This window comes from Anopheles coustani, chromosome 3, assembly GCF_943734705.1.
Source record: "Anopheles coustani chromosome 3, idAnoCousDA_361_x.2, whole genome shotgun sequence".
NCBI lineage: Eukaryota > Metazoa > Arthropoda > Insecta > Diptera > Culicidae > Anopheles > Anopheles coustani.
The window spans coordinates 41,651,867-41,794,465 of record NC_071288.1 but is presented as its reverse complement, the minus strand read 5'-3'; the positions used below and the strand labels follow the sequence as shown (position 1 = coordinate 41,794,465).

General features: G+C 43.8%; 10 protein-coding genes across 14 annotated transcripts in view; 4 read left to right on the top strand and 6 right to left on the bottom strand.

Annotated features, from left to right (window-relative positions):
* The first annotated feature begins 23,118 nt into the window (after positions 1 to 23,118).
* On the top strand, positions 23,119 to 24,814 carry LOC131258755 (4-hydroxybenzoate polyprenyltransferase, mitochondrial). Its single transcript, XM_058260135.1, has 2 exons — positions 23,119 to 24,443; positions 24,515 to 24,814. Exons 1-2 carry the CDS (start codon positions 23,334 to 23,336, stop codon positions 24,725 to 24,727), a joined length of 1,323 nt encoding a protein of 440 aa, XP_058116118.1. The 5' UTR covers positions 23,119 to 23,333; the 3' UTR covers positions 24,728 to 24,814.
* Positions 24,815 to 28,102: 3,288 nt separating this feature from the next.
* LOC131258751 (dedicator of cytokinesis protein 3) lies at positions 28,103 to 89,322 on the top strand. Its single transcript, XM_058260129.1, has 11 exons — positions 28,103 to 28,188; positions 39,306 to 39,547; positions 39,673 to 39,821; positions 69,512 to 69,632; positions 69,708 to 72,524; positions 84,130 to 84,239; positions 84,636 to 84,653; positions 84,810 to 85,182; positions 85,272 to 85,493; positions 86,119 to 86,513; positions 86,587 to 89,322. Exons 1-11 carry the CDS (start codon positions 28,152 to 28,154, stop codon positions 88,382 to 88,384), a joined length of 6,282 nt encoding a protein of 2,093 aa, XP_058116112.1. The 5' UTR covers positions 28,103 to 28,151; the 3' UTR covers positions 88,385 to 89,322.
* On the bottom strand, positions 40,859 to 51,850 carry LOC131258756 (innexin inx3). Of its 2 annotated transcripts, XM_058260136.1 has the most exons (6): positions 51,497 to 51,850; positions 43,528 to 44,182; positions 43,329 to 43,445; positions 43,134 to 43,258; positions 42,738 to 43,069; positions 40,859 to 42,248 (listed from the first exon to the last, which is right to left on the bottom strand). In XM_058260136.1, the coding sequence occupies exons 2-6, from the start codon at positions 44,113 to 44,115 to the stop codon at positions 42,208 to 42,210; spliced, it is 1,203 nt and encodes a 400-aa protein (XP_058116119.1). In that variant the 5' UTR covers positions 44,116 to 44,182; positions 51,497 to 51,850; the 3' UTR covers positions 40,859 to 42,207. The 2 variants fall into 2 exon arrangements, with proteins under 2 accessions (XP_058116119.1, XP_058116120.1); XM_058260137.1 differs by lacking the exon at positions 40,859 to 42,248 and having other exon boundaries at positions 42,718 to 43,069.
* LOC131258754 (pre-mRNA-splicing factor RBM22) lies at positions 73,361 to 75,121 on the bottom strand. Its single transcript, XM_058260134.1, has 3 exons — positions 74,892 to 75,121; positions 74,752 to 74,805; positions 73,361 to 74,678 (listed from the first exon to the last, which is right to left on the bottom strand). Exons 1-3 carry the CDS (start codon positions 74,943 to 74,945, stop codon positions 73,458 to 73,460), a joined length of 1,329 nt encoding a protein of 442 aa, XP_058116117.1. The 5' UTR covers positions 74,946 to 75,121; the 3' UTR covers positions 73,361 to 73,457.
* LOC131258753 (transmembrane and coiled-coil domains protein 2) lies at positions 77,157 to 83,014 on the bottom strand. 2 transcript variants are annotated; one of them, XM_058260133.1, is made up of 4 exons: positions 80,555 to 83,014; positions 80,141 to 80,356; positions 80,019 to 80,045; positions 77,157 to 79,987 (listed from the first exon to the last, which is right to left on the bottom strand). In XM_058260133.1, the coding sequence occupies exons 1-4, from the start codon at positions 81,566 to 81,568 to the stop codon at positions 79,235 to 79,237; spliced, it is 2,010 nt and encodes a 669-aa protein (XP_058116116.1). In that variant the 5' UTR covers positions 81,569 to 83,014; the 3' UTR covers positions 77,157 to 79,234. The 2 variants fall into 2 exon arrangements, with proteins under 2 accessions (XP_058116116.1, XP_058116115.1); XM_058260132.1 differs by having other exon boundaries at positions 77,157 to 83,014.
* Positions 89,323 to 95,606: 6,284 nt separating the features above from the next.
* On the top strand, positions 95,607 to 96,152 carry LOC131261330 (partner of bursicon). The gene is made up of 2 exons (XM_058263342.1): positions 95,607 to 95,778; positions 95,857 to 96,152. Exons 1-2 carry the CDS (start codon positions 95,607 to 95,609, stop codon positions 96,150 to 96,152), a joined length of 468 nt encoding a protein of 155 aa, XP_058119325.1.
* A 608-nt stretch (positions 96,153 to 96,760) lies between these two features.
* Positions 96,761 to 106,130, bottom strand: LOC131258752 (uncharacterized). Its single transcript, XM_058260130.1, has 4 exons — positions 105,348 to 106,130; positions 101,164 to 101,723; positions 100,229 to 101,095; positions 96,761 to 99,730 (listed from the first exon to the last, which is right to left on the bottom strand). Exons 1-4 carry the CDS (start codon positions 105,395 to 105,397, stop codon positions 96,876 to 96,878), a joined length of 4,332 nt encoding a protein of 1,443 aa, XP_058116113.1. The 5' UTR covers positions 105,398 to 106,130; the 3' UTR covers positions 96,761 to 96,875.
* Positions 106,131 to 106,844: 714 nt separating this feature from the next.
* Positions 106,845 to 109,392, bottom strand: LOC131272259 (TATA box-binding protein-associated factor RNA polymerase I subunit B-like). 2 transcript variants are annotated; one of them, XM_058273929.1, is made up of 3 exons: positions 109,044 to 109,392; positions 108,862 to 108,984; positions 107,223 to 107,386 (listed from the first exon to the last, which is right to left on the bottom strand). In XM_058273929.1, the coding sequence occupies exons 1-3, from the start codon at positions 109,295 to 109,297 to the stop codon at positions 107,368 to 107,370; spliced, it is 396 nt and encodes a 131-aa protein (XP_058129912.1). In that variant the 5' UTR covers positions 109,298 to 109,392; the 3' UTR covers positions 107,223 to 107,367. The 2 variants fall into 2 exon arrangements, with proteins under 2 accessions (XP_058129911.1, XP_058129912.1); XM_058273928.1 differs by lacking the exons at positions 108,862 to 108,984; positions 109,044 to 109,392 and adding an exon at positions 107,448 to 107,612 and having other exon boundaries at positions 106,845 to 107,386.
* Positions 109,393 to 114,813: 5,421 nt separating this feature from the next.
* Positions 114,814 to 117,412, bottom strand: LOC131271956 (TATA box-binding protein-associated factor RNA polymerase I subunit B-like). Of its 2 annotated transcripts, XM_058273552.1 has the most exons (3): positions 116,991 to 117,412; positions 115,395 to 116,931; positions 115,106 to 115,333 (listed from the first exon to the last, which is right to left on the bottom strand). In XM_058273552.1, the coding sequence occupies exons 1-3, from the start codon at positions 117,404 to 117,406 to the stop codon at positions 115,232 to 115,234; spliced, it is 2,055 nt and encodes a 684-aa protein (XP_058129535.1). In that variant the 5' UTR covers positions 117,407 to 117,412; the 3' UTR covers positions 115,106 to 115,231. The 2 variants fall into 2 exon arrangements, with proteins under 2 accessions (XP_058129534.1, XP_058129535.1); XM_058273551.1 differs by having other exon boundaries at positions 114,814 to 116,931.
* A 19,062-nt stretch (positions 117,413 to 136,474) lies between these two features.
* LOC131261321 (protein phosphatase PP2A 55 kDa regulatory subunit) overlaps positions 136,475 to 142,599 on the top strand; it is a 13,067-nt gene continuing 6,942 nt past the window's right edge. Inside the window, exons 1-2 of the mRNA XM_058263329.1 lie at positions 136,475 to 136,565; positions 137,578 to 137,964. Of these exons, the coding sequence (XP_058119312.1) occupies positions 136,475 to 136,565; positions 137,578 to 137,964 (478 nt within the window). The remainder of the gene's footprint in view (positions 136,566 to 137,577; positions 137,965 to 142,599) is intronic.

The window sequence follows — 142,599 nt, the reverse complement described above, 5'->3', positions numbered from 1 at the left end:
ACCACTTCAAAAGATGCAAGAAAGCTTCGCTTTGCTCGCAATTCGAGCAACAAGCAACACTTTGCCATTGCCTGGCACAATTCAGCCGTTTATTGCAGATAAGTGCTTTCGACATTGCAGTTTTCCGGCTTCACGCGACATGACTTTGCCCCGGAATGACTATGAAATGTCTCGAATGCTCGGAGGTCAAAGGTTTTTGCAATGCATTTGCTTTCCGACACGGAAAAGATTTTAGTTGGACGAATCAATGAATCCATCGACAGTGGTTGTAAATTTTTGTCAATGTTGTTGGTCGACTTATGTTTCAATCATATGCATTTGTTCTTTTTGACTGATCAACACGGTCAACACTTCAAAGCAAACAACTCATGTTATGGTAGATTTTTTTTATGTTCCTCTAACTAATAGCGAACTCCAGGGTACATCACAGACGAAACATGTGTACCGAACTGTCCTTAGGCTATAACGAAACGCAAATGGATGGAAATGCTGCCGTCTGATGTGTAAGGCATTCATTGGAACGGCCATGTACCGTCGAACGAGGCATCTTTCACTAACATTGATGTGGTTCGAATAACGGCCGTGGTTTGTCTCGTTCCAGCACCGGGGAATGCTAGGAATGGAATAGTTTGACTTTTTTTCTTCTATTCTGTTTTCTATTTATTCGAGCCCTGCACAGTGACAGCTTGGGTGAAAGTGTCCGTTGTATTTGAAAGATTGGCTAGGCTATGCCTTTTTCTATGTGGGTTTTTGCCATCTTTCGCGCTCCTTTTCTCATTTCAATTGTGTTGATTGAACCAAAATAAAGTAAACGGGACTGTGACTGTTGAGTTTGTCACTTTAACGAGCAGTTGATCAATTTAAGAAAATATTTCATATGTGTGAACAATATTCTTTTCAAATATATTATTTAATTTTCGTTATGAAGAAGGTAAGTAAGTTGAACTTATGATACAATTATGTTCATAGCTTACAAATCCGCCGGTGAACCTTCGCTTTGGGATGTTTAATACAAAATGATACAATATAACCGTAAATTATGGTTTACACAAACACAACGTCGGTGTTTAAATATCCTTCAAACAACTCACTCGCTACCCAGATGTTGACAACTTTGTTTCACTTCACACCGTGTGCGCCACCAATTTGGCAGCACAAAAAACAATGGTGAGAAAAATCCATACTTTAAAAAGTTGTGCTGAGCAAAGTTTTTAATTACTGTGACTTCCACGCTTCGTTAATTGGTCCTGATAATCACTTTCCTTTCCGCCTTCGATTATGGCTGCATGGCACCAGGAATAGGACTTCCGAGCAAGAGACAGCCAAACACGCAGTATGGGGATAAGGATACGGCCTTCAATATTCGCAAACAGCGCTAAAATTGGCTGAAAAGTCACGCATCCCTCCGAATAATTATGTCTGGTGATAAGTTTGTAATTTTATTAAATGACAATCAAAAAATTAAAATAGGCTCATGTGAAACCGAATCTACCCGATGACGATGACGATGCTGTCACTTTCTGGTAACATTATTTTTATACATTTCCGTTAGGATGTGTTGTCTGCGTTTATGTGCTTATCGCTTGCAGCTCATTATGTGTTTTAGGCTTCCGGTATGAGGACTTTCGGTTTTTATTTTCATATTTCACCACAAACTCGATTATTCACAAGAGACTCTGCGCATGTCGAGTTCGTTGGTATTACGTCCGCAAACTGCGTTCATCCGTGAACCGATACCGATCCCTTTTCTAACCCTGCACGTATCGGTGCACTTCAAAGTAATTTGTCCTCATTAATCTCCTAAGTACCGAGCACTTGCTTGAACTCTTTTCCGTTCTTCACTGAACCGGAAGTAAAAGTGTAGCCACAGCGCTCAGGTGGAATCGGTTCCGTGCATGGAGCACCTGACCCTTGTGTTAGTACCATCCCTACCCTATTCGTGCACGAGGCACATACTTTCACATTGAAACAGCGGAACCTTTAATCTAATTAAATGTTTACGCCTTTATTTCTGAGTAATTAAGAGGACAGTACTCTTCTGTTTTCATCCAGCTTTCGATCAACCCTTCGCCGAAGTACTTGATTATGAGTAAAACAATGAATAAAAATGTATGAAGGATACTAATTAGATTCACATATCTTTGTACATTTCTTTCAAGGATTTTTAGTGAAGGCTTTGGTGGAATGTAGAAATATGTTAAACAATTAGATTGTAATCAATAATGCGATGTTATTGCATTTTTTGTAAATTACAACAATCAAATATACTTTAATTATTTCATTCATAATTAATAGCGTCAAATTGTCCGAATTGTTATTCGTATCTCACCTCAGTAGTATCATCTGAAATGTCGTTAACTTTTGTTTTGAACTAGTATAGTATATAGATGTAATATGTATGTGAAATTTGATCCTGTCAAATATAATTCATATATTCTTGTGCCTTATCCGAGATAGCTGAAACCTTGCAAAGATAAATGGTGCTTTATAGAATTAAGGACAATTTGCAAAAGGGCACACGTTATAAATTAAATTAAAATTTTAAGGCTACGTTAAATTTACATCCAAGCCGTGTAGGGCTCCCACATACACACATACTCGCAAACATAGATCTATGCGAAAATGAATGATTTGCAACCGTTTCCGACACTCCCGACCGGCGACTGCTGACTTCCGGCTGACTCGGTTCCAGCAGAACAATCACAAAACGACCGCGCGTCTCCCCGGAAACCGGATGCCGGCCAACTCCAGCGAGTAACCCCACCCCACCAACCAAGAGTGACACCTCCGAATACTATTGTTTTCGATGAAGTAATTTGCGTCAATTGCTGCTACTACTAAATGCATTTCATGCTCATGAATACTGCATTAAGCTGAATGGGCGTATCGTTCGGTAAGTTCTGCGTTTCAACTCTCGTCAATTCGCTTGGCATCGGTGCATGGGCGGCATACGAATGCAAAAAGCCGGTAGTAGTTCTCCAGGGTAGAGAAGGGGTCTCGGAAATGAAGTCCAGGTAACGGCCGGCAACTGGGTTCAAGCGCACAAACAAAGTGCCCGTTTGACGAGCGGTAATAATCAAATCAAATTACATTTTACGTCCACACACGAACGCCAGCCGCCACACTAAGCAGGGAATAATTTTCGAAATGGAAATCAACTGATTATTCTATCAAATCATAACCGCTTCCGCTTTAAACGGACATTTCGTGACGAACCGGTTTCCACCGTTGATATTATTTAATTGTTCCTTTATTCGCAAAGGGCGTTGCATTGTTTTGTGTTGGTTATATGAACAGGCAATTATCATTGACTGCCATGGTGATAATTTGCTGATGGAAGTGTTACACCCGAGGTCACCCAAGGTGGAGTTTCTAGTTTAACGGCACGCCATAAAGTAAAACACCAGGCGCCTCCATTGACAATTGCCTCCATTCGAATGCATAAAGATGCAGTCACATATCCAAAGCAGGCAAATGCAAATTGAACAGCTCAATGTTAAGTTCTGGGAATCTTCGAACTTTCAAATTACTTACCCATCCCTCCCATTTTGTATCAAATCTTCTGCCCGGGAACTCTTTGCCTTCCGTAGCTGGAAGAAACCCCTTTTTCCAATCCCACGTCAGAAGAGTTAACATGCGTGCAGCGTCGTACAATGTTTCTACAATTGTGACACACCTTTATCAACATTATATTATAGGAGGAAAAGTTTTGCACCATTTTCGCATCCGTTGCGCCACCAACGGCGGCTAATAAGGATGATAATATCATCCGTCATCCGTAAAAGGGAACGAAACTTTCGCCATGGTTGCCTGCGAGCGGTACGAAACCTTCTTCTCGGTTAACATGATTCCATTAAAACTTTCGACAGCACTATCCCAAACATGGGATTTCCTAGTAGTGCTCGTAGGAACATTGATATGCTTCGCCGAGGAGTTATTGCATAAGACGAGGAAGATGATTCCATTTGATCTTTAACTACGCACTATTTCAGTGTTAGATACAACATAGGCTTCAATAATTAATTTCATTCGATTTAATTACCACCTCAATGATACTCCGCTGAACAATAATAATTACAGAACTGAACGTTTTATTTAACAAACGACTGACTAGCACTTTGATGTTTAATTGATGAGTACAAACAACGGCACTGCTTGGCTGAGCCTACGATGGCAATAAAAGCCGCTCTGAAACTACTGGTACTACTACTGTTTGCTGATTTGTCGTTGCACACTTCAAAAGCGGATTATTTTGTGCTCCGATTGATATTCACTCTGGCAACATACTTCTCAGTCTAGTGCGAAATTCCATGCATGTGCTTCCGTGGTTTTATCCACTAACAAAGCAGATCATACTTATCTGACACATTGTGAAACAACAATAAGGCAAATGCCAACAATCTGTCAAACCGAATGCACTCTAACAAACCCGTTCCCGATAAAGTGCCGAGATGAAGGGATTAGTTTGTGCGGTAAAGCTCCATTTTATCGCGACTCAACCTTGGTTTACGCCTTTTTGATGGCATTATTTGCAATCATTTGCATTCAGCTTGATTTTACCCAATGGCTTGCAGACTAACATTCCGCTGAATTTACTTCTCGTTGCTTGTTTCTTTCCTTCCTCTTTCTACTTTTATGACCTTTTGTGTGTGCATGCGGGTGTGGGTGTGTGTGCATGCACGACTTATATCTCTTTTTTTTGGGTTTCGTGAGAACAGTTTTTGCAAACCCCCTTCGAATCCAGCGTGGTATGAAAACAGCGCCAAGCTAGAATCGTTGTTTAGATTTATGCTTCCGATAAACGAAGGGATTCGCCTGGTCGATGTGTTATCCCCGAGGCTCAAGGGACGACTGGTCCCTTTTTGTGTTGTTTTTCGTCCGAATCTGGACGGCGACGAAGCGTACGCGCCTGGTTGCCTTTCAAAACATTTCAAATCTGCTCCCATAGATGAGTTTTCTGGTGGACAGATTACCAACACGTCCTAGCTAACGCCCTACAGAAAAAAACAGTTGAAGGAGGTTTAAGATACGGTGCGGAGTGAGAAGAAAATGTACATTCCCATTATATGCGTCGTCATCGTGGCGAAGCGAACAAGAAACTCGCTGACAGAAAAAAAGAAGCTTACAGAACATGATAAAGGAATCCACTGACAAAGATTCGTCCGAGATTTGGAAGACGAAAAATACGGTGAATGATAAAAATAAGGCTTCGGATTTTTTTAAATCTTGACGTGATCTGTCCATCGTGGTAGAGAAGTTTTCGCTTTTCGTCCCTTTTCTTAAGTTGTCCAAAAGCGGTTTTGTTCACGCGTGAACTATTCAGAATGTTTTAAATCATCATCCCGGGCGTATTGGATCCTTCTAATAGCACCTTCAGTATACATATATTCTACACGCAATGCTTCGAAAAATGAAAGGGGTTAATCTTCGTTACTATTTTTTTTCTTTCCTTCACCCAGCCATTATTCATAGGCAAACCTTAATATATTTTTCTATTTGTTGTTTGTATATTTACAGAGATGTTTTCATCCGAATAACCTTGCTCGGTCCTGTTTTTACTCCCTCCTTTTCACCCTTTGCTGCACTCAGATAGACCCAATTTGCAATCTGAGATCATCCTTTTTAATTCCTTTTCACCAAACTCGGACCGGAGCCACTCAGCGTGCAGTCCGTGTGAATTTGGGGATTATAAAACCATCACGAAAACCACGATTCACTCAACTGTAGCTTCCATGTGAGATGTTAACAGATATCAACACACCATTACGAGCATGAACCCACATTTCGCCTTATCAAGATAGGTTTATTTGATGTTTTTGCAGAACATGATGTGCCAATCTTGTGCGAACCATCGCTGTTCGTAGAACAATCTGTAATATCCTTTAGGTATTTTCCAGCTTCAATCCTGATGGAAGAGTTGTTTTTATGCCGGAAATAACATATTGAACCCAGTCAATGTTCTACTAGTTTTCTCTTCAGTGTCATACTCTAGGATTACCTATTTTTAATCTACGTAGAATTCAGGTTGCAGCTCATGTGCAAAGTTGGATAGAGTCAATCGTTTCGATGACTAGCCCGCTATGTTCGATTGGTTTCGCCGCGAGGCCTACAATGGCTCGAAACACCAAATGCACCGAGCCATAATTTCTTGTTTTCCATATCGTTCATTCTAACAAGATTACGAAGTTTCAAAGGTGGCTCGTGCTGAAATGAAACGGCACACTAGCTGGACTGTGAACTGTTTGGTGCAATCTATCTCGCGAAAATCACACAGTTTAACTTCACCGGGAAGTTTCCTTTCATCCTTGATTCTGAAGCCAGCGAGCGCTAACTGTTATTCATTAGGGATTTTTTCTCAATTTCCTAGTATCGTGCAAACTGAAAACCCGTTGAACCTTACCGTCATCCCGAGTTTCCTGAAGTATTGTGCCCAGCCAAGAACACGGTAGCCCTGCAGATCAGACGGACCGCAGCCATGATTCCGGCATCATGAAGCCACTTACTTTGCGAAACGTTGTCTTACGGAAAACACTTGGAATGGAAATTGCTTGGCAAAACCAAAGCTAAAAAAAAGGAACGCTTGAAAAAAGATCAATAAAAGATATCAAAAACAAAAGACAAAAATTTAAAACCATCTTCTTTTATTTGCTGCGCTTGTGAAACTAACAAACGCTAGTTCATTAACTTTTGCTCCTGCCTGTAAAACGTGGAAAGAAAATTTAATAGATGCGGATTGCTTTTAATTTGCGCATAAAAGCAATTCCGATAAATGCTTGTTGGATTTCAAAGATTGCGTAACACATCTTTTACCAACTTTAGTCATTACTGAGACTTTTTTTTCTGTAATACCCGATTGTTTGCATTTTTGTTCCTGGTTTCCACGATCCCATGCTAAATTTGAATGAATAATCTCAAATATAAATTTAGACCCCGCTCGTTCAACTAGTTCCATGTGCAACTTAAATCGAAAATTGGTTTTGAATCCAGGATTACTTATTTAACCCATCGGAGTCACCAAACATTGCACAACATACTAAAACATACCATCCTCCCTCGGAAGCTCGCCCTGACATACAATTTTATGCAAATGAGGACGACCAGCGTAACGGTCCGGAACCGGGTCGTCGGGTTTTGTGAATTCTTTGTTGAATCTTCTCATTACTGCCATTTCAACTCTAGCAGCTCGGGAAAACTAACGAATTCGCTTCGTTCGTAGAAGGCCGAGTTGTGTGCGAGCTCGCGAGCGGTGGCAGAGTGGAGTGCTTTATCCACCATTAATTACAGTCCATTGGCCTCAGAAGCCAGATTGGTCGTTTGATTAGGTACGATGTGGGAACTCGAGGAAGGTCTCGAACGGCCCGTGCGCCATCTGGAGTGGGCCAGCCTTTTCCACATGGCCCAATTTTCCACACGGTATGGACAGTGCACTCTCTCGGTCCTGTTTTACCCGTTTTCTTCCTTCTCCCGGTGCAGTTGACTTTTCCCAGCCCAGTTGCTCGGCATAAGTTGGTGGCCGACAAAATTGTGTATGCATGTTTATATGCGCTCCAGTGGTCGTGCTGTTTGAGGTATACTAAAAATGAACGTCATGTGAAAAGAGGGAGGAGAGATAACCCCGGGATGATGATAGCACGGGATCAGGTCCGATTCCCGTTCCTTTTTGCTTTGCTCGTGGACGATGCGACTTTGGCAGCTGTGATGTGTGCCAATGTATGTAACGACCGTTGGGAGACAAAGGGAAGAGTGAGGAAGGGCGTTTGGGACGCAACATTGGGTGCTGGATGGTGCGCTCGAAACCATAACATAAAAGAGGCAGTACGCTCCGAAATGCATATGAACAACCGGGTAACACATTCGACTGCTCATACGGCATCACCAACACCGAACTAACACTCACTCATGGAGTCGGACGATCGTGGGGACACTGGGGAAGGTGGAATGTACACTGAACATTTGGCAAAATATAACCGCCATCCACGTCTCGTTTGCGGCCCGAAAGCTGTGAAATTTTTGTTTGATTCTGTCTTCAGCCCCTTTGGAAGGATGAGGTTGGGAGGGAATGGGTAACGGAGCAGAGAGGTTCGGAACCACTGGAACGCAGCCGACAGTCGACGACTCCCAACATGGCACACGACCTTGTGACTGACCGTTGGGTTTTAACGAGCCGAGTCTCGAAACGAAAGCGTGCAGTTACTCTTTTCCGAATGATTTAGTTGCATCACGATGTATCAAAACATTCCGGTCTGGATGTAGAATGCAAGAGGCAGAACCGGAGGTTGAAGAGGACCGAACCCGTTGAAGCTGGCAGCGAGCAGAATTTTCACATCGACACATACAGCAGCACGAGAACGGGTACCAAGTAAAAGGCGACGGGAATGGACATGGCACGATGCATGTTTTCTCGGAAAACAATATCCAACCGATTGTGGAGTAACTGCGTTTCAACCGGGAGCCCCTGATGGACCTTTTTTCCTTGCTGTCTCGAAAAAAGGGCAGCACCGAACAGCGGAAGAAGGAAACACTGCATGAAAATTATAACGCACGAAAAATGGCATGTACACCATCAACTCGAGTGACTGATTTTCCCGGTCAAGCAACCAACGGGGGCCAGGTTGCGTGTGCAGTTTGAAGAGAGTCAACGTGGGCCTGATCACTGAGTAGTTGTGATTTGGAAAATGAATTGTTTAAAAACGGTCCAGAGTTGGGCTCGGCCTGGGGGTTATCTGATGAGGGGATGGAATGTAATTTATGAATCTCTAGTTAATACGTTACGAGTGCAGCTTCATGTTTTATTTGTGAAAAGCATAAGCTCTGGCGTCCAGTTCAATTTTTTACAGCCTGGTTCTATTTCATGCGGCGATCAAGCCCGAAGTGAAAGTTCATATATTTCACTTCGTTTAATACATTTGATTTATGTCATAGACATCCTCTAGCAATGGAAAAATTAAGTCCCAATAGTAAAAATTGACATTCATTTTAGATACTGAAACCCCTTACTAACACTTAATAAACGAGGAAATCTCTTTAGTTACCATACATTTCCTTCACAAAGAGCAACATGTAGCTTGAAAGTAGCGCGACGATATTAATGTTTTACTTACAAAAATGGTTTGGAATTGGTATTCCAAAACAAAATATGAACGAATGTAAATTTTACATTTGATTAGTTTTTTTAAACAATTTTGTAGATGAGTGAGATAAAAATAAATGCCTAAGACTGATGACACAAATTTACTGAAAATTCGACACGAAATTATTTTTTTATTTATATAGTTTACATAGGTTTTCTTGATAAACATTGTGCTAAGTAAATTAATTTTTCTCTCGATTTTATGTAGGCGCTAAATTAAAAACAAATGTTTTTCGGCATATTGGAGAAATTTTTTAATCGTATGTGGCACTAGTACAAAACTGACGATCGTCGCCTGTTGCATGGTGTAAAGAATGTATAAAATAGCGATGATTTCGAAGTTTTTTTTTTAATTTTGATTTTAAACTATGTGCAACATATTTATCAATTGTTGTGACGATAAAGACGAGACAAAAATTATATCTAAGGCTCGATCTTTGTTTTATGCCTTACTCAATATTGAGTTATTAAATTGTTTAAGTGTTTGTAAGATATAATAATAAAATTAAATGCTTGAATAAGGAATTCAGTTAACCATTCAAATGTTTGATGCCTTCTCATTAAATTGCTTTTTTAAATGATGTAAAAAGAATTTCACTGAAACAACAAACAATGACCACAATCACTCCCACATGATGTTGCTCCAGAATAGACGAAACGAATTACTGTGACGTTTGCAAACATTGTTATATTCAGGATTTCCGTCGTTCATTTATCACAGCTCGTGCCAAGCTCATTGACATCCACCGAGCCATACAAAACGCATACACACACAGACTTTCGTGAACACTCCAATGGCAGCAAGCTCATCCGTTCCTGCCTGTGTCAACCACATCCGGTGAAAATAGCACTGGAAAAAGAACCACCTCTTATTGGTGGAAGGAAACGCTGCACCCGCATATGATTTATTCCGTGTAGGCATTTCATAAATTAATATACCTCGTTTGTTATCTTTTAATTCAGAGCGACAAGCCGTATTAGACGGCAACGCTATTTGCGTCCCTTCCTATCAACACACTAGTCCTAGCGCGAAGCTAGCGATATGCTTTCCCCGGCACGATTTCAACCCACGGACATACGTGTGCGATACATCGGTCTGTGTGTATGTGTACACCCTTGATGCTGTTGTGGAGAAATATTAATTGAAATTTCTCCAATTACAAACCGGTTGCACGCTCGACCGATTGCGTTTTGCGTACCAGGAGGGAAAAGTGCGCCCGTTGAGCTAACATTAATCAACCGCTAACCAACGTGGAGATATTGACCAACACATAAAACCTTTGCCACGAACCGGAACCGGACGGCACAGTAGAATCGGAGGGAGATGAAGATTAGCTCTGGTTTAGTGCGGATCGAACGCTGGGTGGCTCATTTACCGCCGAGCTAAAACAATAACATTGTTTGATTTTCCACCCCACCAACAGGGTGAGAGTGCGAGAGGGAAAGTAGGCTGTTAAAACAAACTACTATTTTCATTTGCATGCTCGCACACAAACATATCAGCACGCTTAAGCTAATGCCATAAAACTGCACGAGGTGTGAAAGGATTATTTTATGTTAAGGTGCAATACAGGGTTTGACAGGCCAACATACAACTGGGGCAACATTCCTTCTAAATCGCACCTTCTTTCAAAACAATAACAAAATTGAAGTTCTAACGTCAACTGGGTTATCGATCAGCATCACGCTGTAACTTGACACGGAGGGCGTAACCGATCAGTGTCAAAAAGGAACTTGTCAATGAAATGAGCGTTCTAGACACGGCAGAAAATCATCACGCTTCTGATGTTTCATATTGTTTTACTTTTTTCATTGGAGTTTACCGCTGTAAATATTTTAAAAATCGCGCGCTTTTTTGTACGTCTGGTTTCACATACCTGGTGAATTTTATATCTCAAGGAACTCGTTGAATTCGTTCTCACCCTCCATTGTTCAATACACAATGTAATTTCTCACTTGAATCTTCACAAGACACTTTTGCTACACTTTGTAATTCACCAGGTATGTGAAACCAGACGTACAAAAAAGCGCGCGATTTTTAAAATATATATAGCGGTAAACTCCAATGAAAAAAGTACAACAATATGAAACATCAGAAGCGTGATGATTTTCTGCCGTGTCTAGAACGCTCATTTCATTGACAAGTTCCTTTTTGACACTGATCGGTTACGCCCTCCGTGTCAAGTTACAGCGTGATGCTGATCGATAACCCAGTTGACGTTAGAACTTCAATTTTGTTATTGTTTTGAAAGAAGGTGCGATTTAGAAGGAACGTTGCCCCAGTTGTATGTTGGCCTGTCAAACCCTGTAAAACACGGCTGACATTACGACAATGCTTGTGGAAAAGTCACCACGCGAAGTTTACAGCATGCAACAAACGGTTTGCATCGTTGACAATATTGTGCCCAGGAGATGGAACACTGAACTGTACTATAATTGTATGGCTAACGCATATGGCTTTGTTTGAAAAATAAATTTAAAAATGATAATATTCTGTCCTCAATACCTCCTCCAATATCCATGTTTCAATATTCGTTTAACATTCAAGGGCTTATTTGCTAAACAAATCGTAATGACTAAAAATTTACCATCATCTCAACAACAAGCATTAGCTAGTACTAAAATACCTGTTTTAATAAAATCCCTTTTTTCATTCAAGAATGTTTTTGGCTTATCCATGAACATTTCAAAAACTGTGCAAAACTACATCGATGAAAACATAATTTAAAATAGTTAGAGTCCCTTAAAATACTCTTGGTGCGAAAATGTTGCCCAACACTGTCGGTCCTGCCTGCTTGAAGATCCTTCTATGAATGAATGTGTTGATTGCTGCTAGGAAACCCAATGGGTTGTCAAAAACAATGAGCCATTTCCGCACGATGTGAATTTTCACACACTTTTCACAGTCTCCCAGTGCGCCCATCGTACGTAAATTCCTCCAGCGACTCCGAGTCTTCCCAAGCTGCGGCCTTGCAAGCCTTCACACCAACATCCACCTACAAACACATGCGCACTTTACAGCCATCTAATTAGTTGTGCGGCATTACTCGGGCCGACGAGCAACCTTTGTGGCCGTTGCACATGGCAATCTTCCGGCAGAGCGATACCGGAGTTTATGTAATTACTTTTCAGTGTCGCCAGCTCCAACACCTTCCCCGGGCGAGACTGTCGAAATTTCCTCGACCACTCTGCCAATTAGAGCTCCCAGAACTGTTGGTTGAGCTAAGGTTGAAAGCCTCCCGCCGGGACCTGATCGGAGGACCCGCTTGGGAGTTAATATTGCGGGGTAGTTGTGGTGGTTAGTGGCGGTAGGCCAAACTTTCCGTGAGTCAATCAGCAACAGCAACTGCAGCAAGCTTACTCTACCTAGCAAACCATGGTAAACTTTCATGACATGGGTTTTGGGGGAAGTTGAACGTTCGCTCCCCGGTTTCAAATCGAAAAGAATGGCCGTCCTGGGTCTGGAGTTTATTTCCTTTTTTTGTCACTCCTACTGCACCAACCGCAATGTGTCCCAAAAATGTCACCCACTTCCGGAGACGGTAGCCTTTTGCAATCTGGAGCTGTCGTTTTCCTTGAGGCTCGAATGTGAAAAGGTGTACGCCATGGGTTGACACATTCGGAAGAAGGAAGAAGAGAAGAATCGCTGGAACCGTTTGATGGCTCAAACCGGTCTGGCGATGATGATTATTATGTGGAAAAGTTTACACATACCCTTCAATCACGTCTGTATCGGAAGGTTTCGACAAACCTTTTTCTTTCATGTTTTGATTCGGATTGGTAATCTGTTGCTTGTAATGCAGGTGAAGTGAAAAGCTTTGTCAGGAAAACAAAGCATGAGTCAGAGCTTTATGCTCTAAACATGCTGGAACAATGTTTGTGAAAGTTATACACAGATAAGTTTTCCTATCTTATGTAATAGAAACCGAGGTGTACGATGGTTATAACAAATTGCTTCTGCCAAAAAGCAAGCACGAAGAAATCGAAACATCAGACAGTTGAGGTTTTCCTTCCCACAGCAAATGCAGCTGCAATTGGAAACATGCCGAAAAAGAAAATTCCATTTATTTATAATGTCCTCGTTCACCGAGAACGAGGTGCTCGGAAAACAGGTTTAGCACATTTTTCAATCCATTACATCCAAACGACGACGCAGGACGAAAACATACTCTCACACATATACACGTCTTCTCTATTCTGACTGGTTGTTGGAGGTGGCATTTTCTTGTGCAACTTCTTCTTGTTCCGCAGAAATCACTGGTTTATTTTATTTAAGAATCATTTTTGTTCTTTTGAACCGACCCAAAACCACATTCCGTCCCAAACCGAAAACTAGCGCATCGTACGTGACAAACCGCGTGCTTCACTTATCCTCCGTCCTCGGTGGGAGGGAAATATTTTGCGTTTGCGGGAAAGTTGTCACGTAACAGTCGTTTCGTCCGTTTCAGATACAACAAACCCATCCCATCCAGCAGCGGATTACGTCTAGTTTCGAATTCGTTAGGGTTTTGTCGATGGCACTCGCACTTGTCAAGGTGGAAAATTGCCAACCGAGGATGATGTATTCATCAGCATTCCTGGAACTGGCTGCCAATCAGTTCGATACTGAGCGATGAGTGCCAACCAAGAAGAACATGGTTTTCTTCTCCTCACATGAGTTTCAGGAAATTTCTATTAGCCAAATTTGTCTACAAACGTGAAAGCTTGGTGATTTCCCCTCAGTTGAATTCCATTTCAAGTTTTCTACTTAAAAAGACCGAAAAGATGTTCACTTCTTTGAGTAAATCTGTGTGCATGTGTGTCTGTGTGTTTTTATTTATGAGAAAACTGTAAACTCTAATGCCTGAACGTCCAGGATGTTGTAGTATCATACAATATAAATCCAACTCAACCGCAGATTGCAGATTTGCATTCAATTTCACCTCGACTTGTTGTGCACCTTATAGCCATCGCACCAGTTCATTCACTTCTGTACAATGAAATGGCTCTCTCCCCACCCACTCCCTCATCATTCTCCAACACCTACCGCTCCACAACCACCACTCAGTAGGTGGTCAAATTTAATTTATTTATTTATTTGCCTCGCTCGACCACCTTTCGGAAGCTCGGTTGGACGAAAACGTGTGCGGTTTTAAAAAGCAATTTGACTCTGGCATTCACATCGCTTCCGGTGCGCTGCTTCAAATCATCCCTTCCCGGAAAAGGGTATTTTCCCAGCCTGCTGGAAAATTCCCTTTCCTGGAAGGTTTGCTTCTGCTAGAGGGCGTCGGTATGATCCGATGCATCTACCAGTTCGATTGACTTGCCCGATTACCGTATTCTAATCCGCTTTACAGCACCGAAATCGACTGCAACTTATCAGCAAAGAGCCGCTAACAGCAATCTTCTTTCGATCGGAATCGGATCCGGAGATCGATCAGCTGGACCACCACCGGTGGTCGAGATGCAATTCTTTTGCAGCACTTTCCATCACCTTGCGCTCAGTAAAAGGCAGTGATTGGACGATGCTAGTTTCTCTCCTTTACTTCAGTGGGAAAAGCTTATACTTCGAGCCAGGTGTGAGGGTTTTCTCACGACTTGACAGGGATTATGGGCATAATTTTTCTTCCATTCGTAAGCTTTCAAGTAATCGATTCATTTTTCAGGACGACTGTACCTTCGGCTATGTTCTTCTTTTGAACATGGTCGTTGTTTATTAATTTTATTTTATTTCATTTCATATATATTTTACTATGTTCGTCACGTGGGCTGTACAAAGTTCCTTGAGTTTAATGTTAAAACAAAATTAACAGGCAATGTGAGGGACAGTGAGATCGAGTACATGTGGGTCTTGGTTAGACGTGAACTAAAGGAAAGGATGAAGATGTTGTAGTCAAACAGGTGGCTCGAGGTGTTGAAGGAAGACATAGCGCGGATAAGTGGATCATTTTGAAGAAAAGACGTGCGAAGGGTAGGAAGAAGGAACGGTGGCCTTTTCCGAAGGTTATGAAAAGGGACATAGAGAGGAATATGAGAGAGGAGTTTGCTTGGAGGATTTCCCCATTGTTTGATAAAATTTGATAGCAAAGGGCATCTTTGAGTTATGATGTATGTAATAATTACGTCGTTAAATAGATGTTCTGTAAAGAAGAGGAATAGATAAATATAATTTCATACAGAAAGTGTTTCACTGGCGCTCAAAAACTTTTCATTTCTGTTGAACCGAGGGTCAATAGCATATAAAAAAAAGTTCACCAGTTAATTAATTTGTGGAACTTCTACATACGTCTATGCTCTGAAAGAAATTTGCAACCCACGTTAATTTTTTTTTTTTTTTCATTCACAATCCAGCAAAACTGCCTCATTTTTTCGTTCAGAATCCTGCAGTTGAAATAAAGAAACAAACAACGCACAGTTAATAAATCAATTTTTAGTGTTCTTTTTAAAACCAAAACTTTAGACACAAAAGCAGGATTTAATTTAATTTCATTTAATTTTAAATAATTTCATTCACCATTTCAGTGACAATTTTTTGCCATTATCCATGCCATTATTATATTTGCACTTAAGTTTCTCAAATCCCAATTGACGAGAACAAATTGATGAACCAAAAAAGACACTAAATGAATAAAGGTAAAAAATCTATTATCAACCCTAAATAAAACGCAATCAACCGTTTCTCCTAATTTATACCGCATCGCCTCGTGAAAATAACCAAGGTAGCACAATGATTCTTCCCGATTATCTTTTTAAATTTGCTCACGAAAAAGAACGAAGCTAAACTCGCAGAAAAGAAAGAGTTGCCCTTAGAAAGCCTGGGCCGGTACACGATTCCTCGGCACATTAGCAGAAACATTTGCCTTAATGCGGCTAATCTGGAAGTCATTGGTTGTTACGGGTTTTGGGACCGGGTTTTTCTTGCTTCGCATGGCAAACCCGTTTTTGCAGCCGGCCGTTGTCAATCCCGGTAGCCTGATTAATCCCTTTTTAATTACCTTTCAAAGAAGTATCACGGCGTATTCTCATCCAGGCAAATATCTTCCGTTTGCGATTGAGGAAACGTTGTCTCGCTTGTTGTGCTGAGCATTTGCAATTCAGATTAAATGAGACGATCGTTACTCAAAGGAGGAAGAATCCAGCTTCCCGGATTGCGGAGACATTCCTTTTTGTGGTGGTTTGTATCCGACAATAAAAAAGGTTTTATTCTACACGGGACACACATTTTTCAACAATCTCCTTATTTTTTAAAGCAGGCAACATTGGTGATAGTTTGAAGGATCTTCTTACCTCCGGCTAGTAAAAACGTAGGCAAAATTAAACGTAAAATCTCTAACATTCAATCAAAAGTTACCGCAATTTTGGTCACATAAATTTTCTATAGCGACTCAATCCACCATCTGTGATTTGTTACGTGTTGCGAACTGCTTACGACTTGCACAAAAACACCACATCAATCGTATTGATGACACGTCGATGGTGGTTTATTCGACGGAGTCATTCGATATCTCTGTGGGACACAAAGATGAAAGGAAATAAAATACATCAGTAGCCAATTTTTGCCCCTCATTCTATCCTGTTTTTGGTATAAACTGGATTTCAGCTAACTTTACTCCGCATCACTTTTTGACTCGGGGACGGGAAAAGTTTGGTTCGTCCCAGTGGAGGAAAGTTTTCCGATCGTTGCCCGGCTCTAGCGACGATAGTAATGTGAAACGATATCGGACGATATTGCGTTTCACCAGGGGGCCGATAACCGACATCCGACACAGAAACGCATGCACACACTCAAAAACACACAAATGTGTAACGAAAGGATTCCAATTTCATACGATCAATCGCTTAAACATCAAAAGTCGATTCACGACAACTTGAAAGCGTCGTTTGATTTTTGACAGCGTGTTCACATATGTAGCTCATTACAAACTTTTCAGCGTTGACAGGAATTATATGTGATTCAATCGGAATTTGGTTCAGCGAGAAGGCAAACATGGTGAGCAGTAAATTAAATTGGTATTCTTTTGCGTACATGAGTAAATTAATTTACTTTATGTCGAGTTGTACATTGAAAAGTGAACTGTAATAGAAGCTTTCAAGGTTTAGCTGAAACTAAACAGCAGGTGTTTCAACACCCTCGATTAGCAAACTTCAATATCCTTTCTGAAATCCAGTCGTGTTCAACTGATTGCATTCCTCCAAAGGCACAACGTTTGCAAGGAAGTCACCTGGTACTAATTACCCAATTGGTATACCGTTTGCAGGATTACCTTTCATAGGAAGCTGGACAGTAAAACATAGACCATGGACAAGACAACATGGGCTTCGCTCGACAAATTAGGATGTTCTTTTGGGAAAAACGGCCTCCAGAACGCGATGGTACTGCTCAAATCATACACCAAACACCGAAAAGGCTTCACCCAGACCATCGGTACCGGTGCGTTGGTACCTGGTTTGTGGAGGCCATTTTGCTGGCAGCATGCAATATCAACGACATGTTGCACAAGTCTGTCTGAACGAAGTTCGAACCGGTCCGTTTCCATTTGGACTCAATGAGCCCAGATCGAAGGCAAATCTTGTTTCAGCTAACAAAGAGATGATATACAACATCAAGCGAGTTTCGGTTACATCCGGACATACGAACTAAAGCTTCAGGTATGGCTTCAGAGGAGAGTGATATCCATCGCAAGCCTTTAGACGACAGCAGGACAAATTGTCGAAACGTTGTTACTGGAGTGGTTTGTTGACATTTTGTGTCGAGGTTGAAATTGCAATCAGCACCGAAAGTGAGTTGCCTTGGGATGGTCCTTGTTCTAAAAGTGATGTATTCCGATACCTGCGCACATTTTTTCGAAATGCTTAGACTATTGTTTGGACGCAAACATATTTTGACAAAATATGCAGAACATTCAAGTAATTGTAATTGTATACTCAACAATTAATGTCATTTCTGCTAAAGAAAATGATTCATCCACCAACATCGAATCGTCGGTCTCTACAAAACCTGGTACGTATTTTCGCAAATCAATTAAGATGAAGATTCTTATTTTACCATCTCAAAAAAGAAGAATAAAAAAAGCTTATATTGAAAAACATTGTGTTACCATAAACAGGCTCAACATTTGTAATGGGCTACGTACAAGCTGCGGGTACAAAATTGTCTAATAGAATTGTTTGTAATAAAGAACTTCATTTTCTCGTCGGATTTCAAGAAAACAAAAAGTTGTATTACTATATGATGGTGTTCGATTTCATGGAGGTCAACTATTTAATCCAAACTCTAATGAAACAACTTAGGAATGCTAAAGACTTTTTTAAATTTAATCCAATGACTTGATTGTGGAAGTGTTATGTTTAAAGTACATTTTTATATAACATCAATTTAAAAAACTCTCCAAAATTTAAAGCTCATATTCAACCGTGTCCGTATAAGTACGAAATCTACTCAATGAATGACAAACATTTTCCCCCAAAACCACACATCCATATGGCGTTCACCCCACACAACGTTGTGTGGGTGAATTGATTTTCCATCCATGTTTTTGTCTCCACCTCTTCCTCCACAGGTGGCAACGCATGTATGCTGGTGGTTTCGTTTGACACTGGATGGCGTTCGGGACAACATATTCGCGAAGCGTAGCAAATGGCTGTGCAGTTAATTGACTCCATCATCTCACGCACGGAATACGTAATCGGGGAGACCTTTAGACGATAAATATGGGAAATTATTATTCGACGCGCCTCTCTGCACGACGGGCCGTGAATGCATTAGACTAAGAGGCTTAAGTAGGGACGAAATACAATTCACATACCAGAAGGGAGCAATCGAGTTGTGTCGTTATTTACTTTTAAAAGACAAATTTCAGGATAGTTAAGCGTATTTCCCCGGTAAACGTCTGGTGAATTGTATGAAATCTACAAAATCAATAAAAATACTCACGCGTTTCATGGGATGTTGACGAATCGAGGCTATGTTGACAATAACTAGAAAAAGGTCACTGCAATTTCAAAACTAAATACGATTGACTTTTCCTATACAAATAAGAAATTACTGAAAATCCCAATAGGTTTCGTTGCATGGAGACACAATACTGTCTAGCGAGCAATACCATTTATTCATCTCATTCATGTTTTTACGATCGCAAGCTTTAACGATGAGGTTACCCAATTTGCCACGGAACGATTACGGTGAATGAAGCTCAGATGGAAAATTGGACGCCGAAATTATTTCCGTGAAGCTTACGGATGCCTCCTATGGCACAGGCAGAGGCTAGGAGCGGTATGGCCTGGATCAATCTAGAGGTTTTGCGCGATGGCGATACGGCCCAATCTCTGTCTACTGAGGTGGATAATTGAGTTTAATTGAAAACGATTGACAATGTTGACCGGATTGCGTATCTCAAAATATGCCGGGAGGAAATCGGGCTACATAATGATTTTTTGAATGAACTTAAAAAAAAGCATGCCGTGGGACATCAGCCTCAGAGGGTGTCGAGCTCGCATTCCAACAAATTTGCGTCGGATCATCTTATGAAAATTAAGTGGCACGTGGCAAGCTAAATCCCCTTCGCCAAGCACTCATTATAACCGAGGGTATGGAATGCGGAAAATGAAAGAAGAATTTTCGCTGATTAAAATAACGTATGATATGCCTGTCAACACATTTCCGGGGAGAGAAAAAAGCAAAAATCCCACCCACAACAAAAAGCACAATAAGGGAAGAGATCGCACTGCTATTCATAGCATCACTAGGGAACGTTTGCTTGAGCGCTCGTCATTTAATGAAACACAAACATCACAAGCAACAGGTGTTGTCAAAAGTCCTTGGAGATGTTTTTGCAACCCTCTTCGCAGTGTTCGCCCACATCATCCCTTTTCCATTTCATAAATGAAGGTTTGTTGTCTTCTGTGGCATATGAGGAAAACGTGCCTGTTGAAGTATATGAGATCGTGTGTGGATGTGTGTTGGCATCGGGAAGAAGCGATGGCCGATGACGACTCATTTCTTACCTAACTTCCGATTCCACCTGGTACCCATACTCCCCGAAGTCATCCCCAAACCCTGCGAGAGTGAATGTCAAGTCACTTTCACCATGCAACCGAGCATGTCAAAGCGTGCTGATTTTCCGCTACCACCCAAACTAACCACTTCAACCAGACCCACCCAAGACGGGTTGACAAGCGTGTGATGAACATAATTAATTACATCTGGTGGCTTTTGTATGTGTGGAGAACACATCAGGAGGACACCTCGAGCGCTGGGAGTTGTGGTTCGCTCATTTCTAAATCCGTCCGAAAATCCTCAAGATGCAGGGCGTCGTTGTTGCGTAACAATTGGCACAGGCCGGATGTCGGCAAGGAAGTTATTGGACTACATTTTCGTTCGTTCCCCTTCTCCCTTCCAAACAGCCTGCTCGCCAGACGCTCTCAGGATTAGTATCAATTAAATAGCAATTACTCGAGGGCAAACATCAGTTCGATTTCCCGATGCACGTCTTAAGTCGCTCGTTTATCATGGTACAACTACATTTGTTGCCCAGCCCTTCTCGGGGGACCATTCACCAACGCCTCCGAATCACTAATGAATCGAGCAGATTTTGTACGTATGCATCGTCGCCCATCAGATGAGAATGTAACAAACGTGACAGGTTACAACGACTCGATGAAAGATCGGGATGAAGAATTAGTCGTATTTCAACAAGTTAGCGTCTACTGGCTTGCCTTTTGTGGTCCAAAGAATGCTGGGTCATTTTAAATCATTCGACATTTCTACGGTACTCGTCATCAACGTCTTATTGTGTTTCCGAAAAACAAGCTCTCCTAAACACTTGACCTGCCTAGCGAAAGTGGAACGAGATAAGGTACTTGTGACTCTGAGCCTCAAACAAGGTTTGATTTTCATGCCTTTGATCCTTTGGACTGTCTATGTTACTGGTCGATATTCCACGAAGTTTGCCACTAATTTATTCACACAGCGAATGCAAAGTGGAGTAGGAAGACTTCAGTCAAGTGCTATGAATGGTAGCAGCAAATTACGATGTCATTCAATCGAACAATGTTCCCTTGCTGCTGTAGGCATGCTGGCCATCAGAGGACAATGACCCTAGTTAATCGTAACATACATACATCGTATCGTAGCAAAGAAGCTGTTTAATCTGTATATAGGATTAAGAATTTTTTTTCTCATTAACGTTTATGTACTTCAATGTTAGGCACACAAACAATGGTAAAATAATGTATTTTTAATTGCTTGCGGAAATGATATTTCAGCTTTGTACATAACATAGTTATGAATGATTATCTACAACAAATGCAACAGACGCAAAAAAATTCCGTTAATCAGTTTACATTTACAGTGGTCTAGTTTGTGAATTATTGGATCAGTTTTGCCGTGTCCACCAATCCTTGAAGCTGTTGCTCAAACACATTCATCATTGATGTCAGCAGCAGCACCAATAAAACTTATTTTCAAATTAAACTTTTATCCCGTAGGAGACTCTCTCAAGTGAATATATGACTCTCTCAAGTGGATATATGACTGAAACTTATTTGTCAACATTTTATTTTAAAACCAATAGAAAGTTTCAGTTTGAAATGGAATTACGGTGCCATGAAAAAAATTGCATGGGAATCACAATGATTTTGAAATATTAGTCAAATATAATCAATCTAGGAATAGGATAAATTTGGAATTTTAATTGATTGCTTTTTGTCGCCCCGATCATATCATATTTTTTCTTTTTTCCTCGCTCTAATGTTTATCACGAAACTATTTTTCATACTTCACTAACTTCTACGGTCGATAACTTTTCAATTTTGTGCAACAAAGTTTTCAGTAAATATCTCTCTTTCTTTATATAATAAAAGTGCATAATTAACTTCAGTATGGGATTAATAGAAAAATCAATAAGGATATTATGATACTTGGTCAACGGTAAAAAATATCCCTTTTTGAACTACGTTCATCTTTGCTCAAGTAACCTTGTCTCTGACTTTTAATTGCCAAACCTTGGGCAGCCAAAATACGGCGCTTTAATAATTAGTGATGGGTATCTCTATGAAGGTTTGAATCTTTCGGAGCGAGTCCCGTCTGAGAATCGAATCTACATCAAATACAGCATATGTTCCATTTTACTTGTTTTTCCCATGAGCGCCGGGGCTCACCACCTCGATGGCGTGGGTTCGAATCCCAACCGAGACGAGGACCTCCCCCTGTACGAGAGGACTGACTATCCACGTACAAAAGGGAAACAAGTCTCGTAAGCCCTTCCGGGCAGGCATGACCAACAAGGTCGTTGCGCCAAGAAGAAGAAGAAGTTCCATTTTACTAAAGTACGGAAAACATTCGAACATCAGAGGCACATATGCAGGGTTGGTATTATCCTGCCTGTTCAATGTATTTAAAATCGTTATAAATAATTAGATTGTGCAGATAAACATAATCATAATTGTTTTTATCATACGATATAACCATGATTATCTAGAGCCAGATTAACCAAAGGGATGCGCTCGCAAGGGTAGGCTTCACAACTATGCTGATTTATTTTATCTTTTTTTAGAATCTTTGAATTTCCAATCCATTATCCAGCAAGTAAACTAGATTTGATTACATCTTATGTCAGCCGAACAGCTGTTTATCTATGTTACAATCAATTACAACACAACAACACAACGGTCGTTTACAAAGTAAACAATAGAAACTGAACTGTCAAAAATATCACTATTTGTCAAAATGTATTGGATGGAATAACCACAGTTTAGATAAACTATGTTCCACACCAGATCAAAGCTGACAGCAAGCTTAAAAATTATTTTACTAATTTAATATGTGTTATTCACAGTTTCTGATATTTTCTACTTTATGAAATCTCTACCTGCTTAGGAGACTAGTTAGATTCACAGCTGTGAATTCACAAGATGTTTGATTTAAGTTTTTTTTATTTCTCAATGCTGGCAGTTCGTTTGTCACAGCCCTGCCTTTCCGTCAGAACTGTCAACAGTGCACATTGCGGTTTATATCGCAATTATATGTTGAATAACCATTGCGCGGTTCTCGTGGTGCAGTGAAGATAGTAATTTTTATCGTATTTACAGAAAACCAATTGTTCTGAATGTACGTCGAGCGCAATGTTCCGAACGATGTGAGGCACCATAGCAAAAATCGCCATACTTGCATCCCATCGTTTGCAGCAGACAACAATTCGACGTACCACCGATCCGCCACACAGCGATGATACGAAGGATAGTTTCCAAAGGGGTCACCATCGTCGTCCCTCGCCAAGGATGGACATGGATACAGCCAGCAAGCATAACGTTAACAGTGTATCACCCAAAGCGAACCATACATGTACCAGTGGGCCGGACGACGAAGGTAGTTCCGCCGGTGCTAACACCGGCATTGCCAACACTTGCAACATCGCGAAGGCATACCTCCGGCAGAGGAAACGATAACGGAAGGAAACCACTCTTCCATGCCGACAAATTGCAAACGATACCAAAAACTATTGGCATACTCCCTGGCCGGGGTGTTGCAAGTGATAATAGCGATAAGAAAAATGTTCGATCGGAGCGCGAAACAACCGGCAACTGGTTGCATCGGATTTCGCCGTACGCAAGGCTAATGCGTATCGATCGGCCCATCGGTTCATGGCTTCTGTTTTGGCCGTGCGGATGGAGTATCGCACTCAGTGCACCCGCGGGTTGCTGGCCGGATCCGCTGATGTTGGGGTTATTCGGCGTTGGAGCGTTCGTCATGCGGGGAGCTGGTTGTACTATCAACGATCTATGGGATCGCGACATAGATGCCAAAGTGGAACGCACGCGAAATCGACCTCTCGTGTCCGGGGAAATCGCCCCCTTCGACGCACTCGTGTTCCTTGGCGGTCAGCTGGGACTTGGACTCTTAGTTTTGCTGCAATTGAACTGGTACTCGATATTGCTGGGGGCCAGCTCGTTGGGTCTAGTCATCGTTTACCCACTAATGAAACGAATCACCTATTGGCCGCAACTAATGCTCGGTGCCACCTTCAACTGGGGTGCACTGCTGGGTTGGGGTGCAACGCAAGGCCACGTCGAGTGGGCCGCCTGTTTACCTCTGTACGCTGCCGGTGTATGCTGGACGATTGTTTACGATACGATATACGCCCATCAAGACAAGGTGGACGATATGCTGATTGGAATTAAATCAACCGCCCTGAGATTCGGAGACAACACCAAACTGTGGCTCACCGGATTTACGACAACGATGCTAGGAAGCCTGGTAACTGCTGGATTGGTGTGTGATCAAACGTGGCCATACTATACCTCGATTGGGCTGATAGCAGCCCACCTAGCCCACCAGGTACGATGATTCGACGCAAAAACAAGCCTTCTCATAATTATAGTCAATTTTCCGTCTCTACTTTCTTACAGATTCACTCTCTAAATATCCACAATCCAACCGATTGTGCTTCAAAATTCATTTCGAACCATCAGGTGGGACTTATTCTTTTTCTTGGCATCGTGCTCGGTACATTGTACAAAAAGAATAGTGAAGATAAAGCGAAAACATTGCTGAACAGCACTTCCGCCAGTAGCAGCCAATTAAGTGCTACCGTAACTGGGACAAGAAATATTGCTGTTTAAACACTACGGCTCTGCTTCCTCTGTGTACCTTCATTTGCATCGTTTTAAAAAGGTTAAATATAAAGCTAAGGCGTACAATTTATATAATGTGCTAAAAGACTTCATTGCCATATCACAGCATCATCAGTCGGATATGATTCTTTCTTCTGTACATTAAAAGTGTGTGCCGTTCAATGTGCGAAAACAAATTGTTATTAGCAGCTAATATGGGTCTCATATTTCACTTACATTGCAAAAACTTCACTATTTTTTTCTCAATTATTGATATTTTATTTTAACTGGACAATCGTAATAGTTTACCAAATGAAATAACATTTATAAATCGCGTACCTAGCAAAAATAACTAGGTTTTTTTTAAAAAATACCGCTCCCTTGGTTAGTTAAAGTGTTAGAATGTGTCTAATTTTACTTTCGCCAAAGCTATTAGTTTTTAAAAAACCTCCCATTTGAGGGATCAATTGTTCCAACCGATAAATAAACGAAAAAGTTGTAAATAAATCGCTATTTAGCTGCATTTCTTTCGTTGTTTGAAGCATTGCTTAAGTAACCTCGGTCGAAAGGTAAATATTTGCGCCGCTGTCATTCTAAGAATGCGATGAAAATGTCAGTTGTAGTGATGGGAAAACTGAATCCCTACAGGGATTCGAATCTTTCGATTCAAATCCATTCTGAGATCCGGATCTCCAAATCCGAATCCCAATCCAAGAAACAGTCGGAACAGTCCAAGCAGTGGATAGTGTTCCTTTGTAACTGTGGTCTTTGTGAACAAAATTTTGAAAGGCCTGGTACCAACGTATTTGGGGGAAAGGATAGTAATTAGGTGAGCGTAAATCGTAATGGAGGTGAGCCAAGACTTCCCGGCTATCTGTATGGAAACGCCCGAAATTCGTTGTTTTTAGGAGGATAATGGTACCCGGGGTCCACACTACAGCGCGACGTCGCCTGACAGGAGCTGAACTCCATATAAAAAAACCTTGCGCGATGTCGCGCGAATCGCGCTAGGTTTTTTTTGCATGGAGTTCAGCGCCTGTCAGACGACGTCGCGTTACGCGACGGTGCAGTCTGGAAAGCGTGGTACAACAGGATGCCAAGAGAGATTAAACAAGCGTGAAATCTTAGGGAGTTCAAACGCCTATGCGCCGTATATGTGAAGCAGGTAGTCTGACGCTGTGCTTGTAAATGTTGTAGTCTTTGACTATGGTGATGATAGTAAAAACAATGAACAGGGACTTTTGTTTTTATTATTTAACTTAACTTAATAGAATGAATGAGTCTACATAGTTTTGAGACACGCGCGCGTAAATGAGGACAATTGGTGGACATGGCTGTACGAAAAGAACTAGTAGTATCTACACATCTTGCTGTAGTTGGGTCCCTTTCTGTTCTTGATAGTGGCACCACATTATCAACCAATGGTAATTGGAGGTGTGAACTTCAAACAGAGCAGAAATACCCTTTTACACTCCGGAAGGTGGTGCCTCGTTAACCTTGGGGGACTCGGCGATTTACCTTTCGAGGTGATTGTTCGGGACCGTTGTATGCAAGGAACAAGATCAGGTCCCTTAAGTAGTACTGGTGGGTTTCACCACACTATCAACCATTGATAGCTGGCGGTGTTAACCAAATCTGTGCGAAAATACCTGCCCTACTCCGGAAAGTGGTCTCCTTTTGCTAGTTGGGAAATCTAAGATGTACCTCCATGTGCAATAGATGACGACCGTTGTATGAATGGAGCAGAGTTGGATACGATTGTTCTGGAGAGTAATGCCCCAATGCCCCCTCTCGTTTGGTGATTTATATTTAATATCGTAAAATACTTTCGCCCCTCTCAAACCTATGTAGGGGAAAGCGGTGGGACGTCATCATCATCATCAGCATCATCATCATCATGTAAACAAATCAATGTCGGTCTGGAAATTGTTTATCCTAATCTGAATCCCCAGAATCCGATTCAGAATTCGGTAAAAATGGTCTGGTCCTGATGAAATGGGTTTGGTTGGGTAGAACAACTCGGATAATGGACATTCTACTGTATTTCTTTGTAAAAAATATGTTCCAGGAATTTTTCTAAAGCAAAACTTGCAAATCGCGCAAAAAACTCAATCTATGCCCATTGGATATTCTACCCAGCGTTCGATTTGAGTAAACTTAAATCAATTATATTGTCTCTAGATCGACTCGTTATGTCACTAATTCGACTCAAATCATTGTGAGTCGATTCAAACAGTTTAGGATCAAGTCAGAATCGAATCAAATCGAGTCCCAAACCAATCAAATCTGATTCGAATCCTAATCGAATCAAATCTTTAGAATCCGTCAAATGGGATCCAAATCTTTAGAATCTGTCAGATGGAATTCGAATCTTTAGAATCCGTCAAATGGGATTCAAATCTTTGGAATCCCTCTAGGGATCGAATCTTTAAATCTTCCGAGTCCCGATTCTGCCAACACTAGTCAGTTGCTGTTCGAGGTTGGTCGAGGGATGTTGCTCCTGCGGCTGCACCGATAAGAATATTCCTTCCACTTTCGGCCGCATTCGAAAAGTAGTAGCAAAACAAACAGTTCAGGTTCGTGGAAGTGCTCTACGTTACGGTTTTTGGTGGCATTGTTTTTCAGATAAGAGGGAACGCCAGAAAATGGCTCGGCGTGTGGGCGTGAAAGTGTTTTTCCAAAACAAATCCCCATAGCATGACGTGTGAGGCTGGGGTATCCCGAGGGCAGGAGATATGCATTTGCAAACGAAATAAATTCAATGCAGTAAATAAGAATTCAACGCTAGTAATTCCGCTGTCAGTGTCCAGTGTTTTGTGCCATTTCGTAGGTGTGTTCCGGTGCAAGTGATTTATCGATTTTTCTTCCTTTACTGGCAAAGCATCCGGAAGAGCAGGAATTTTCCTTCGCGAAAGATGCCAATTCTTATCAGTTGTTGCCTAGCTTAGCAAAATGGTATCAACTACTGCGAAAGCACCTATTTTATCATATACAAGGTTTTCGTTAAGCTGTTCGCAATTTGCGTCCAAGACGCAGAGTGGAGAAAGTGAGCGAATACCGGAAGTGTTTGGCTACAACGGGAAACTGTGGTCCCCGTATGCATAATTTGTGTTTCCAGTGTCGCAAGCGCATCTTATCTGTGTGTAGTACAATGAATGGTAGTGCCGAAGATATAGTAATGTTTTGTCTTTTCTTTTATTATGTCCGCGTTCAACAGCGAGTTATCGTATGGTTCATTAAGTGATAAATGATCTGTGTTTTGAATCTCACCATTGGTTCACCGATGCGGTCTAGTTATCTATGAATCTCATCCGAAAATCTCTAGAAAAGACCGGAATTAAGAAAATAGGAAATTGAAAAGATAGTGGACCGTTCCGAAATAGTAACCAGGAAAACATTTTACACCAGCAAGCGGAAATACAAACTCATCAACATGATCTGGACACCAACTAGCAACAAATATGGAGTTGGTAAGTTCGTTTATATATTTTATCGGAGTAAGCATGTATGTGTGTGTGTGTGTTTTTTTTTGTAAACAATGGTTATGTGCACCATGTGTGATTTTTTGTAAGCTAGGTCCGAAAATGGATCCAAGCATTTATGAATTAATCCAATATATAAGCAACAATTGCTTTTCCAAGACAATCGGTGTGTCCAACTGGATTGACTGAAAATTTCAACCAGGCTATGAATAAGCGTATGTTCTTTCTGACAATATTTTAAATGCAAAAAATCGCATAATGATAACGTCGAAATGTGCTTTCGTGGTTTGTTACTATGTTGCTTAAAAAGCAAAACGCAATTGCTTAAAAAAACTATTTTTAAAACCACTCTACATTACTGTATGAACATGTTTCGTAGGCCAATGGATGGGGTTTTTGATTGTGGTGAAAACGTAGCGTTATTTTATCTCCCCTTGTTCTCAGCTTGATGGTGGAGTGCAGTTTGCCGGGAAAGAAATTGAATAATTTGCCTTCAAATACTCCCCGGCTGTAGTAATGGCATGAACGCAGCTGTGGAGGTGCAACCGTGAAGAATGTCAGCTACAAGTTGAAGGGCACAGAATAAGATCCTCAGTTATGAAGGATGCGTGAATGATAACGTATGGAATAATCGAGAGCATAGTTATTTGGTAGAAGTTGGCATTGTTGATACATCCTGTCCATGGCCCGTAGTAGAAGGATGTAAGAAATGGTTCACAATTTTTGTTCGAGAGTGATGTTGTTAGGTAGAACAGGTTTTATAAGGCATGACCTTCTGAAAAGGTAAACGAAATGCTGTATATCTTGGCCTTTTCATTTTGGCAGATGCTTTGAGTTGCACCCAAAGCATTGCCATGCTGCCAAATGCCAAGGCTTAGGAATCAATGGAAAAGCAACGAATAATTGTTATTAAATAAAGGGAGAAGAAAAATCAAAACAATTTGAACCAGCGACACGGGGAACCTTTGAATGTATTGCTTTGCATAATTGAAATTGTTAGTAGCCAGTAATTCTGGTGCCTCTGGCCAAAAGGCTATCAATTTACGTCTTCCGTACGAAAGAAGGTGCCGGTTGGCGTCATATATTGGTGTGCCGGTGGCAATGCACGGCTTCCGTTGACAACGGAAACCGTTTGGCGGAAGCGTGACTTCCGGTCGACCCGCCGGTTGGAGAAATACTGTTCTTTGGAAAGGAGGATTTATCGATGGCCGGTCAGTACTCATTTGAACCAACCGTCTGTTGCTCTGACTCCATAATCTTCGTTGCCTTTTTCGGCGAACCGTGCACGTTGGTTCCTTATCAGTCGAGTGAAGCACAACGCACATGCGTTATTGTAAGAGAATATGCCGTTTGAAAAAAAAATCACTTTTATTGATTACTTCATTCCATCAGCCGTACTTGTAGAACACAATTCGAAGCACAACTTTTACACTATAATACATAGCTTGGAATCTTTCCCGAAAGCTTTTTAGCGATCATTTTAACCACTTTTTTAACTCGCTATAACTTCATCATTTTTGAAGATTTTTCATATCCGGAATCCGTTACTTTTTAGTATATTTGTTGACTATCTTTTGGCGTTTTTAAGTTATTGATGTACCAATTCATCATTCCGCTAGTTTGGTGTAAAGCAAAAAGCATCGTATTGAATTGAATTTTGATTATTTTCATTTTTAATTTTTTCAAAATGTCATATAAATTTAGAAAAAAACGTGTGCGGTAGAATGCTTCTATATTAGGCCACATTTAAGAAATAAATTCATATTTATAAGGTAACAAATGACGTCACAAATTGATCTTGAAGATGTATATTTGAGAATTTTCCATAGGTTGTTTTTGTCCTGTGCTTTGTTCCGACAAAAACGTCAAAAGATAGTCAACAAATATACTTACAGCAGCCGTTTCGGGATTTTAGAAAACTTCAAAAATTGCAAAGTTATTGCGTTTTAAGAAGAGCGCTCAAAATCGCATCGCTTTAAAGCATTCTAGGAATAGTCACGTTGGGGTTCGGAACTGGTCGTACGGAAAAAACTGATTTTTTTTGTTTTAAATGTAGATTTTGATTTTAAGGGAAGTTTTTATTATTTTTGTTTTGTAAAAATATTCAGCCGTTTTCGAGATATTAAAATCGAAAATTGGTCAAATTGCGGTCAAAATGACCTTTGTTTGGTTTCTAGTGTTAACTTCTTGCTCCCCGTTTAACCTTCAATGCTGGAATAAAATTAGGCAATCAATTAAAAATTAGATTTTGAACATCAGGAAATAACCGGTGAAAATTAAGTGTAGGTTAGGTTTTGTATTAATTAGAATATCGTTTTTAAAACGTTGGCACTTCTTGTAGATTGTGGTTGGTCAATGAAATGTTGACCTAAATTGGTTTGGGTGCCTAAATAAGAAAATATTTGTACATCTGCAATACTGTGTAAAATAAAGTGTCCGTAAGTTCCGGTTGCTCATGGCGTATGTACGTCAGAGCTGTTAAAGCAGCTGATAAAATAGGGATTTCGACAGTTGAAGAAGGTCTGAAGTGGAGGATATACGAGTGGACCAAGGCACGAATAATATTATAATTAAACTGCAGATAACCTCTTCTGCACAATACACTCAGTTAGGGTCCTTACTACTTTTGGTAAACCGCAATGGATGGAGGACTTTAGAGTACCTTGCATTAAAAATATCCGTCATGATCTGTTTAGTATGCAAAAGAAAGGCCCAGGTTTCTGGCAACTCTCGATCGAGGAAAAATAGGGCCCTAAGCATGGTAATAATTTTTTTTGCTTATGTATCATTTAATAATACCTCAAGAATCCATGATGTATTAATTAGGTTGTGAAAATCAGAAGTAGTATAAGAATAAGAAAGAAGTCTATAATTTATTGTATCAATTTCCTATACTGGAAGTATTGAATATACATAAGGTAAGGTGGGGCAGGACGCGCCCCTTAAGCGAAAAACATTATTTTCTTCTATTCCTTTCATTAAAAAGTCTCCAATTTTTAAAGTTAGATAAATAAACATCTTTTTTATGTATGAAAAATATCAAACACTATATCAAACTGATCAATTTCATATTAAATAAGATTTTCGAAGGGCCTTTCAGTTTTTGCTCCGCTGACAATACACTGCGTCCCAAAATGATAGCCTCACCTAGTTTTTTCTGTGCAGGGCGAATACCGAGCATATATTTTTTTTCAAAAAATACACAAATATTTGTAAGTATACACTGACTACTTTGCATAAATATTGTTGAAAAAAACGAATGAACAATCCCTTTCGGTACAAAAAACTAAAATCTGTGGTGTCCCAAAATGATAGCCTCACTTAGGATTTTGATCGAATTATCAACAAAAATAGCATAAATAGATTAAAAAGTCATGATTTAGTTATCAGTTGGTTCTCCATTACGATTTATTGCTCGGAAAATGCTTGATGGTATGCTCTCCGATAATTTTTCTAACGTATTTACTGATAAGGAACGCCAAGCAGTTCGGATAGCAAGTTTAAGCTCCTATATGGTCTCGTAATGTCTCCCATCTTCATAAATCTCTTGAACTAGCCTTCCACAAATATTTTCCATTGGATTAAGGTCTGGGGAAACGGCTGGCTAAGACATTGTTTTGATATCCGACCGTACAAGGTGAGTTCTTGTTGTCTTGCGGGCGTGCCCGGCAGCATTTTATTGCTTAAAAATGAGCTGTTGGGTGTTGTGATTTTTCAGATAAGGCTTCAAATGATTCGCCAGGATGTCGATAAACATATCGCTGTTCATACGTGTTGGTACAAGAGCCAATTCACTTCTACTATGACCGCTGAACGCAGCCCAAATCATGACCGAAACACCTTCAAAATTGATACGATAGAAAAATCGTGCTATCGTCTCAAATCTCGCCAGTAATGGATGTAACTATCCGATCCATCAATATTTAACTTTTTTCAATCAATATAATCCACCTAACATAAATTAATAATTTAAAATCTGAACAAGACTGCAAACGGACAACTTACGTTTCTCCACTCATTCTTCCATGTCATATGTTCTGTAGCAAACTCCAATCTAGCGACTTTTTGGTGAAGTTTGAGGGCAGAAACTTTCTTCATGGACTCTCTTACAATATCAGAACATGAATTCAAAGCTCGCAACACAGCATTTTTGTACACATTCAACCAGAATTCGTTTGTTGTCCTACGGCAACCTTTGGTTGCATTGAAAGCAACTTAAAAAATCTTCCGATTATCACGCGAGGAAAGATTTTGAAGACGACCAGGAGACTTCTAAAGCCCATATCAACTGCCCATATAACTAGCCCCCCTTAAATCTATTTATTAGCACACCAATCTCATGATTTGACTTGCCATTAAAGCGATAAGCATCAATTTGACTTTTTTCTCGTTCCTGGAGTTGTTTTTTGCTTCCAATGTTCAAATTAAATTACAAATTAAAGTAAGAGAACTTAAAAATTACTTTTGGCAACTGATAACGTGGCTAGGAACTGGGTTGCTTTGTTAATTTGAATGATTTTTGAAGTGAGGCTATCATTATGGGACACTCCATTTTTTAATTTTTTGACCAAAATGTTATAATTAAATTCTTTTTTCTGATAAATTAGAAGTGAAACACATTTCTTTTAGATTGAGAAATATGTTTCTGTCGTTTATTTTACCTTGCGATCATTTAAAATAGCATATGAGTGAAAAAACTGGGTGAGGCTATCATTTTGGGACGCAGTGTAGTGGGGCAAGATGGCCCAGCCGGTGGGGCAGGACGCGCCACTACGTAAACATGGGGCAAGATGGCCTAAAACAGACAGGAGATGGACCAAGGTTGCTTGTTGAAAGGTTAGTCTATGCAGAGGCACTAGTAAACAGTCCGATCCGAGCCCCTGTAACCCACATTGGATTGAATTTTGTGGTGTACCATTCAAAAGACAGTTTGGGTATAAATTCGTTGCTGAATTCCGAACAATTATTGAATATTTTCACGGATCTGTTTTTGGCCTTTTATACAACCGCCTTAGTACAACCTTTACAATTACATCAACCTTGCAGGTAGCACTTCTGACAGAGTCAAAATTTGACGTTTTGTAATCCAGATGATCTGTGGTTTGAAAACACAGTTGAATATCATAAAAAATTAACACAAATTTCATATGAAGAACTAAAAACTATTCGTTTCTTATGAAACTCACATGGCATGTTTAATATTAGACTTATTTAAATCAACAATGCGTTGATAATGGAGGCACCGTGCGACTTGCTCTTGTTTTAATGGTGCGTCCTGCCCCATTGTTTACATTTGGAATGCTATGGCGTCTTGCCCCACCAAGGCCGGCGCATCTTGCCCCAATCTGAGGATCGTCCGTTTTATGTAATTTGTTCAAAATTTTGAGAATTTTAAAACAGTTTCTCTTCGGTATTCGTTAAATACCATTATCAGGTAGTAAAAGAAGGCCTCGGTGTTTAAAAAATATTATATCAAAGCATGCCATACCTTACATAGAAGTGACAAAATATTAGATCATTTAGAGTCAATTTGGTTTTTTCTCGTTTTCTTTTTGAAATGGTTATTTCGTGCAGTGAAATTTACATAGTCTGTAGTAGATACGTTGATGAACATATTCTATTACTTAAATTATTTTTAAATGGCTTAATTCAGCGAAAAACAGGCCGGGGCATCTTGCCCCACCGGCGCGTCTTGCCCCACCTTCCCCTACACCTTTTTCAAGATAACCATCATTGCATCACCGTAGTCAGCAGTTTGGTCTTTAACCTTTCTTAAATAATTCGTGTCTTGCTTCGCGGATCCCAGAAACCACCTCCACGTGGGGGGAAAATCAGCTGAAAATTCTATTTCCATCGCTGCATGTTAACAACCGGTGCACCGGAATAAATTTTCCCAGCCCAGCTGGGTGCTGCTGCCGGCGACCCATCATTCATTTCTTTTTAAATAGCTTTCGCTTTCGCCGCCTTGGCAGCGGTTTGGTGAAAAATTCGTACCAAGGTCAGCACGACCTGGCCTTTGGGCTGGGAGGGGGGAGCGCATGATGAAATTCTATGTCATTCAACCTTTTCCGGCATCGCGGATCGGTGCTCGGTCCGTGGTTTCCACATCCACCTCTTCTCACCATCGCTCGCCTAAACCTGTTGTACCAGAGATGCGACAGTTTGGACCATGACCAAACCAGCCGACCGACAGCGATGGATTATTGTCGATAATTTGGTTTTCCTTCGAACCGTCTTGGACATGTGTACATTGGCCATATCTCGTGTACCGTTGATTGAAAATTAATTCTTGAAGAGGTGGCTTCCGTTCTTGACTGCAGCCTCATGTACATAAAAAATATATGGACCCCTCAGGCCATGTAGAAAACGATGGAAAAGATTTTTTAACCAAGGGTGACAATTTATCAATGTACAATTTTTCCTCTTACCATTCACTACTGGAACGTCAATGTACGGAGACTATGCAGTCGAAATTTACATTGTCGATTTTATGAATGAGTAATAATGGCTTATTGCTCTTGCTTGTGTTATCGGAAGTATGTAATTTAATATGCGTAGATCAACAACCTGCACGTAACGATCAGGCAGCCGCAGCTCCAATGATAGGCATAATCTTAGCTCGAACTCGTTTCAGGGGAGTCGCAAGGGGGCATGTGGAATGAAAAGAAGCGGTTGCTCAAGGTAACTGGTACCGATACTTCCTTTTCAATCCCTACCATCGAGATACTGGATCTCTGCCACATCGCTTTTCCACCAACTGCAGTATGTCTATAAGGCATTCATGCTCCGGCCAAACGGCTCCTCCATAACTCTTTGCACTTGCGCCGATGGTTTTTTTAGGAACCGCTGTATGCTAAAAATAAGCATGCATCTCCCTCACGTCATGGAGTTCCGCTCCGTACCTCCGTAGAACGTAAATCTTTTCCATTCATACATTTGCTCGAATCGGAGAGTAAACCGACAGTATCTGAGAGTAATCCAGATTGGAACGTTTCAAGGATTGCGTCTATTTTGACCATTTTTCACTGTCTTTGCAACTCGGAGCAGGTTGTTGAAGTTATCAATACCATCAACCATATTGTTTTAATGTCGGTAGAGTAATGGTCATCGATCAAAAATGAATTATGCTTTTTGAATTGTTTCGAATACTTCTACAAAACACTATTATTTTGTGATGCGAGAATATGTTATTCTTTTCCCCAATATCTGGCGCAATGGGAATGCCACACTGATGATGGATCAACAATTGCGAAATCTCGTAAACGTTTTTGCGTTGTAAAAATGCAACAGCAGTCCAAATGTGAATAATTGATATTAGCCTTCAAGCTAATGCATTTTTTATTGTTGTGTTGTATATTTGAATCATCAATGCAGCTGAACTTCAAATGCAATGAAATTAGTTTTTTTTTATAATATACATTTTATGCTTGAAATAGGGAAACCCAATTGGTTTCATTCTTTCAAATATTGTTATGGCAGTACGGTCATAATAATTAAAATTAATTTTGAGCAGCAAGCAAAGCATAGTTGTAAAATTTACACGTATTGTTTCATTCGTACCGAGTGCTGATCAAGTTATTATATGTATTTTTTTATACGTTTAAAACGATCATTTGTATCGTTCTTATTAAAGTGATCATTTGTATCGTTCTTATATTATTTGTTTATACCAAAAAATCCTTTGATTATATTTTAGCACCCTACGAAATGATTGCTATGTCAGTATTTGCTGTGAATTATGTTCCAACAGAAGAACCTCTATATTTCTATTCTTCAGTGCAGTGGAGTTCACGTTTGAGAGCCGCTTCATTCAAAGCAAGAATGCGACAGACAGAAATATTCACCTGGGAATATTATAATTCCATTTCAACAACAAATCATGAAATCAAACCACGCACCACATCTTTCCGTTGAAAAGCAAAACTATGTTTTCTTCGCATGTTTCCGTTCGTGTTTTGGTTTGTTTATTTTGGCGAAGACTTTGCAGTCTGCTCACGGGATGGCTGCCGACTCCAGAAATGCACATGTGCAATGAAAGCGGTAAAGGAGAATGCATTCGTAAGGAAGGTTTTTCCCTACATGTGAGCACATTTTTTTAACCTTATGTTGTTGCCGTTGCTGATGGTGCTAGTGCACGTTTTGTACGTCAAATGCAAACGCGAAAATCGCGATGTAATGTCCTCGCTAGGCTCACATCACAGAGAGCATATGCATCGCACTTAATCGAGCAATCCTGTGAAAACAGTGTTCGACGAACCGATCACCGCGTGATCTGGCCCCGGTATACATGCACAACCAGACAAGTTCGTAGCCGCGATGAGTGTGCATGTGCTTGGCCGACGATGGAAGGTCGAGGTCTGAAGCCAACGGCATAGAGCGGAAGTGCAAGCGGATCCATGTCTGGCAGTAATACATCATTGCTGGATTCATCATTATTCTCGCTTTTCGTTGTGTCACTTTGATACCGCCATCCTCAAGTCACTTCCCTTTTCCTCTCGCGTCCTCTGGTTCTTTTTTAAGAACCATTTGTTTTTCTTCCTCCCGTCTACACTCTGCCGGAGAGCTCGGCGAGCACATCAACCCGACACAATTGGCTCACCGGGGGGAGCTCGATTAGGGGTTGGCCTACCGGGCCTACCGATGTCTTCTGAGACAATATAATAAAGCAAAAACTATGGTCGGATGTACGTATTTCTCCGATCTTCTCCTGCGTTTTGGTGCATATGTTGATACATACAAGTCACACAGACTCGTGCACCTCCTGCCCCGAGACTGTCTTAGATTCGATGGTCCGATGGGAGAACGAATCGTTCGCCATGTGAATTATGGTGCTTTCGTTTCCGGTTTGGTGCGCTGGCTGCCTCACGCTCTTCGGTGGCAGATGTTAAGTGATGCTATACGTTGTGCGATGTAAGTTTTTGCTTTGTTTTTATTTTTGTGCTCAATTCTCGTGACGTCTGGATTATGTTGCAGGGATGGATTGGCTTGATGTGTATGGAGGGTCAATTTAATACGAATAATCCACCGGCCACTTTAAGAAAGAGCAAGTGCATGTGCATTTGTTTCTCTTTTTTAATTCAAAGTTGGAAAGAAAACTTATTAACATTGGTTCATATCCATATTCCATAGTTTCAACCAAAATAAATTTCATAAGGTCTAAAGTAATTTCATGCAGGCCTATGCAACTCTTTTTGCCAATTATTATTACCAATAAATCATGGTTACCGGGATCAAATTTGTGCTTCGTCCCCCTTTTCTCTATGGATAGTATGTTGATGATAAAATGTTTGTTCCGCTGTCCCTCGGTTACTTGGATAGGTATTAGATCCACCAATTTAAATGGAAGGTTTGCCCTCTATAGAGATCCTTATAAAAGTAAAACTAATTTAAATGGCGAGAATAGCTCCGATAGTGCCTCTCATTCTTTATTAAATATTATATAATATAATTTTTGACGAATAATACTTCTTAGTTACGTGTTCCTTTCGTTATAGCTCCAACATGGTGGTATCTTGCGCGTACATTTTGCATATTCTTGTGTTGCTCTTGCGCGTGAAAGCTTTTTGTTAATTGGCGGGATACGATCTAATTATCATAGTTTTATTTCGTGCGTGACATCATCAAACTTATGCTTTGGTGTGCGTATGTGCAACATTTCCTACCAAGGCGTACGTATTTGTGTACGCTCTACAATGGCACGCAATGAATGGGTGTTTGGGGACTATAATTGTGGACAGTTTGGTGGCGAACCAATTGTGCTCGTGTCAGTTAAAGCTGTTAACACCTGTTTTTTTTTTAATGAAAAACGAAAGTTAACAGGGCTAACAACAAACGTGTGGGGCTCAGAAAGCTAACGAATGACCAACGTGAAAATCATAGAGGGGAAATGCAGTAAACTAACCAATGAATAAACGATCTAGCTTCGGTCCGTTTTGTAGATACTTGACTTGAGGTCAGGGTGTCAAGCTAACATAATTGGTTGCATAGTGGGAAAACCATGAATTAAATCGCCTAAAAATGTGTTAAGTAGTTCACAGAAATTACAAAAGTTAAAATTTTTGCCCCCTAACCCTACGACTGCACATATTATTCCACAATGGCTCTATTTAATATAGCTTTTCGAAATTGTTTGTTATCACAAATACATTACATCATGGTCTTAATCTCTATGTGCGATATGGTTATCTGAATCCTACATCTGTGGGATTGTGGGGAGTGTAAATGCACCAACTTGTGACGAATGGCGAGAAAAGGCACGTCCAGTCGTTTAGGCGACGTTGTGACGCGTCGTTATCATCAATAAACTAGTGCATGGCAATTGCCCCGCTGACTCATTCCCATACCGCCTTTGGATGTTGAATATGTATCTTTGAGCTAGGGATAAGAACTTCTCCCAACTTTCCGTCCTTCTTATAGGAACAACACATTGAACCTGTTCGACGACACTGGATCCGTTAAATTACGGTTATAGCTTATACCGGATTTTGTCTTGTAATGATACGATTATGCTATCCTACAAATTAATTTTTTTTTGACAATTTCTCGACAAGGTTTTACAAAACTAAATTTAAGATAAATTTGTTGTGCATTATGCATTGTATTGTCGTTGGGCGTCGAATACCATACGTCAGAAGTTCATTACGCGGCAAACGGAATAAAAATGCGTGGGAATGTATTTCTTAATGTGTTTTGCGTTGTTTACATTCCAACTCGTTGAGCACATACGGATCCCGTCGGCCACAACGTCTCCATTTAAAATGCATTTTTGTTTTTGTTTGGTAAGTTTTCTATCTGCGGTCGACTCCTTGTTTATGGTAATGGCACTCGTACCAACAATGCTTGTTATTATATCTTAGTATTTTCGACAAAAGGGTGACTACCACTGGCTCTGGTGCTATGTGGTTGTTACTGACACAAAATGTTATGCCATTGGTTCTTGCCTTCGTCACTTGTTCAAAGGTTTGCGAGCCATATGCCTCTTGTGGCTACAGGTTTTTCATCATTTTTTTTTATTTTCAAATCTTTCGATTACCGTTGTTTGATATTATTCTTCCCAAGTTTTTCTCCATTCTACGATAAACTAATTGATCATTTCTGTCCCTCAGCAATCCACAACTGGCACGGTGATGTGACGCACGGGCTCGCGTTAGACGTGGGAGACTGCGTGGAAATACTGGAAGAAACAACCTACTGGTTTCGGGGCACCTGCCCAAGAAAGCCGCGCAAAGTGGGCCTCTTCCCCAAGTCGTACATCCACCTGAAGGACCTGTCGAAGGTGGACCCAGTGGTGGCCGAATGTACGCTGGTGCTGCGCGAGTGGTCCGAAATCTGGAAACGGCTGTTTGTGGTGAGTATTGACATAGTCGATTGTATGTAAATTCGCAAATATCCTCCGGATGACGCCTTCCCATTTTTGCTATCGGGCTATCGATCGATTATTATTTCTTCACTTATGATGCATCGGCACCACAGGAACGGGAGGAATACAAATTTACGTCCCTTCGCAAAGTAATGCTGGCGTTGCTCGAGAGCCGACGAGAACTGCTCAGCTCTACCCTGACACAGGATCAGACGTATGATCTGCAAATGAAAGTGATATCTAAAATCGACTGGGGAAACAGGTGAGTCGACCAGTTTTGTTGCTTTTCAATTATAAAAAAACACAGAAGTATCTTTTGTGTTCACTACAGCGTGAGCATATTGCTTAGTTAGTTCAGTAAATTAATTAAAATAGCAAAATTAAATAACCCGAAACATAACTTGGTTAGGAATGGTCCAAATTGAGTATTTTTACTCATTTTTCAAAATGTAGCTATTACCAATGGCATGAACCGTTTATGGCGTTTTGCAAAGATCAAGTTTATGGTATTAGATATGTCTGCGCCTCAAAGTATGCAATTCATGGAAGTAAAAAAACGTTTCCCATTTAAAAATTTGACGGGTTTTTTACTGGTTTATTGATAATCAACTAAATATTCTGCATTTCGATAAACTAGCAAGAGCTAGTCAACATGTTTTATTTCGGCTTGTTTTGTTAAATGGGGTGCCTTATTGTATTTTTTCCCCCCAGAGCAATCCTTATGTGTTGTTTCCGGGGATGGCAATTTTTGGGGCAACATTTTAAAGGTTCAACAAATAATACACCTGCGTACCAATTAAAACAAATTTTTGGTAAAATACATTAGCAAAAGGAGAGGAAAACTTCGCGGCCAATGTATCCTTCTTAGTATTGTTCCTTATGAATCTTTAAGCAAGATTCATTCCGGTTGATTCGGGTTTTTTTAGGATTCGAATCTTCAAACTTAGATAAATCTAACGAAACCTTACTGAATCTTTCATGGATCTGTCACGAATCTTCACGATTCTTTCATTTGCGTGGATCATGCGACCAAACAAACACAGGGGTCTCTCTATTTACCAAATTTTTCGGTCTTTGCTTTTCTATTCTTTTCGCATTTAATGAATCTTTGGGATTCGTGAATTTCTCACTAAAAGATTCATGAATCTCTAAGACGATGCAAAGTATCATTTGAATTCATGAATCTGAATCGGAATTTCTCTAATCCTTCCCGAAGAATATATGGATATTACCTGGCACAGTCTATTGCAATAATTGCTCGCTGAAGAATAAAATAATCACTATTCAAAATCTAGATCATCTTTATTAGCTTTCTCTTAATCTTATCAATGTAATCACAATTAGAGTTGGCAATCATTCTTCCACTCATTGTTGCTCGTCGATTTTCGCGACTTGCTCCTTCTATCCACCACCTCCTCGCACCAGTTCTCTTCACAGGATTTGATGTGTTTATCATAACATAAGCCAAGGAGGTGGCTTTGACCAAGACTGCCAAGGGGCAAGGGTTTCAAAATGCAATACTTATGACAACGACAGCACGTTTTTGTCTACACCACGGCGCACTACTTTGTTACCTTTCGAAATATGATATACCTCACTTCCACATGTATTATTATTGCTCCTGTTTCAAGTTTGAGTGTTTTGACAATCGTTCTACCTAACTTATTTAAGATAGTTTACGAAGGGACCCTTGTACATTTATTTTTTGTTGAGTATCCTGATCGGACTTCTGAAACATGTTCAAAAAAACATACAAAAATCTGGTGGACGCATCCTTTCCGCGAGGAGTCTCGTTTCCATCTTTCGCGTGCATGATTTTCGTTGTTTCGTGAGAGAAAAAAAAAATCTTGCCATTTGCCGGCGTGTTTACAACCTAAATTTGTTACATAATTTTTCCCCTAAGGCAGTTTGTTTTAAAAGTATTCGTTTGTAAATGAGATGAAGGTTGCCTAAAATCTATAAAAGATAGCAGTAGGGTATACGTTGGAGGGACATTTGTTCCGCCGCTTCGTAAAAGGTTCATTTTTGTTTGCAGTTGCATTCGTTTCGTTTTTCTTCTAATTTTAGCATTTTTTCATGCGATTGTCAGTGTCGTGAGGTTAGGTCTCGTTACGACCGTGTCCTCGCACAAGAAAGATACAGTAGAATTTTATTTTCTTGGAAGTGAACAAATTTAAAAATTAGTACAAAACTGGACAGTCTTCTGTTGCTTGTTCTACTTCGCTAGCGCTAACGGAAAAAAAGGTTCTGGCACCATTGTGTTCAAAACCGTTAAAATACGGCCCCGTAACGTCGCGTTCGACTTTCGCCGTTTTTGATACAATTTCTTAAAATGATTTGATGTTCCCTGACACCCTCGACCACACACCCGCCACTGGTGGCCCGAAGAGCTTTAGGAATGTTTTACGTACGCTTAGTCATTGTCCGCTAATTGTGTTACCATTTTAAAATCTGAGAAGTAGTTCGTTTGTTTCTTACCTATCATCTCTACTTATCCTATAAATCCTTTCGTGGCTGAGATTTTCACTAATGTTAACTTGTCGAAATACACTCCACTTCCACTGCGCAATTGGCCGCAGTTGCGACTTGCATAATGAATGCAAGAATGCAACGGGCATCACCGGACCCTGAATCTGTATCTGGCATTCTTATGCTTCGTAGTCCTGATGCATTACCTCCTTTTCCTTGTCTGTTATTGTCGTTGACAATCGGTATCGGTTAGATGTGGGTTCCCGGCGGTGATCGCGCGCGTTTGTAGAGGTCCAAAAATCGAAAATAAATGTAGGTGTATGATTAGCGTATGGAACAATTTTGAAACGAAACATGCTCGGGAGGGATCTCTAAAGGGGATTGACTTGTGTGAACTTAAGTTACGGACCACGACATAGAACCAGAATTGCAGCCTACGAACTTGATCTATCATCTACTCATGCATCAAACTAAAGTTATTTATTTATCGGTCCTATGTCATCGGCTGTGGAAATCTGAACTCAACTTATTTCGCAAAATCTAGCTACCAAAAATAATATTCAACACAAATACGATAGTGTTTTAGGGAAAGATGCTGTTTCCTAACAGTGCCAGGGGGAAGCCGCCGCTGCTGAAGAAGTCAATCAGCCTGAACATGGGCTGTGGGTGTGTGTGTGTGTGGAGGAGGTTTAGGTTTTAGTTTCTTTACCGTATTTCTCGATCGCCGGATACATCGGAGCCATCTCTAGCGTGGACGGTGCGGACGGTGTATCGCCGGACATCGTGCGCCCTTCATCCAGCATGTTAATGAACGTATGGAGCATCTCGCCGTACGAGGTGACGTTCAGATTCTGCCCGAGCAGGTGCAGCATAAGGAAGTCGCCGATCTGCACGCGGCGCACCAGATTGCAGATGTCGGTCGGGTTGGCCTTACGGAAGCGGCGCTTCAGTACCGCCTCCCGGGTCGTTGGCATCATGACGATCGCGGCAGAGTAGATGATCGCCAAACCGGACGCAACCGCCAGAGCGATGAACCAGAACCTGTGGGAATGATAAATGTTGTACATTGCTGTCCCAAAATGCCCGGAGGTCACTTTCTACTCACCAAAGGAAGATGTAGATCTTTTCGTTTAGGATATTTAAAGCCAGCACACAGAGCGCGTCGTGCTTTTGGATGCTACCCGAGGCACCGTACTTGTGGAATGTACACTTGGTTACCCGAGGGAAGATCTGTAATTGGACAATGTAAAAATAGGCGTGTCAAAGACTTTTACGGGACTCTTATTTGCTCTATACGTACTTCAATCATTGGATCGGAACGGTTCTCCTGGTTCATGTTGGAAAACTTGAGCACATCCGATCCGTACGTTAGGAAAGAGCCTCCGAGGAACTTATCCACGAAGAAGATATTTCCAACCTGCATTCGGTAACGAAAGAAAAACATGATCATACAAGGATTTCAGGATAATGTGTTGATATATGGCGATGGTTCTACGTACCACGTTGACAAAATTCAGTGCCTCGCAGATGAAGTACCCGAACGAGTAGGTATTGTGCGTGTTGACACTGTCGCACAGATACTGGGCCAGACGCTCGTGGCGTACCTTACGCTCCGCGGGACTTGCCGCCGACACGCCACGCATACCCTCGGTGATCATGCGCATGCGTCCCTCCTCCCAGTTCTTCCAGATCCAGTGCGGGATGTAGAACAGTAGGCCCTGGAAGAACAGCATGAACGGCACCCACTGGTAGTAGCTGTGGTACGTGCGCTCCTGATTGTCGTTGCCCAGCCCGGAGTGGGCCACCTCCGTGCCCAGCCGGCGACCGTGCTGCCCCGGCAGCGTAAAGGTGTACGTGATCCAGCAGTACGTGTTGATCACATGAACCGGGACCGCACCGTCGTTGATGCAGGAGATCGGATCGCCGATCAGATTGTTGGCCGTGACGATGATGCAGCAGGCGAACAGGATCGCACTGGTGATGCGATAGTGGCACCGGAACACGATGTTATCGATGATCGCCTTATCGTGCAGGTAGCGCACCTTCACGAACCCGGCCACGGCCGACACGAGCCCAAACACAGCCATTGGCGTTTACCGCGTTGAATCGTTGGCGGCAAAAAGCTGAAACGTAACCGCTAACCAGCACCACCACCTGCAAGAGTAGAAGTTAAAAACAATCGGATCTAATTAGAACCGGCTGTCATCCATTTGATCGACAATGACAAGGCGCGTTGTAGAATGTGGTAGCACAGTAGCTCCAGTGTTCCGATCCGATTTCGCAGCCCCTCCCCCTCATTGCACGTGCGGGCCACCCTCGTCGCATGTCGCTACGCTTCTGCCGTAATCCATCATGACGGATGAATTGGCCACCCGGAGGACGCCGTCTGGTTGATTAAACATTGCATTCGGTGTGTTACCCTCCAGTCAGCGCTTGGTGCTCTCCGGTGCGATCATGCACCGGTCGGTTCCCGCCGAGATTCGATCACTTGTGGCATCGCGAAGCGTAGCACCTTCAATGTCAAATCCATTGTTTTACAAGATCAATCCAACCTCCCCCCAATGCCGCGTTGTCGCTTGAATCGGGGGTAATCACGTTTGACAGGAGGGCTCGCACCTCGCCAGTTCTGCTTGCAAAATGTCACCGTGACACTTTGTTTCGTGTTCCCCATCTTCCCGGGTCCATTGCGAATGGATTATGATAACGCAGCAGGGCGGCGCAGTAGTGGTAATAGTGTTTGAACTTGAATTCACCGACGAAGTGTGTGTGTGTGTATTGTTTTTAACTACTGTCGCCTGGTGGCAACAGGTTAATTTAACTGATGAAAAATTGTTTTGAAACACTAAAAAAGAAAACAAAAATAAAACCGCACGGGTTGCAAATAATCAACTTCATTTGATATTCGCCCCTCGTCGTTGGGGTTGAAATGCAGGGAAATGCGCACGTTGCTCGCTCAGGCCCTTGGCGTGTGGTTAGCGTTGAGCAACAAACCAACAGAAACAGCAAAAAAGGGTGCATTTCAGTTTTACCGACTAGTCTTTGTTTTAGTTCTGGGATGGGGTTAGACTCGTTGTTTTTTTTTTCTTCTTTTAAGATGCCGAACGATCGAACCCCAAACCAAGCCGGTTTGTTTGTCGCGTCATATGGCTTCCAAAAGAAATAATCCAGTAGCTGGCAACAACCATCCGGCAGCTGTGGACGCGCGGCGTTGAACGCATCCAAATATTAATCGGAAGCGAGTCAGCTGGAATGCAGGAAGAGGAGGGACGGACATGAGGATTCGCATCCGTTTCCGGTAGGCAGCGGAGGATCGGACGATGATCGTACCAGAGAGCGAAGGTTCATCAGAATGATCGTTCCCCATTATGTGTGTATGTTTTCCTCCTTCTTTCTTCCTTGGAACATTCGTGGCATAATGGAAAGCGCAGATGAAATGGAGTCTGTTTCCAGGCACTCTTCATTCAGCTGATCTCATGTAGCGTTTTTGGTTGAACTTGGTTGATTTTCATCTACCATATCGATTCTTCTGTTTCGTTTCCTGTGTCTTCTTAAAAGCTTGCGAGGGGCGTAAAAAAGCGAAGCATACAAAATTGCCAATAATGTGTGAATATTTATTCACGTCTCTGGGTTCCATTTTCCGCACAAACGCTACACGTAGTTACCATTTCAAAAAAAAAAAAAAACACCATAAACCAACTATGTACCCACAAATATTTGCCACCGATTGTGTTTACTGTGGCAGTCCCATTCAAATTTGAACAGCACAGCGCAACGTTGCGCAACAATAGCATAACAAACGGCCAACATCCAAAGGCTTTTTGGCCGGACGGAGTGCTCCAAAATCCGGCGGCGCATGATCCATATTTCCGATGCTGCTCCCCGGAGACGCAACTCCCCCCCTCGCTGGTCACGATTCTCGATGCTCAATGCTCTGCTACCCATTAGAGGGTACGTGCTGATGAACGAACAATCCTCACGAAGCTTCCAATTTTTTTCTGGCTTGAACCTTAGTACCAGCCTAGGATTTTCTTCTCCTCGTTGCCTCCACCTGTCGCAGTGTTTAACTTTAATTTTTTTTGATAATGACCCACTCACGATTGTTTTGCATAGTTGTGAAGCAGACCAGCGCGCGCTCGGGTTAGCGAAGTTTTTAATATGCGCGATCGACTTTGTTACCCGGCCTCTGATATGCCATATGGCAGCAATTGGCTGCGCAAAAAATAAAAGAAATAAAGAGATGCGACTCGATGGGCTTGTGATAGAACCTTCCCGAACAAACACACTCGTGGTGTCATCTGGGCCGGAAGCACGTGCTCTTGTTCCACGGCATGAGGGAAGTAATAAATTTGCGCTAGTTTTATCATTTGCATTAAGCATTGAGGAAAGTAAAAAAAAAAAAGGAAAATGACCCCACCCCCTGGTAATGATGGCGCTTAACGGCTTTTCCCAACGGTGTCATCGTTAATTAGTTTGGAACGATGCACCGGCGGGTGCATTGTGTGGAAGAGAGGAGGAGGAGAGCAACATTGATGCATGTAAGCGAGCGAAAATTGGCAATTGTTTTCGCCCAAGGACAGACGGTATTTGTTTCAGTTCATCTCATTCCTCCCGCCGGGGGAAAGATTCAGTTTCAGTTAATTGAAAAACTAACTTCCCTCCTATTGAGTTGCGTTCCACATGTAAGTTCCTTCAAAACGTGATGGTACATGGTCTACGAGTGCTCCACGACGAGGAAATTTCCGGCTTGGCAAAAGGCAAAGCAGATGAGGATCGGTTGGTGGGTGATAAGCACATTTCGGGCCGGGCTGAGGCCGTGGGGCGTGACCGTGTGGGGAGACGAACTTTGTCAGACTTACCACAACAACGCTCGGACATCCCCGGAAGCGGCACCCGAGCATCTGCTAGACGCACTGATAAGCGTCTGACTTATGAAATATTTATGAGTTTGAGCCCACGTTGAGTGGCGTTGCACTTAAAGTGTGCCGGGGCGGTTTTGTCAACAGGTTTTTGGTGTCGAGAGCAACTGGAAAGACTTGAGAGAATGTGTTAAACAGTTCGTCGTAACCATTTGGACACTTTGACTGGACGAACGGTGGCCAAAAGCGGAGCCCGACTAATGAGCATACAAAGAGTTAAGAAACAAATCACCTTTCAGAAGTTTGATTGAAAAGGTTATCAACAGAGTGCCAACATGTTCATCGCTTCTCGAATGGGGTTAGGTGTCACAAACGTTATGGTTGTTTTGATTTCCAACACGCAGCATCTCTTACAAATCGCGAGATGTTAACCTCGGCCGTAAAAGCAGTATAATTGCGAACGATGTGCGCTTATTCTTTGAGCTCTCTACCCCGGGCAAGAACAACATGGAAATCGTTCAACAATGCAATATGGCGACCGTCGATCCAAGGCCCGTTTTCTTCGTTCCCGCCGAGCCGTGAGCCGAACACATTTTTCTCCGCATGTATGCTTTATGTTTCTTTCCCTTCTCTCACTCACCCCCCTCCACCCTCCCTCTCCCTCACCAACATCTTCGCATCCATCGGGTTCACCACCCGGTTCCTCTTTGGGCATATCGTTTATCGATCGTTCTTCCATTTCCAATGCATTGGTGGTGTTTTCCGTGTTCCGTGGCCGCAATATCGAACCGGGATCGTGAAGCCTCCAAACCCGGCAGCTTGGGGCGCACTCGAGGGTACGGTCGGTTGCTGCAGCACGATAAATCATTTATGCTTTCTGTTCAGCTTTTCCATACTCACACATTCCTTTTATGGCGCTGGACTTTTTCCCGTTCGCTCCAGCGCGGCTCGGGCGAAGAAAAAGCAAGAGGGATTGAGGAAAAGGGTACAATGGGGCGGCGGAGGGTCCCTTTTTCCTTTATGTATATATATATATGCTGCTAAACCTGATCGTCGTGCGCCCCGTTCCTGCGCATGCTTCATCCGATCGTTAAGCATGAACCGGAAAAAGACTCATGAACCCAGAACGCGCAGTATCGAGTGAAAGGGTCTTTTATTTTCTTATCACTATTCTATGAATGAGAGTATCATGTTTCAAGATAGCAGAGCTCTCCAGTACAACCCTTCTATCGAAAGATAATGACAGTGCTTTGCCATTGTGACCAAAAATTTGCATGTTTCAGATCAGTAAATATAACAGATGAGTTCCGGTGACGATCATTAGTCGACGATCGCAATTGGAGCATTTTTTTTTTTTTTGCTTCAGTGTGTTTTGCCGATGGCATCGAGCACGCAACGCCATCCGCCGTAATGCAAATGGATGACACACACCGTTAGTGTCAGTTGAGACATTATGCTATTATGCGTATTTTCAACCTCCCTCACGCCGAGACGCTCTCCGGTTGCGTTGCACACGCGAACAAGACCAGCAGACAACGGCTGAACAGCGGTCGTTGTCTCCGGTGACTCGTACAAGAATCACAGATTGATCCGGAGTGAAAAACGGAGCCAGACGGGAAGTCGAGCGAGGGTAGAGGGTGACTATTTTGATGCTACATTATTCAACAAACAAAGCCAAATAAACATTACCATGTGTGATCGTGGCTCCACGATCTCATCGAGGGGAAAAAAGAACTAGCGAGATCTCTCAAACTCCTTCAGACTGTTGTGTTGAATTTGGCGCAGCTTTTCCAGTTCGAGCCATAAACAACCACGCTGAAAGTGGCCGATTTCCCCCCTGCCCCTCTTTTTATCATCAAGACCCCGTCTTCCTAAGAATCCTTTTGCGATTGTCTTACTCTGGTTTGTTTTTACTTGAAAAGAAGGAAGTGCGGATCGGATGCAAATGTTTATCAGCCGACCGCAGTTGTATGCACTTTGGAAAGCAAAACACAACAAGCATAACAAAGACCCGGAGACCGAAACAAAGCCCCCGGACCGTAGTCATCCTGCACATGCAATCCAGCTGCGCTGGCAACTTATGCCCCGGGGAAACTGTGCAATGGTTGGGGATTTTTTTAATTTTTACCTTTTTACTTTTTGCAACGTAACGCGAGACTACTTTCCCTTGTCAACGACCGTCCGGCGCGTGTAAGTGTCACAGGATGGACACGTTGTTATGTTGATTGCATTTGCATATTTTTTCTGGTTCATTTCTGCCCGCGCAAGTGACTTTCTTGTGGAGCAACATTCATAAATCGTTCATAACGAAGCGACGGGTTTTACGATAGAGTGTACGGAAGGTGTATAATTTGCCACGATAAAACAACTTTCTCGTGTGTCTGTCGGTTTGCAAATGAGCCCCGTATAGGTCCAGGTATTGGACGTCGGAAGGTCCGTCATTAGTGGAGCCCGACCCGCAAGTGAAGGAATGATAAATCTTCCACAAGTGAGTATTGAAAACTGTTTGTCTCCTCACGATGAAAACCGATGATAAATCACGCGAATTATGTGGGTCGTCTGTAGGGTGTGAGAGCGCGGGAGTTAAATACCTCGAGTGGCTAGAAACAAGACGCTGGTACGTGACACGAGCGCAAGGCTGACTCTCTAACGACGGTGTAAAGTACATGTAAACTGTCCATGAGAAGCTGTGTTTGTTATCTTCTTTTTTTATGTCCATCAATGTACCAGCAGTAAGTGCATCTACCAGATGTGCATCTGTGCCGATGTTGAATCGGTCGGCAGGGGGGGCCCGAGTCGAGTTGCATTACCTCTAGTTTATAAATGGCCTGCATAGATGTTTCCATGCGCCGCGATTAGAAGTATTGAGTATTCTGCTAACCGAGTTAAGTTTCTTTTATACCCGCATATTTGATGAATTGCTGGCGAATAGACCTAAACAACTATCGCATCAAACGTTTGTCATTGTGACTCATACAATGTTTGGGTTCAGATTTCACAAGGCATCGTAACGTCGGTCCAATATTTCATCATTCTTGTAGAATTGTTCAAACAAAAATTATTTGATAATTCTGCTTCCGCCCTTTCCGAGTCAATGCACCGTCCAAACCTGTTTTCTTGCTTTGAAGCCCTAAATCAAAAGCCCCTAACAACGCCATATTTGGCTGCCGTTTGGGGCGAGGGAACAGAAAAGAAAAACCGACGCATCGATTTCATCGCTTTCCCCTTCGTTCGAGTCCTTTTGGGGTGGCCGGACGGGTGTTCGTCCTTCCGCAGTATGTCCTGGGTTCGTCCACCGCTTTACGAAGAGGGTCGAAATTTCAGTGACGTTTTGGTCGTCGGGGTACCCCCGTGTGCACACAGTTCATAATTGCGTCCATGTGTTTGTGTGCGGCCTGGGATGTCCTTGTCACTGGAGTGTTCACCCCGCAAGGGTCCAGGTACCAGGGCGAATACATGTGCCGTGCTGCTTTCCAGAGGGTTTTCCGTACTGGGATTTTTTTAAGATACCACTTCCACTTGGTTTTCATTACATCAGCCATGTTGGAGGTTTTTTTTTGTAGGAGAGAAAGTTCGAAATCATACAGTCCTTTCTCAGTGAGCTTCATTGGAGAGTTCCTTTTAATTTTTCACATGCCATTTTGTTGCCATCAGGTAGACACTTCCTTCATTCATGCCTGGTGTCGGGATCAGTCTTCCATGGTGTCTTTGCCAACAGCTGTCCGACGAATTGGCAATGGAAGGTAAAAGATGGAATGTAACACACCACCATTCACACGCACACATACACATTGGCGCATCAAATCAAACGCTCACAAACAATATTCGGGACAGAAACTGGAAAGGAAAACGCACTGCATGGTACGCATCATGTCGGTGTGAGGTACAATTCGTTGCTGGCCTGAAAGGATAGCTTCTTTGGTTTGTAGAACCTTTCGCAGGATACTGGTTGCGGCATTTTGTCACAAACACAACAAACAAACGAAGTTCCCCCGAAGAGGTAGCATCTTCGTGTGGGGTGCTTATGGATGGCGGCGGTGGCCGATAATTAGGACGAAACGACGCTACAAATTTCATTCGACTTGAAAGACTTCACCAAAGGTGTTGCAAACACTTCGTAAGAGGAACATGTGTACTTTCGACAACGATTTCCGATCACACAGATTCGACACCACTGGAAGCAGTTTTGATGCCTCTTGTTTTTCCACATCTTCTTTGCCCCTGGCAACGCAAGCAAACGGTGGCACACATTAGACAGTTGGATGTTTTCATGCTTCCCGACGTCTATCTTCGCCCTTCGAGGAAACGACAGAAGATGCGCATCTGATGGCCACATTTATCTGCTGTTCTGTTCGGCTGTGTTGCGTCTCCAGCCTCCGAGGACATCCTTCGTGTCGCACGCTTAGACCCGACCCCCGTAACGCACAACATTTTTCCCATTTCCAGCGAGCCAAACAAACTGAGCTCTAGACACCACAGCAGGCGGTGATGAATGGGTACTAGACCACCACACACAACGACGATGATGGCGGCAGCGGCAGCAACAACGGGTGTATGTTGACGGAATCGGAAAATGGAACCTTTGTACCTACTGTTTGAAACAAAAACGTACCGGGATCGAGAAAAGAAGATGCACGCACACGAGATGATTTGAACGGTGTAGAAACGATAGACACTACACTGAAGCTGCGGCGCTGTGGAGTAGCGTGCGACCGCCTCTCTTTATGACACGGTGTTCGCTAACCGAAGCTCCTGGAGACACAAACACGGTTGGTTCCGCTGGCTTGTCTTGGCGTTTGCTTGTGAAGATGATAGATTAACGGACCCCGGCAGGCATCCAAACGCTCATACACACATGCACGCACACATACACACACACATGCACTCGATCGCGAGGGTTTGCTTGCAGAGATGTTGTTGTCGCGGCTCTACTTGATCATAGTCGACGCGCAGTGCAGATTGGACATCCACTCCGCACCGAACGGTGGACTCGCTAAGACTGAACAGCATCGAGAGAATGCAGCACTCCCGGAGTCGCTGCTGCTGCTGCTGTTGCTGTTGCTGTTGCTATTGCTGGTTGAAGAGGTAGGGGGAATGTGGCAGGAATGATGCGCGCGTTGTGTGCAGGGGGAAGGGCACACGCACACACTCGCCGGGTTGCCCTTAACATACACTAACACACTCGCACCGAACGACGCTGTACGCCGTTGTCCATGGCGACCGAGCGCGGATTGACGCGAGAGTTTGTTCGTGAAATTCCTTAGCTTTTTATGAGTTTATACCCTCTACTCGATCTCTTTCTTCTCACTCTCCGGTGTGTCGTTCGTTTCGGTTTTGACCAACCTCCTCCCCTGCCGTCCCTCCCATTTCGATTTCGGTGTGTCTGCGTGGCGTGGAGCGTCGTTTCCCACGCACCGCCAAAAGCACGGATCACTCGGATGGTGTGCAGAGAGAGATCGGAGATCGCGAGGATCGAACCACCCGCTCTGGGACCGGTTTCGGGGCAGTGTGTGCGCGCGCGCTGGCAACACTGCTACGCGAAGCACCGTGCTGGCGACCCCTTTGAGGGTCGGTTTCCATCGACGAAAAAAGCTTCTGTGTCGCGCCGTTTTCGGTGCGTAGGAAAGAACGAAAATCCTGACTGACACATCGGATCGTGCGTAGATGCGTAGATCGATTGGGGAGCTTCCACCCTTCGTTCCCGTTGTGAGTTTCGGAGGCAAAGTAGGCCGACTGGGGCTCCTCGGCTAGACTGTGTGTTGCTTACGAGAGGAGGTTTTCGAGAGGTGGGTAATAGGACGACCCCCCTTTCCCTTCGGTGTCCTTCCGCCTTTCACGCCTGCGCATCGTCTGCCCATGGGGTGGAGACTAGGAATTAGGGTTGGTGGCTGCTTGAATGGGGCGGAGAATGCCGTCGTGAATAAAGGCGATTGCGGCGGCGCTATCATGCGTTCCTTTCGGTGGCCTGTTCGGGTTGCGGGTTATCCGCAACACCGGTAGCATGAATCGAATTTCGTTTCGAGCATGATTTTTTTCCTTTTCGTCAGCGTAGTTTTTGCCTGCGATGGGGGGACGACGCATGGTGACCCACCGGTTTACAGAAGGGGCCGCTCGTTAAACGAGCTGCAGTCCGAAGAATTTAGTTCTCATCATTTTGGATTAGTTGATTAGAGACAACAAGACATCCAGCGTGAGGCGAACGCAGGCTTGAGACACGGTTGTCTTTGTGGACGCACGGGTTGTTTGGCTTTATGGAAAGGCAAATGCGTGGCATGGGCAGCGAAGCGTGCCCATTGCTCGTGACGGAACAACGTGGAAGGTGGTGTTCGCGCGAGACACATTTTCGACACATTTCATCATCCCGCCGGTGATGGCTGGCAGGGTTCACGAAGTTCGTGTCCTACACGATGACGATGAAAATTTCCTACCGGGTATGCAAATGAGTCGTAAAGGTGACAAATTTGGGAAAGCGTGCCGAGCGCTTGGAGAAAATGGTAGAAAGCCATTCCCGTTAGGGTCTTTGATTCTCAATCAGCCACAAAATCGGCACTCATAGGATTTTGTACTGCAGTTATGATTTTTGAAAGGTACGTTTATTTAACGTTTGCTGCAGCAGTTTTTCGCTACTTGGAGTCTGTACTTAGTCAGTACTTTCCCCGGGGAATTTGGAACATCGTTCAAGACGGCCTTTAGGATGGGGCTCCCATTACATCATTATTATATCAACTGCCTCAATTTGTCATTCCGGAGTTCCGTCGGGGAACTAATGATTCTCAGTAAATCAAAACAGCGCACCAAGTTATCGTTCTTAGGATTTATGTGAATCCTTTCCGATTAGTCACCATCGTTAGTGGCGCCCGAACCAAACATAGTTCTGCATTCTTCCGACATGTTTCTTATACCGTCCCATTTCGGGTGCTTGAGCGATCGCTGCTGAAGAGCTGCCCTTCTAAGAAGCGACACGTCATCGATCGTATCGCGCGGGATCGTTGACGTCTCCCCGAAGTCTAGCCACGATCGTCGATTAGTGTTATGTCGAGCGACGAATAGCAGAAAATGCGACCCCCCCTATTATTATCCTTTTCGTTATTATCAGACCTCTTGGTCTTTTGTGCGCGGTCAAAAGGCTGTGGCCGGATTGAACCGCAATCGTGCGGAATCTCCCCGGGAAGAGTTGACTGTTTCGGCGTTTTCGACTTCACAACAACAGCAACATTCCGACGTACGTTTAGACGTTATGAAGTAAGCGTTATGATCATGACAGCGAACGAAAAAAACACGATGAGAGTTAAACAAAAATGAAGCAAAATGAAACGAGAAGCACACCAGAGCCCGATGTAGCAATTATTTCCCACCGTTATGCGAGGATCGCCTATTTTTCATGCTGCCTGTAACCCGTCCGGCTCCGAAAAGCGGCCTTCTGCTCCTAATACACACTTTGCCCTGTACCGTTTGCAAAATTGACCGAAGCGAACGATTTAATTTTGATGACGTTGCCGTTTATGTTTTTATGCGCATGCGGGGACCGCTCGAACGCTGTTGGTTGGGTCGCATACGGTTGCTTTTTTTTATACTTTGGTTTGTTAGTTTTACGCTGGTCAGCATTACTCGATGCCTGAATTTTGGATTAGGGTTTGAGCCAAATGTTAGTGACTTTAGACGAGTAAGCAACATACAGCATGGTGAATTGAGTCATATAATTGTTCAAGATCGGTTTATCAGCTTTGAGCAAGTCTTCTTATTACAATGCTTCGAAATCCAATCTTGAATACGATATCACTGAAAGTTAAATGCTGTCACCTTGAGCTTATACTGATTGAAAAGGTAAAAAGAGTAACACCTTCAGTGTTTGCTTATCGCAAGTCTGCTCCAACCACAAACTTTCAACGTCCTCCAAAAACGCCGCGACTTCATTTGCATGAACTTTTTGCGGTTTCTCAGAAATGTTCACCTACAGCACGCATGCCCCCCTCGGGGCATGGGGGCCGTAAGTTGGTCAGCATGCGACATAAATGTGTGTCTCTTTTTGCATTCGTCTCGTCTCGAGTCTTCCCCCTCTCCCTGGAATCCCCTTCGGCTGAATCCGCGTGGCAGTTTCAATCCACCACCGATCAATGATCCTCGTACTGCATGGGGGGGGAAGCTATTCATGTCCGCTTGGGGGTGACTTTGCGGGTATTAAATTTAATTACCTCTTTTAACCTCTCGGCACGGTACCGGCACAGTTGTGTATTGCGTGGTTTAACAAGAGCTGTCTGCTTTAACGTCATCTGGGTATGGGGGAGGGGGGCTGAGATTGACTACTGCTCGAAGTGATTGTGGTCACGTCAAAAGTGCACGGAAAGTATGGCGCTGTGTGTGCGTGTGCGTGTGTGCACCTTGGGCCAAAATTCGTCCAATCATCCGTGGCAGCGACGCCGCTGCCTCTTGTTTGCAAAATGCTGCAAAGATCGGCGGGGAGAGTCCATGCTGCGCGAACACCGGGAGAAACCGGCGTAGCTCAAATCGGCATGATCAATCCGTCCGTCGGGCTCGAAATATGCCCTCGCTTTAGGTGCATGAGGGTAGGGCTGTGTTAAGTGGTTTGATGGTTTGGCATTCCCCTCAACGACCCCATCCCGCCATGTATGGAGTGGCCCAAGGAGCAGGGGGCGGACGGGCGGGAGTGAATTCGCATTTCGAATTCCCCGTGCAAAAGTCCAGCGAGATAACGTGTTCTGCACAGAGCACAGCAGAGGTCAAGCGAACGTTGGTTCCAGCGACCGAAAGGAGCAAGTTTCAGTTGATATGCATGCGAAGCTGTCTACTCCTGTGTGTGTGTATTTGTGCACGTGTATGTGTGCTGTACATGGTCGCATACTTAACGAAGCGCGAGATGAAACGGGAATGAAGCATAAGGAAAAAACAGGCACACACGGAATCACCGGGAGAGGGAGGGCAGGCTCCGAGGGTGTTGGAGCCAGTTCGCGAACAAGTTTCCCCCCTTTACCGCCTTCAGCATGCAGCACATCCTTTTCAAGAGTTTCTTCCCGGCCGTGGTGTGGGGAACATGCATTTCACGTTTGTTTTTTTTTCTTCTTTCGCAGTTTGCGAATCTTTTGACTCGCTTTTCTCACTGCTGTGTTTTGCTGGCGACGATCGCTGTCGATCGTTCGTTCGAAATCGGTTGCGCCAAATGCGTTCTGCAAAGGATGGGAAGGAATTGGCAGAGTTTTCGATTTAAACTATACAACCATATTTAAACAGCCAACCAACAAGTCAAGTCTTTCGGCAAAGGATGACCGTATGGCAGTCGCCGGGAAGATGGCGATCGCGGAATTCGGAGGTTCACGAACAGAGGCTGGCCGACGCATAGATCCCCTCCCCAGCCTCCTCTCCACCTTAGCTTCCCTTCTCAGTTGTTCACTTTTTTTTCTGTCGTTTGCCTTCTTTTGGGGCGACTATTTGCACGGCTTTGGCCCGGAGGAGCACGACGGTGCGCTGTGTAAGGCATTGGAGGGAGGCAGCGTCGTAATGCTGTTATGCTTCTCCTGCATAGCAACCGCGTGGCAGCACAGGCAAAGGCAACAACGACGAGAAGCAGAAGCCAAGACCACAGAGCAGCATCGACGAAGGGCATGTGGAAGCCTTTTAAAGTAAACGCACCGGACGCGGCGTTGTATGTTGAGGCGCTGGGCTAAATACGGTAGTTGTGCGGAGGCTGTTTTTCATATGCTGCTGGCAAACTGAAATACCCCTCGCCGAGCGCCGAAGAAGATCAAACAAATCGTGAAATGGCGAGAGCTGGCGGTTCGATTTTGGTTCGCGAAAATAAAAATATTTGTTCCAACTAGGTTTTCCTTCGCGCTTTTCAATATTCGCGAACCTACTTTCCGTTGGAGGGACGATTTCACTTTAACCACACCATAGTTACTATTTATATTGATGGCTTCGTTTTAGCTTCACCGTTCAGCGAGGATCGTTTGTCATGCTGCCTGAATGGGCGGCAAACCACGGCTGGTCAAATGATGGTGCGGTGCAACATTTTATGCGCCGCACAAATAAATCAAGCCCGTTCCGGCAAGCCTTTTCAGCACAGCCAAGCCTTTTTCAGCACGGCATGAGTTGCATCTCGTGATCGGGTCTCCGTGCGAGGCTGCCGGCCTCGGCTGATGGAGCACATACAGCGACACTGCAAGATGTGTCCTTTAATTGACGCGCCCTTCACTTCGCTGTCGATCACGTGGACGGCGATCGTTTCATACCTGATTTAATGATGTTACGTGCAAAAGGTGGTTCGTTTCTTCACCGTACGTGGCCTCTTTACACGGTGCAGGCAAAAAGGGTATTAGTGTTACAACAAACGTAAACCGCTTGTACTAATTTAAGTTTCTAAGCACAGCCATATTTCTGGAAAACCCCCGGTGCTTTTGTTTACGATCGGGTTCGTCATCGGTTGAAAACGCAGCCGCCTATTTCCGGTTGGAAACAAAAATCGTTACCTCGGTGACCGGAGACCGAAAGTGGGGTTGCTGTGAGTCAGCCGGATCGGAGGGCAGGAGCAGTTGGCCCGACTCGGTGGCGATTGTGGTTGTCCGTGACTTAATTTTCTCACGTCTGCTGGTCCCTCGCATCGGATCGACGCAGCATACCACAGGCTCGACGACGGTGGGCATCGCAAAGGGCGCCAACGCGGAGAGAACAATGTTTATGCAAAAACTTGACCGCCACATGATGTATTACCACTCGAGACCGTCTTTGCCGATGTAGTTGTGTGGCGTCCGGGCTGGCCATCTGATCTTTTGCACGTCGACCATCGATCGACGTTCAGTTGAATAAGAATAGAGTTGTAACAATTTTGCAAAATGCATGTGGAATTATGTTGAAAGTCGTATTCTATTGTTGAATTTAAATAGATTTCAAGGTAGGATGGTATAATATTATAATTTCACAGATTTTAATACTTGAAAACAAAAAAGAGTTGTTTAATTTTAATTCCTGAATTATTCTAATGGATATCGAAAGAGTAATTTATTTCGTAAAACACATCAACAGTTCACAGATACGAGCTGGAGCTGAAACTACACTACAAATACTGGGAAATCATAAGATTCCGTAGCAAATATATCAGATGTTGCATCACTCTTTTGCCAAGGCGGCCATTCACATATAATTATACGAGCCGGAGCTGGAACTGCACTACAAATACCGGGAAATCATAAGATTCCGTAGCAAATAACGTTTGCATTAAAAAAAATAGACAAATTTTCATTGGTGATGAGAAAAAAGTTATGCTAGCTAATTGAATGAAGTAAACTTTATTGTAAAGTTACATCTTTTAAATACTTTCAAAAAATATCCCAACGGCCAGTAAATCGGCCTTACGGTCCTTGACCAATCGTGTAACGATATTTTTCAGTTGTTGTGTAGCATTCATGACCAAATGCTACACCGTTTGGACTTTAAAATGTTGGAATAGGTCTTACCTTTAAGTGTTGTAATTGTTTTTTCGTTTGGTTGTAGTTGAAAGGCATAAGAAGAGTTAGCAGTGTGGGGTATATCGATTATATTTGACCCGTTCAACTCTTCCGATGCTCTTTGCGCATGATTTACTGTGGCCAGGTATGTCAAAACCACTGAATCGTACTCTTTATGATGTTTTCTGATAAATCTGCTTGATTCCGGAAGGCACTGTACACTCTACACTTCTCCATACGCCGGAAGTCTTGACAGGTTGAAAAGCGACTTTGTGTAGTTCCTTATCGCTGGTTTTTAGTCACGATATGATGTTCTATGGGAGTTAAGGGACCCTAAAACAATTTACAACAAGCTTCAAAAGCAACATAAAGTATGAGAGTTGTTTACCACTTGTCACCGTCTGGCTTTAAATAATCTTTAGTCACGTGATCCGCGATACAGCTGGATGTTTTAACACACAATCAAACGTAGATGGTTTAATGTGTTGGCAACGGCGGATTCAATTTTAATGATACATTTTTCAAACTTGTTCTGAATTTAAAAGAAATGCTATTCTTTACTTTCTGTTCAACAGAAAGTTGCTAGCGTTTTCCGTTTTTGCATGAAAAATTGGTAAAATTTCTCTATTTCTTTTTTTTTTAATGCAAACGTTATATGAAATGTTGTCCTTCGTTCATCATTTCCGAGGCGGCCATTCATATATGATTTTACGAGCTGGCGCTGGAACTACACTACAAATACTGGGTAAACAGTCCGGATCGTGTATCGTGTATGCAAATTTATTCTACTTCTCCATCAATCTGACCGCATGATTTATTGACTCTTTCAGTAATATAGTACCAATACTGTCTAATGAAATGGGTGAATGCAGCAAAAAAGTGGGTCTTATCCTGTATTTGTTTGCGAAAATAATTTATTTTCTCGGCATACCGGTTTTACATAACCGCTATGCAATCTTTTGCGTATTGTTTGAATTTCTGATTTGAATTGCAGAACGCTAAATGTATAGGTAAACGTAAGACCGCTCGGTTCTCGGCGTGGGACAACATCTGTGGCTAGAAAAGTAGTTTCATTCCTTTTTTTAAATGCTTTTTCTCGATCAACTACGATTTAAAGCAAACTTACCTTCAACAACAGAGCACTGGCATCTCATGTTCAAGTGGAAACATGTTCCATCCCGTTTCAGAACACGGGCCCATTTCGTCCATCTATTTAACTTTCCTGTTGTTGTTTGCTTGTCGATGGATCAGTTTTATGGCGCACGGTTTTATTTTCTTACAAACGAGCCAGAGAATAGAGAAAGCCATAAACGCTGGAGCTTTTTTCGGCGGCCTGAAGACGAAAGAGTGCGGTGTGAAGTGGGTAGCGAGACCGTAGCGGCAAGAGCGAAACAGTGTCGACGCGAACTCCTCGAAGTCGCCGATAGACGGCGCGGGCCACGTTACGACGTGGCCAGGTTTATTGACTTTGATTAAGTTGTTTGCGGGTTGACGATGTGTGCGGCACTCTGGGAAGGTATCCGTGGCACCGAAGCTCTCGAGAGACTTGCACGAACGGTCCGGGTGCCCCTTGTGGTATGAGTATTTGGTAGTTCTTGTCGGTGGTGTGCACCCCTGGCACGATAGTCCGATCGCCCGGGAAACCAGTAAGGAAGGTGGGAAGCATTTTATCTGCAATCCAACAGACGCGTCTTAGGAGCGTGGGTAGAGCAACGTTCTGGTGCTGATTGCAGCGCGCCGATCACCACCACCGCCTTAAGACTTGTGAAGGGAGATTCGATCGGATTTTCTTCTCCATCGGGGAAGCAAGGGAAGGGAACCGGTGGGAGGTTAGAACGCTTGATCGAACGATATCGACGAAGACGACGGTGATCGTGAAGAAGAACTTGAACTTGATTCTGCCTAATTTCCATCTGCTTCAGTAACTGAAGATGGGTTGTTTCGAGCCCGTCTGCCAACCACTCGTACGTAGGCCCAGTACTCTTGAGCGTCTTCCTTGAGGCAGCTTTGAAATTCATCCCTCCTTGGGCGCGTCAGGAAACCAGTTTTCATGTGCTGATCCGTTGCTGAAACTCTTCTCGCCGCCTCTCGCCGCGTCTTCCGTTGCGCCTGAACGAGCGCTGGCGTACCTTGATATTCTGCTGCTTTCAGGCCCTATCGAAGGTTGGTAATGCAGCTTGTAAAAGGGAAGCACGAAGCCGTGCACATCGTCCCAGGCTTCGGTCACTTTTTCTCCAGCCTCGAACGGTGGTCCATAATGACCGGAGCCTATACGCTACTGCGCTACGACACTCGATTCGTCGACCTGTTCCCTCCTGTTTTCTTTCATGTGGTCCTGGGTTTGGCCCGTCGGACGGTGGGCTACTGTGTCTCGCTGCTGCACGGTCCTGGACTTTGGACCTGGTGAAATATTAATTTAACTGCCATAAATCAACACGTCACGTAGGCCATCTCGGTATAATAATTGCTTTCGGGCATTTTAGCAGCAGTTTGCCGCCGTTCGAGCGGAATCTGTAGGAGCTGCGGTTTCACGATTATGGGTTAGTCCTACAGCTAAGGATTTAAAGTCGCTCTGTCTCTCTCAAGCCAGTTAAGGCCGTTTCCCCCGATATCATTGTCTGCATTGGTAATTCGCGTTATGATGGGATTCATCTTGCGGGCTGACCAACTCCGACACTTTCGTGGCTTGAGGCCGTGTGCTTTGGGAGTCCTATGGGTGTATTTCTTCCATTTCCAACTGGTGAAGATTATCAGCTGCCTGCACGCCACTGCAAGCCTGGCCGTAACTGCTTCAGCTACTGAATGTTTCGTCTCTTGCCTCTTTCAACTACCGTGTCCAGCCAGTCGGGACTTCAGTATGCTTCATTGCCGTGTGCATGCCCGTGCCCTTGTTTCTTTTATTGGCCAGTCAGTCAAACCCGACGTTGATGGTGCTAATTTGTCCGCCCACTTTTGTCTAGCAGTGCAACTGTGCCCTCCTCCCAGGCACTCGACCCGCTCGACTCGATATATATATTGTAGATTTTCAAGAGTCCATTTTTCAATTGCCTCCTCCTCCAACAAGTGGCGCAGAAAATCACGTCGTTAGTAATCTGTCGTCGGTTGATCGCTAATTGGCCAGTTGTCCATTTATGTGTGCGCTTGGTATCGGACAGAGCGGGCTGGTTAAGGCGCGTGATCCATATTTTTCCGTAACAAGCTGAAGCACTGCCGGATGTGATGTTGGTATAGGTGTGGTGCTAAATAATTATGCCGGTGCATTCATTATGCAATTAACGTCACTTATCAGTTGCATGCGAACGCAGTAAATGTGGCGAATGATGATCGGCGTTGCGTAGAAGTAAGGGAATGTTTACGACATGGCGACATTCATGATTTTATGTTGCTTTTTCAATTTTATGTTATCTTTAACGAGAATTTATCCATAAATTGTCTACTGTCTTCTAAATGGCACGAACTGTGTCTCATTCATCCGAAAGAGCAATCAATCAATCTGAGATACTAACCAAAACAGTCAAACCTAACCAAACCTCAATTTGGACACAAGCTTAGTCTCCAAATGACTAAATCGATCGTCGGTAAAATAAAGTGGTGGCAGTTTCCCATTAGATTCCAAAAAAGAGAGATCGGGTGACCGTGACGGCGTTTTGCCAGAAACGTCAACAATTATGCTCCCTCGGAACTAATGGAAATTTGGACGCTATTTTTAGCATTTCCATCGCCATCATCTACCATCATTCGTCATGATTCAGGGTACGTTAGTATTGCGCACGAAAAATCAGTAAACCCAGATCGTGCAAACCAAATTCAGTAGAAGTCGATACCCCGAATCTCGGTAGCCAAACAAAAGACTTCAATATTAGCATGAGCAACGAACCCTCCTTCTCGGTGGTTTGAGCCATTGCTCACGATTCGTGGCTAGCACGGCAATGACTCTGCGAATCGCTAAGTAAATACATACGAAGTTCGACGTTGAACTCGGCTGCGCAATGAAATATGGTGCTGCATCTGGTATTTTATCTCCAAACACATTAAACGAACACGTTTAATTGATTTGGAGTAAGTTTGAGCATTCAAATAGACATTAAATTTTCTTTATGTTCAACAAAATCTAATCAAGCCAATTAAAAGTTAATCCGTTAAGTAGTATCTGCATTCAAGAAGTTTTCATTGCAGCAACTCTATTAATGTCATCTTAGCGTTATAATTTGTTTGATCAAAGTTTTATCCAGACGCTAATCCGTAGTAGAGCCCTGGTTTTTGCTGATACACTGTGTACCAAACTTGTGACGCCAATGTTGCCGTAATGTTTGTATTGCAATCGGAGAAAGGTGGCCGTCCGATTTCATATCGTCGGTTGTTTTGAAACGAAGAAAGAGAGTAACGAGATTTCACATCACAAACTCATACTACAACACTCCCTCGTAAACTGTTGTACGTGCAATTCAAATGGACAATACGGACGGGAAAGTTCAATTTTATTGCTCGAATGTAAAGTTATTTATTTTTTTTTTTATAAAAAAGGTTGATTTGCAGCGTTTTACAGAAAAAGTAAATGAAACAATACCTGTACAAAATAAATAGATGAATAAAGTAAGCTATCTGTATAGTATTTATTCTACAAATGTAAATTGAAAATTTACAACCCAAATATGTGTTTACAATTTTTTACTAAAGGAGACAACTCAGTGCTTCCTAAGGTTTAAAACCAAAGTTAATCACATTTATCAGCAAGAGCTTGTTCTTATCTTGCATCCTAAACGTCACAGGCAAACAAAACAGATAGAAACAAACCATACAGAGACTTTCGCACGAGTGTTCTCCAGGGCACAAAAGGTACAGATAAGTAAATAACACTCTCTTGAAGTCGCATTCAGGTCCGCGTTACTACGTTCGCGTTTCATGGATTTTCCAATCCAATTTTCATTACCACCTTCACCTGTCGGTGTTGCCGGTGTGCGTGTGTGTGTGTGTGGCGGGGGTTTTCTTTTACCGCCGCCGTTGAGACTACTGGGAAAAGTGGTCTGCGCCTGACCTGAGCTGGAAAAGCTAGCTTCCGGGGGTGCGAAACGATGGTAACCGGGGCCAAACGGGGCGGGGGGATATTGTCATCGACGGTGTTGCGTCTGCTGGAGAGTGTGTCAGTACTAGGTTGAGGGTAGTGTACGCATGGATGGCGTATGGTCGCGTGCCACAGTCAATGTGTGTGCAACATCAGTTATCACTTTCCACTCGATAGGACCGCAGGAAAAAAGGTGAACCTCCCAGTGTTCGTATTTTTGCGCCGTAGCTCGGTTGCGCTGGGAAATTCGGTTGATATTAAGCAGACACCTGCTGACTTGTCTGCTGTCGATCGGAAGTGATGTTTTGTTTGGTTTCCGGGTGCTCCTGATTTTTCGCTACGAAACAAGCCGAGGGCGTTGAGTGATTGCATCGGTTGCAGTGGGACATCGATGCACCGAATCGTACGAAGGGTATGCTCTGTTATCGAGCGTTTCGTGTGGTTCTGTTTGGCTGTTAAATGACCTGTCAACCCGAGGGGTGCTGCTCCAAACGAGGCGACGCCCTGCCGCGAGTAAAGAATGTATGCACCAGTTGCAAGTGCAAGAGTCCCTGTGTGCTACTACCACGTGCCAGCCGGTGTGTCCGCCGTACTTCAACCAAATTAGCTGCTGCTCATCAGCATGACGTTTTATGTGCCCCTGCACCGAAGGGCTGACGTACGGGACGGCTCCGGTATCAACAACGCTAGCGCCAGGTAGGTCGTTGTTTTAAATGCTGGCTGCCACGTAATAACGCCTATTTGGAGGAGGTATTTCTCCCTGATATCTCCCCCTCCCCCTCCCACAACTGATAACATAATAATACACAACGTGAGTCACTTAGTCAAGCCGCACATGATTTGTCAAACGGTCTGTTATCAAAACAAGCAATGAAAATGTGCCGGTTTGAGGTGTACAATATGAATGTGAGGGAAAGGACAAACACACGTTGTTTAGTTACTCGAGCACTGGGGAAGTGGAGTTTGTTTACAGTGAAGTAATAAGATTTTATGTTGTCTCATTTACAATAGTATATATTCAGTATAATCTACCTGCTTTTATGAGGGTATCGAAGCATTCGTGTCAATAGAACATTGGTTTTTTTTCACATATTAATGCGAGTGGAAAACCATCGGTAATATTTCAACAAATGTGAATATTTTTCTTTTAATTATATAACAAAAATCATCCACTAATTTAAACAAATATATTTGCAAACCTTCAAATTATTTGGAAATTTGCAACTGTTCTCGCTTATCCCATTCTTTGAGCATCCTTTACCTATTTTCTATTTAGTTATATTGAAAACGATGACACCAGCTTTTCTTCCCCTATTCAAATGTGATTCCTTTAAAGCAGTTAAAACAATAGATGAGAACCATGTAAACGAAGTACATCAAAGAGATCGCATGGGTAAAGTTGTTTTGCACACTAGACGAAACGAAGAGATCTGAAAGCAAATGAAATAAGACAGCTTAAACCGAGGGAAAACGATGTACCAACGGAGCTAAACAAGTTCAAGCTCTACGTAAGTGGGTTCTCTTGGCAAAACTGAGCGAAAGAAGACATGGCATGCTATTTAGGCAATAAATGTAAAAGACAGCACAGCATCGTCTTCACCGAGAGGCAAAGAAACAAACGATACAAGCTCTTGAAAACACAAAGAAGGCAATTATGTCTATCTACCGAAGGGATTGTGTGTACCGGCGGCTGCCAATGTGTGTGATGCCGTATGGCGTGTATTGTATGTAAATCATTCCGTCTTCCACGATCCGCCGGCGGTGCATTTACCCTTTTCTGTCCGATTCAATCCCCCCACGGTTGGGCGTCGTGTTCATGGGAAGAGATTCCAGTTGGCTCTTCCGTTCAGTTCGTAACTCCACACCCAACTTCGAATGAGGCAAAAAGAAAAGCAAAATCCCTCATAAGTATACTCTGAAATGAGTTAATACTAGTTGATGAAGACTTTGATCTTGAAAATGATCTTTAACAATCACAAACTTAACCACAGAGCATAACCAGCTTGATCGCAATTTCTGAATAAGGAGGTGTTTAATCTTTTGTTTGAAGGCTGTGGCTCAAATTTACAAAATTATAGGAATTCCCCAGGAGGCTTCATTTCGTTTTTATGCGAATTCCGCTTATTATGAGTCACATTTTGCAGTCGAAACCCACACAAATCTGTGATCGTACTGAAATGCCCGAGAATCACGAACATACAACGCGCTCTGCTGCGGGATTTATTTTTGTCTCTCTTTCAACCGTGAATCCCCGGTTTCGGAGCGATGCTCTAAAGACGATCATCACCGACGGAGACTACTGTCTTTACGCACTACCAGATTCCTCAGAATATGCTGCCTGACGACGTGGAGATACTTTTGAGTTTATCTCTCCCATTCGGCGATTCTAACAATCGTCGCTTTTTCCCGGCGTACATTTTCGTCCGTCTGCTTTGGGTTGACATTGACGGTGTGATGCGACGAGAGGCACAAATCCAACCGTGATCCGAACGTAAAACAGTCCCGACGCTGGTGCGGACTGGTGGATATGCAGTGCTGATTTGACATCAGTCTGCGCCACGCCAAGACATGCTTCGTAGCCATCCAACACACAATGGCACAAGAGTGGCCGTGCCCATGCCCCGAAAGCCGTAGGGAAATGATCCCGCGGCGCAAGGTGTGCCGGGTCCGGAATGAAGTAGCAGACGGTGCGGTGTTAAAGATTAAAGTTTTAATTTCGTTCCCCATCATTTATGCTCCACACCGGATCGACTCTCCGGATGGATGGATGAGATGAGTAGGGATGGGATGGGATGGGATGGGATGGGTTGAAATCGTTCGTTCGCTGGAAGATCGCTCAGTTTCGCCTTCTGGTTTTGAGTTCGCCGCCCTCTTTCGCTTTCGTTTCGTTTCACATGTACGGTTTCCTGGGGTCCCCAGTGAGCCCCGCAAGCATCAGAAGCAAACGCCAGAACAACCACCAAATTGGTTTCTAACGAGCTCGAAGCCAAATGTTTCCCGCGATGCTCGGCGCAATTCTTTCGTTTTACTGCTTCTTCCTGCCTCCCGGTTTTTGCGTTCGGGACAGATCATCCACCCAGAAGGGGTTGTGGATCTTCGCCGGCCGTTCTTGGTCGTCTTCATTCATTGTTTCTTTCGCTTCACCGGTGTGATCTTCCTCTCCACCGTCACCTTCCGGGGTACGTTCGGGTTTCGCCTGCATCGTTTGCTCTTTGGGCTTGATTTTGTTGGGCTCTTGGAGTTGCCCTGGTGGTATTATTACAGGTCTTACTTCTCGGCTGTTCCCAGGAGTCTCGTGAACCGTGGCCGAAAGGGAAGAAAGGAAGAAAGACGAGCCAGAGCAACGTCGTGCCCTGCGAGCTGCACACACTCGGTATTTTCATGGCCCCGATTACTTACCTTACCTGTGTGTGCGTAGCTATGATGCATGTGGATAAATATTTGTCTGTTATGTTCCCACCGATAGCAGGGGCGATGCCTGCGGGAAGACGAGAACATAAGGCGAAGAAAATGGTACAAATTCGTGGGCTCGGGAATGCCTTGCTCTAAAAGGCAACCGGCGTGGTTCGAAAGTGAGGAACCGACGAACGACAGAGAGGAGGCCACAGCACCCTGTACGAGAAAGCGGTTAAGCAGAGAGCCGTCGTCGAGGAGTTAAACTTTATATAAACACAAAACGAGTTTACTGGCACCGTGGAACCAATCTCATCATCTTCCGCGACGATGGCTCTCACTGGAAAGCTGCGTTCGGTGATCTGTCACTTCCAAAACCAAACTCTCCTTGTCGCCTGCGTCCTCGGAGCATGGTCTGCACGTTGATCCTCGCGCGATCGATCGAAGATGCGAGCCGACTTCGCGGTTATGTATGTGCACATTCCAACGGGACGAAGGTGTGCGTGACTGTGAGCCAGGCTCCTGTGCTACCCGGGGAAGCTGGCCAAGCTGCCATCGTTTGGCCGGTGTACCCAGAGTGGAAGGCTCGCCGCTGTATTGAAACAGGTTAATTCCACTTTTTAAATGTCCTCCATGGAAGCTTCCTAAGGTTACGCTTTGTACCGAGAGCAGAATAGCTACAATGATGCTCCCAAAAGTAGCATATAATGCGGCTTACACATAGAAGTGGCCATCATTTGAATCTACAACTAAAGTACAGTTTTTGGGAAAGAAAACTAAATACATGTAAATTTTTGGAACCAGAATATTTGTGCAAATATAATTTTGTAACAATATTTTTTAACATCCAATTTATGGATTTTGCTTATCTCTTATTGTTTGGTATTATGAACTTGATATGTTCTATTTAAGACAAAAAAATTTAAACTGAAAAGACAGTTATATAAGTTGTAACGCAAATTTGCAATACAAAATCAAATGCATCTTTTGGTGTAATGGGCGACCTTTTCCTGAATACTTGCATAGCTGCAACAGCAACAGCTTTAAGTACAGCGTGTCCATTTCAAAATGGATTCATTAAAAGCTATGTTGCGATCGTCACCCCATATATGACGATAGCCGCTAGTTTATTGTGATTCCGGCAAGCAATAGTGCGATAGCCTTTGAGTATCAGTTTTGAGCGCTTTACGATGCGTAATGTATGCGTTGAATAAATTGAGGAGCTTCAGTAAAAGCGCGTACAAATTGCTTCAAAACTTGAAGAAAGCTTCTTAAAGTACATTTGTTGAACTTGTTAGTGAATACGAAAGTGTATACTGTAATGGTGGCTTTTAATTTTTTTAAACAATTTGTTTGTTAAACATAAACAGACAAAAACGTTATATTTTTTCTTTACTTCAATTCAATGTTCCGTTAATAATTTTTTCTGTTTTCAAAATCTTCTAGATTTGACCTTTATCAAAATACTTCAATTCGATTTGCTCTTTTTCTGGCCACGATTGTAAAATCCCGAAAGAGCCATCGCCATCTTCCGTCCGTGCAACATACCACTCATACTTGTGAACAGTTGATGATCGTGCGTTCGCCGGATGGACCACCAAGTAGCCCCTGCCCTAACTTGGCTTTGTTGCTGGAAGGTTTTCAACCCGTCGCCCGTCCACCCGATGCGCCTACCGTGAGGTGTTTTCTTTGCTTTGTGGGCTTTTTATTTGTAGGCTAAATATCTGGAGCCTCCTACGGGCAACGTTGCCAAGTCGGCGGGTGTCTTTGCGCCGGTCGCTGCCGACCCGACCGTGTAAGCATAGGAACTTATGCTTTTGCGCACTCGTTATGCTTACGCCTTGAGGAGAGAATACCACATAAAAAGAGAGTCTGGGAGAGGGTAGGAGAGCTTCTGAGAGAGATTGAGCTTCTCGATCGGGCGATCTTTGAGAGCATAAAGTATGTTCCGGCGAATGTTGAAAGGTACATCCCAAAGAAAGCCCGTTGCAACGACAGCGACACCATACCGCACAATTGGCGACGGAATCCCATCGTCTCAGAGATAAATTCAAGTGCAAGAAGACGCTAGACGGATCAATGGACACAAGATGTTAGGGCGATTACGTTTTCTAAATCATTTTATTTTTAGGTCCTACCTGTTTTTTTACTAATGTGTGTATGCTGAACGGAAGAATTAGGATCGTGGTGATCGAATACCTTTTTTTTTCTTAAGATATTATTTTTTTTGGCAAACTGTCCTCGAATTATTTTCCACATCTAAATTTTTAACGAATTTTCTAAAAAGATCATGACCCTCTTCAAGTTATTTTTTTTAAATAAAAATTTGATAAAGGATTTTACTAACAAAACTAATACCATAAATATTATCTTTCGACCAGGCCAGAGAAGACGAAGATTAACTTCTAAGTTTTTCAATTAGCCATAACGTATGTGCTAAACACAAATGTAAATTTTACTTTATGGATCCTATAATGCCTTTCAAAGGTGTTAATTTCATTTTAACACTTTGAGGAAAGGTATTCTATAGGAGGAAACTCAATCAATGAAATTTGATTCAGAAATGATGATTGATTCGAAAATACTAGAAAAATAAGGTAAAAATAAAAATTTAAAATTGAAATCTATGTTTCTCAAACTTTTCATGTTATCCGGGATTCAGAGTAATTTAATAATTGGCACTGATTGTTTTCTTATCAATTTTATGTATTCACAGAAAGCTTGGCCTAGATCTCGTACCACGCTTAGGAACGCTGGCCGTTGATCCTCAAAAAATCGGTATAGTATCGCTGCACCAGGTGCATGTAAGCAGTGCAGAAAATGCCAAAGCCGCAGCGGTAAGTAGCAAACGTGCAATGCATCTCTCTTTAAATGCCTTCCCACTGTATGGTTTCCCTGTTACATTTTTCCAGAACCGCGCAACGCAACGTAAGAAGGCTGACAAAAACATCAACTCGCACCATCTCTACTTCTGCATGCGTGATTTTGGTCACCGGATCGGGGACGATGCCGAAATCTTCTTCTACCTGTACGATGGAAATACGAATCGTATGCGCGCACTTTCCGAACGGTTTCTGGTGCGCATCGCTCGGGACGGGTTTTCCACGTACGTGGACATGTCCCACAACTGCACCATCTTCACGGACCTTGGCACGTCGGATCTGAATCAAGACCTGTATCTCATCGCGAACGTGATGCGTGTGGGCAAGATGCTCCACTCGGAGTCGGTGAAGAAGGGCGACAAGCTGACCGCTACAACGCACGCCTATCGGCGACCGTATGGGGTCGGCGTGCTGCCACTGAACGAAATCGCGCAATTTGATACGAGCGTGGAATCGGAGGAGAAGGAGTTTAGTTTTAAAATTTTCCAGTGTGAGGAAAAAGAGTACCATCAGCTGCACGAGCTGATCATCAAGAAGGCTAGCGGAAAGTTCCAGCCAATCAATGCCAGCACCCAGGGACACTATGGGCTAGTGGTGTCGATGAAGCTGCTGCACGGCGAGATCAGCCAGGTGAAGCAAGAACAACCGGTTCTGTTCCAGGGAACGGCGATCACGAAGAAAATAGGCTTCCCCGATGTGATCATGCCGGGTGACGTGCGAAACGATCTCTTCCTCACGCTCGAACGGGGTGAGTTTGAGCGGGTTGGTATCAGCACGGCGAAGAACATCGAGATAACGGCGCTGGTATTGGACGAGCACGGTCGAATCGTCCAGGAATGTATAGCGATCGCGTCCGGGGGTTCGCTGCAAGCATCCTACAAATCCATGGTGCTATACCACAACAATTCGCCGGCATGGAATGAAACGATCCGGATGTTCGTACCGATCGACAAGTTCAGCAAGGCGCACGTGCGTTTCGAGTTCCGAAGCTGCTCCACGCGGGACAAGTCCGATCCCAAACTGTTCGGATTTAGTTTCGCGCGGCTGATGGAACCGGGTGGCGCAACGATCGCCGATGGTGCGCACGAGCTGTACGTGTACAAGTGCGAAGACTTTCTGAAGGTGCAGGCCAGCGTCTATCTACGGCTTCCTTGTTCGGCCGGAGACCGGCAGGCGGTAGGGGATTCACCGTCACCGTACCATCGTAGCTTGAAGGAAGCCTTCTACGTGCGCACGATTCTCTGCTCGACGAAGTTAACCCAGAACGGGGATCTGCTGTCGCTGCTGCAGTGGCGCAACCGGCCGGAGGGCATACAAGACTCGCTGCAGCGTGTCCTGCGGTTGCACAACGAGGAGCTGATCAAGTTTCTGCAGGACGTACTGGACGCCCTGTTTGCACTGTTTTCCACCGACGATGGCAACAGTACACCTCACTCGGGGCTTGTTTTCCACGTGCTAGTCAACATTTTCAGCCTCATGCAAAGCAACAAGTTTCAGCACTTCAAACCGGTCATGGATGCGTACATTCGCGATCATTTCGCGGCCCCGCTCGTCTACCAAGGATTGCTGTCATCGGTGCAGCATCTGGCCGATTGGCTAACGACCACGGACAATCTGGAACCGATCGTGCAGTGTTTCAGTTCGCTGGAGTTCATCTTCAAGCTTATCATACAGTCGCGCAAACTGTTTGCCCACGCATCGGGCGGCCAGTATGAGGATAAGTTTAAGAACGATCTCTTCTCGGTGTTTACCTCACTGAACGGGATGCTTTCGGTTCCGAGCACGACGCAGATCCTTGCCACCCAGGAGAAACTGCTCAGCAACGCCGGGGTGGTTTTCGAGCAACTGCGTACGATCATCACTCCGCCGGAGCTGGAAGCGCTAGTCAAATCGATGCTGGATGCTGTTCCCAAAGACGCACAATCACCGTTGATAAAAGCTAAACTGAAGACGATCAAGGATTTGGTCTCCGGTCAGCTGTTCCAGGATGACGAGTTACGTTCGATGATACTCAACATCGCCTGTAAGCATCTACGCGTTCACCTCGCACGTCGGGACGAACTGCTGCTCTGCTCGGAAATTCTCGCCGAAGTGCTGATCAAGCTGTACGAGGCGAAGGCAAAGACGGGCGAGAAACCGTCCAATGCTATCCACCACGATCTGGACACGCTGTTTGTGAATATCTTCCCGATACTGCTACAAACGATCACCGTGCTGAGCAACGGTGGTAACGAAAATCTTATCTGCCCACTGTTTGCGGTGAAACTTGGGCTGCTTCAGCTGCTCGATGAAATGCACTACCAGCGCATGTGGGACCGTCAGCAGAGTGGTAGCAGTCCGTCGGCGGCCGGTGGATCGCTCGGTACTGGAAAGGATTTGCGCGACTTCATTCACCAGTGCTTAGCCATCTTCAAGGATATGCTCGAGCAGGATTGGATGATCTTCTCCAAGGACTGGCTGGTGATGAAGATGGCTGCCAACGATGTTCTGCGCCGCACGCTCGAAGAGCTGGCCAAACCGCTGGTGTACCGCTTTCTGGGCCCGCAGTCTTTCGACTCGCAGCTCTGGTGGTCGTACTTCAGTGTGGCCGTAATTTTCCTCACGCAACCATCGCTGCAGATCGAACAGTATCACGAGACGAAGCGACGCAAGATACTCAGTATCCACGGTGATATGCGGGTTATGATGGGCTTCCAGATACTGAGCATGTGGGCGCAACTGGGTGAACACAAGCTTCACTTTATCCCGTCCATGGTGGGCCCATTCTTGGAGGTTACACTAGTGCCCGAACCAGCCCTGCGGAAGGCCACTTTTACGGTGTTCTACGACATGATGCAGTGTGAACAGGTAGGTGGAAAATATTATACACTGGACAGGTTGTGTGTCATGTTTGTCACATGCTTACTAAAAATCCGATAAGATATATTCCGATCAAATTTATAAAAACAATTCCCAACACCACCAGATTCCAGATTGCAAACATTGCTGCCAAAATATTTGTCCTTATGTGATATTGATTCCTTATATAACCCCTTTCATAAGGGACAACAATTCAGGGAAAGTGTACCAGCTTTGGCAAGATTCATTCATATGCATCATTTACCTAAGATTCATTCCGATGGATTCATGAATCTTTTGGGATTCGAATCTTCAAACGTTTATGAATCTTTCGAAACCCTAATGAATCTTCATCTTTCATGGATGTTTCACGAATCTCCATGATTCTTTCATTGCCCTCGATCATGCGATTAAAAAGAAAGGGGGACCCATTGTTTGCTCATCACTTTTCATCAGTTGATGAATTTTTGGGATTCATGAATCTCTAAAACACATAGCATCGTTCAGATTCCCAAAAATATATATGAAAGGAAGTAAAAAAAAAATACAATCGGTTTGGTATATGCCGAACAAGGTACACTTTCTCTAAAATATTCTATGAATTTCTTTTTTTCTTTTTCTTTTTGCAACAACCGTATTGGTCATACCTGCCCGTTAAGGGCTTACTAGACATTTTCCCTTTGTGTACGTGGCTATTTAGTACAGGGGGTACGGTTGGGATTCTATTCGTGAATTATTTTACATTTTCAGAATTTTGCAGTGGTCTTAATTGGTGGTATTTAATATCATATATGCTATGCTTGTTGGAGTGATGAGAGCTGGGTGTAAAATTGTACAAATTTATTTCTTTGTTACCTAGTTATGGTTTTGTTTATTAAATGAAATGTTTTGAGTACAAACACATTTTACACCAAATACATTTTCAGCATGTTGTGGCATTTGTTACTTCTTCAGCGCTCCTAACCGAGCGGGATCCTGACTAGGATAGTGCAACTGCTGCTGCTGTTGCATAGCCGGTGGAATCATGCCCTGAGAGCCTCCACTGCCACCACCTCCGCCACTTGGTCCGCCAGCCCCCGGTGGCGGCATACCAGACGGGCCTCCTTGCTGCTGTTGTGGATACATGGACGCGTAGCTCGGTGCGTTCGGTATCAACCCCGGCGGAAGCTGATGTATTTTCATTCCCGGTGGCAGCACGGCCATTTCAGACGCCTGTAGGTTGAAATAGTCCGTCGGATTCGGTGGCATCGGTAGCTGACCCGGAAGACCAGGTACGGGGTCAAAGATTCGGTTACCGCCACCACCAGGTCCGCGGGGCGTGGAGTTTTGTGCGTAAGCGGTCGATTTGGCTTGTGAATGTGCCCATTTGATCGTGAGCTTCTTACCCCCCAACACGAGCTTGTTGAAGGTTTTTTCCGCAGCCAATTCGGCCGCCGCTCGCTTGGTGTACTGCACAAAGGCGCACTGCTGGCGGGGAACCAACGATACGGAACGTATTTCTCCGTAATGATAGAAATTATCCCTTATATCTACTTCGGTAATGTGCTCGCCGAGGTTGCCCACGTACAACGTGGTGATGGTCTTGTCCTCCGGTGGTTCAAGCGTCGGAATGGAAGCGGCCCGCTTCATCAACTTATCGGCCACGGGATCGTTGCGACCGTAGTATCGGTCACGAATGTTCTGCTCCGAGAGGGGATCGTCGGGCTCGACTGGTTTGTCGTGCCGGTAGGGACATTCTTCGCCGCGCTTACACTCTCCCTTCACCCAGAACGAACAAATGTGGGGCAGGTTGCGTTTGTAATACGGTGCGGTACGTGCCAGCTTCGCAAGCATATCGCTAGCCGCCAATGATTTGCCAACTGCGCCCGCTGCAACCGTGTTATCACCGCCCGCTTTGAGCTGCGATTCAATGTTCTGGATGTAGAACTCCTTGTTGACGTCACTTTCGGGGATTTTGTCCTGAATCTTCAGTGCTGCATCGCGCACTTGTGTCGGAAGTCCGTACTCTAGGTCAAGCAGACAAGTTTGGCATACGTTTTTCAGCTTGCTGCAAGTTTGACAAATTTCCGTTTTCTTGAAGCGCATCCGAGCACCGGGGCACCATCGGAAGATCGTGAAAGGGCGTGTACAAATCTTGCATTCTTTTCCGTAGCGTTCTTTAATCTATAAAAATCAAAGAAAAAGAGGTCTTACTTTGTATGCTCTGAAGTGTGTGGACGGAGAATGAGTTACTTACCATACGCACGTAAGGATTGTCACCGAGACACGTTTGGCAGAGAATGGGAAACTCCTGAAATATCAGAAACACAACCAGGTAGAAAGAATAGTTTGGTATCGTTTGAATAGAATGGTCTCTTTCAAGTTTTTGAAGCTTACTGAATCTTCCCAATTTTGCCGATTGTAGGTGTTGGTTGTTTTGGACATAGCCATGTTGAAGCCGTATATGTGACTGGTTCACAAGATTTTTCACTTAATTCTTTTGTAACACTATTAATAGTTCCAAACACTATTACTAATTCTGCCCTAAAGCGTTGTAAAGAAAGTGCTTCTATAATTTACTTCACGATTTTCTACAAAACTATCGCAAGCATTGCTTTCGTTTACGTTTGTGATATGACAGCTAGCTAGCCCGTCACACTAGTGATGAATATTCGGAACCGCACCCATAGGTTCGAATCATGGGAGTTTTGAACGGTGTGGTTTCAGAAAATGGCGGGCAATTTGTTTTTGGAATAACCAATTGCAAACTAGTGTAATTTGGTATTTAACCGAAATGCTGTCTTAGAACGCCCATAGCGATCTTCTTGTGTTTTGTAAAAAATATTTTCTAACATCGTACGAGCTCTACTGTGGTGCCTGGAGAGGGAAATCGAGTTGAACCCAGGTTTTGCCGCAAGTCCTGAGGCTGGAACAGTTAGGGGAAATCAGGGCAATATACTCTTCTGTATTTTATAGAAAACGACCAGTTTAAAAATAATAACAGTTTTTAAAGGTAACCTAATCTGCTACCTTTAAAACCTATGAAAAAAAAATATTTTATATTTATTGTCTTTTTTAATTGTACACAATTTTTTTAATTGGGTACACAAAATTGAGTTAAAAACGAAGCTACGTGTTGTTGCTTTAAAGTTGCCAATATTATTATCCTTTTTTATAGTTTTTAAAGAATAGATAGAAGGCCACAGGACTAAATGTTGGACTATGAATTTTTTCGAAAATATTACTTCGTGCACCTTACACGTGTTTCACCCCAGCTGTGTATGCTTGGCGGGCACAAATTCAAGGAAATGTACGAGAGGACTGGCTATCCACGTTACACAAAGGGAAGAAAATCTACCAATCCCTTACCGATCAGACATGACCAGCACAGTCGTTACGCCAAGAAGAAGTACTTCAGAAATGTTTATGTAAAGCTTGGCATAAACAAATTAAAGGAAATATGTTTCAAAAACTTTTAAGTATACCAACCAATTTTTAATTTTCCTACCACCAGCGGAGCATTAAGCGTGTTTCATTGCAAACCTACTTACAAATTTGTAGGATAAACACGTTTATGCGTAGAGCTGCTTTATGATGAGCATTATCCAAGTTAGATTGCATTTGTTCTGTGTTCCGTTCTTACTTACTCAACACAATGAGAATCTCATATTGTTTCTGTTCCACGTGCTTTTAATACGTGTGAACAACGATAGCTCACTATCATGGTCTTACTGAAGTCACAATAAACCTTTGACCCATATAAGCTAAGTACACAATCTTCGCCATATGCCCATGTTTCTAGGCCGATGACCTTGCGCAGCCGATCAATGTTGGCTTCGTGAGGGACCCCACCATCGCGCAGTCAATTCCTAAACTGGAGTTTATTTTCAGTTGGCCTTTGATGAACTACAGATCGTTAAGTCACGTTGAGCCCCAGCGGAAGGACCAAGCTAGACACATTATAAAAACGCCGATTGTACCTGCCTCGTCATATCAGCCTCATGCTACTTCAAAGCATCGATTGGGAAAGATTAGGAAGGTTTTAGGTTCGTTTCATCATCATCATCATCATCGTCGTCGAATGGTATTGAAGAGGCAGGATTGCGGCGAGTACGCTAGAATGGGAAAGAAATCGCTGACAGGGGCAACCGGGGGCAACCGGATCCACCTTATTCGGTTTCGGATGGTTTCATTGAAGGCGTGCTGCGATAAGGCGAACTCCACTTGTGGGGATAACGATCTTGTAGTAGACCACACGGACCGAGGACAGGGCCAGGGTGGACGGTGAATTTCAAATTCTCTATTATTATCATAATCACCATCGACGTCATCATTTCACCCGAAGCAACGGTGGGAAGTCACATTTCGTGTCACTAAATGTGCGTGTCTCCATCGCATTGTAGCTCCGAGTACAAGTAACCACCTGATGGGGCTCGAACTTAATTTCTCCTTCGTGAAGCAGACAGGGAAAGTTTTGCCCACGCTTGGCTAATGATGTCTCGAATTGTGAACCCTTTACAAAATATGTGATATGTGTTCCCATTTGCAGGTCCCATTGCACGCAAACACAATTTTGGTTTCCGTTTTTTATCGCCCGTTTCTTTATTTGCTCGAATCTCTAGAGCGAGAAATCTATATATTTATAGAGAGAGAATGAGAGAGGCATTTGGTAATGCTGGTGTTGTGTCTAATTTATGTCGAATGTCCTATCAACCGACCTATGCCCCCTCACTTCGGGCAAAGTTTTTTTTTTCTTCTCTTAAATCGGAAATATCACCCATATTGATTGATTACTAACACACGGTTGCTTGTAGATTGAACATTGAAATTGAAATATTATTTTATATTTCGCAAATTTGCTTCGACTGCAGAATTGTGTATCGATCCTTTTTACCCATCGTTTCGTTTGCCAGCAGCATCCTTTTGTCTTGGCTTGTTTTCTGTTCTTTTTCTTTTTGTAAATCGGTTTCGTCTCGGATAGGTGTTTTAAACATTCGTTTGTTTTTCGATTTCCATCGTCCTAGGATTGTGGTTTTATCGGGTAGTGTGTGTGTAATAGGCTGGATTTTACAGGGATTTTAACTTTGCTACAACAATGCCTAGAGCTGCTACGCTACTGTTGCGCGCCCACCCGATCTCAGCATTTCCCTACTAATTTTAGTTTTCTTAACCTTTTCACCGTACCTTTTTTTAAATCAGCCCATAATGTTTCCCTGCTCCTCAAAACCCTCCCGATCACGCTATTATGTATGCCTACAGTTATATAACCCTCCCCAAGTCCATTTGTCCCATAGCTTTTTACCACATTATGTTTCACACATTGTTGCTGTTTTCGTTACGTTTATAAATTTCTTATTGCGCTCGCTCGTATAATAACTTAGTATTGCTTCCATCGATAGAAGAAATCAAAGATGAAGCCTAATATAGTAGACGAACATATATATCTATGTATAATATTTATCGTATAACAACGACCGATAAGCGGTGTTTTTCTCGGTTTTCAACATTGTTTCGCCCTACTAATGATTAACGCGGTGCAGTGTGTAATGGTTTATAGTTGACGCATTTTGCTACTGTTGTGGCTTACGCAAAATCTAGCTTAAAAAGCATCTGCTGTGCAATCGGCAAAAACAGGCACACCTACCTAGTGGCCTAGGGGTACGGAGAGGAGAGGACGTTAGATATCGGTGTGCCCTTATGTTGTGTTTGGTTTTTTTCTCGCGTTATCGCTGCCGTGATTGCGCTTGTTAACATTCCAATTAGCTTGCACCCGGAGCACACTACTCTAAAACGTCAACTAGAGGTTTCTAATGAACGATTGCTTCTGATGTCTCCCTGCACAAATTCTCACAAATCACATCGAATTCGTCACTAGAAGTAGGGTTTCATTAATCTGCAAGGGTAAAGCAGAACGACAAAGAGAGAAAGAGAGAGAAAGAGGGAGGGGAAGATATAAATTATTGCACCATTGCCAAAAAAAAAACGGTCTTCTGACAGTGCTGCTGACTGATCAATCGATCCTTATCGAAAAGATAGCGTTCGTGATTACGTTTCGTTTCTTCTTTTTTACCTTCTGATTAAATAGGGTGAATTGCTTAGACTCACCGAAAGGTTGGGGATGGGAAATGGTTCCTATTACCAAATACCTATTTACCTAACCTTTTCCCCTTACGTGTTACGCTGTTGTGAGAATAAAAGCTGCCATTTAATAACCAGAGTTGAAACAGACGTGGGACAGACGTCGGGTTGGAACGGATTCTAGTCCTTATTTTCCCTCACTTTAACTTTCTACGAAAAGTGTCCGGTCTAACAATATGCAAGTTTCGGCAGTTACTACATATACAACGAATACGCGGCGCTACCTAAAGCATCGCTCAATGGCCAATATTTTTTTTTAGTTGTTGTTTTGTTTGTGGTGATTACTCAACCAATTTGATACCGGTTGGTATCTTGCACCCGTTATCTTCGGTACAACGTTTGTGTATGACTCTTACATGGTGGATGGATTCTCGTTCAACTAACAAATGCCAATATGGGTATCAACTAATTCGCGGCTCTATGGTTGGTGGCTTTCGTCTATTTAATTTTGAGCAAAATACGCTTTATTGTGTCCTACTGGTCCGTGACCGATCGTACACTACTACTGATGAGCATCCAGCACCTCCTGAGCACCCTCGCCACCTTGGTTTTTTTTCACTTGCCTACAACACTAACGACGGTCGGGGATCGGTCGGGCATCCTTAAACCGCATCGTTGATAACCTGGCTGCGCAATATTCGAATCAGATGAACGCCGGTATCCCGCACGTCCGGCCACTGGCGTACGATGGCGATCAATGCGAGCGTGCAGAGTAGGGTCGTGAGGACACGCAGGCGCGTCTTGAGAAATGGCACAATAATCCCGGCCACCGTCGCCACCAGGAGCAGGACCACCTGCAACACGGTCAGCACGACGTTGATCAGCTTCACGACCACGGCCCGAGCGTTCGAGTTGTAGATCCCCTCCACCGTCACGTACTGCTGCTGCGAGAGCTGCTCCATCTTGGAGATGCGTGTCTGGCAGTTCTCCAGGATTTCGTTCACGTCTCGCAACCGCTCGTCGCTCTGGTACTGCACCTTCTCCTCCAGGTCGGCGATGGCTTGCTTCAGGTTTTCCCGCTCGTTCTGGTGAAGCTCGGATAGATCGTTTATTTGCTCCTCCAGTCGATCCGCACGGTACCGTTCATTCTCGAGTGCCATGGACAGCTCCGTCACGTCCTTCTGGATCAGCTCGGCACGATCGAGCCGTTCCTTCTGCTTCTGGTACTCCTCGCGCAGCTCGGCGAGGGCTTTGTAATTGACGCAACGCTGACTGCAGCTGAGCCGGTGTTTGTCCGAGCCGAGCGGTATGCTATCGCTCGTGACACTGCTGCACTCACTGTCATGCTCGCTATACTTCCCGCCGGGACCTGGGGCATGGTGCCTGTGTCCACCCGATGCCACCCCGTGCAGCTGCTGGTGATGGTGCTGGTGCTGCTGCCCTTGCGCCATCCCTCGGCGACCTTCGCTGTCGCTGGTGCTGGCGTTGTGTGGATGATGACTGTGATGTCCACCGGCAGCGCTAGAGTTGGGCGTTGTCTGCTGGCCCATCTCGGTGCTGGCGGAAACATCTATACCGGAAATGTCTCCCTCGGCCGCACTGCCAGTGTACCAGGTGGACGTGAGCTGGTTAATGTTGTCTGCACTGCCAAACTTGTTCCGTATGAGGTGGGCGAATTTGCGCGGTTTCGATATCACAGTTGCCGACAGGCCGGTCACGCCATGCCGTATGTTGCCCCCAACGTTCCGCAAACCCTGGCCGACGTCGCGCAGCATCTCTCGTGGCTGAAGAAAACTCTGCTGCTGCCCGGTTGCAGCTACCAGGTGCTGAATGTTTGATGGCAGCGTTTGGCTACCACCACCGGGCTGCGATAGTGCGGCCTGGTGCTGCTGTTGTTGCTGTTGCTGTTGCTGTAGCAATAGACCAGCGGCAGCCGCAGCCTGCTGCAACTGCGATTGCTGCTGTTGCTGTGCCTGCTGCGCCTGCTGGGCTTGCTGTTTTTGCTGCGTCTGCTGCATGTCTTTATACCGTTTGTTGTAAGACTCGAGCTTTTTCTGCAGCTGTGAGATGTTGTTGGCGCTCTTCTGGTTTTTCTTCTCGAACACCGCTTTCATTCGCTGCAATTGCTGCTTGTCCGCGTTCGCCGCCATCTTAAGATACTCGTTGACGTTCGAATCGCGCGCTTCCTGCTCCTTGCGAATCATCTCCTTGGTGCATGCAATTTTGGTTGTGATTCGATCGTACGCCAACGGTGCACTGCTCCCCCGCGAGTGTCCTTTGTGATGGGGCGCTTGCGAGGACGTTTGGCCCACCGCTCCCGGGACCATCGTGCGCTCGATCGAATCATTGCTGTGCTGCGAAATAGTCGTCAAATTACCGTCCACCTCCTCCAACAATGGTCCAACACCGGATAGATTGCCGTAGTCCACCGCCATTGTGCCCCGCATCATTTCCTCGAGACTACCTACACTAAAGCCAACTCCACTTCCACCACCGCCACCGGCCACCGTCGTACTGGCAGTAGAGGAGGAAGTGTTGCCCGTCGCAGGTGCTGTTGTTGTTGCCGTCGTAAGCGTCATTTCCATCGTCGCTGTAGTCATTTCCAGCGGTCCCCCGGACCCCGTCGTTATACTGCCCTCGCGTGCCCTCTCTCTGCTGTGCTTATCTCGTCTGCTTCCACCGGAACCTCCACCACCCCCACCACCACTGCTGTCGTTGCTGCCGAGCCGTTGCTGCCTTTGTGGATGACGTGCCGGACTGCGAATCCGCCGATAGTGGGACTCGTTCGATTCGTAATGCTGCTGCTGCTCCAGCCTACTGCGATTAGCACTACTGCTGTCGCCACAATCGAAGGTACCGCCTTCGGTCGGAAAACCAGAACCTTGATTACTGCCTTCGCGGGCCCTTGCCGCCGTCAACAAACTGGACTCCGTTGATGATGATGATGCCCCTGCTGCTGCTGCTGCTGCTGCTTGTGCCGTATCATGTAAATCCATTCGATGCGTTCAGCCGTCGCTTCCACTTTGTCGATAATTGTTCGTTCACGACACACACGCTCAACAATGTACACACACTATTACGGGTACGACGCCTGGTGCCAGCGCCCAATATTGCCCTTTCCCCGTCTGTGTCGGCGCGACGTCTGCTTCCCACACCACATCGAGACGGGAAAATTTTGCCGATTTCTATGCCTGCTAGCCTGCGTTCCTTAGGGCTTTTTACAACATTATGCTCCTTTCCCCGGGGAATAGGCGGCCGTTTTACCTGCTCTAGCAAAGGAGACCTTCCGCCCTCCTGACCATATAAATGCCTTGTCTCCGATTTTTTTTTCCTACTGTCGCCCCTTTCCGTCTTGTTGTCAATCGATGCAACGATTGCTTTGATTATCGCGCTGCTGATGAATCATTGTTACGCCCTGCGCTTTGCTTCCACTATCCCCACTTTCCTCCTTTATTATGATGCCCTTCCTTCCAGTCCATTAATTCGATTGCATACAGAATGATGCCTTGGTCGAGTGTGACTGTACGAGGCAAATTAAAGAGGCGAGGATTGGCGTACCGTGCCTATGTTTTCAATGTTGTTGTAGTACACTAAAGAATTCCATTATGCCTATAAACTTTTACAACCGATCAGAACCAGCCTGTTCGGGAATTCACTGAACGGTGAAGTTTTGCCCTCTTCTAGGGCGGATGTTCCTTCCTTCTTCGACCACTTCCTTCCCTCTAACGTTAAAAATCAATTAGACACTGGCTGCATAACTGAGATAACGAATGGAGGTACGCACTTTTTTGCACCATTTCTCAGGACCTTTTCAGATGCATCGATTGACACAGATGCATTAAAGGGGCGGCACAGTATTGTTTTCGTTTGTCGCTCTTCTTTTTTGCCTACCAAAAAATTTGCCTTCTGGGACATTCGATTGTCATCTGTCCCGCCGCCTGCAACTACCAAATGCCGATTGCGGTATCTACGTGTTGGCGTAACCTTCCGTATACAAAAGAAAAACGCATAGTTTCTTTTTTTTCTTCGCCGTACAAGTTCATGAAGGTCGCGACGGCGGCGGCAGCGGCGGTAATGAAGGCAACCTTACGCACTCTTTACGCAGCAGCCTTTTGCACTTGCAAGGAAACAAACACTTATTACACACTTCACATCCAATCTAGCAGGCAGGATTTCCGTCGCCTCTGCTGCTACCATTACTTGTTTGCATTTAGCATTTCACAGCAAACACAGTACTTGCGGTTTGCGGGATGGTCGTTTTACTTTTACCCCTTCCGCCTGCCTGCTGCCTTGTTGCTGGTTCTGGGTGGCGCCTTCCGTCGATTTGTTTGTCGATTCCAGAGGCTTGATCCGTACCTCCTTCACTCGTCGTTTTCGTAGTCATTCATGTTTGTGCCTTCGTCGTTTTTTTGTTTCTCCTCACTTCGACGGCGACTGCTGGTAGCAACCTGTGCTCAAGCAGCTGCCATATCAAGCAGTAGTGTTGAGGATAGCGTTCTGCACCTAGTGGGTTCGTTGCGGTTCCGCTGGAACGGTGCACCCAGCTCTGAATTGAAATCACTAGGGGTTATCATGAAATCGTCGTTTCGTTTTAGCGGTCGCTAAAGGTGCTCATTTGTTCATTTCAGTCGCTAAAAGTTCATTATAATGAACAAATGAGCACCCTTAGCGACGAATGAGCGCCTTTAGCGACCGCTAAAACGAAACGACGATTTCATGATAACCCCTACTGCGAGGAAAAGAGCTAACGAATGCAGGCGTGCGAAACAGAAACCTGAAACGAATTTTACAGATGACAAATTTGCCGCATGCGCATATTGGAAAACTCGATCCCTTGCCGGGCTCTATCCAATCGGATCCCATTCGACGGATAGGAATCAGATTTGATCAGCATTTCAAAACGTAGGCGAATTTGTTCTGCTGCGAATGTTGGGCGAAAAGTTGATTTCGCCCGCATGCGTGAAAATGGGCGTTTCAAGTTTTTCGTTATCTTTTATCACACCAGCATGTGCAATTGTGATTCAATCACATGGTTCGTTTGCTAACTGTGGTTACCAAAACTAAAATTAGTTAGAACGCATGTTTATGTATTTATTGGTTTATAGTAAACAAAATACCATTCGAGTCAATCAGAATGTCAGTACTTTCATATAAATGGACCGTTCATTGTAGATAAAGGGTTACCACAAACGATAACGGTATCTTTTCGTAAACTATCGATTTTGGACGGTTTGCCAAACACTTGCGCGTGGTGATGCGAAGCTGATGATGCATTTTTACCCAAAAATAGAGCGATGAAAGAGCCAATGTTATGACTCATACCATAGACATGTCTTCTTATCATCATGGCAATAAAATCAATAAAAGATACGGGAACATCAGCTCGCTTTGGTTCTGGATAATTTCATTCCCAAAAGCCTTGCACAATTTACATGATGATAGCTATGTTTACTGTTCTGCAATAATGAATGATGTGATTTAAGTGTAGTTTTTTTTAAGTACAAAAAAATTATTATTTCGTAACTATTTCCATTTGTATATTTCTAAATTCTTACAGGTTTCGCGAGGATCATTCCGTCTGGTGGAGAGTGAACTGATCGACAAATTGGATCTGCTTATAAGCGAAAATAAAGGCGATGATGAATATCGGGAACTTTTTAGCACAATGTAAGTCATGTCAGTCTTCTGGGGCCGTTAATAAAAATGCATTTACTAACCATATCATCACCATCCGTTAAGTAGGAATTTTATGTTCTGTCAGTTAATTTGTTTACCGTATGCAATTATGATTTCATTAAAGGTTTCTTTCATACCCTTCAACTTTACTACAAAATTATCTATTGTGACTAACGCTATAACGCTTTCTTTTTGTTTAATGCAACATTAACAATTTAAAAAAATAAACCGGTCATCATGCTCATCCACATCATTGTGAATCATCGCCGTCGTTTGCTGCTCCATTGTTCTACAAATGCGTCCCTATCGTGTTTCTTCTCCTGTCTTGTGCATGTCCATACTGATAATAACTACACATGAACACTCTCGTCCACCAAAAAACCGTAGGGAGCAACTGTGTTTAGCGTAAGTTTTCATTAGTGGCTCTAAAACGTTTCCCGATGCATACTGTACTGCTTTCGCTGTCCGTCGATGCAACCACGAAAAAAGGCTAATTGGTTATTGCTCTCTTGTCCTTCCTATCTTGCATTGATTCTCTGTGGCGGCGTGAAAAACGTAAAGCCTGTTGGAACGCGTGCAAACCGAGAACCCCTCGTGGCGCGAGTCTGGTATCGCGTTCATTTCCTCCGTCACGAGGCTGCTGGAGCGGCTGCTTGACTACCGCAGTGTGATGCAGGGCGACGAGAACCGGGACAAACGTATGACCTGCACGGTCAATCTGCTCAACTTCTACAACGACGAGATTAATCGCAAGGAAATGTACGTCCGGTACATCTACAAGCTGCTCGATCTGCACCTGGGCGCTGAGAACTACGTCGAGGCAGGGCTAACGTTGAAGCTGTACGCCGATATGCTGTCCTGGGACAGCGAACACATTTCCGATGAATCCAATGGCCCGCGAGAGTGGGAGCAGAAGGAGAAGAGCTACAAAAATGTATGTAACCAAAACGAAAACACAATTATGCCTCAAGCACCTTTAACCACGGTTCTTCCTTCTTCAACTACGAAACATCTTTTTTCCAGATCATATGCTACTTCGATAAGGGAAAATGCTGGGAGAAAGGCATCCCACTGTGCAAGGAGTTGGCAATGTTTTACGAACGCAAACGCTTCGACTACAATCGGCTCAGCGAAATGCTGATGGAGGAGGCCAGATTTTTCCAAAACATTCTGACACAGCTGCGCCCGGAACCGGAATATTTCCGTGTCGGATACTATGGCACCGGTTTTCCTTCGTTCGTCCGGGTAGGTAGAAGGACATGCTAGGAACAATTCTAATAGTTTAATTCATTCTGTGTCAAGAAAAGAATCATTTTTTGCAGAAGCATGATTATCAATTAGCTGCAATGTACTCATTAGGAAAACTAGGTTACTTAAAATACATCCAATCACAAATGCTTTAATTTATAATCAAATTGTATCGATCACCTTTAAACAAAGAACATTTTCACAGTTGAAAAGTACGCTCAATAATAGAGAAAACAATTACACAAACATTTCAACAAAATTTGATCTCCAGACTTTGTATGGGTTTGTTATTCGAGATAAAGCTAAGTTGTGTTTAAATTTTTTTCGATAAATATAAATTTTGTACCCATGATAAAATTGCTTAAGCTAAAAAAAATATGCTTGAAAAAATGAAATAGTTAATTTGAAAAATTGTTTCAAACCAAACAAAAACACAAAATGCTGAGAAAAACGAAATCTAATAGCTAAAACTGTATAACTGTGTAATATCGTTAAAACATCCAAATTTAAACAGGGAGAAGAAGAATTTCTTTAACAGTAGAACTAAATTTTGTTTTTAACAACCTGCACGAAACTGTTGTCTGCATGTCTAAAGATGTACAATTCAACTCATCTTCCGCAGAACAAGCAATTCATTTACCGTGGCCTAGAGTACGAACGCATTGGCGCGTTCATACAGCGCCTGCAGACCGAGTTTCCCACCGCCCAGATACTGGACAAGAAGCAGTACCCACCGGACAGTTCGATCTTGAACTCGCCCGAGCAGCGCTTCCACGCGGTCAACGTGCGCCCGATTCCCGACCCGTACCATCTGAAGAGCGCCAAGGTGACCGTGCCGGAGAAGATTTCCAAGTACTACGAAGTAAACGACGTAACTCGCTTCCAGTACGATCGTCCGGTGCACAAGGGTACGGTGGATAAGGATAACGAGTTCAAGTCGCTATGGATCGTTCGGACGATTTACGAGACGGCGCAACCGTTGCCGGGTATTTTGCGGTGGTTGGAAGTGAGCAAAACGTAAGTGTGATATGCTGGGAAGGGTCGTTATAAGATTTTAATGAGTTTTTTTTTGTCTCACACTAACTTGCAGCTCCGAGCACGAGTTAACACCGGTTGAGTTTGCCTGCGAAACGATCGCCAACGTGAACAAGGAACTGTCCGATTTGATCGTTCAGTATCGGCTCGATCCGAAGCGCAATCTGAACCCGTTCACCATGCGCATCCAGGGTTCGGTCGATGCGAACGTCAACGGAGGCTTCAGCAAGTATCAGGACGCATTCTTTTCGGAGCGTTTCGCCAAGTCGACCGAAGGGCGCGACCAGAGCGTCCACGTGCAGCGTCTCAAGCGCTTGATCTACGAGCAGATGCAGATCCTCCGTCAGGCGCTCGAGCTCCATCGAAGTCTCGCCTCGGAGCAGGTGCTCCCGCTGCACAATCGCCTCTCGGAGGCATTCCACGAGCTCGAAAAGAGCACGGCCGAGTGGAAGACAAACATAAACATTCCAACGAAACCCCTACCCCCGCTGCCGATCGGGCAGCAATCGACCGGCACGTCGACCGGTTCGTCGCACTATCAGTCGGTTGGGCCGTCCAATGGACGACTGCCATCGAACGGTGGACAGGAAATGGTCTACTTTCCGGAGGACTACGACGGAACGTACATGTCGGTGACCAAGAAAGGCCTCTCGTTGTCGGGCATCGTGCCGATAGGTACCCTCAATGCATCAGCCATGGTTCCGCAGATTCCTCCGCGTGACAGTACCGGTGGCCTGCCGGCGGTATGTTCACCAACCGCCCCTCCATTACCACCGCGTGGCCATACACCCGACAAGCGTAGCTCCAATCCGATGCCATTCACCGAGTACGTCGAGCAACAGCAACAAAACCAACATCAACAGCAGCAGCCGCAACAGGGACAAACACTACCGGGGAAGGGTCGGCAGAAAAAGTACTCGCTGTATGAAATTTCACTCAACGATAGCGGCAACTACGGCAGCCCGAGACCGCTAACCGAGTTCCGGCAGGGGTTTAACAGAGATTCGGGCATTTCCACCAGCACGCAGGAGTTGAACAACCTGAACGTCGGAGAAGCTGCGGCCCACTATCATCACCCAGTCGCCGTGCCCCCACCCCCGGAAACCAACAGCACCACGGCAACATCGACGCCCCACGACGACTACAACATCAGCGCTAATGGGAACACGCTGCAGGCATCGCTAACCCGGGAGTCACCGATCCTGCGGGGACATCAGAAGACCAACTCCAATCCCGAGGCGTACCAATGCATTACGCCAATGGCGCAAACTAGGTCACCCACGGCTAAACCTCCACCACCTCCGATTCCGCCGAAATCGGCCACACTCCATCACCAGCACTCCCTTCCGGCCATGATTCATCACAATAACAGCAGCAGCAGCAGCAACAACAACATCAATAACAACGCTTCCGTTCATTTCTACCAGCACCAACCCCCGCCGCACCACCACCAGCACCAACCCCCGCACCACCACCATCATCACCAGCGCAATCAGTCCCTAAACCTAAGCACCAACAGTTCGTCCGATGGGGAGCAGCTGAGCCTGAACGACATCAGCCCGGCCCCGCCACCGATGTTCAACGACAACTTTAGCGATTCGTTCAGCGACGACGGTGACAATCCGGTGGTAGCATTGGTGGCACCACCTCAGATACCGAAGCTCAGGGATCAAAGTCCCGGACGTAGTGGACCTTCCTCGGCCGCTGCTGCTGCCGGTGGTGGTGTGGGGTTCCTGATGAACGGTGGTGGTGCGTCCGGTGAGGTGCTGGAAATGGGTTCCATTACGACGACCACCACCACGACGACCATCATTTCGCTGCGGCGTGACGATGAGGATGAAATATTCTACTAAACTCTTTTCCCCTGTGGTCCTGGTTAAGGTGACCAAGCCCCCGCCAAAGTGGGGAATGGGAAAAGAGCGAACGTGAAAAAAAACCACACTACAACATTACACATACCAACGATAATTACATTCAGGAAAGTGTTTTACGAAGCATGAGGAGAAGAATAGCATGAAGCAGCGGGGAAAGGGCCGAATAGAAGACTAAGAAACAGTTATACTATATTACACAAGCATACATATTTGCTCTATTTACATTTACAAATAAAAATATACACTCAAGACGTACGCGGTTATATACATTACCTAAAGCGCATACCGATTTCGCTACCGTAACAAATTCCATACAAAATATACCTCTATGCATGCGTACTCTTTTTTTTTCTGATAGCGATAAACACAATTGACGAAACGCTAGAAGAGCGCGTGTGTGCGGAAAGCGCGTCTAATTTTTAGTGTGTGTTTAGCATACGAGTGAAACTTTTTTGCCAAATATTTTAACTACAAATGAAGCAGGAGTCCAAGTGTCCCCAAAAGGTGTCACCACTCGAGAACAAGGGTGAACTAGGTGAAGAGAAGCCAAACGAATATTAAAAAAAGCAACATAATAATAATAATAACACAAACAGATAAAACAGTCATATGAAAACGAATATACTCTAGCATAAAAACTTTACGATAAATAATGTATCTCGTATCTAAGCAACGGGAAGCGAAGGTGGCTTCGGCGTAAGCTAACGGATTTCAACGATTGGAAAATACAAGCATATTCCGCACTTTGGATCGCAGGAAGGGAAGGGGGCAATGCAGAGCGAGATTATTCAACTGGAAGTGGAACGTTCTGTGGAAAAGATTTGTATTAAAAAAAAACAAGAAAAGAAATGAAAAAAAAAACAAAAACGGCAATCACAAAACCCCCGTTTACCCCTCGGTATTAATTATCTCTATTCGACTCGTTCCTATTTCCATATTCCAAATTTTGACAAATGAAATAAAATATTAAAAACAAAATACTGAAACAAACTAGTCAGTGGAGTAAGATAAACGCGCAAACACACGGCATGAGATAACGACGGTCGTTAGCAAAGGAAATGGAAAACGCAGGAAAGCGAATCTCACTCTGGATGCGAATTGCTGGAAAACGATCAGATCTTTTAGTTTGTATGTTTGAACGTGTGTGTGTGTGCTTGTATGTGCCCCAAAAGGCAATGATGTACTGGGCGGTATTTCGAAGAAGGTTTTGTCCGGTGTGCTTGTGTCGCTTGTGTGTCGCTCTGAGGACCCAGACTATTGCATGGGAATGCAAGTAGAAGATATACCATAAATAAATAAATAAAGATAAAAAACAGAATTAAAGTCGTGGGTTTTGTTTTCGTCGAACATCGAAAGAAAACCACATTAAAAAAAATGCGTGCACACTTATTTTAGTTTGTATTATATTTATCCTGAACACACAGTGTTTTTTTTTTAATTTGAATAATTTGTCATCAATTTTGATGAAACTAGGTTTATAAAAGTATATTGCTTTAACAAAACCTAATAGTCATCTAACATCCTTTATGTACTCAAGGTTAGTATTTAATCTGTAAAGCTTACTCATTTTAAAATGGGACTTTATGGAATTAATTAATGAAAAAAATTATAAAAATTAGGATGGTTGATCAACTTAAGCATTATGTTTTCCAAATTTCTCTCCGTGAGAAAACAGGAATTTGTTAAACATTATTTTACTAGTTACTCTTTGCTTTCCATTTTTCTTCGGAGTCAGCTTCCACAAGAAGCATGAAATATTTAAAAACATATTTTTGTGCTAAATGAGCTAAGCACTAAGAGCAGTAAATAAAATAAACATATTGCGTTTTTTACACTGTTACTTTTATTTCAACAAAAATACATCTGCTGTTAATTATATTTTTCGTTTATTACTCTCACTGCAACGGTTCCACTTTTTCCTGTTTTGTGTGTTTCGTATGATTTTTCGTTCACTAAGTTTAGTTCGTTTTAGTTTGCTTTCGGTATGTTTTGATTTTCGATTCCATGCTGGCCTGTGTTCACGTTCTTCCAAATCCCTATCGCTGCAACAACGTATGTTTTAATATTGTTTTTCGGTTTCGTTCACGTTTGCAACGGGGATCCTGTTTCCAAACGCGGAACTAGTTTAGTGGAAAAAAGGAAAAAAAATATTCTTTTTTGTTTTGTTATACGTAAATTGAGGAAATTCTGAAAAAACGACGCCTTTCCATACGCAAATTCAATATAACGACACTCCGGAGAAACGACGGTCGCTGGTTTCTATCAGAATTTCTTCGTAACAGGCAGAATCCTTTGACAACCGGTAAGAAATAGATAAGCCTATTATTACGCGACCGAAATGCGTGCAATGGTGAAAAGTTTTAACACAGCTACGACTAACAATACCAACAGGACTGACTCAAAACTAGACGCAGGCGACACAGAACCATACCAAAGAAAAAAAGGGGCAATGTGTCCAAACTTGTCCTTCTTTTGCCTATTACATATATTTTTATTTATATATAGTATTGCAACCGTTGATTGACCCAATATCAGTAAGTCTCTTCTGCGTCCCGTTCGTTTTGCTTTAACTACTCCAATTTGATTTAAACTTGCTACATCACTAAATACAATTGTAAAGAATGTATATTTTTACACGTTTTACCTCTTTCTGGTAGATTGTGAAGAGCCTTCTAGAATGATTTCTTTTATCTTTTCCTGTAGTCGTCACTTTTTCACAAATCTTTAAAACAACATCTCAATGCAACCGCTGCTGCTTACAGTTTACACAACTTTGACACTCTCGATCTCGTGCTTTCCTTTTTGTTTGTCCACTTTAGTTTACTACTCGCCTCGGGATATGTAAGTTTTATCGTGCAAAATGTTTTACCTTGTTTTACTTTTCAGTGTTCCGCTGCATTCATTTTTTCTGGCTTTGTCCCCCGACACTATCACACTCTTGTACTCCCTTATTATCTTACCGCATTTTTCTCGCATTTTCATATCCTGTGCATTATTTTACGCATACGCACCCCCTCTGTTCTTTTATCTTATTGTCGTTGCGCGTTCGTTTGCTGTTCGACCGATATCTTTTCCAACGTTTGTTCAGACAAATTAAACTGAGTTTGTTTTTCTTTTTCGTAACATTTTTCCGTAATTGATCTCTATGTAAATAGGTTTCGAACGTTTAAAAAATCCGAGTGCACAACGGGGGTGGAAGGGTTGTCTCTCCCTTTCTCGTGCGGGAATAGCACCGCTTTCATACGTATTGCTTACTTAAACTAGCACTTTTGGGCGCACAAAAAACGTAACTAACTAACGTGCAGAGGTTAACAGAGGTGAAACAAAAAAAAAACAAAAAACATCTCTAACAGGGTTTGTCACATCGTGTAACACGTGTTTCGTCTCACCTCACCCTTCTGGAAGCAGTATGGTGTGTGTGTGTATGTGTGCATTTTTGTTTGTTTGTTATAATATACTTTACAATCAATTTAATAAACTCGCGCGATATTCTAGATAGAATGTGTTTATATGGGAAACATGGTAAACAAAAATGGTATAAAGAAAAAATAAACAAGCATTGGTAGAATTAAAGCAAATTAAAACATCCATAAATTGATTTAACAAATAAAAACACCGAAAACGTTAAACCGAAAAACGAAAAGAAATAATAATAATCATTGTAACGATCGTGCAATACATGTTGGACAGCTCATGATGTTGTCTCTTATTGCGCCAAACGTGTAAACGCTACACAAGCTGGAAGAGAGTAGAAACAACAGTGCACAATGTTAAACTAGATAAAGAAATAGTTTAATAACTTGTTTAACTGAGCCCTAAGGGGGTCCCCGCCACCGATAATATCCCACTATTGTATTGCTAAAAGTTTGCCAGCTGGAAATGGAACAAATAACAGGCGAACAGTAGAAAAAAACGCACTCATATCGCGTCCATACCGTGCGTCCGTGAGACTTTCTTATGTTTTCAATGTTACTTGTGTCATACTTGCGTATTTGCATTTTCTTCCCCAACGTTGGTTGGCTCTTATTTTGAGGGAGAATCAAAAACAATAACCATGGGTTGCAATTTCATCTGCATTCATCCCGCAAAGTGCGCTGCCTACTACCATCCGTACTAATCTGTCTATATAGTATTTACACGGGGGGTTTGTGTGTACGTATGTGGATCGGTCTTGGAGCGATCTCTTCGATCTTTTTCCTTCGTCAAAGCTTGTAAAAAGTCTTTATGCACCTGTGATCCTTCCGTAAGGATTGTTTTTCTGTTCTACTTTACTTTTCCCTCTGTCACAGCAGCTTCTCATTCCCGGATGTCCTTACTTTATATTCGCGTTGTTTTTTTTTTGTCTTCATTTTCTCCACCATTTAATTGCGGGCCATAGCCTACATGGACCGTATACTTTCTCGCTTGCTCGTGTTTAGTATGTTTTGTGCAAAACTTCAACCAGATACACTTACGTAATAACACGCACATGCACAAACCAACCACACAAAATCACTTCACACACATAGAAAGGGTATGCAAGATATCCCGTTTGCGTTTGCAAAAAATTCCTCACAGCGGCATGAGGAACACAACACTTAATTTCCATTTTTTTTTTATTTAGTTTGTTATACCCTGTTTATATCGTTTGTTTGTTGCATGAATTATAGGGTGTATAAAAGATTGTATTTGTCTTACGCGGTCACCGAAATTCGCCAGAACGCCGCGTAAACTGGTTAGGCCCACGTGTATAAAAATAGATGTAGAAAAGGAAAATAGAAAAATGGTGGAATGATTAAAAAATGACAAACCAAACCGTGGCCAAGGAACTACACCGTTTCCGGGGAGAGTTGACAATTTCAAAGGAACAGGACGTGGGGCACATGGGCCAGTCGATCGAGTTCATGAGGAAACTGATTATTTATGATGCCCCTTTTCCCGTCCATTGGTGAAAATTCACTCACAGTAACGTTTGTTTTTGAGTGTGTAGTTGGTGTGTTGTTTGTGTGGCAGAAAAGAGTTTAAAATACTGATAGTTTCTGTGTTTGCTCGGTAAATGTTTTGCTGGTTTTCAGTTCCATTATTCATTCTACCTTTTGCTATCTAAATGACTAATATTTTTCTCCGTGTTTTTCTTGTTTCGTTTGCCTCCTGTTGAAAGTTTTACGAACAATAATATCTTTCTTCTTCTTTATCTTTCTTACTAAACATGTAGGCCGCATTGGTGGTTTTGGATGAGGGAGAGTGGGTGGATAGTTGTAGGGATGGTTGTTTCTTGGTGGGAAATTTTGGCGGTTTTGGCAAAACACGGTACCCGTGAAGGAGATGCAGTTCAGTTTGCCGGATCGGGGAAAATTGGAAATCGATCCATCGCTCTCGCCGAACCTCCTCGCCACCGAAGGAAAAGGTGGGATAGCTGTGGGGTTGGTCGATGCTGGTGGAAATATGGATTGTGTTAGTTTTCTACTTTCGCACCCAATATTGGTGGGTGTTTCCTCGGAGGTGCGCTCGGTGTTAGTAACAGGAAGCGACCGAAGCCCTTCCCGGGCCGGCGTACGATCATTGGAACGCTCCGAACGCTCCGAATGCGTTGCCACCGTTGGACGAAGGGCCGGTGGTGGTACTGTTCCCGTTCAGGAAGGCACCGGACCCCGCACCCATCAGCAAACCTCCGGCCGCCGGTTGTGGCTGCGCGACCGGGCTCATCATGAAACCGGGGGCGCCCATACCCGGGCCCAGTCCGGCACCGAAGGGCGATGTGGCCGGGCTCAGCGGTGACATCGGGCCCATCGACGGCTGCTGCCCATGGACCGGGCTCGAGTTAATGCTCTTCAGTTGGTTCATCGAGGGCGCGTTAGACGCTCCGCCAGGGCCGGTTCCTGGGCGGCCACCTTTTGGACCGTTGCCGAGCAGATTGTCCAGGTCGATGTTGATATTGCCGGCATTTTTCCAAGTCGTTCCGACGTTTGCAGCCGCCTGCTGTTGCTGCTGCTGGCCCGGCAACAGGGATTGATTGTTGTTGCTAGCGTTTGCGTTGGCCGCCATAAGGGGTGTTGGCTGCAGCAAACCACCGTTGTCCATCGGAGAGAACAGTGCCGCTGAAAAAAGGGAAAACGGTTAGATTGGTTTACTAACAACGCAATTAATAGGGGGTGAAAATGGAGTCGCACAACATTCATGATGTAATCGGTATTAACCCTTAAAGGTGTTTGATTGAGCATCAAGTGGGAGGAAAAACAAATTTGTGCAAGCAACATTTATTCGGGATTTGTTATTGGATTCAGTTTTATTCAAGCATTCTTAAACGATTAAAATATGAACAAAATCAATATGAAAAATACTTAATTGTGTAATCAAGTTTTTTATTGTTTAACAACCCTAGACCTTATGTAATGTAATATAATATTTGTACCAATAAAGAAATCCACAGTTCAAACTTTTTTTTAAGCCAACCCGGTAATTATTAAATAATTGCAGCGAAACTGGTGTTAATGAATATTATTTGAATTGTTCCAATGGTAAACATTTTTAAATGAAAAACGGACTAAAACGAGAAAAGTAAGAATGCTAGGCAGTCTATCTTCTTCGGGATGGTCAAGAATATTCAAATCAATTCCAAGTTGAATGCGTTAGAACTATATGTGATCGTAAGCAAATGGTGTATTGAAGAATTAAACCAAGCCCAATTAATGCATTGCCATTTTTTCGAATCTTTGCAACGTTAGGCGAACCTTGACCGTTCCTGTGAAGTGACGAACCAAGAAGCATGATATGTAAAACGGCGACATTCCAACAGGACACATTTTCCTTCCTGTACTCTGGGGTTTGTCTTTCGTTTCATTCGTCCTCGGCAAAGGTCACAGGAGCTCGATGGGATTGCCATGTGGTGACCACCATACATACACACACACCACCTGGTGCTTCGGGCTTTTATGCGCAAAACCTGACCTATGTTGTGGGCCTTGGCTTCCCAAGGCGAGACTGTACACGCTCTCAGCGCAGCGGGTGACACAAGACGGAACATGCAAAAGGATTTTGCTTCCTTCCGCCACGTAAGAAGGATGAAATGGGTGGGTGGGCGAAGTGTATAAAAACGCTCGCGTCTCCATGCTGTCGATGCAATTCGGTATCGGGTAGCGGTGCGATTGCGGCTGATCGTGTTCAGTTCAGGATAGACTTTATATCGTGCCGGTGGATTAGTTGTTCCCGATCGCAGTAAACGATGAGCCACCGTTCCCTTGCAACGCTTACGACGGCGAACAGCGCCAGTGTGCTGTGTGGGGTATTGCTTGTGCTGCCCGTGGCACTTCTTTCGGCCAGCTTTGTGTCCGCCCAGCACAACCAGGCTGACGAGACGTGTGAAACGCTACCGTCGGAGATACATCTCATCAAAGGTGAGTGTATGTGAGTGGCCCCGTCGCGGGCTTGCTGCTTCCGTTGGTAACCAAAGCTTTGCCTTCCGCCGTACGCAGAGGAATACGACGAGCTGGGGCGGCTGTACCGGACCTGTAACGGCGATGTCACGGTGAACAAATGCGAGGGCAAGTGCAACAGTCAGGTGCAACCGTCGGTCATCACGGCGACCGGTTTCCTGAAGGAGTGCTATTGCTGCCGGGAGTCGTTCCTCCGCGAACGGCAGCTCCAACTCACGCATTGCTATGACCCGGACGGCGTGCGTATGACCGACCACGAGTCGGCCACGATGGAGATCCGGCTGAAAGAACCAGTGGACTGCAAGTGCTTCAAGTGTGGTGAGATGGTTCGTTAACGTGCGACCCGCCCCATCACGTAGTTTCCTAACGACTACCGGTAAGAAGATCATACACCAATAGCACACTCACACGCACTCGCAAAAAAGCCCTTCAGATCGCACCCTGTTTGAAGACTAGGGTGGAGTCAATCATCCCCCGAAGAAAGAAACACCATCCAGACATTGGCTCACAACAATTGGAAGGAACGGGGGGAAGATGTTGTCTGACGTCTAAGGTACTGATAGACAACATCTAACTAGTAATAATAACGATGATAATAAAGCAATGAAAACGTTATGCCATTTACATAATTTTCTGCAGCAAAACCAAAACAGCGAAAACGAAATTGACAATGAATGGGAATAACAATTACATAATAATTGGCATACTAGATCTATCAGCTTCGACAGATTGTACCATGCTAACTCTATCGGGTACACAACGTTCTCAATGCGAGCATATGCACATATGTTCGCCAATCTAGTTGGCTAGATTTAATGACGCAGCACAAGAGGATAAGGAAAAAAGAAGAAGACTTAACCCTTCCAAGGGATGTCATTATGGTAAGCCATAACATGCAATATAGCGCTGATTGGGTCAACAACCACACATTGGTTTTGGTTTTCGGTTTCCATATCAGAACACGAGCGGTCTCTCTGTGGGATGTATTGTTTGTATCATATTTACGAAAATTTGCGCACTTTCGTTATTGTTTACACTTCCACTACTGGCGTTGTAATCTAAAGTCGTTCTCTGCGGTCGAGTTGGTCCTGCTCCTCGATTAGCACCCCGTAGCACATGGCCAGCACGTTCCGAGCCAGCTGGCGGCACTCCTCATTCGTTTCACCGCGTTTAACTACATCCTGCTGCGTACACTCCTCGAGCCACTCCCGAAGCTCCAGCAGCTCCTGGTAGAACTGAACTCTCAGCGTTTCCGCTCGTACCGCCAGGAATACGGCCGCCACCAGCTGCAATACCGAGAGGCGCACCTTCGGTTCCTCGTTGAAGCGCAGCAGCTTCCCCAGGGCAAACAACTGGCTTGCCATCCGGACTCCGATGGGACAGTTTTCGGCGCACACCATCAGGACCGAGAGGGCCTGCATAAAGCTGACGAGCAGCAGATTCTCTGCATCGTAAGGGAAGCGAAGTCCGGCGGTGAAAAGAAACCGGCCACCACCAAATCCACGCAGCAGCGGAAAGAAGAACCATCCGGCAGCATCGGCGTACCGGTTGGCGATGGCGGGTGCTGATGGGTTCTCTTGTTGTCTGGTATTTGCCGATCGGAAGCGCCGCGTTTTGCGCTCGATCCGTTCGCGTACGATACGCTCGGCTTCCTCCCGACGAGCACGCCGTTCCGCCTCATCTCGGAACATACCGAGCAGTCGGTTTTTATCTCCAGAGGGCATCACTAGCGCCGGGGTTGATCCCGGAGCATCTGTCGCCTTTCGATTGTTCGATAGCACCTTGGCCGCCTCGGTCATCACGTCCAGCATAAGGATGCGCCGGTTCACCGAATGGCGGCTCACTTCGGCGTGAAACTGGCCGCAAAGCCAGACGCCGGATTCCCGAGGAAACGTTACACAAATTTCCACCAGTGCGGCAAATTTTCGCTCATTAAATGTCGGCATGTGTGTCTTTGCTTCGAGTGAAAGAAAAATATCCAGCAGGTCCAGCGCCAGCTTGGGGTCGTTGTTCGGCAGTTGCTGTGCGATCAAATCCGGCGCGGTATCTACGGCTAGCTCGAAGCACTTGGGGTCCTGCTTGAAGTCCGTTTCGATCAGTGCGTCTCGTAGGTCGAGCAAATATTTAGGCCGGTAGCGTTCGACATCGAGATCGGTATCGTTCGACATGTCGTACACTGGGAGGTCATCGTCATCGGAATCGAGGGGAGATTGTGGCTCCGGTCGCTCAGTATCATCGTCGTCACTGTCCTGCTGTTCCAGCTTATCTGTTCGCTTTGCTTGTCTCACTACGGTATTAGATTCCATTACTTTCACAACCAAAGCTTCTACAGAGGAATTTTCCTCTAACAGTTCTTCAACCGCCTTGTTGATGGTTTCCTTCTGCTGGCCATCATTATCATGTTTTCCAGCTGAATCAATGTTCTTCAAACTGTCGATCAAAGCTAAAGTGCCTTCATCGAACCCGGCGTAGTCGAACCGCAACCGGTTCCCTTCATCATCGTTCGCCCGCTCAGCATCAACCCAGCCCATAATCAGCTCCGCCGTGATCATTCCCGTGCAGCGCATCTCCTTGATCGGTGACTCCAGGTGGGCCCGCAGCCCATCGAACAGTAGACGGCGGATGTTTTCTTGCGTTTCCGCCATATTGCCCCGTCGCGAAATGTCACACCGCTTTTTCATGGCACGCAGCAAAAGCTTCGTCACGTACAGATGCTGCTCGAAGCTGGTCCGCTGAATGGCCGTACGGCTCGACCAAACCACAAGCAGCTGCTCGGCAAGTCGACCCAGAAGACTAGTAGTCTCGACGGTTTGTCTCCGTTCCCCATTTCCGGCGAGATTTTCATCGAGACCGGCGAGAAGCGTGATCAGTTCCTGACCGATTACCTCTCCAGCAGCGTCCGAGTAGTAGTTGTACAGGGGAACCTTCTGGAGCAACACGTATGACCAGTTTGCCGCCAATGGTTCCCGGAACAGGGGTAATAGATTGATACGATTGTTGAGCGCAATATAAACCACAGTTTCCAACGCATTTGGAGTGAGCCCGTGAAGCACCTTACGAATGAACGTCCCCAGGGGTTCGCTTTGAGAGCTGATACCGTGCAGCAGGACGATCAATATTGACCGTATCACCGGTGACTGCCGGTCCTGGTGGAAATCGGTAATAATTTTACTCAAAAATGACGATAGAAATGTTCCTTCAATGCGCTCCAGTACTTCTGGTGGACCGTAAAAATGTATCAACTCGCCAAGGGTTGTGAGTGCCCGGAGTAGCTGCCGGCACAGGAGTCGACTATATGGCGTCGGTAGAAAGCGAGACGGAGTTCGCTTCCGTAGCACATTTGCCACCCGGTTCGGGATGGACGTGATCAACTGAATGAACTGTCGCGAATGATCGGTGCTGTGTTTCGAATCGTCTCGCTCGGTGGCCGAAAGGTGAAGGAATGCTGCTGGTAGTACGGTGTTATCCTCTAGGAGGGTGGTCAGCAAATTGATGGCCACCTCCGACGATCCGGCGCTTCCGTCGAGGGTGGCAGTTTGGGTGAGTATATTGATTGCTTCCAACGGAAAGTGGGCGCTCGCATCCAGGCGCACGATACGATGCAGGAGGCGATCGTCCAGGTGCGCCTTTAGTGGCACCAAAGTCTCAAGGAGTCCCGAATATGCCTCCATCGCAAATTGATCCCAGCGGACTCGCGCATCTGTACCGTAGAGGACTTCCGATGGTTGCACCGGCCCCGGTAAGCACTCCAACAGGTGGGTGAGTTTTTCGTTCAATTCTTGCCGTTCCGATTCCCGGGTAATGGCCGGCTGTTGCGGGTTGACGTTTTGCACACACTCGATCAGCTCGTTGTAGCGATGTCGGAGCAGCGAAAACGGTGACGGCCGTTTGCCAGGCTCGATGCTGCGGGATGCTGAAAGGGGAGAAGGCAAAATAGTTGCACACAACATCTGCACACCACACTTCCCGAGCCACTGACCGGGACGGCGTGGAAACCGGGCCAAAACTACGCAAAGGAGGCACAAACAAGCGAACGTACGCGAGGAACGGAAACTCTTGACGCTCGGAAACGGGAACAAAAACGGCACCAAAATCCCACTACAGTTTGGGAGTAAAGGGTTCCCTTCCCTGCAGAGGTCGTGTAAGTTTCATTGCCCCAAATCGTCCCCATTAAGCAGCGGAACGCTCGAAACAATAAAACTAAACCGAAATGAACTATCAGTCCATGCTGTGACCGAGGATCGGGTGGGCACCCGATGTTGTAAATCCAATCAAATACTTCGCATTCAACGAAAGACCGAGAGAATGTCACAGGGGACAGGTGAGCGTGGCAAGCAAGGCAAACTAATGTACACCGAAAGAAAGAATCGCCCATTTTTGAGCAATTTGATGAAATAAAATGTATACGTACCATTCGTTGCTCCACCAGTGCCCAGCGAAAGGCCACTTAAATCCGATAGAATGTCAACCGGTGCACCAGCCTGCGGCCCTGCCATTCCAGTTCCCGTACCAACGCTCAGACCGAACAAAAGATCCGCACTTGTAGCGGGCTGTTGCGTCGTCTGCTGCGGTCCCGCACCGAATGCGGCGAAGTCGGCAAAATCATCCCCTTTCACCGGGGCAGCACTGGCTGGGGTGGCGGCAACTGAAGGTACCTTGCCCGCCACCGTCGGGGCGCCACCGAATGCGGACTCGAAATCACCAAACTCCTCCGTGGCACGCGGATTAAAATCATCCTCGTCGACGAGCGAAGCGGACGGCTTCGTGGGGCACGTTTTAAAGAGATCTTCCAAGATTTCCTGCTGCTTCCCGCTGCCGCTCCCACTGCCAACGATCTCTTCCGCGTGAGTGTTGCGGTGCGTCGGCGAGTTGATTCCGAGTTGATCCGAGGGTGCCCCGGAAGCTGCACTTAAGGCGGCCGTCTTGGCAAAACCGCTGGCCGCACCGAGATCGATTTTTTTCGTCACTTTCGCCGTGCCGGTCGTAGCGGCGGCACGCGGCGCCGGGAAGGTGGATGCGGCGGTCGAGCCGGTTGGCTTGATGTTGAGGTTAATCTTTCGCTCGCTGCCCCCGGTACCGCCACTACCGCCCCCGAAAGCGGTCGTTGAACCGGTGGACAGAGTGGTGGACGTTTGCCGGGTGGCGGGACTCTTCGAAGGTTCCCGGTCCTGGTAGCGGTTCGAGCGATCGTACGGACCGTTCGATTCGTTGTCCGAGTCCTCCCGTTCCCCTTCGTACTGGTAGTCGTACTCGTGGTGGTCTCTGGACGATTCATTATCTACAAGGGAAAGTTAAATGTGAGTAAATAAAGCTTTCCTCGTACCGAACGAAAAACTCTAGACTTACATCGATCTTCACTCCTGCGATCGTAGCTATCCCGGTAGCCGCCATAGTCCATACCGCCACCACCACCACCACCACCGCTGCTACCACCGTACCGCATGCCCATCGCCTCCGAGCTCATGCCGATGTACTTGTCCTTGTTTTTCTTCGCCTTCTTGCGCTCCTCACGTAATCGATCGTCGTCCTGGATGAAGTCGATAAGCTCGCGCACCTTGTGTCGCACGTTAATGCCCTGATCCTTGCCGTTCTCGTCCACAAAGGTGTAGTTTTCTAACGACCGCAGATCGTAGATGTGCTCCCGGGACGACGTGACCACCCGTTCCGAGCCATTGCGTACGAGATAGTTGAGCAGTAGCAGGCTTTTGTATGTCCGGCGCCAGTTCGTTTTGTTGTCCTGCAACATCCGCTTCCACAACATCGACATCACCTCTGGAAAGTGCTCGTAGGTGAAGGTGGCGTGCGCCAGCTCCTGCATCAACGGCCCGGTTGGTCCCCACGGTTCGTCGTTTGTCGCTTCGCGCACCTTACCCTCGATTTCTGTGTAGTTCATGACGACATTTGTCCTGGAGAAACGAAAGCGGTAGGCATGATTAGCATTTGGTGTGAGGTAAAAGTTTGAAAACTGTGTGGCCAACGGTACGGTAGATGAAAAAAACAAACACCTACAACCTTTCCTCACCCGACCTGTCCCAAACGGTCCATGCATACGTCCAGTAGAAAAAGTTCATTCTTCACTCTTTGCACCGAAGCTATACCATATATGTTGCCGATTGTCCTCGCGACACTTTGCAACACACTGCCTACTATGATCGCTTAACATACGCCAAGCAACGGTGGAACACTCCGCTTTCCTTTCTTTCTTGTTCTTGTTGTTCCCGCCGATCGATTATAGGTCAAACTGGCGAGCGAGGTGCAGTGCAGAGGCGATGGCTTGTCCCATCACTGTCCCCGGTGGAAAGTGTGCCAATCGGTGGTGGGGGTGGGGTGGAATATGGAATTCAATTATTCGTCGTTCGTTGAAATGTAGAATGACACCGGGTGACGATTATTGCTATTAGCGCCACTAGGACGAGGGACGGGTGGGATAATTTTGCCGGGTCACGATAGGGGGCAATTTTGCTTTCCATTTCATCAAAACAAAATTTAAAGCCCGAACATCGTTCGGCAAGTACTTAAAGAGATAGCCCCATACCCATTTGGAAAAAGTCTAACAAAATGTTTGATTGATCGAAACTTGGTGTAGTTATAACATTTATGAAAACATAGATATTGAAGCTTCTTTTTGGATCAAAGCATCCAAAGGAGGAATTCCATACATATTTTACTCAAAGATTCATGATACTTCTAACATTTCGAGTTTAGTGGCCTACAAAGCCGTTTGTTGTTTAACTTAGCAAATAATTTCCCCACTGACACATCTTCAAACCAATAATAATATTGTTTACATGATTTTGTGTTTCATAACTCAGTGAATAAATAAAAATAGTTTAGAATACAATTGGTGAGGCTATAAACAAATTTGTCTAGTGATTTTATTTCGAAGTTCAAGAGTTGGTTGGGCGTGTACAAGAAAGTGGGGATACAAATCACACGGATACAAATAAAAAATGGGATGTTTGATTTTTTGATTACATATCAAGTTCAGTCGGATATTTGCCAACTTTTCGGTCTAATATTTTAACGACCCCAATTTCCTACAACACATTTTTCCCACATACATTTACATAATAAGTAGTTCTAGTATTTTTTAGTGATTCACTACGAAATTTAACAGCAAATACAAATTGTCATGTATTATTTTTTAGTGATTCACTACGAAATTTAACAGCAAATACAAATTGTTATGTGCAAGTTCAGTATTTAGTATTGCCCGTTTTTGGGGTAACTTTTTAGGTACCATGTACCACAGGCGAACAAATATTGATGTATTAATTTGATTAACTTAATTCCTCGAGTATGGTTTCGCGATCCTTACGTCCGTCTGCGATTGGTGATTCATGTTTGCAAATTTTGCTATCACTAGAATCTTGCTGGTCGTCTGCAGCGTGTTTCAATGACCTTTGAAATTTTACGTTCACATCATCGCTTGGCATGGATCCTTCCATGTTCTTCTGTCTTTCTCTTTATCTCTTTCTCTCACCAGAGAAAAAAAATCAGTAACATGTCGTGACCCTTAAGTCAGTAGAAATCAAAGGTGTGCCAAAAACGGCGCCCCTCCGTTTCAGTTCCCTTGTCGCGACCTTCCGCTAAGTTCCCATGTTTGGTGGGAAGGTGGCCGTAATGATGATCGTCTGCTTTAGCTGGAACGACTACGAAGTGAATGATCGGTGCTACGAACAAACTAAATCTACGAGTGTCACCGAAACAAAGAGTTTAAAAATCTGTTGAAAACTTCTTATTTTAAATTTCTATGGACGTAAGGCTGACGTAAGGGGTAACAAAAGAAACGAAACACAATTGGTTAGCATTCCGGTCCTTGGAGAGATGGTGGAGCAGTGGGCACCTTAAGGCTCTTTATCGACAAGATTGAGGGTAGTGAAAAATTCATTCAAAAACTACCAACCACGTGCCATCAAAAACGGCGCCGTGCTTGAAGGCGAGGGATGAAACAAAGTTAGCGACCACGGCACGCCTCACTGTTTCGTGCCGAACATTTGGGTTGCATTTAATAATTCATTGCCACCAAGTCCAATTGCTACCAGAGCTTAGTTGCTACGAAATGTAGCCGACAAATCAGTTGGATGATAGAATAAATGCGTGTGGCTTCCGGTTTTTGGTCGTAAAAACAAAAATGATACCACATATGTTCCTTTGAGACCCATAAAATAACATACGTATGATCATCTTGGAGGGAGTCCGCGACAGCCGAGCGGTAGCGCCGGTTAGAAAATCGGCCCATGAGCGCTGGGGCTCACCACCTCGACGGCGTGGGTTCGAATCCCAACCGAGACCGGACCCTCCCCTGTACGAGAGGGCTGATTATCCACGTACAACAGGGAAACAAGTCTCGTAAGCCCTTAACGGGTAGGCAATGACCAAGTGGTCGTTACGCCAAAAAGAAGACGATGATCATCTTGATCGAAACGAACTTCTACTCCAGTGGCTCTTATCTAATGGTTGGTGGCTACACGGAGTGTTTGCTTTGGGGCAAAGGAACCATGTTTATTCTTGAGACGCCAGTTATAGCTTTTAAAAGAAGACAGAAAGACAAATTCTTCAATTTTCACAACTTTAGAAATCAAGGAAACATCTTGATGATCGAATGGTTCGTATCGAATATGTTGTATTAGCTATTTTGCCAAAGATCAAGATCATCCCTGAACGTTTGTGAGGTACAGAGGAAATAGAGTAGAGAATCAGACTTTTGCTTCCATGCTTGATTGTTTTTGCCATTTAAAAAAAATAACGGTTAGACATTGCTAGACGTAATGATTCTACCAGACAACTTTGCTACCGACACAGATCATGAAGCATCTTGACACAATCGTTCACGTTCCAGATAAACATGTGCTTCATGCATTTAACAATGTTTTCAACTAAGCCCAAGTAGGATTATAACTCTTCCCAGCTGAGCAAATTGTGTTTGTATGATTTTGAAACAGAAAGATAAACACAAGACTAGGAGAAACTCTAGGACCATCCGTCGCTGGCGACGATTAACAATCTTTTTAAGTCTGCATCGGGAATTACGGATTCGCGCCTGCCGTCAGTTAATGGATAGATATCTCGCATCACATCCTCCCACCCTCCTCTTGCATGGCGAACATCCGCTGGGTTTGGATTCAGCTACGGCCAGCAGCGCAAGAATGAAATGCTTATCCTTCGAACCAATTATCAACCACCTGATAGGACGCATCGACCCCGGGTACCACCCGGACGGCCCTATACTTGGTGGGAACAAGTGTTTCGCGTTTTTATTATTATTTTTGTGCTAATGCACACATCGTAAACACACACACACACACGCATCCACAGAAATGCTCCCTTTAGCCAGCCGGTATGCGCGATACCAACGAACACCTTTATACGGTCCGCGGTTACTTGGATCGGGGTTTCGCTTATCGTGTTTTCGAATTGTGAATTGTCTTCGCGTAGGGCGCCGCCGTTGGTGATGGAGACGTTTTGCTACACACATTCGCTGCGGTTAACCACGGTCATGAAAGGAAATCCGAAGCAATTATACTTACACTTTATCGGCGAGTTCTCGCACTTTCCACATGCTGATAAATTTATCCATGATTCGTTTGTTTTTGGACTGCTTTTGCAGAGCCGAAATTCCGTCACAGATGCTGAATCGGACAGTGCCTTTTGACGGCCGTGATGATGCACTGTTTCACCTTGTGGCGTTTTTATGTTGCTATTTCCACGTCTTTTTTAAATCAACCACCGCAGGTGTAGTAGCTGTTTGGAAAAGCTGTAAACTATTCTTTCGGCAAGTGTTTCACAACCACCACTTCCTTGCCGCGCTCCACCACCACATTAACTGCAACGAATATGCTGTTGGTTTGGCGACAATTAACTAATGGCAATTCACATTTGCAAAACAACAACATCCGACGGTCCCATCCGCGAGCAGCCAAACCAGCCCTAGAACGGAATCCGTACGTGCCACGCTCCGATGGAATGTCGAACCAGTCGCTGCCGAGAAGGTCGCGATGCACGCTAAAAAGCTGATGCTCGCACGCACTTCAGGTGCTGGTGGAGTGGAGCGTTCCGAATCACGACACACGTAACTTCGTTTGCCACACAGAAGAACGCACAATTCCACGTAGTACAGGTATCCTACACGGCGAATGATGGTAACTAAACCGCCTAATTACTGGCCCGTTCGGGGAAGGTAGGGAAAGTGCAATTTGTGCTTCGTATCGGTCACCGCAGGGTGGCCACTATGAACTGCAATTCCTACGCCAAAACCGATCACGAGGCGAATTTTTTAACTAAAATAAAAGGTACCGAACCGTGCCGTGTCTTTTCACTCTGATGAAACTTCACTTCTGTTTAGCCACACGGCAGACTAGTGTTGCGAAGTTAGAATTGGATCGTCTGGATTGATTCCGATCTTTCCAGGGAGTTTTTCGCTCAGATTCAATTTTAGGAGAATAACTCCTCATGCTCTACATATGGGAATTGTAGGATAGCATACAAGTGATCAAATGAGGACATTTCGCTTCGGAATGCAACTGCTTTTATTTATATTAATCAATTAATCGATTCAGATCAAAATAGGCTCTTCAATGGTCATTTGAAAACTAATAAAAGTTAGGCAAATGTAATGTTGAAGCTGAATTTACGGAAGAACATTAACATTGTACGGTATCGTGATTATCACACATCTACTTTATAACTTTATGTTATAACAATAAAACCTGTTTTGCTTGAAGACGGAGCTTATGAAGGGATTCTTACCTTTGTTGGGCTGAGACTGCGAATCTCTTTTAGTAGATCGAGAGCATACCCGGAGGTCTAATACCCATCACTACTAAATTGACAGCAGTGTTCAATTTTGTAGTATGCAAGTTTGCAGCATCCAACTTCAAGGCTCACAAGTAGCATTTATTTTGTTTAAAATCTTCTCGAAAGTGTTTTCCCAATTGTTTTAATGAAAGTAAGTATCTATCTAAGAAAGTATGTATCTTTTCAGGGCTGGACAGTTAGAATAAATACACAAAAAAGTTTTTTTTTAATATTATTTCATTAAGTCACGTTTACAAAGTATCTTCCTATTTCCCCCTACCAATCAGTTGATGAAAACTGATCCAATTATAAACAATTTATTTCATCTGCTCATAACTTTTGAACAAATATTTCTCCAGCTCGTTTAGCTTACCGTAAAGTTCGTATGGGGAGGAACGCGTCACGTAAGCTGCTTCACTCAGCAAAAACTGAAAACTGGTCGGAAAAGCATTCATATATCCAAGTTCACTGAACTTTCGAGCAGAACTGTTATGAGGAACGCTCCGTATCCAGTAGTGAAAATTGGATAATCCAATTTTCACCGTTTCATTGCAAAGATCCTCCCCAGGAAGCTTCTCTTTGATCGGCGGGTTGCTTTTGAACGGGTCAAACGTGCTGCTTTCCTGCTCATTCTCTCCAATTAACTCTGCTGCATCATTCATAGATGCATTCAAATCACGCTGAATATTTTCCAACAAATTTCTACCGAGTACTTTGTGCAGCAGCTCTTCATGAGTTGATGATTGTGATTCGTCACGAGCATCGATGTAATCTAAAATGTTGGATACATAGAAAAGATCATCCGAATTGCTACTCAATTCTCCATCTTCTACCTCCAACACTCGGGTAAACTCTCTCCATTCCAGGTACCTCATAGAATTTGGTATATGTTTTCGAAACTTTTCCATGTGGATTTGCGAGATCGAAGGTTTAATTGCTTTTGTTTGCAGTCTCACCCGTTGATGGTCTAGCAAATACTTTTTGAGTGGCATTGGACTAACAAATGGAACAGCTGTTCGCTTGCAATGATCTGTCCGCATATAATCAGGAATGTACACGCCCAGATGGCTATGTTGTTGCATTTCCAGCAATGCTGCCAGATACGACCGCTGAGGTTGTAAGTTGTGATCGAAACAAATATTTCTCTTCAAGGACTCTTTACTGAACTTATCCGTTGTAGAGGTAATCATTAAATGCACATTCCTGAATCCACGTTCGTCGCGAGATCCTATCGTACCAACGAGTGGTGCCCGGTATCCGGTGGTGTTGTCCTCATCTGGTATAAAATAAGATTCCGAGTGATCGAGAAGCAGATCACTTGCTACATCGTTGCTGACATTCCTTCCGTTAGCGCGCTGTTGAAATGTTGGGTAATGTACTTGCTCCAGAATGACGCGCCGCATTGCCACATACCGTTGCCACTCGTGCCATACGAATAATTGAGGATGCGTTTTAGGTGTGTCGTGGAGATAGCGGTTGACGTCGGCAGACAAAGCATCCATTTTTGATTCCATAACGTTGTCCAAACAAAACAACAGCTTCATTACGAAAAGTATGTATTTCATGGCATGCTGCTCGTATGCTGGGAAACTGATTACGGTACTGCCTTGTTTGATTTTAGGACTTATTGCAATCAGTTTAACTATGTAAGGTTCCAAATCCAAAGGCAGGGCTAATTCACCCAAATATCGTCTGCAAATTTCCGTTAAATCTGGTTGCACTGGCAAAATGCCCAGATCTCTAGCTAAAAAGGATGTTATCCTAACCAGCTCAATATTGTTGGGTGCCGACATGTGGCACAGTGTCTCTGAGAGGCAGGCGGCATCCAATTCGTCTGGGAGCAACTGTTCCAAATTGTTAAAAGGCAGGTGCCCTTCCTCTATCCAACGCAACACGTCCCCAATCTGAATTTGGCTACATACTTGATTGAGTGCGAGGGCTAAAATAGAAATAATAACCGACTTTCGGCACATACTGGACCAATCATCTGATTTACCACTGGACACTCGGTGTGATGGGTGTAAAGCAGTGATTGAATGACAAGAAGCATCAATCGGTGCTTCTTGTTCGTGCCACTGTATATGTTCATCATCGATGTGGAGCTCTTCTTTAAGCCTTTTTTTCGCTTGGCTACTGAACTGGAAGGGGGGCGAGACATTGGTAGCGCTGGAGCTTTGCTGGGATGAAGAAAGTTCACTCAATGTTGACTCCAAATCAGTACTTTGGCTTAATTGCAAGGTGTCGTACTCTTCTTCAAGGAGTTTTTGGCTCAGTTTACGCTTCCCTCGTGCAGTAGTAGTGTTTATCCCATGCTTCTTGGCTTTATACGACGTCCTTGGAACCGTCTTATTGAATATAAGATTCAAGTCACTGAAATGAAAAGACATGTCAAATTTCCGGACCACACATGACGAGATACCATTTCTTACTTCCTCTGATTATACAGCCCCACACGTGGCCGCGATCGATTGCGCTTACTGAAGAAAGCTACTTCCGTGTGCCGAAGATAGGAACACCAGATCTGTAGAACCGTTGGCTTAAGCTCGCGCGGGGCACCGAGCTCAATCAGCCGTTCGGTGAGATCGTACAAAATGTGATTTAATTGCTCCCAGCTGGTGATTTTAGTTACAGTTCTCTGTTTTTTGTCCGCATCTGCCTTCTCCAGCACCGATTTTCCCGGCATCGTAGGTGAAGGTGGCGTGCGCCAGCTCCTGCATCAACGGCCCGGTTGGTCCCCACGGTTCGTCGTTTGTCGCTTCGCGCACCTTACCCTCGATTTCTGTGTAGTTCATGACGACATTTGTCCTGGAGAAAAGAAAGCGGTAGGCATGATTAGCAATTGGTGTGAGGTGAAAGTTTGAAAACTGTGTTGCCAACGGTACGGTAGATGAACAAAAAACCAACAAACACCTACAACCTTTCCTCACCCGACCTGTCCCAAACGGTCCAAGCATACGTCCAGTAGAAAAAGTTCATTCTTCACTCTTTGCACCGAAGCTATACCATATATGTTGCCGATTGTCCTCGCGACACTTTGCAACACACTGCCTACTATGATCGCTTAACATACGCCAAGCAACGGTGGAACACCCCGTTTTCCTTTCATTCTTGTTCTTGTTGTTCCCGCCGATCGATTATAGGTAAAACTGGCGCGCGAGGTGCAGTGCAGAGGCGATGGCTTGTCCCATCACTGTCCCCGGTGGAAAGTGTGCCAATCGGTGGTGGGGGTGGGGTGGAATGTAGAATGACACCGGGTGACGATTATTGCTATTAGCGCCACTAGGACGAGAGACGGGTGGGATAATTTTGCCGGGTCACGATAGGGGGCAATTTTGCTTTCCATTTCATCAAAACAAAATTAAAAGCCCCAACATCGTTCGGCAAGTACTTAAAGAGATAGCTCCATACCCATCAGGAAAAAGTCTAACAAAATGTTTGATTGATCGAAACTTGGTATTGAAGCTTCTTTTTGGATCAAAGCATCCAAAGGAGGAATTCCATACATAATTTACTCAAAGATTCATGAAACTTCTAACATTTCGAGTTTAGTGGTCTACAAAGCCACTGGTTGTTTAACTTAGCAAATAATGTCCTCACTGACACATCTTCAAACCAGTAATAATATTGTTTACTTGATTTTGTGTTTCATAACTCAGTGAAACTCAGCCTCGACGGCATGGGTTCGAATCCCAACCGAGACCGGAACCTCTCCTGTACGAGAGGACTGACTATCCACGTACAACAGGGAAACAAGTCTCGTAAGTCCTTAACCGGGCAAGCATGACCAAGAGGTCGTTACGCCAAGAAGAACTCAGTGAATAAATAAAAATAGTTTAGAATACAATTGGTGAGGCTATAAACAAATTTGTCTAGTGATTTTATTTCGAAGTTCAAGAGTTGGTTGGGCGTGTACAAGAAAGTGGGATACAAATAAAAAATGGGATGTTTGATTTTTTGATTACATATCAAGTTCAGTCGGATATTTGCCAACTTTTCGGTCTAATATTTTAACGACCCCAATTTCCTACAACACATTTTTCCCACATACATTTACATAATAAGTAGTTCTAGTATTTTTTAGTGATTCACTACGAAATTTAACAGCAAATACAAATTGTTATGTGCAAGTTCAGTATTTAGTATTGCCCGTTTTTGGGGTAATTTTTTAGGTACCATGTACCACAGGCGAACAAATATTGATGTATTAATTTGGTTAACTTTATTCCTCGAGTATGATTTCACGATCCTTATGCCCGTCTGCGATTGGTGATTCATGTTTGCAAATTTTGCTATCACTAGAATCTTGCTGGTCGTCTGCAGCGTGTTTCAATGACCTTTGAAATTTTACGTTCACATCATCGCTCGGTATGAATCTTTCCATGTTCTTCTGTCTTTCTTTTTGTCTCTTTCTCTCACCAGAGAAAAAAATCAGTAACATGTCGTGACCCTGAAGTCAGTAGAAACCAAAGGTGTGCCAAAAACGGCGCCCCTCCGTTTCAGTTCCCTTGTCGCGACCTTCCGCTAAGTTCCCATGTTTGGAGGGAAGGTGGCCGTAATGATGATCGTCTGCTTTAGCTGGAACGACTACGATGTGAATGATCGGTGCTACGAACAAACTGAATCTACGAGTGTCACCGAAACAAAGAGTTTAAAAATCTCTTGGAAACTTCTTTCTTATAATAAAAAAAACTTCTTATTTTAAATTTCTATGGACGTAAGGCTGACGTAAGGGGTAACAAAAGAAACGAAACACAATTGGCGAGGATTCCGGCCCTTGGAGAGATGGTGGCACAGTGGGCACCTTAACACGTTGACTGTCATGGCTATCATTTTTGATAGCCAGCGATGTTTCCTGGGGGACCATGGCTATCATTTTTGATAGCCACCTACCATGATTTTTGAAGTACTATATCTTTGAAATTACAACTCTTACCTACAAATTCTTTGGTAGTTACGTAGTTTCATCTCCTGTCTAGCTTAATTTGTGGTTGGTTTTAAAATAACTGTGGTATGAAAAAAGTTACAAGCTGTTTTAGAGGAAGGTTTTTGTTTATTAAATCACATGTGAATCGCTTTGTCTCTTTCGCTAAATGTCATTGCGTGTCTATTGGGTGAATGAGACGGATGCAGTCGCGCTGCTAATACGTAAGCCGTTTATTGGAGAAATCTTGAGGCGCTATATATTTAATAATAACGCCAATAGAAATAAACAATAAGGTGTTAAAGGCAAAACACCAGAAACATATCAATTGCCGAGCTGTGTGTGTGCGCTTCGAGCACCTGTGCACTTCCCAGCAGGCCATGACTATCAAAAATGATAGCCAGCGTTATTGTATGAAGAAAAATTTTTGGTCTGCAGGTAAACACGACCAAAATAAGCGTGGCAGTCAACGTGTTAAGGCTTTTTATCGACAAGATTGAGGGTAGTGAAAAATTCATTCAAAAACTACCAACCACGTGCCATCGAAAACGGCGCCGTGCTTGAAGGCGAGGGATGCAACAAAGTTAGCGACCACGGCACGCCTCACTGTTTCGTAGCGAACATTTGGGTTGCATTTAATAATTCATTGCCACCTTGTCCAATTGCTACCAGAGCTTAGTTGCTACGAAATGTAGCCGACAATTCAGTTGGATGATAGAATAAATGCGTGTGGCTTCCGGTTTTTGGTCGCAAAAACAAAAACGTTTATTCTTGAGACGCCAGTTATAGCTTTTGCAATGAGTGTTTAAAAGAAGACAGAAAGACAATTTCTTCAATTTTCACAACTTAAGAAATCAAGGAAACATCTTGATGATCGAATGGTTCGTATCGAATATATTGTATTAGCTATTTGGCCAAAGATCAAGATCGTCCCTGAACGTTTGTGACGTACAGAGGAAATAGAGTAGAGAATCAGACTTTTGCTTCCATTCTTGATTGTTTTTGCCATTTAAAAAAATCAACCACCTGATAGGACGCATCGACACCGGGTATCACCCGGACGGCCCTATACTTGGTGGGAACAAGTGTTTCGCGTTTTTATTATTATTTTGTGCTAATGCACACATCGTAAACACACACACAGACACACGTACCCACACAAATGCTCGCTTTAGCCAGCCGGTGTGCGCGATACCAACGAACACCTTTGTACGGTCCGGGGTTACTTGGATCGGGGTTTCGCTTATGATGGTAATGATGGTAACCAAACCGCCTAATTACTGGCTCGTTCGGGGAAGGTAGGGAAAGTGCAATTTGTGCTTCGTATCGGTCACCGCAGGGTGGCCACTGTGAACTGCAATTCCTACGCCAAAACCGAGCACGAGGCGAATTTTGTAACTAAAATAAAAGGTACCGAACCGTGCCGTGTCTTTCACTCTGATGAAACTTCACTTCTGTTTAGCCACACGGCAGACTAGTGTTGCGAAGTTAGAATTGGATCGACTGGATTGATTCCGATCTTTCCAGGGAGTTTTTCGCTCAGATTCAATTTTACCGGGCCGCTACACGAACCGCAAACTCCAACCGCGAACTCAAAAACCGTATAAGTTTACGTCAAAATCTTTGCGGTTCGTGTAGCCGCGTTTTGTGGTACCAATTCTGTGAGCCTGTGTGTGTTTTTGATTTTTCAGTTAACTCAAAAATCTTCCTTCAAAGCAAACAAGATCTTATTTCAATTCACACAAAAAGTAAAAGATGGATAATCTGTTGATGAGTGAAGTGTGGCTAACTACCCTATCGCGGGTCATCGAGTTGAATACCCAAAACTTGCAACAACGCAACAGGCAACGCAACAGGCGTATTGTGCGGAGGCAAGAAGATTGCAACCGTTTGCTGGACAATACTGTAGCAGAGCAAGCAAATGAAACTATAATTAACTTTCTTCGCATGAAGAAGGAAGATTTTGATGTTCTCATGTTACATAAAAAGTGGTAGTATAAAATATTGTAATCCTTATCATTAAACTTTTTGAAACTTTTGGATAAAATCAGTTGGTGGGCCGGACTTTGCCGACCAATGATCTATAGTGAATTTATAATTGATATTCTAGCTATAAAATGACAAAATATTACCGTAACTACAAAAGAAACACGTAAATTTATCACCATATGTTCGTTTATTTTGTTTTTGAGATTTGTTATGTTTACATTTATTTCTTTTTCGTCTTCTTCTTCTGACGCATTTGAGTTTGCGGTTAGCTGCCAAAAACTTCGCGGGTGCAGTTTTCAGCTCACGGAGCTGAAAAGTTTCTGACGCAAACTTTTCGGTTGTTCCCCTCTTCGCGCCGCAAAGTTTTTGAGTTTTCGGGTCGTGTAGCGGGGCTCTTAGGAGAATAACTCCTCACTGTTCATCTCCACATAGCGAACTCATAGGAAACTCTGGTGAAACTCCTGTCAAACTTGTATGGAGTTTCGAGTTTCCCGAGTTCGCTAAGTGGACACGCATTTGTTTCAGTCTTCTTCGCTTCTTCTTAATCCGTCAGTTATTAAACGTCAGAACGAGGGGCTTTGCTAGTGCTGTCAAGAGTTTCCTACCAGTTTCCTACGAGTTTCCCAGCTGTTGCGGGAACTGAGTTCGACAGTTCGACGGAGGAGAGTTCGCTATGTGGAGATGAACAGTCATGCTCTACATATGGGAATAGTAGGATAGCATACAAGTGATCAAATGAGAACATTTCGTTTTGGAATGCAACTGCTTTTATTTATATTAATCAATTAATCGATTCAGATCAAAATAGGCTCTTCAATGGTCATTTGAAAACTAATAAAAGTTAGGCAAATGTAATGTTGAAGCTGAATTTACGGAAGAACATTAACATTGTACGGTATCGTGATTATCACACATCTACTTTATAACTTTATGTTATAATAATAAAAACCTGTTTTGCTTGAAGACGGAGCTTATGAAGGGATTCTCACCTTCGTTGGGCTGAGACTGCGAATCTCTTTTAGTAGATCGAGAGCATACCCGGAGGTCTAATACCCATCACTACTAAATTGACAGCAGTGTTCAATTTTGTAGTATGCAAGTTTGCAGCATCCAACTTCAAGGCTCACAAGTAGCATTTATTTTGTTTAAAATCTTCTTGAAAGTGTTTTCCCAATTGTTTTAATGAAAGTAAGTATCTATCTAAGAAAGTATGTATCTTTTCAGGGCTGGACAGTTAGAATAAATACACAAAAAAGTTTTTTTTTAATATTATTTCATTAAGTCACGTTTACAAAGTATCTTCCTATTTCCCCCTACCAATCAGTTGATGAAAACTGATCCAATTACAAACAATTTATTTCATCTGCTCATAACATTTGAACAAATATTTCTCCAGCTCGTTTAGCTTACAGTAAAGTTCGTATGGGGAGGAACGCGTCACATAAGCTGCTTCACTCAGCAAAAACTGAAAACTGGTCGGAAAAGCATTCATATAGTCAAGTTCACTGAACTTTTGAGCAGAACTGTTATAAGGAACGCTCCGTATCCAGTAGTGAAAATTGGATAATCCAATTTTCACCGTTTCATTGCAAAGATCCTCCCCAGGAAGCTTCTCTTTGATCGGCGGGTTGCTTTTGAACGGGTCAAACGTGCTGCTTTCCTGCACATTCTCTCCAATTAACTCTGCTGCATCATTCATAGATGCATTCAAATCACGCTGAATATTTTCCAACAAATTTCTACTGAGTACTTTGTGCAGCAGCTCTTCATGAGTTGATGATTGTGATTCGACACGAGCATCGATGTAATCTAAAATGTTGGATACATAGAAAAGATCATCCGAATTGCTACTCAATTCTCCATCTTCCACCTCCAACACTCGGGTAAACTCTCTGCATTCCAGGTACCTCATAGAATTTGGTATATGTTCTCGAAACTTTTCCATGTGGATTTGCGAGATCGAAGGTTTAATTGCTTTTGTTTGCAGTCTCACCCGTTGATGGTCTAGCAAATACTTTTTGAGTGGCATTGGACTAACAAATGGAACAGCTGTTCGCTTGCAATGATCTGTCCGCATATAATCAGGAATGTACACGCCCAGATGGCTATGTTGTTGCATTTCCAGCAATGCTGCCAGATACGACCGCTGAGGTTGTAAGTTGTGATCGAAGCAAATGTTTCTCTTCAAGGACTTGTTACTGAACCTATCCGTTGTAGAGGTAATCATTAAATGCGCATTCCTGAATCGACGTTCGTCGCGAGATCCTATCGCATCAACGAGGGGTGCCCGGTATCCGGTGGTGTTGTCCTCATCTGGTATAAAATAAGATTCCGAGTGATCGAGAAGCAGATCACTTGCTACATCGTTGCTGACATTCCTTCCGTTAGCGCGCTGTTGAAATGTTGGGTAATGTACTTGCTCCAGAATGACGCGCCGCATTGCCACATACCGTTGCCACTCGTGCCATACGAATAATTGAGGATGCGTTTTAGGTGTGTCGTGGAGATAGCGGTTGACGTCGGCAGACAAAGCATCCATTTTTGATTCCATAACGTTGTCCAAACAAAACAACAGCTTCATTACGAAAAGTATGTATTTCATGGCATGCTGCTCGTATGCTGGGAAACTGATTACGGTACTGCCTTGTTTGATTTTAGGGCTTATTGCAATCAGTTTAACTATGTAAGGTTCCAAATCCAAAGGCAGGGCTAATTCACCCAAATATCGTCTGCAAAGTTCCGTTAAATCTGGTTGAACTGGCAAAATGCCCAGATCTCTAGCTAAAAAGGATGTTATCCTAACCAGCTCAATTTTGTGGTTTACCGATATGTCCCGCAGTGTCTCTGAGAAGCAGGCGGCATCCAATCCGTCTGGGAGCAACTGTTCCAAATTGTTAAAAGGCAGGTGCCCTTCCTCTATCCAACGCAACACGTCCCCAATCTGAATTTGGCTACATACTTGATTGAGTGCGAGGGCTAAAATAGAAATAATAACCGACTTTCGGCACATACTGGACCAATCATCTGATTTACCACTGGACACTCGGTGTGATGGGTGTAAAGCAGTGATTGAATGACAAGAAGCATCAATCGGTGCTTCTTGTTCGTGCCACTGTATATGTTCATCATCGATGTGGAGCTCTTCTTTAAGCCTTTTTTTCGCTTGGCTACTGAAATGGAAGGGGAGCGAGGCATTGGTAGCGCTGGAGCTTTGCTGGGATGAAGAAAGTTCACTCAATGTTGACTCCAAATCAGTACTTTGGCTTAATTGTAAGGTGTCGTACTCTTCTTCAAGGAGTTTTTGGCTCAGTTTACGCTTCCCCCGTGAAGTAGTAGTGTTTATCTCATGCTTCTTGGCTTTATACGACGTCCTTGGAACCGTCTTATTGAATATAAGATTCAAGTCACTGAAATGAAAAGACATGTCAAATTTCCGGACCACACATGACGAGATACCATTTCTTACTTCCTCTGATTATACAGCCCCACACGTGGCCGCGATCGATTGCGCTTACTGAAGAAAGCTACTTCCGTGTGCCGAAGATAGGAACACCAGATCTGTAGAACCGTTGACTTTAGCTCACGCGGGGCACCGAGCTCAATCAGCCGTTCTGTGAGACCGTACAAAATGTGATTTATCTGCTCCCAGCTGGTGATTTTAGTTACAGTTCTCTGTTTTTTGTCCGCATCTGCCTTCTCCAGCACCGATTGCCCGGCATCCAACGTATCGCCGAAACCGTGTACCACTTCGCGATGCGTGAGCAGTTTCGTTCCGCATTCCTTGCAGTAGTAAAATCCATCCTCCAGCGTAAACTCACTTAACCCGCAAACGTCACAAGTATTTGCTGGAGCCACTATGGCATTGGACACTATTCGTTTCATTTCTAATTCAACCAACCAGCCGACATGCAGCTGCTTTCACGCATTGTTTATGTTTTTGCAGCAAAACATCGCACTGTATAGTGACATTTTAATTTCGACCGGCGTTGTTATTGCGCGTTTACAATTCATAGTTCAAGAATATTTTTCTTTCCTTTATGTACACGTATAACATACGTGTTCTGGCTAATCGCATGTGTTGAAGGGTCATAGGAGGAAAATTGTTCTCGATCGTGGATAAATGATACACTTCATAATTAATTGTTACGTGCCAAAACTAGTCAACGCGGACATTTTTACGTCCCATTAATTAGACATGTATTTCTTTTAAAATATCCTTAGCAAATCATAAAATCAATCAGTAAAAAAAAAAAAAAATAAGAAAATTTGCGCGCCAAAAAGGATTCTCAAATGCACATTGGCATCGTTCGTTGGTGCGTCTTCAGCGATTCGTTTGTATGCGCGATTGAGATGCTCGTGCCTTTGCTCGCTCCTTCGTTGGTTCCCTTGAATCAAAGTTTGCTAGGACTGTTCAGTGCTCCAAGTTATCCTGGCCGAGGAGCGTCGTATTTTGCGGTCTTGACGAATTTTCGCGGTTTCTCTTTGATGTTGTTTTTAACGAGCTTCGCGGCAATGTATGTGTGTGTGTATTTATGTTTTTTTCTAAATATTTTTATTTAATCATTGCCATACGAATAATTGGAGCATGTTGTAAACTCAACAGTAGAGTAACAACAGCATGCTTTAAAAGAAAACAAAACAGCAGGAAATAAAATGTTGTTGTACATTCTAATTAAAAATGTTCGTCGATTAACATTGAGTTGGATATAAATATGATTACAGTAGAAAGTAATCAGCAAGACAAGGTTGGTATAAAACGGGAGAGAGAGAGAAAGTGAGAGGAATACAAAAAGAGAGAATTATCTGACCAAAGAGTGAAAAGATACTGTAACGAGTGAAAGTGAAAAACTAAACGTGAAATCTCTACGCGATTGGCCACGGTGATCTCGTTTCATCAGAAGGGAAAACTCATTAGATTTTTCCTACCCGTCCGACCTAAAGGGATTCTTCCTGCAGGCTAGTAATTGTGTTAATGTAACGCGTTTCCGTCCATAGCCCATTTATGTAATTTATGTACACACTCCGTTATACATATTCTCAGAATGGTTTCTGTTTTGTAGCTTATGTTTTATTGTTGTTTTGTAGCACGCGGGCTACAAATATGAGTATAACAAACTTAAATTCTAGTCAATTACGTGACCTTCGTGCGGCGCATGAATAGTTTTGCAGCATCCCACGTCCTTACGAAAAATATTGCGTTGATGTGTAAGTGCGGAACGGACGCACCCCAAAGAACCCCTCAACCCAACTTCACTTCCCTGGGTAATAACTGACCATCGTTTTTAAGGATGAACAAAACAACATTTCAAGGGAAATACATCCTCAGGCATCTTGCGTAGCTGTCATAAGCACGCTCACTTGAACGAACCACAAACACAAACAGCAACAGCTGGCAGCGCTATTGGTTGCCTGTGTGATGGAGCAGCCCTGTACTGACCACGTGGGGAGCACAGTGCCGGTTCGTGCGCGATTGCCCATGGTAAGGCGGAAGGGCGCGGGGCACGTTTTCTCCAGAACAGTCTCACCAACAAACCGTCGCAAATAACAGAACAAAATTTGTTCGTCAATATTTAATGCTCTTCACCGGTTCGATCGATGAAAATCTGGCCAAAACCAACCTTATCATCCGGTTATTCCCTCTTTTTCAACCACTTATCTCTCGCTCTTTCAGTGGGTTCGCTAGATTCTTCCCCGGAAAATGGAGCCTTCGGCCGACTCGAATAAAAAAATCCCCCTTTGATGGATCCGTATGATTTTACCTGAGGTTTTTACTGGAATGTGTTTTGCCGGATTCTGCCATAGGGATATCTTTATGCTAGATGTACAAGCAGCTTCTCGGAACTCGGAGTTGTGGGGTAAAAGTTGAGCAATGTTTATTTCGGTGTAGCTTTGCCCATTTTTAGGGGTATTTAATCGTTGTTCAACTTTTCTATTTGTATCCCTAAGCCAAGAAAAATCAAGCTACTTCATTTCTACCGGTGTGTTAAGCTTCTATCCAATTGCTTATTTCATTTATCATTTGCATTGCTATGAAAGCTATTGTTTCTTCCACACATTTAAAAAGCAATATTTTCATATAAAATCCTATGAGCTTATTATTAGTAGCTCTCTGCGTCTTTATTGTCAACAAAATTAGCGGTTTATTACCCTAGCGTAGGTTGTATTGTAGAGATTTAAGTTGGAAACGGCCAGCGATCGCTAATTTTAATCAAAAACGAATTATATTTTTACACGAAGGTGCTTTTTTAAGAGGTGCTTCGCCATCAACATCCTCCCTTCCAGTGTTTGCGTAAATGAATCAAGGGAAAACAAATATCGAAGTATGAAAGGCACGTGCCCAAAAGTGTGTTTAGCAAAATGGCGATGCATTCGCAGTTGTTCCTCCATCGCGCCGGAAGAGAGTGGATGCTGTACGTTCCGTTTTCACACCGTGGCCCTCGTACGGTTACATTTGTGATGGCCAAGTGACAGAGGCGACTGAAATGGAGCGCGCGGAACATATTCGATCGATGAATGCAAATGATTGTGTATCAACCGGGAGCTTCCGTGGACTCCGTGGTAGGAACGGACGATCCGACAATGGCCTGGGCCGGCAGAGAAGATGATGTAAAAAAAAAAAAAAAAAATAGAACGATTCCAATGAAGTGCGGAAGGATGGGTTATGCAAAGATGAAAGGAGAGTGTCGTGTTAAAATGCTAAGCAAATTGGAGTAGCTTTACTTTCTCCTTTTTTCAGGACACCGAGGAGGGTCGCTGCTGGCTGGGGATATACCGGGTGGGCGGGATCCTTCTCGTATACCAACCCAGTGGTATGTTTGCTGGTAGGCGATGTAGGCTGGTTTTTGATGATGATGCCGATGGAACAACCGCTTCCATGCGATGGTGAAGGCAAATGAATGGAATATTTTTCTGGAATCTGCCAAAGAAACGGAGAGACAGAGCGCATCACAGTGACGACGGTGGCCAATGCTAGCCACTCGGTTGCTGGTGCTGAGAAGATGATGTGGTGGTACATTTTGTCGATAAGGCACAGCGGAACAGCACTGATGGCGCGGGAGTGTAGACTGGCGGGGACAATACAATATATGGTGCCATACCAGAGGATACTGGTTGGCGACAATGGGTCCACCGGGCCGACCACCAAGGACGCTAGCGAGGCCGTGTGTGGGTGTGTTTGTGTGTGAGTGAAAAGCATAAAGGCAGCATCCTGCGGGGGACAGGCTGGCCTCGCAGCGAGTAACTGTTTCCTGTAGGAAGGGCCTTGATGAAATGGGGGGAGGAAGTATTTGGTGGTCTTATGTTTACTTACCGCACTGAAGCTTGGGGGAAGCCCATTATGATTGAAGTACTTTTTTCGGGTTTCTTATGTGTTTAGAACACTCACAGGAATGTACGGATAGGAACAACTCGGTTTGTTACATACATTAGGCGAACTCCCATGTAATATTTCAAGTTATAAGCACTGCAAAACTTTGTATTCGTAAATTTAGTATTTTGAATCAAGGATTACTCTTCTCATAAACCAACTAAAATATGATTGAATGAATTTATTTCAGGTAAAGGATGATTTCCGCGAATTTTCCCTATCATTCGTTAAGCTATAAGTGTTGAAATGAGATATTGCAATCAAACAGACATTCATTATGTACCCTAATTTGTTATTCAACCAATATTTAAAAGATTTGGATTTATAATCCTTACATTCTTACCTAATAATGCACCGGCTTACTTGCGTCAGAATGCAGTGGCACAGAGAGGCTAACCAGTCAGGGTTTCCAAACTCAATAATTTTTTTATGGTCCAAACTAAATCAATTCAAGTTTGTACATATTGTGTATCCATAACTCCCATAGGATAAGTTTTTGATAACTTAAATTAAATCATATGATAAAGATTTCAACAAATGTGACGGATGTTTTCTTAAATGTTCTACCTTGTTTTGGCATGATAAATACCCAAAAATTAAGGAAATCTATTAAAAGCTCTGATTAAACACCTTTTGACGTAGTGAGGTGGAGCCTACTATTTAGAATAGTGTGTCCAAACATTTCAAATTAAATTTGGTAAACTGTGCTCTTAAACATCTTGGATTTGATAACAATTTGTAAGTTTTAATATTATTTTGGTATTTTATAGTAACACAAGAGAAATATATGATACGTATGAACAGTCAGTCTACTACCCTGTACTTTCCGTAACAGAACAAAACAGGTACCTTTTATGTACATTGAATAAAATGGTTTTATATTATTTTGTGGCATGCGGAGGACAAAACATACACGTGAATGATGGTGTTGTAAGTGTAAAAAGTACGACCTACTACTTGCCCGATACCAGTTTAAAATGAATGTAGCGAATGAGCAAGAAAGTGAATGATGCCGTTTCCATGTGAAGTGGTGGTCTTCAAGCACACATGGTGAAAGAATCGCGCGTGATTTAGCACGACTTGCACTTTTCCGCGTTTTTCGAAACAAGGTTTAAAAAAAAAAGAATGTATATAGCACGGGAAGGTGCCAAGAAATTGTCAACTAATTGAACCCCGCGCACACACACTAACCTCATAGCCTCAAAGCTGACGTGTGGAAGTAGAGAAAGGGTGAAGCTGGCGGTGATACTTCTTACCTGAATGATTACGGGAAACGGTTGGGTGATAATTAACTCCGAGCAGTGTCTGCTTCCCGGCGTACACAAAGGGCGTCATATTTTCCAAAGTCTTCTTTTGATAAACGAGAGTGAAAATTTTGCCTTCCAGTGGGATCGTGCGGTGTATGGTTCGTGTGAAACTTTTCGCCCACTGGCCACGGTGTACGTGTTGTCACAGGAGCTTTTCTGACGTGGCCCTTTTCCGGTCCACTTACAGCTTGTGTCCCTCCATTCCGTCGCTGGCTGTGGATCATGGTGTTATCCCTCTACTCGGCAGTCAAGATGCGTTACGTGGGAGTTTGCGGGGTTTGTTTTTTCTTCCTTGTTTCCTTTGCAATGTTAGTTCCCTGTGTGCGCCAACCCACCACGGATTTCCATACATAAGCAGCAGTCCGGCCCTTTCACCGTATTTTAATCAAAGTTAAAAATAAATTTATCCCGCTTCACTGATGCCTTCGGGCGATCGTTGCCTTCGGGTTGATGGTGAAAAGGACATCGTATCCTAAGCTAGTGCTGGTGAGGTGGAGAGCCTATCGATCCAATCTGTTCCCGCAAGCACCTGTACACCCCGTATCCGCACACACTGGATAAGTTATGTGTGAAACAATTTGTTACACACGTAGAAAAAAGGAATACGTGATAAACTGATTGAATCTGTTGAAGGAAACATATTTATGTATTCGGTTGGGGGGGCTTGCAGGAGCTTGACAGATAATCTACGTAATAAGCTAACGCCACCAAAAGCGCTTTAGCTTAAAGGATTCGCCTTCGAAAAATGAAATCCTCCCTTGAAAGCGGTACGAGCAATGAATGTGAAATTTGAATGCAATATTCTGTTAATATCAATGCATTTCATTCATAGACGATCCGTTGGTGCCATATCTTTCGTTAGCAATAACAAGCACACGCCATTTCAGGACGTGGCTCATCAGCTAAAGTAAACGTCGTCGAAGTTATACGCTCACTGTTTGTACACCTTTTGCAGCACCGTGACAATTGGACGTGTCAATAGTGCCGGACTCCGCACCCTGTCTCCTAGCAAATTGGATGACCGAGTGCGTCTTTTTGGGTGGAACTGTCTCGAGCGATATTAGATCTCATCATGGTCAGACAAAATATGTTTGTTACATATCGATGAAATACACCTGCCGAGCAAATTTTGGAAGCTTTCTTCCTGGCGTGGCGCTTTATGGGTTGGTGTTGACTATTATTCGCGACACACGAGAAATATTTGCAGTGTAAACAGTTTTTAAGGGGGTTTTTGCGTTTAAGCTTATGGCTGGAGACTGATGAGATTTATTGACTTTGAATAACAAATAAAAAATATATAACAGACGAAAGAAAATAAGTGAACTAAAAATGTATAAAAACGGTCGGTTTTCAAAATGCCAACAAACTACTCATCTCATGAAGTAATATATGGTCCGAAAATATTTTATTTGGCTACATACTATTTCAAGACCCGTAAATTTATCTAACCTACTCAAGGTTTCGTTGTGTGGTCGTGAATCACGTGACCATCACGACGCCGTGATTCATGCTCATAAATCCTAAATCCGTGCCGACGTGCGTGAACATTTGTGTACCAGCTTCCGATTGAGATCCGATCTACTGCACCGCGCGAGATGTACACACTCCAGGTGCGCAATCTGCATCGATCGTGATCGTGATCGTGTGCATCGGATCACGGCCGACCTGAGCCGCCGCACGTAACGATGCACTTGCACACCGGGGCACACCGGAACTGCAAGGTTACTCATCGTCGTTGCTGCTACGTTTTCGAGGGCGCTACTCCATCAACTCCTTCCCTTTCGCGATTTATGGCGCGCACGTTAGCGTAAATTCCTAACGTAAACAAGACTTGTAGCCGCAGCGAAAAGGTGCAGAAAATAAACTCGCATATGTATCACTTGCACCGTACGTACGTAATGAAGTCCGTACCGACACATTCGTCTACTACGGTCCAACGCTACTTCGGACACTCGAAACGTGTACAACGCAATGCTTCAGCGACTTCTCACTGTAGACGACGGCAGCTTGAATCTAGTATATGTGTCGCAGTTTAGATCTTGATAATGCTGTTGAAGGAGATCATGTAGTTGTTGTCCAACTACCCTCGAGCTTGTAGAACTGCCAGATGCGGAACGTTTCTACAAATTGAATCGTTGGTTTTTTGCACCTGGAATGCCTTCGGATCAACTTACATAAAATCGTACGACAGTCACACATGAAATCAGACAGAAAATAAGTGTCTTTAATAAATAAAAAAGCACACAAAAGTTTAATTTTGTACATAACCTTCCTCTTAATAGTGTTAAAATAAATCTCATGTATGTATTTTTGCGTTTTAAACTTCATTGCCAAAAAAGAAACATTTACTACACAACTCATGATGCGTATGGCCCGGAGTACTTATTTGAAAGATTTCTCTGTTTTACGTTTCACATACTCCTGTGTTAATGATCAATAAGAGTTAAATATCCCTTGGACTAAATGATCGAAATAAAAACCGGTTTATTTAATTTGTCCATATACTCATTAACAAAGCATGTTTTAGAAAGGATCCTTCCAGAGAAAAATAGCACATTCCTGGGGGATAAAAAATTGTGTTTTAACGTCTCTAAGCAAATGAAACATTTTACTATGAATATGGTTTCACTAAGATAAACATTTGCCATTGAATAATAAGCAAATAAACTATTTAAATTAAACTATGTTGATAAAGTCATTTTTATCTGTGCAATTCATTTAAACACACTGAGTGACAAGTCAGAATTTAGCTCCCTAGGAGTTCGTAAATTTCACCTGCCCAGTATTTTCCATTGTCCCATTTCTTGTGGAGAAACGGTCAAGGGACTAAGGCTTCCCACGCAGCAGGGGTCAGCATTACACCTTCATTCGTAAAAGTTTTTGGTGAACGACCGCGGTGTGTATAGAAGTCGAGAGAAAATTTTGGATTCACGCTTCACTCGCTTTGGCTTGGAGGTGCACAATTTTATTGCTTAATAAAGCCGATAGGAATTTCGGCAAAATAGACAGCTTGTTGATAGCACTCATTGCGCTTGCACCGTGGAGTTCTCCGTGCGAGATAAGGTATTCAAAATATGATGCCTACCAAACACACGAACAACGCGGTGAAGAAGTCAAATCGTACCTTCGACACACTTTTAATTGCAACACGTGGAGTCGTGTGTCGCTGAGGCAAAGTGGTGGAAAGCGATCGGCTCATGCGAATGTTAAATTATGTATTCGTCTATCAGCATGATTCGGAATCGGTGATGCTTCGACTGGCATCACCTGAACTGATCCGCTGCTGCCCTTGGTTGGGCAAAGAGCAAACGCTATAGCACCTGTTAATAATTCATGAGTATCTTCCGCCACGCCGGGTTCCATCCATCCAACCATCCATCAGGACGGGCATGTGTCCTCCCATTGCACATTGATTTGAGCCACCGCCCGGCGGGTGGGGGTGGATGTTCAATGCTGTACTGCCACTGTTATGCTCGCTGTTCGAAGCTGCTCGGTGCTACATGCGCGAATTACATGACGTAGGTACGCCTCGCCCAGAGTTTGCGAGCCAGCGTGCCCTTCAAAAACGTTGGCGAAATTAAGGAAAAACGATACGCCGACCCTGAACGACGACTGCTCCCAGGCGCACACAAAACAAAACGCGCTCGCTGACGTACGCGAGTATGAGTCAATGTCGGCGATGATAGCGGGAACCATATCAAACGGTGATATGAGGCGAGTATTATTTTTCGACTCACCGATGGAATGAAATAAAGTGGAACATCACCATGGCGCACAACACCGTCGAGTCTCTTTCTCTCTCTTTCTCTCTCTTTATTTGTGGGACGAGGGAAGGCAAGGTGGTAGCTGGATATGTTTCTATTGTGCCAACGGGCGGTTTGCGGTTGCTGTGGTTCGTTCCGGAAAGGGTGAACGGAAAGCTCGAGCGTCCGGCGCATTCGTCTTGCTGAAGGTATTCGATTACACTCGTTGAATTCCACCAACAATCAATCTTATCGAACGCCGGCATACTCCCATCCCGTGGGTGCGTATTCGGTTCCGTAAACTCACCGGAAAAAAACCACACATACAAGCAAGCGGACGCCTGCAAAGAAAAAAGAAACAATCACGCCACGGACAAGACAAACCCTACCGCACACATTGCACAATGACCATATTGCCGGGATGGTAGTTAGAAAATCAAGTTACGTTTACAAACCATTTTATTATTCAAACTACAGGACCTGAAAAAATGTCTGAAAATTTATATTTTCAGGTTCAGGGGAGGTTTTCTATATTCAACACTGTTTTGGCAAGATATTTTGTTTGACTTCAAAACAAAAATAAGCTTTTGGATACGAAGCTAGTAACCATTCAAGCATAGCAGCAAGAGTTCATTGGCGTCATATTATAGCCGGATATGTGTTTTATTATGATACGAAAAAATTACATCTACATAGGCGAGGATTAGAAAGTTATTCGAGTTTTGATTAGGTACTAGGCGTCCCCATCATGAAACAAGGCTACTTGTAGCTTTGTAGTTTTATCGTTTCACTTCACTTTTTAACTATTTAACTACACGTCACTCCAAAGAACCGAAGATTACTTATTTGATTTAGTTGGAACCATCATTTGGTAAACTAGTGAAATTCGATTATTATCGGTGGATTACACTCCCTCAAAGATGGGCTAGCAGTAAAACGTAAACAATACTAGAAAAATTGCATGAGGAATTCGGGGTTTAAATTTAAAAAATTTAAATTTATTTGATTGAACTTTATTAAAGTTTTTTTGTTTTTGTTGTACTTGTTATAAAGTACGCTATCATTTGGTAAGACATAATTACATTACGTAGGAATAGCTTCATTTTTGTGTGCTTAGCAGCTAGCCGTAACATTACATTATACTTTAATGTGGGATTTCCTGGAATTACGATGTTAAGCGTAAATATCACACAAATTTGTGGTAAAATACAGTTTGCAATCCGAATCAATTGTAAAATATCTGCCTATCATATCTGCCAATTGCACTCCAATGTGCCCACTGTGCAGTAGGGGGTGGGAGTGATGGAAAAAAATCGCAAACACATACGCGTGCGCTTCCTGCATCCCCTGCACACACGTTGAGTCAATAATCGTGCGTCTCCATCGCTGGGTTAATCCCTTCTACCGACTTCGGGGACTTCGGATGCACGCTCCGAACTGCGTCTGTTTCTCTGTACCCTGTCCTTCCCGCGTACCACAGCGTCCTCCTCCAACAAACCGCCGGATACCAGGCTTTCCAGCTCTGTTTTTGCGGTTTTATTTTCCTGTTGGATCCCACCGGAAGGTCGTCGCAGTTCATGCGTAGCGGAGAGAACAGCTCCTGCTACTACCCATCATCAAACGGATGTGTATGGATTTTTGCAAAAAAAAAAAATCTTCCTCCTACACCTTTGCTCACCTTCTGCCAAATTTATCCTTCCGATTGTATCTCGCTCACACCATCTCTCCCATTCCCATTCTCCCTGCATCTGTGTTCTCTTTCTCACTCCTACTACTCTCGACGTTCGGTATTGGACGGCGGAAGTGGAGCAAAAGGGCGGCCAAACGGCTACAGTCGGTCGATCGGTTAGTCGGTCGGTCGGTCGGTCGGTATCTGTCGGTATTTGGTGGCGGTGCGGTCGGTATTTGGTCGGTTGGATGCTTGCGCTCGAGCGCGTGGTATTTTATTCGGTCGACGAACGCCGAACGATACGAACGGAGTGGACGTCCACCGTAGTGTATCGCATTGAAACGTGCATTCAGCGTGCGTGCGTGAAGGCTAAAGAGAAAGGAATTCGTGTGTTCCGTGCCAGGATTTGGGGTGACGAAAACAGAGGAAGATTCGCGCTGAGGTGTGTGGTGGTTGGTTCTCATTCAAAAACAACAATAATCCGTTTGGTTGGTTGGTTAGATCATTCGATCGCGTGTACAACAGTCCTGCAGAAATTCGTCTGTTTCTTCACGCTGCTTATGCTCACACCGGCTACCAAACCATCGTTCCACTTCTGGAGGTGACAAGGGCATCCGATGGGGGTGGATAAAAATAAACCGTGTTGTGTGTGTGCACTACCCCATGATGTCTGTTGTGTGTTGTGTCGTGTATAAAAAAGAAAATTGAAAAAAAAATTCAAGACAACCGACATCATCATTTGGATTTAGTGAAAGCAGTGACCGCATTTGAAATATTTGTATTTTGATTTTTCGATTTTAAATTATTGTTTGCCGTGAATCTAAAACCATCGACGATGGCGCAGCGATATCGTGTTCTTTCCCGAGTAAAAAGAGTCACCTGATAGCTCGTGGTTAAACGCCGGCCCAACACTTTCCCAGCGGAAATGGAAGCCCCTTGAGCCATCTTGATCCGCTAGTGTCTTGATTTGCTGTCATGCTCATTCAGTGTGTGTGTGTTTCTGTTTGTTGGGTTCGTGTTTCTTTTTGGTTCGCGAATGCAATGGCTGAATGGCATTCGATTGTGCTCTTATCTTGGATCCATGTTTTTGCCACATCGCCGCCTTCCCTTGAGTCCATATGCAACAATCAAGGGACGAACACTCAAACAACCTGTCTGTAGGCCAATGGCCATCCCAAACCAGCCCTACACTGTCCATCAGCTCCCCTTTCCACTCGATCTCCGCTCTCGATTCTCCACCTTCCTACCGTCCAGTGGTGACGTACGTCGCAATGTGTTAGGAAGATAGTGTTAATTATATTTGTTTTAAAATTCATTTCCATACTTTAAGCATCACTAATCCTTAGCGGCAGTGTTTTGCGACGTTCCGTTTACCATTCTCTACACCGCACTGTGACACACGCCACGGAGAGGAATTGTTTTTCTATTGCTTTATTTTCCTTCCTCACATTCGTGTCGTTGCCCGAATGGTGCGATTAAAAGGATAAAGTTTTGCCACCAGTGGTTTCATGTAACGACCGCGGCCGGATTCTTTGAAAGTTGCAAAAACATTTACCAAAAGTTTATTTTTCTACGGTTTCGTTTCGGTAACGTTGGGTCGATTGTTTTTGGTGAATATAGCTGGAATCACAAGGAAACTTACTTCAAAGGGTGCTAGAAACGGTGTGCAAGTGAAAGCAGTGCGCAACGAGTTGTTCAAAGTGAGTGGTATTTAAAGTTTGTTCTTACTATGAGCGGTGGTTCAACGGTTCGGTGACCATTACCAGTGATCGAGTGAAAAACACGATATCAAAACGGTGCCGGATTAGTTTGTCGTGCCACTTTGTCAACAGTTTGAAGCTCGCTGCCCGCTCTGGAGAACGCACCCGGAAGTACTTGTGTGACAGCGACGCATTGGCTGCACATTGCTGGGACGACGTGTCCACTGTGGATGCCTCACGCATTGATCACACGGTCGATCGCCGGCGAACCGCTACCGAACTCGATCTTCGCGATCAAGAGCCGCTGGAAAGGAGTGTCCACGTTCAAGGCTTGCTGCAGCGGCAGCACCACCATCGCCTCGGGCCGACCACTTCCCAGCCTCTGCCCGCAGTGGTCGCAGGTTGAAGGACTCCGCGGGTGAAGCGGAAGTGCAACGCATTAGTGCTTCCGAATCGTTCGGTTATCGGTCGAGTTCGAAGTGGCAGAGAACGACCTGGATTTGCACGAAATCAACGGTAAGTCTGTGGTTCGAACGAGCGTGGGTCGAGGAAATGTCTGGGTAAGGTCGAAATTGTGCTAACTGTGTTGTGACCGGGGAGCAGAAGACCAAGAAAGGGACAAAAATCTCTACCAATCAACCGATTGGGCCGGTCGAATCTTCCCGAGACGGCGTAGATCGCTTATCACCTTCGGAGACTAATTAGCGACTTTCCGCTACATGGGTAAAGCGGAACCCGACAAGGCTTTTCTGTAAATAACCGTCCAGGACCGTCTTAAATAGCGGGTGATTGTGAAATGTTGTTCATACTTCCTAAAGAGTAGCACAATCGAAACACAAATCATTACCAGCGTGTTTTTTTCCATTTTTGCTACATTTTTTGGGGGCACGTTTGCCAATTTTTCAGCTTCTTTTCTATGTTTGGATTGGAAGAATCATTTTGAGAAGTACGATGGTCGAAAACTTACAAACAATGACTTTTGAAAGTAAGTTCTTCTAGACATTTGACTGTGAAAAAGTTTTACAAAATTATACAACTTCGGCATTAAAATAACCCTTATTGCTTGTTAACTTTGACGATTTCGAATAATTAACAAAACAGGAATTACGAGAACTTATAAATTCGTTCTATCATAGTAGTATTTTCCAATGTGTTATTACATTCTATCTCTTTTTTATTTTTATGATGAAAATATAAGATCACTGGAAGATGATGCCTTTATCACAAAGAGTTTTTTCTTAGATAGCATACATAGCATTTAATAATAAAAGAAAAAGAGCATTTTACAACAAGTCAAAAAATATCGAATGACATAAAATTTGTCTAGTTTTCGAAAATCTACTATTAATTATTTTTAATGGAGAAAAAGAAAATACTGGAATTTCTCGGTTTTTTCCATTTTCGCATATAGTCTACGAGCCACAATGGACAAGACATAACCATTTACAACGAGCGTTAAAGTGGATTTATAATATACAATGGCAGTAAGTCAATATGTAGCTCATTTTCTCAGGTTCTTTAGTATTTCACCATAATAGTCAGTGTTAAAATAATATAAATTGAACAAATCATAAGTAAATAAAGTGTTATTAGATAAATAAATAAATTCAGTACACATTCTTAGCGATGATCAGCAAGTGATCGAATAATTGGCAAATGTATTGAATTACTTTTTTCTGGCCTTTTTAACAACATACATAAAATTTTAATTGTTCATGAGTGTTTCCCCAATATTTTTAGTGTATAGTGTATAGTGTATAATAGTGAGATTTCCTGTGAAATAGTATCGTAAGGTTCGATTTACCCACAACATTGTTAAATTTATCGCAATTGGTTTGTGGGAATGAAAAACAAATAAACATTTAGTAGGGATTTTCCGTAATGATCGCCTTTCGGAATGAATGTGAAACTGCCATCTGATCCGATGTCCTACTTTTAAAGTTACAATAAACCAGAGTTACTTGGCGAGCCTGTGTGGGAGCACTGGATGTGATAGTCGTATTTTTAGAGAGTTGTTTTAGTACATCTTCTCCATAAATGCGGTTTGCTTTCGCGATCTCATTCGACGCGAAATAAGGCACGCATCAATCACAAACGTGCGCAACAGTTGTCCCATCCCCTTCCTCCTCAGTTTCGGCCAGCCGGCTTCCCCATCGCCGATCGGCCACCAAAACCAATGTCAGTCCCCGCAAATAGCCATCGTTAGCTTTTCGGAATGTGCGCGACCATAAATCAAACCTAGGCAGCTCAAAATCACACTGAAACTGTCCGCAGCGTCGCTTGCGTGTGCAATCGTGCGTGCAAACTGCGTCGTGTCGATATACACACACACCAGGGTGGGGGGTGGAGCTGCGGAAGGTCCCCACCGATCGGGCGCCCCTTGACCTGGTGTCGCATTCGCAATCGCAATCGATCTCTCTACTCCGTCGCCGCAAGATCGAGCCTCAGGTCCAATCGCGCTCTGCTCGAGGTTACGGTCACCGCAAACAGGCTATCATCGGGCTGGCTGGCTGGCTGGCTGGATGGCTAGTAGGACTGACTGACTGACCTAAACCCAACCGGTCCGCCATGTATGGTCATAGTGTCACCCTCCACCCGCGACACTCGCAGGACGTTCTCCCGACCCCTGCCCGAGACGCTTCGGGCGGAGTTCTCACTAAGCGGCCTGCCTTTCAGGTGACAACGCGCGCTGCAATTGAGGCGAAGGTTGTCGTCTCTTTGGCTACTTACTGCAGCAACCAACCCTCCTTTTGCCACTTCTGCCACCATCACCATCTCTTACCTTCTTACGTGTTTTTTGCCCGGTTGCTTCACACGATGCTACTCAGTGCAGTTGTTTTGATGCAGTTTTTAAACTTTCGTATTCCGATGCGGTGTGCGGTGTTGATATCCTAAGTAAGGTTATAACACCATGACGAAACACCAAGGGATCACTAACGTTGGAAAGGAAGGGGGGACTGCCTTTAGAGTGTTTGTGAAGTGCGAACCTTCCGAAAAGGACCTCCACCGGAAGGTACGTCGGGCATGAAATGTGATTAGCGATTTTGCCTTGGCCGTTCGACAGCTATGTGTTTGCTAGAATTATCTAATTGGACACCAGCCGGGCAGGGCCGATAATCGACATATCGATCATAATTTTATCCATCGATAGCGAACGATGCCGTCGGTGGCTTCTTCGATTGGTGGGTTTCTTTTTCTTTAATCTTAACTTCCCCATGTGAGTGGTTTTTGAGCTGCTTGAAACGAAAACAATAACACATTCCCACCGTGTCATTTGCCGCCACAACCCGCCCCGAGCATGAGGATGATGACTCTGAAGTCTGATGATGATAATGATCATCGTGTCGCGGCACATTTGGCTGACGGTTTCGCGATGCAAGGACGCAATGAAAGAGAGCGTGTTAAAAGGTGGGCCACTGCGTTGGCGTCGCCGACGGCAGGGTCACGGAAAAACAAATCTTCGTCGTCGGTTTGTTTGCACGTGCGTAAATTACACTTGAAGATGATATTTATGGTTCGCGGTGTAATGTGTTTCCCATGGCTTATTCTTCCCCCTCGCTCGAGGGGTTGGGTTTTTTTTGTGTTTTGCATACCCCGGGGTTTGCCTAGCTGTCTGCTGATGGTTGAGACGCGCCGTTGAACAAACTGTTAATTAATGTTGCACGCCACACATGGCTGAACGTGGAAGCAGCGACACTAGCCAACCCGCTAATCCGAACCATCCGGATGAGAGTATGCGAGAGGGCCGAGGCGCGTTGATGATCCTCGTCTAATTTACAAGCAACGCACGACAGATCTACAGCTCGGGAGCCCGAGGACGTTAGATTAAATTGTCACTACTGTGGTGTTTTTTCCCTTTTGGAGCACATGCTGCTGCTCTGCAACATAGAATGGGCAATGATCCCCTATTAGATAGAAGGAAACAATCTTAGATTTACGTATCGATCTCTTCTTCTTCTTCTTGGCGTAACGACCTATTTGGTCATGCCTGCCCGTTAAGGGATTACGAGACTTGTTTCCCTGTTGTACGTGGATAGTCATTCCTCTCGTACAGGGGAGGGTCCGGTCTCGGTTGGGATTCGAACATACGCCGTCGAGGTGGTGAACCCCGGCGCTCATCGGCCGACTTTCTAACCGGCGCTACCGCTCGGCTGTCGCGGACCCACGTTTCGATATCAGCATATTTGGAAATCAAATGTAAGTGTGATGTTCCATCAATCATAAATAATAAACTCGAGAGAAGTGCGATGTTCGAACAATCATAAATACCCATTATAACTAATATCATTTCACACTTCATTTTAGCTAATATTTCAATTTAACTCATCAATATTCCGGAAATATAATGAGATTAGATGATCTTATGTAACATACAATTAAACATGTTTTTTTAAATTTCGTATAAAGAATTGCATTGATCAAATGGTCAATGTGATGGATTGAAAAAATGCCTATTTTAATTTGTTCGAACTTGGATAGGTCAGATTAATCAGTTTCCACAAATTCTAGACAGTTTCAGCTTTATAGTAATAATATTTACATTTTAGTTAATTTGTGAGTATTATTAAAAGGAGAATCACTAAACAATCCCAATGTTATGGTGTTTATATTAAGGTTGCAGAACTTCGTATTTGAATAAACTAAAAAATAAACCGGGCGTACCATAAAGGGACCAAATAAGTAAAACATATGCTTCTTCACCAAGTAGCTCAACTTAATACCCTAGAAATTGCAGAGTGATGTCAAATCTGTTGACTATATTCGATTGCGAGTACCATAGTACCGCAAATTTGTTATTCTTTGCTCACACTTGAAGCTCTCCACTAAATATCCTTTACCCATCACCTCCTGTTGAGTTTCAAGCGCACACGAATCGAAATAGCCACAGACGATCGCTATTCAATCCGGCTGTTGTTGTGGTTTCGTTGCGATGGTCAGCCTTTTCTTATAAGTCACATATTCCATTCATCATTCAATCAAAACATCTTCCTCAAGATGGCTCTTGCTTTACGGTATTGTACGATTCCGGTGTAGGTAAAAGGCGCAAAGAGTGGGAGAAAAACGTAGTCGCCCTCGTCAACGTAGCACATGCACATCACAATTTGCGCTACTATGGCGCAAGACTTCTCCATGTGGCGCTAAACTAAACAACTAACTACGCGGCAGCCGCTTACTGGTGGTGGTGGTGTGGTACACATTGGTTTGAATGGCGCAATAGGGCTAGCATGTTTGTATCCGCGAGTAATGCGCACCCTGCCAAGGCACTAAGGCACACCAGGGCGCGATCGAGCCAATCTCTCCGTGATCATCTTGACCGATTGCGTACGCGATCGTTGGCGGTTGCGGGGCTCGGAGTCTCCGCGGAGTGGTGATCGGTCCGGAGCGGAAGAGGTTAAGCTTGAAATTGCGCTAATCGTGTGATAACAATCAGCCAGCAGTAGCACAAGTTGCAGCAATATCAACGCCCCGATTGTTGGATTGCGGGCTCGGAACGCTGAATGCAACGGAGAGTGGAGTGATGGATGGATGGATGGAATGAGGCTTCAGTCTACCCGCGGCGGCCCTTAAATGTACGGATCTTGAACGAAGCTCACGTGAGCCGACGGCTAGCGCAAGTAGCGACAATGAAGCCAAAGTGTGAAGCATTAGCTTAGAGTTTCGGACCTGGTCCAGACGAACGATCTCAACGCGGTTAAAAGTCATAAGCAGGTTATTTTACACACGCATTCTTTGAATTTATTGAAAAGACAGCACTGAATACCAAACGTATACACGGCAAATTTTCCAATCCTTAAACCAATCAAGGCTCAATGTGATTCAAAACATTCTAGCACTCTAATATTACCAAGTAAATTCATTTCATTGGAACGAAATCAAACTGGAATACTTCTTTATATACTCATTACAGAAAAGCTCCTACTCATTTAACGTAGCTTGAAAATATCACGTGCAAATCTGGTTTCATTCCAAGGTGCCCAAGTGGTGGAAAAATCGGAGGCCCTCCAGAGCGTTCCATAGCCCAAAATATTTCTATGCCATAGAACTTTGTTGACTTTGATATGTTTTAAAATGCCGTAAATAATCTGTATCGCTCATAAATTGGTGATATTGTATTTTACATAATTCATATGAATTAATAAATTGCTGAACAAATACTAAACCACAGAATGACCGTAGCAGCCAACCCTAAAGACGAGGATTTAAAGTCTACGCTATTCATGAGCAGCAATTACAATAGAAGTAGGGACTTCTTTTGGTTATGCTCTCGAATCCCTGTGCCTCGTGTAAAAAGTGCCCAAAAACATAAAATAGCTGGCCGAATGCCAGCTGCATACTACCCGAAATTGTCTGTTGACCATATTTCATCAGGAGGATTGTGCAAGTCTGTTCCATGGCCCACTCTGTGGAATTTTACAGTTTAACACAAGCTAGGCAACAGATGAGAAATGGTCGGTTAGGTAAATCAAAATTTCACGGTGTACCTCTTAGCAACAGTGCACTTGCACGAAAAGCCCACCTGACCATTTCCCTTATGGTCACAGCAATCGAATGCACGTTCAAATGCTTACAAGCATTTTGGAGTACTTATTTATGAACTTGACAAGTTAATCCATTCACAAACAGTTTCGCACAGGCGACCGGAAACGGCGGCAGATTTTAGCCTGCATCTTGTTTCTATGGCCTGTGCTATTTGAATACCACAAGAAGCCGTTATGAATTAGTAAAACTTTTGTTAAATTGTTAAAAATAGGAGTTTGTTTGTTAAAGTTGTTTTGTATGTTTCAACGTTTATTATTTGAGGATGAAAGTCTTTTTTCTTTTGTGACTGGTATAAGCAAATGTAAACACAAAAAGTGGTATCTTTCTTCCCGTGCGGTGTCCAGCATTCAGGCCAACACATACAGATTGTTGTTTCATATCACTTATTTGTTCAGTGACATTTCTTTAATCATAGTTTGGATTTGCAACTCACTGTTTGCCTCATTTCTTGTCCTTTTTTTCACCAGAGCCCGTATCCTAGCTATCGCCCTGTCACCAACAGCTTCCGGGAGGAGGAGAGTCTGAACGTTATCAGCCCCAGGCACTAGCATACTTTGCCGCCTTGGTAAGCCATTTGAGAAAAGCCAGAAGTGCAGCGCCGCCAATCCGCGGCTAACAACAGTGTATGATTTATGGTTCCAACAAATCCCCGGCATCGTCCCAGCCGGCATCGGCATCTTCGTCCACGGCGGCAGCTTCCGATCGATCGATGAAGTGTAAGTATTGCAGCCCTGAACGTCGAGAACGAAGTGCGTCCTTATTTCCCCCGGGATAAACAATTCTTAGACATGAGAAGCATTTCACCATCCAACTGTCCGGTCGGGGCCGTCTTTATTTACGGCATCCCCCGGGACGGGACGTCTGTCTCGCTCATGATAATTCACGGTCACCTCAGTTCGGTGAAGGAAGGTGTGCTCTTCACCTCTCGGTGGACCGGGCGGAGGACGTTCGGCACACAAATAGGTCACTGTGATTCGGGTGGATAATTTTACTTGTTGGTCGTTAGTTTTCTCATGATTAATTACTTTTTTCATGAATTGAAAAGGTCGCTCGGATGGAGCAGCAAATTGTGTTGCCACTGGCAGATGACACTACCGGTAATTGCCGGTTTAGGGAGTTTTAAGCCGGAAGTAGCTAAATTGAATTAAATTATACTACGTCTTTAAGCGCAAGAACGACGCTTCGAAGTCTCTAAGACTTTTATTAAATGTTCTTTGTTCCGATACTAACCATAGCCAGACAAATTAAGTATAAATAATAAAAAAAAAAACAATAGATAACTTTATATCAGCAAACTCTCGGATGTAATAGACATAGCTTTTTCAATAGTAAGGAAAATGCACGCGATCGATCCACGAGCACATGTGGGTCAATTTTGAGCAATTCAAATAGAAGGATCTTACATAAACAGACCGGACCTCGCTAGGCAGGTGAAGGTGTCCATAAGAATCGTAAACACTCACCTTAGTGTGACGACAAGTGTGTCCGTCTGTCAGCCCGGCAGAGTGACATGATAAAACATTTATTACGCCCGCGCCATTGTAGTCCTCGACGGTGGTCGCTTAATGACGGCAAAGACGATGTAGAAGCGCGTAACGATGGTGGCGTTTTATCGCTTCGGACCGGTTTGTTATCTCTTTTAATTATTTCACCGGACATCGGCGGAGATGGGTTCGGCGGGGTCTTGAGCATTTCATGGAAAATCAGATGTGTACGTTTGGTTAATAGTCGATGTTTTTGGATTGAATAACAAACAGTTATATATTTGTTTTTTTTTTCTGATAAATACCCATCCACTCCTCACAGCTAAGGTGCAAACTAGCTTCCGCCAGAATGCATCATCGATCGGACGATGGGGCCGATCGACTACGAATCCGGTAACCATCCCGACCAGTACGGTGGTGAGCGGGGCGGGCGATAGCTACGGATACACGCTAACGGGAAGTCCCAGCCCACCGCACAGTCCCCCGATCAATATGCCCCCACCAATACCGCCCCGACCTGTGATACGACAGTCAAGCTTCACCAAGATCGGATACATGATCAACACAGCCGTCAATGGCACTAAAAAGCAATTTAGTAGCAGCAGCAGCAGTAACAGCGGCAGCTCTGGTGGTAAGTAAATTTGGCATTTTACTCTGGTTTAGTTTGCCTTACATTATTTTACAATCCAATATTTGTTCTATGTGATAATATACACACGTTATATTTAAAAATGACTGTTTCTTTATATTCTTATACTATCATCGAGATGCTTATACTTGGGTGGTGTCTTTTTCATATAATAGCTTCAAAGTATAAATCTTTCCCTGTCTATTATTTTCTTAATTCTTGATGTATCACAAACAATCAATTTCGCAAATAATTTAATTAACTTAAAATTAATGAAAACAAAACAAAATGTATGGATCTACAACATGTTTTATAGTTTTTCGAACCCACGGCATCTGACGTGGTGTGTCCTTGCGTTACCGCTGGACCATGAGCACCACCTATGTAGTAGTAAAAAATGATCTGTTTCTAACTACGATCGTGTAACCAGCCCTCAACAGCTATCAGTTCTGAAAAAGGATTATCACTTGCACGTACGTTTGTTCATTAATTAATGCAGGTTGCTATTGGAAAGATAACCGTCACATCAATACACTGGTAAATTAAATTGCAGATGTGAAGTTTTAAATGTACGCTGACAACCTGAAGGTACGGATTTTGAGCCTTGGTTAGTATCAAGTTAACTCCCAAGGTTGTTATATAGACGTTCATTCGTAACCAACGTTTGAATTTACTTCTATAATAAAAAAAAAGTTGCACCAGGATGGAAAATATATCTATATTAATCAGCTGCTATCAAACATATGATTTCTGTACCAACAAATCTGTTTGATTGCAATTTAACGGAATACTCCTATCTGTGTATCTACATCAACCGCCGATTTTAACGTCAAAAGGAACTGCTGAAATGCTGTGGTGATCCAACCTCTTAAATCAAGTATTGCTCCGTTCCAGCAACCTTGAGTGTGGTCCCAGTTTTGACTAGTGGTGGAAAACCCGAATCCCAACTGCGAACTCCAATCCTCAAATCCGAATCTCAATCCATCAAACAGTCACGAGGCACTGTAAATCAATCAATGCCAATCGATAGGAAACTGCTTATCCTAATCTGAATCCCCATCAAATCACAACTGATAACTTGCTTTTCCCGTGATAAAAACATGCCACATATTTCCGTTGTGAGGTTCACCGTAGTACGTAGCTCTGCTGATCTTAAAAATCAACTAACGCATCGAAACGATGTTCTTCGCAGGCATTGAAAATCGGACCCAGTGATTTTTGTTTGTAACACTATCTAAAGAAGATTCACAATAGAGATTAATATTTTTAATAAAAATCTAGTGAAAAAATAAATCAGATACTGGTCTGAATCGTTGTCACTCCGTGGGCTAAATGGAATGGTGAAACACCTCAGATAACCACCGTTAGAGCCCCGCTACACGACCCGCAAAATCTTCGCGGTTCGTGTAGCCGCGTTCTGCGGTACCAATGCTGTTGCCAGTCATGACCCCCGCCAGCCAATGATAAAATATCACCGTAGCACGTAAATTTATCACCGTATGTCCGTTTATTTTGTTTTTGAGATTTGTTATGTTTACATCTATTTATTCTTCATCTTCTTCTTCTCGCGCATTTGAGTTTGCGGTAGCTGAAAAAACTTCGCGGGTGCAGTTTTCGGCTCACGGAGCTGAAAAGTTTTTGACGTAAACTTCTCGGTTTTTCCCCTCTTTTCGCCGCGAACTTTTTGAGTTTGCGGCTCGTGTAGCAGGGCTCTTATACTACCAAAAATAGGTTCAACATTTTTTTCATCAGAGATCATCCTCATCATCAATCTATGATAAATCAATCTATTGCCAATCCATTCTATTCTATCAAAATCGAATCAAATCGAGCCACAAACTAATCAAATCTCATTCAAATCTCAAATGAATCAAACCTAATCTGAATCCGTCAAATGGGATTCAATCCATTAGAATCCGTCGAGGGATCGAATCTTCGAATCTGTCGATTAATGATTCTGCCAACACTATAGCCGGACCAGTCATCCGCACAAAACCGTCAATTGTAGTTCACTCCACGAGTGTTCGTATCCGAGCTGGTGGTTATTCGAAAGGTATTAAACGCTTCGCAATTCGCCCAAAAAACTTCGCGCGTAACGCACGCCAGCAACTGTGTCACGAGGTGCACGCAAAGCGCTGGATAGGTGCAAAATGGAGTATTTTGTCGGTGGTTTGATGCGAGTGAAGATGGTTTTCTCACCATCCAGCTAAGCGTGTGTGCAAGATTGTGGAGTTGTGCCGTGCAAACTGCTTGTGGCGAAAAGAACGCTGTCGGAAATAGTACCGCGGTGTTTGTGTGTGTGTGTCTGAGGTGCGTGAGAAAGAGAAAGAGGAGATGGGATTCGAAGAACATGTAGAAGATAACACGCATTTAGAGTGAGAAGAAAAGAGATCATGGGGCATGGATTTCTATAAGGACACATACGTCCGTATGGAGCCGTGCCATTCCGGTTTCTTTTTCTACGCTATCGAGTGCGTGTTTTTAGTGCTTTTCAACATGAATTCAGCAAGCTTGGGTTATTTTCCGACCGCGTACGGCATCGCTTTGGTTGCAGATTGCCTGGACAAGTGACATCATTCATGTCCTTTTCGTCGAGATGCTTGCGAGTGTGGTGGAAAAATCGAAACCATCAAGAAGTTAAATGTCAATAGTAAAAAACGACCATCGATTGCAGTTCTATTTGTGATAGAACAAAATAAGATCGGTGTGTCTTCCTTCGAAGCCAATAATGCCGTGAAAGTAAGCCTCAGGACTCGGTTTGCTAAGGAAAGAAATGGAAAAAAACGCTTGCATGACGTAGAAAAGCGAATGTGTCAAGACGAAGAAGAGATTTGGAAAGAAGTTTGTCCACTACTGCATGCGAATCCGGTGGTTCCGTCAAGGTCTGGTTGAATGAAAGAGTCGGCAAGTGTTGGCGGATCGCGAATAGGATCCACGGATGCGGCCCATTGGTGTATGTGTGTGTGTTGTGTTAATGTGTGCGGTTGCGAGACTGTGACGTAGGGATTAGAAATTAAAAAGTGGTTTTTCTTAAAGCCTATGTTTTTGAATTATTTTATTCTAGTCCTCTTCCGGGAATAACAGTTAGTTTCTTCAATGTCACATTTCGTCCGCAACATCGGCAACCGAGTTCTATAGTGTAGATGTAAGTTGCAGGAAATACTGATAACTACGATTCGTTTACCGATGCCGTTTTTACACTCAATTTACTATCCCCAGTCAATGTGAAATCTTCCAAATAATCGATGCTAAATGTCGCCCTTTTGTATCTCTTTCGTGCAGCGTGTTGTTCGTAAGACATAAAACGGGATAAATTTGTGTTGATGCAGGAGCGGTCAAAAAAGCGAATTTCATTCCCTTTCCAGTGCATTAGTGTTATAAAGCGCAAAACGTTTCACTGTTGTTTCGCTGCGGCTTCGTTTCCATTGCTTCGCAGCAGCAGGCTCCAACAGAACCGCATCTTCTCAACGATATAATTTTTTTCGCTTGCAACGATAAAAGGTGGCATCTTCCCGTGTTCCGGCGGATCGATTATTGTGGTCCTTGGTTGATCCATCGAGAGAAAAAAATCTGTCACTAGAACCGATTCCGCTGATTCCGAGTTGTGAATTGTATGAAGTCCCACTCCGGTAGTGGTCGCGATTGGATTTGACATGGCCGGTGAGTGTGTTCTATCAAACTGTTCTTTTTATGCCTTTGAAAGTAGGATGAAAATTATCAAAAACCACCAACAAACGACATTCTAGTGCAACAACAAACAACCATAACCTCACTCTCGCTCCACATCGGCTTCTGTGATTGTGTACCATTTTCTAACCCCATCTCTCTTTTGGGTTCGCTACCTTCTTCTTCTTCACTACGCTGCTACGTTATCTTTTGACGTTTCTAGTTAAAAAAATGTAGATTTCTTCATTTTGGGGAGAACCATAAATTGGGTTTCTTGCGAACCCGCGAATATGCTAACGCAGCTTTGACGGGAATTCTCATATCGATATGTTGCGAGCATGAAGGAGACGACTACACACAGCACCTGCTTGCGATTTCTCGGGCGTGAAGAGCACCGCAAGTAGGTGCGGAGGCTACGCGCCGTCCTGCTCGCGCCTGTAAGTACGTTATGTTTTGCACATTCTCGTGAAACATGTGCTCCACAATGTTCTTCCGTTCCGCTGCTTTTGCATCCTTTCGAAGTAGTATCGAAGGAGAAAGTTGTCTGAGAGTGGAAATTTCACAGTGTTTTTTTTAGTTTAAACTGTGTCTGCAATTGTGTAGTATTTTTCAGTCATTACACAATGCCCTATCCCGGAGGCCTCCATCGGCTTTTAAACCATCGACAACCTAAACCGATCAATGAAAACCCATAATAATAAAAAATAAGCGTAAACCAATTTTTTTTTATTTAATTGGAAATTTTTCCTTTTTAACCACTGGTTTTACAACAATTGTTCAGCAATTCAGAATGTTGGGTATATATCTCCACATAGTCCAAGTTAAGCATCGATCCATCACGTCGCAATTTGCCATTACCCAACCGAGAATAAATCCTACGTTGGAAAAGATGAATGAGTGGGTGGATACAGGGAGGGGAGGAGTTGGGGTGTTTGTTGTGTGGATCGAAGAGAGAAGTTGAGCAGATTAAAG

Excerpts from the sequence above, each read along its gene's own strand:
- LOC131271956 (XM_058273551.1), bottom strand. The coding sequence starts at position 117,406 with ATGAAACGAATAGTGTCCAATGCCATAGTGGCTCCAGCAAATACTTGT. Across the intron at positions 116,932-116,990 it reads GGGCTGTATAATCAGAGGAA|TGACTTGAATCTTATATTCA; the intron begins GTAAGAAATGGT and ends TTTTCATTTCAG.
- LOC131258751 (XM_058260129.1), top strand. The coding sequence starts at position 28,152 with ATGATCTGGACACCAACTAGCAACAAATATGGAGTTG. Across the intron at positions 39,548-39,672 it reads TCTGGAAACGGCTGTTTGTG|GAACGGGAGGAATACAAATT; the intron begins GTGAGTATTGAC and ends TCGGCACCACAG. Across the intron at positions 39,822-69,511 it reads AAAATCGACTGGGGAAACAG|AAAGCTTGGCCTAGATCTCG; the intron begins GTGAGTCGACCA and ends ATGTATTCACAG.
- LOC131272259 (XM_058273928.1), bottom strand. The coding sequence starts at position 107,475 with ATGGAGAGAGTTTACCCGAGTGTTGGAG. Across the intron at positions 107,387-107,447 it reads AGTTTACCCGAGTGTTGGAG|ATTACATCGATGCTCGTGAC; the intron begins GTAGAAGATGGA and ends CCAACATTTTAG.
- LOC131258755 (XM_058260135.1), top strand. The coding sequence starts at position 23,334 with ATGATACGAAGGATAGTTTCCAAAGGGGTCACCATCGTCGTCCCTCGC. Across the intron at positions 24,444-24,514 it reads CAGCCCACCTAGCCCACCAG|ATTCACTCTCTAAATATCCA; the intron begins GTACGATGATTC and ends ACTTTCTTACAG.
- LOC131258754 (XM_058260134.1), bottom strand. The coding sequence starts at position 74,945 with ATGGCTATGTCCAAAACAACCAACACCTACAATCGGCAAAATTGGGAA. Across the intron at positions 74,806-74,891 it reads GGCAAAATTGGGAAGATTCA|GAGTTTCCCATTCTCTGCCA; the intron begins GTAAGCTTCAAA and ends CTGATATTTCAG. Across the intron at positions 74,679-74,751 it reads ACAATCCTTACGTGCGTATG|ATTAAAGAACGCTACGGAAA; the intron begins GTAAGTAACTCA and ends TGATTTTTATAG.
- LOC131258756 (XM_058260136.1), bottom strand. The coding sequence starts at position 44,115 with ATGGCTGTGTTTGGGCTCGTGTCGGCCGTGGCCGGGTTCGTGAAGGTG. Across the intron at positions 43,446-43,527 it reads CACTGAATTTTGTCAACGTG|GTTGGAAATATCTTCTTCGT; the intron begins GTACGTAGAACC and ends TACCGAATGCAG. Across the intron at positions 43,070-43,133 it reads AAGATCTACATCTTCCTTTG|GTTCTGGTTCATCGCTCTGG; the intron begins GTGAGTAGAAAG and ends TCATTCCCACAG.
- LOC131258752 (XM_058260130.1), bottom strand. The coding sequence starts at position 105,397 with ATGGATAAATTTATCAGCATGTGGAAAGTGCGAGAACTCGCCGATAAA. Across the intron at positions 101,724-105,347 it reads CGAGAACTCGCCGATAAAGT|GACAAATGTCGTCATGAACT; the intron begins GTAAGTATAATT and ends TCGTTTCTCCAG. Across the intron at positions 101,096-101,163 it reads TCGCAGGAGTGAAGATCGAT|ATAATGAATCGTCCAGAGAC; the intron begins GTAAGTCTAGAG and ends TTTCCCTTGTAG.
- LOC131258753 (XM_058260132.1), bottom strand. The coding sequence starts at position 81,568 with ATGGATTTACATGATACGGCACAAGCAGCAGCAGCAGCAGCAGCAGGG.
- LOC131261330 (XM_058263342.1), top strand. The coding sequence starts at position 95,607 with ATGAGCCACCGTTCCCTTGCAACGCTTACGACGGCGAACAGCGCCAGT. Across the intron at positions 95,779-95,856 it reads GGAGATACATCTCATCAAAG|AGGAATACGACGAGCTGGGG; the intron begins GTGAGTGTATGT and ends CGCCGTACGCAG.